Here is a 144,179-nt window from a genome sequence, read left to right as displayed (position 1 = left end):
CACTATCTGGGTATGTCTACTAATAGAAATGCAGTCAGGGATCGCAGACCTCCACCAAAGCCAATGTCAAACAACGTAAGTCAGACAAAAGACAAAGTAGAGTTGAAGTGTTTTTATATCACTGACAAATATTATTCACTCATCAATTAGATTTTCTTACACCGTTTAGGTTTTACTTCATTAATTATTTCTTGGGTGAGCTGATGCAAAGCAGGATGTGAATTTCCCCTTCCTGAAAGACCTCTGGTACCTCTGATAATGGTAGATTATCTATGGTGATCGGTGACAGACTTCCAGACGCTAATTTCTGGTTTAATTTAATGGGCTAAAGGATGGGGAGAGGGGACTTCCTTCCTTGGGGCTGTAAATGTTTCATATCACAATCTTACTTTTAATTCTTGATTTGGAAAATACGGTTTCCATTTATATATATTTGAGCTGCTTTGAGATTTTCTCTATGTTCTCTTAGATCTTAGGTATAGCATATGGGTACAGCTTTTATTAAGTGTAAATTCAGTGGCATTTGCGACGCCAGCTGCACAGTTTATAAATGCGGCAAAGTACGTTTTTTTATGCTTTTATTTGTTATTTAATAACTGTATATCATTAATCAGATTAAAGACTAAACAAAGCTTTTGGTCAAAGCCATACATGGCATAGGCTACATGACAAATAGCTCAATGTGGAGAATGGAGGCGTATTATAACATTGTGTAATGCATTCATTGTGTTGCATATACCATCTGGCTTTTTTTAATGAGAGCAAGGAGGTGGAGTGGAATGCAGCATTCATAACACTAAACAAAATTACTGCCAATATTGCCTGCATCATAACTTCTGACAGTGCTACATGAAGATCTAAACAGGTTACACACGCAGAATTTGATATTATTTGAGATATTATCTGTGATAAATTCTCTAACGCATATGTTTTCATAAATGTTTATTTAGCTGTTACTGAATGCTAGATAGATGTATGCATTGTTGACAAAATCAATATCACTGACATTTTATCATATTAAATTTTGTAGCTACTACATTGAAGAGGGCTGAACATAACACCTTTGAACAAAACAGGCCCTGTTTTCTGATTATAGAAAAATGTGATTTGCAACATATTCCGTTTTGTGTTGCTTTCTCTTTAGCTGACATCTAGCAGTATCAGTTCCATACACAATGGTGTGGCTCTGACTAGAACATTTAGATTTCTTGGAGTGCTTACTGCCCCTGACAATGCAATGATATGGTAATGTGATCTACTCCGAATTATCCAATCGTCTGGCTTACGAGTGAATTTTAAGGTATTACCATATGCCGTGTGACAAAAGGCCTATTTTCTCCTCTGCTAGAGGGAGCAGGAATAAAGTTATATAAAACTCTTGAGGTGTCTCCATCGTACTGTCTTATGTGCGCTCCTTAATTGTGCTCTCAGTTCCCTGACGAAATAGAGAAAACACGTGCTGTTTACTGCGACTACACTGTAAACAGTAACTAACTAACAGAAAATGAAAATGCTTAATTGCAAAACAAAACCCTGATGCAGCACCAAAGGGGATTTAATTAGATAGATAGATAGATACTTTATTCATTCCCTAGGTGAAAATTAATATTGCTTCTTGTTTGTGCAAGCTTGTTTTTTTGGTAAGAAGGAAAACTGCTATTTTCTTTTACTGGTTACCCAAGTAATTTATCTCTGTTTTGAAATGATCTAGTAAGCTCCATATATTTTGTGTAAACCATGGTCTGCCAGGAAGGAGAGCACACCCCATAATAATAAGCCCCCATCAATTGTAGAAATAATTTAATTTTGGAAGAATAATGAGTCGTACTAATCTCCATGGTAGAGAACATAATGAAATTTGCCTGCCTCAAATTTGGAGTCGCCTCTTCAAGAAGTCACTAACAATAAATACAATGTGTTTTACCTTGTTGAAAACCAGTAAATCTTTGATTTAAAAGAAGTGGGGTCAGTATCCTTTGATGCTCTTAAGGTCAGGACGAAAGCTAATTCTAAACCAGAAAGTACAAATTTAGGATAGGATAGGGACTGACACTCATCCAGTCCAGGGAAGTGGCCATGTGAGAGTGCATGCACAGTTCATCATGAAATCTATTTATAAATACATAATATATTTACAAGTGAGGCCAACTGATTGCTTTGTGTGCACTCCCGTAGTTAAGTAACGACTGAAATTTGTGTTGTGGCTTTTGTCACATGGTGTATTTGTACTCTTCATGCTGAAACAACACCAAGAGGGAGGGAGGGAGGGAGGGTGTTGTGAGCTATGACTGCCATCTGCAGACAGGTGTGTGGAAGTGCTTTGATAAAAACAAAAAAACAAAAACAAAAAACGGTTCAACCTAATGTGCCACCATTATCAAAATGTCTCTATTGGGGTTGTTGGCATACAGTTTTCACACAGCTCATGTGAAACGTGTGTTTGTTGGGGGTCGTCTGGGGGAGCTTGTTCCCCCCAGTGCGTGCTCCCCTCTCCGGGCCAATCACGTCGCAGATAAACAGCAGCGTTGCGTCATCGTTGTTGTGGTGGCTGCATCTCTCAGCTGCTCGGACAGATTTCGCCACCATTTCGCTTAGATTTCGGCCCCTGGAGCTGCGTGACCGTGCGGACCCGCGAGTTTCCACCAGTGCAATGTCGCTCCAGAAGGACATTTCGTGTGACGAGAGTTTGCAAGGTACAGTATACACGTCAAAACAAGCCAGTAGCTCACCAGAGCTCATGCTAATTGCTAGCCAATAATTTAGAAATCCAGAGGTGACTAACATCCAATCGCCTGAACTAGCCCCGGGAAAAGCCTGAGCTGATGTAGCAAGATTAAGCTCTATAAGTGGTGAGACCACTGTAAGACGACAGCCCATCGTCCTGGTTAGTGAACTAGGCTAATTTCCAGTGCTGCAGGATCAGATTGCCTCCAAGCCAAGAGCAGTCCCTCCATGTTTATTGTTCTACTGTACCCAGAGCCTGCGTGGCAGTCCCAGCCTATGTAGGCCAGTGGGACAGCAGTGCATATCCACAAGCTTTCATGTAAAGACTACTGTATTTCATTTAAGGTTCCTGGGTTGAGCTGCATTTCAGTGGCAACGGCTCCCAAAGTACAAGTCATCATGGAAGTCAGGAGCAAATCCCCACGTCTAGCCAGGAGGTCGACGTGGAGAAAATGCTGCTGGATGCACAGAACGAGTCTGGCAGAAACAGCTCCAGAGGAAGCTCTCAGTGCAACAGGTCTGTGAGAAAAGGGGGAAGCAGTGTTTCTCTTGTGCAGTGTGTAATACAGATTGTCAAGAAGTGGTGTTCACAAAGTTTCCCCTGTGTGTCGTCCTCTTCACATCAGTCCACTCAGAGCACAGACCCCCCTTCTGCTGTGGAGAGGCTCAGAGGGAAACAGCTCACAGGTATGTCTGTTGGAACCACTGATTTGTATTAAAATCTATTAATCAAAGTCTAATTAAGTATAATTTAAATAAATAGTTAATTTGATAGTGCATAGCATAACGTTGTTTTGAGATATTTGTGATGGCCAAGTTGATGCTGGATTATATTTTTCAGTCAGATGAAGACTTCCAAGAAACAAGACGGGAAGTAGAGAATCTGATGAAGAAAAATGCTGACTGGATCTGGGACTGGTCTAGTCGACCTGAGAACAATCCACCAAAGTATGTTGCCACCACTAATTTTTTAAATTATAGTATCTGGTATCATGATTGTGTGATTATTCTAAAATATGGACAAAAATGTGCTATTACGTAGTTCAGTTAAAATGGTAATGTCTATGAACTAAGTGATTACAGTTAGAATGCACAAGTAATCACTAGCAATAGGAATAATGGCAGTGGTTACAGGGATGGTAGAGGAAATTGTTAAACCCTTTAGTGGTAATCACTCGCATGTAGTAGCCTAAGTATATATTTTTTCACACCATGATTTGTAATTGTAATTCAGAGAGATTAAAACGATGTCTGTGTGCTAATAGGTGTCAGCATGACATTAAACTGGCACTCATTGATTTTAATATATTCAGAACAATGAAAAATTAATGTGCTCCTCTGTAGGGAGTTCCTGCTGAAGTACCCTAAGCGCTCGACCTCTCTCAGCATCAGGAACACCAGCGTCATGAAGAAGGGAGGCATTCTCTCTGCTGAGTTTCTGAAGCTGTTCCTTCCCTCATTAATCATTTCTCACATACTTGCTGTTGGCCTAGGGTAAGCAACATCATTTAATCGCTAACTCTGGCAATATTACAGTAGCTCGAAAACTAAAAACACATATAGGAACCTCTAGAGGCAATTAAAGAAGGATCCTCAGAGAACCCTTTAAAACCCCAGTTTTTGACCACATACAATTAATGTATTTATGAAAATATAGACCTGTTTTTCTACTGTTTAGATAGTTTTGATCGTGATATATTCCAGTCTTGTGTTTGGATTTTTGGTAGTTGGACAGTTTTAACAATTTTATTTACTTTTGTTTTGTGACATTAATAAACATAATGATTGCTCAGACTATAGCATGATTGGACGTGTTGTTGGACAGGCAGCCAGCGGTGGCCATTAATGTTCAGTGTCTCAGATAGTGTGTAAAAGATAAAAGTAAACTACTTGTGTGTTGAGAGCTTTGTTCCAAACCCTAAGAGTGTTCAGGGCACTCAGTTTAGTCTGATGTGTCCCACCTTTATGAGGAAATTGTGTTTAGTACCAGCAGTAATTTGTCTGTAGAGCAACAACACCACAGCTTATCATCTCAACAAGGTTACTTTTAAAAGAAACACTATTGCACAGATATTCTTTCTAGTGACAAAAGTATGATGATGAAGAGGCATGAACAGACTCGTAAAATTTTCCCAGATGTTTAATTATATAATTTGCTCTGAGCACCTGATTTTACATGTTTGTCTCTTCTCCTTTTAGGATATATATTGGGAAACGCCTAACCTCCCACAACACCTACTAAGTAGAATAGTAGTGTGTTGCAACACCTCGTCACCTTGATGTGACCTTCTTGGCATGCCTTAAAATGGGACCTTTTGAAGATCAAGGGAGATGTGGCCATGTGACATGGTCCAATTAGATTGAGAGCCTCATGTTGCCCACAACAGCATGGAGATTGAACGGTCCGTCATTGCTGTTTTCATGGTTCCTACTCCTGAACATAGCATTGACCAATCCTCTGCTCCTTGCTGTAGTCCCTGTCCTGATCTGGAGATGACTGTTTTGCTGCTTCCTGCTCCTTAAATCTGCATGTTGGGGAACTGATATGTATTGTACATCATTTCCTATTTTAAGTTAGAAGTCACTTGAGATTTTAAATGATATACTGCCAATTGATTTTGTTTGTTAAAAATCGGCAGTGGATAAAGGGATTTTTGATTTTTATGTTTTTTTTTTCTTTGTCCAAGGGATCATTAGCTTAGTGTTTAAGAGATAACATTCATCACTGATTGCTCAATTTCTGCAACTGTAAATTGTATAAAATCATATGTTAGCTTATTAAGCACAAATGTGTTCATCTTACACAGAAAAGCTGGAAACACACTTATGGCCCAAATGCACAAGTTAATATGTAGCTGACTTTCAAAGGAGAGGACCACGTGCAGATGAACACAATTAAAATTTTATTGAACTTTGGTCAAAATAATAAACAAGTGAATACATTGCCACCATGTTAGGAATCAATGGACAAAGACAATGCATTATTATGTGTTTGTTTTAATGTCATCAGTATATGTTTTGTGTAGTCAACTTTCATTTCTGCATTCACAACTACGGAGATAAGATCCACATTTGCAATACGCGGTTCAAATTTGGGTGACATCCCTAATAAATGAATAAGGGCACATGTATGAGGCCTGTCTGACTTTTACTTACTTATTACATGATTCGGAGGCACTCTATCACATAAACTGTATGGTGTGCAATTTTCCTCCTTTACGTGTTTTCATAGACAGCCACATATAGCAGCAGTATATGAGGACATAACTCTATAAAATAGGATTTACAAATAATGCACATGAGGTTTGTAAAACGTTTGGGGACATGTAACTCGTAGCTGTCACTGATAGAAGTAGGTATTAAGGCTGCAGATTCCCTTTGTCCTGGGCCCCATCTTGTGCCATGTGGTTTCCAGCCTGCATCCTAAAACATGGTCAAAAACTAGAAATTAATCTCTTGACACAAACACATTATCGGTTGTCTCCAACAGTGGTTCTGAAACTGGTAGCCCCAAATAGTATTTCCATGACAAGTTTGCTTGAGATCTGCTCAAAAGACAGTGGTGTGACTGAACATTTTTCCACCTCTCTACAACATAAAAACATGCAAAGCAATAAACATGTTTTAATACATACTTCTAAATTTAAAAACACATCTGTAGTTTTAGTTTCTTTTATTATGTGGATGACAAGGTGTACTTGAGTAGATACAGTCAGTGAAATTATGTCACCGTATTGACTGGGGTAAAGTAAGAGGAGGGAGGGGAAGAAAAGAAACAAGTCCACTTTCCAAATTCATGGCCTCTTCCACCAGCAGTTTGGCCTGAATACATGGCCAATGGGGGAATGTTACAGTTAGGCTTATTGGCCATTAATCCGTGCTTCAGAGGGCCCAAAATCTTTGAAATGATGTTACAACTTTGACAAGACGTCATTTTAAGGGCTTCCAAGAGTTCTGTTGTTAAATCATGAAATGAAGGCTTAAAATGTCAACACAAACACCAACGTTCAAGAGTTTGACCTCTAGGGAGTGCCATTCCGTCAATTAGACCCGAATTGGGCTTTCTGGGTCAGGGGGGCATGTTGATTGCCCTGGTGCCAAAGGCAAAAACAACCTAAGCTCAGACTCAAAATAAAACAGGCCTATGGATCAACCTCCTGTGGCAAAAAAAGTAGACACGTGCTTTCGAATTCTTCACCAGGAGGACAACGAGGCTGTTTCTTCTTATACAGATAGACAAGTAGTAGGCTTAACTACACAGGTACGGTAAAAGCCCTATCCTCTGGAGCCCCAAATCTTCTAGTTGATTTTGTCCTGGAAAATGTACAAGTTGTTGGTGGCTGCCACAGCTATCACGTTATCTTTGGGGTGCCAGGCAGTGTGGAGGATCTTCTTGTTGAAGTCCAGGCTGTCCACGCTGATCTCATCCTTCTTCCTCTTGCCACCAGTGGACACTTTGCGGGGTTTGAGCGTAGCCCGTGGTTTGCTGCTCTCCCGGGATGCCTCCAGTGTGATGTCCCGCCTGGTGTTGCGGTCAAACATTCGAAAGAAGTTGTTGTAGGAGCCGGTCATGATGGCACTGATGACCGAGAAAGAAAATCAAAGTGATTGTTTGCACTGACTTGCTATGACACCAGTGATAGACACATGAAATACAAAAACCAGGAACATTGTTCCAAATATTATAAAATATACTATAAAAGTAGTAGCAAGTGAAATACTTTCCCATGCAAAAGCATGAGCACTTACCTGTCACTGCCATTCCAGCAGCACTCAAACTTGTCGAAGATGCAGTCATTTTCATACAAGGAGCAGAGTTTACTGCGAAGGTATTCATGCACCTGAAACAAAAGAAATGACTTAGCCTAAATATTCACTTGAGCCTAATGTCTTCATCTGTATGAGTATATGATTTAAGTGTAAAAGAGCTCATCCAGCTGTCGACTGAGTATTGCAAATTTACCCCATGTTTTCTCATCACGCGATTCGTGACTTTGGCTCGGAACATTTTAACACAACTGTCCTCAGATTCACCAGACACACTTGTGATGCCATTCACTGAATGGATCATATCCTTTCACTTTTCTGTATGATCTTTCACTTAATATGAAGATACTGTTGCAAAATTATACGAATTTAAATAAAACTGGAAATTAGGAATGAAAAATTACAGTTACAGATGAGAGATACTCTGCAGCACAACTGACTTACTGGTATATTTGTTATGGAAAACACTGCCATGTAGTGGAAATAACGATGTTTATAGCCTCAATCATATAAAAATGTTGTGCTTTTTAATTTATATATGTTACATTAAGGGTTGATTCTAAGCCATTGCTTGACTCAGAGAAGTTATTTTTGAAACAATGCTTATTTTGTGCTCACAGGGGTTAACATCAGTTATTTATTTAAACCACTACATGTATGAAGTATATTTATGCACCTGATATGTCTCCACTGGCCTGTTCTCCATGTTGAGGTCCCAAACTTTGACGGAGAGGTAGTCACGTGTCATCATGTAGCGTCCGCTGTGACTGAACTTCACGTCCGAAATGGAGGAGATGATCTCAGAGAAAAAGGATCGGCTGCTTGGATCCTCAGGCTCCTCAAAGACTTAAAAAATAAAATAAAATAAAATAAAGTCTTCAACTGTTATTTCTAACATTTCTAATCATTCCCATAATGGACATGGTTCGACTACAATGTTGCTAAATAAAGAAATCTGTTATTTTAGTAATCAGGGTTTACCACATTCAAAAGTGATGTTTTTAAATTGATTCTGTCTGACCAAAAGTCAAAAAACCCTATATATAATAAATCAATATGGAGAAAAGCAGGAAATCGAAATATTAGATCAACTATTATGAAATGTCTGGTATATAACTGATATATTTAAACTCTAATCAACGAATTTTCCACTGATCGACTAATTAATTGACTCAATTCACGTGCAGCAGAGGTACTTACACTTTGAGTGCCTGTCGCAGAGTGCTGCTGCTCGCATGTCACACAGGCGGATGGTGCCTTTGCTACTGCTGTACACAAATACATTGCATTGGTGTGGATGGCACTCAGCAGCTGTGATTACTTCTGTCAGTTCCTCCATGTTGGCAGGCTTGATGTCTACAATATCTGGGAACACAATGTTAAGGAACTAGCAGTCTTATGTTTCAATATGAAAGAGTGCAAAGAACTATTGACCCTTAAGCCACATATCTAATATCTGCTGCTCCCTGACAAAGAAAAAGGATACTAAAACTTCTGTCTGTGATTTCCAAGTGCCATAGATTTATTCTTAGGTCATCTGCGGAGAGGTACGTTTCATGATCACTATTTACAGAAATGGAATTAATGTGATAGGTGTGCGCATTTGCAAAGATCCTCCGTGGGCTTGCTTCTACCATGAGATCCATTGGCATCAGTACTGGTACCTGAAACAGAGAACATGGAACTTTTCAGACAAGATTTTGTAAAAACCATCAACAGCCATTTTCGAATGAGAGACAGATTACATACCCGTAAAGAGGTGATTCTAAAGGGGTCTCTGAGTCGTCCATCTTCATCTTTCAGGTTGTAACCTTCTGCTCGTTTATCTCTTTCACTTATTTTCCACAATTTGATAGTTTTATCTAACAAAAAAATTTAAGGAAGTTGTAAGATTTAGAGGTCAAGAACCATTATCTGACAGGGATCAAGTTAAGTCACACACTTTCAAATTGTAATATCAAATGATAATCCAAACAGATGAAAAATAACACTTACCATTTGTCGAAAGTAGAAAGTGAGCAGCATTTTGTTGGGGTAGCCATCTTATTTTATTAATTTTTTCCTCGATTTCTAAACTTTTCAAATAGTCAAATTCTGGCTCGTGACTCTGAAAAGTGCTATAGACGTTGTACTCCCCGCGCAGGTGTGGACGATTCTTAGACTGAAAGAAAACATTGTAAACAAGTCAAGTCAAAAGGTGCACACATTACTACTGCAACATAGTCAGCAGGTATCTTCTGACATTATACTGCTGATGAAGACACTTGACTGTTGTTCCATTTAAATCTTACCTCCTGTTCATGTTGAAATATCACTACTCTGCCTCCTTTATCTCCAGTTGCAAGCAATTCTCCAGAATAGTTGAACTCAACTGTTGAGATTATGTCAGCTGAAAATGGACACACATACTGATTTAGACCTCACAGCTCAGCGTTCTCAATGATAGTTCTGATCACAGCTAGATCCATGCTACCGGTGCAGAGGACGTTTTTCTCAGATGAAGAGTGTGACACACAGACAGCCAAACACGCACACCCATTCATGTATGAATGAATGAAAACACGCATGATGTCACTTTGACAATTTATGGACGCAGCACATTGACGTCATGGACACGGTCGCTCCCCTTTTAATAGCTTAGCCACCACCTAGCATACGGCTAGCTAGCGGCATATAGTTATTTACAGAAGAAAGGGCGTTTGTGCAATCGATCCACAAACAGAGTCACTCCAATCACGACAGCTGCCTTGAATTAAAACCTGTGCGACCATCTAGCTATCGTGCATCTCCCGTGAAGCCCAAAGAGCATCCTCATCATCATCAGACCACCTAGCTAGCTTCCCATCGTTCTAGCCTAGCCGCCGAGCTAACGTTAGCCACATACCTTCCGCAACATCTTCATCTATCGCTCCTTTTACTTGAGAGAAACACCACTGGAAATCATTTCCTCCTGCAACTCCTGTAAAAAAACACAAAAGAGACAAAAGAACAGGGCGTTGGTTTGTGTCTGATTCGCGTTTCGCGTAGCGATAAAACGACCTGACAGTGACACAGTTTGACAACTAGCACCTTAGCTCGCCAGCGCTAACGTTGGCTAGCTAACTTGCAGATTCAGGCCATCACACACACCAAGTGAGGTGGATCCTTCTCACCCCTTCAAAAGTAGCTTACCCGCCATTGCTTCATTTAGCAGCTCTTGCTGTACACAGCTTCCAATACCTAATCAACCAATGCGGCTTGCTCGGGGGAACAGATAACATCCACAATCAGTGTGAAGACTCGGGTCCGGATCTGTCAAGACCACGGAAATTATCCGTGATTTTTTTTTTTTTCTTCCAAAATGGCGCACAGTACATGGAGAAATGACGTCATGCACACATGCCACATCCTGGCTCCCTCCATCCTCCCGAGCATCATTTTATCAAATCTGCATTCAGCCTCTATTTTCAGTGCTTTTCAACTTCATCTCCAGTACATTACATATTAGGAGCTGCTTATCGAGCCTGTGTCAGCCGGTTCAGCTGTCCTCTGATTCGTGGGTGGGACATATGACACATGACACTTTACATCAGGTGTAGGTGTCTTTAGATGAAAGCTGAAGCACGAAAATCAAACGATCAACAAATAGCTATGCAATGAAACATTTTCATAGCCTTGTGTTCATAGTCCGGGTATGGCTCATACATATAATGTAACGTGTAATGTAGCTGATAAAGTACTTGCAGCGTTAAACGTCTATTGACAAATTATATAATTCATGATAAAACTTTTTTTTTTTTTTTTTTTTACATTGTTCGCTTGGTCGTTGTTGCTGTTAAATATAAAATGTGTCTTAACTCAACAAAATTGCATGACACCTTAGAAGTGCCCCAGCTTTCTATTGTATGGTCAATGGGTGACATCTAGTGGGGAAGAGGATGAAAACCCAGTTATTTTATGTTGGGTTATGCAGGTGTGTTACACCTCTGAGGGTAATAAACTGAATGTACATACTTATGTATTATTCAGATCCCATTTCACAGAACTGCCAGAGGCCTTTTGTGTTTTTTTGCTAGTCTTTTGTGACTTGATGTGTAAAGCCTGATCAGTCAAGTCAACTGAAAACAAATACAGTAGTGTTAAAAAGTTAAAATACAACAATTTATTTCCACAGTTTGAATTTTGACCTGTAACAATAAGGCTGAAACTGCTATGTCGCTTACATGTATCTATCGTAATCTTGATGATCTTTTTCTACATCATTTATAGAATGAAAAATGCTTATTTATTTTGGTTGATCATTTGTTTTTTTTGTTTTTTTTATTTTATACAAAGCATTCAGTCTGTGAACCAACCACTTGTATGCTATCAGTCATTTTGCACAGTTTTCTTTAAATGATGGATTATACATCAGGGAACAAACTTTCCAAATGTTCCACTCAGAATTTGCCAAAAAGTATGCCATGCATATTTCTGTTCTGTTTCTGTTTCTGTTGGAGATATGCTTAAAATCATTATGCAAAATATACATGATGTTCGAGCTGTGGTAGCTGTTTTTAGTTTTATGCTTATTTTTCTGTAAACAGCACTCTCTGAGGGCTGGGAGGCGAGGATAACCCATAGGGGCTGATTCTACAATAAAAAGTCACATTCCAAAAAAACTAAAAAAAACAAAAAACCAACAGATTCTGATGAAGTGTGAGAATATGTAATATCTGGGGCACATTTCAGTGGCTGGAATAACCAGAGATACTGTATGTTCTTCTAAGTGCACTGATTGATAGGAAAAGGCTATTAATTTCACTGAAAAGTAAAATGAGGTCCTGTGTTTTTACAGCTGCTATTGTATTCTAATTTTACTCTTTATCTTTAAATAGCACGGTGGCCTGTAAAGTGCTCATTAACAAATAGTGCTTGTTTTTGACCAGATGTTACAGGTCCTGTGTGTCTTTGAAGCTAACTAACCCTCTGCACTGACTTCAAGTAACTGTGATTATAAGCTCTGGCTCCAAACTACTATATATTTATGATATTATGTCCATTATGATTTTATTTGTTTTGTGCATTTGCAGATTGTCCTGGAGGTGGCAAGTGAATGAAATAGGGATGTAACCTGAAAGACCTGGGCCAAAACCTTCTCCCCGGTATCTCCCTAGCTCCACATCCCCCTCATCACTCACACAGCGTCCCTTGGGGAGAAGCAGAGCAGAGGCCTGGAGGTTAGGCAGACTATATCTATATCTATAGTTATATATATATATATATAAAGGTGGACCAACTTGTGCCTGCAGTATTGGTACAAGTTGGCTGGTGTAAGACTGTTCATAGAAATGAAATAGCATGCGTAGAAATTTGTGTAAATTATACATTTTACAGGTGTTCCCTAAGACACAGTTGAATAGCGACTTTAAACATAATACACCCAAATAAGCATTTTACACCTGCTTGTGTAGCGATCCCATTTGTAGTTGAAAGATGTGGTGTGTTACCCTTGAATAAAAAATAGATTGTTCACCAGTGTTTTGTAAAAACCATCATTATTGTAAGAACCACTTGAACCTCTAAAACATCCTTGACTTCTACACGAGGAGCCCTGTGCAGCTGCACACAGCACCGAATGGGTTTGCGGTGGTTTTTACTTTGATAGCTTCAACCTCCGACTAAATGGAACAAATTGTGTAGCTGTCTGATGAGGCAGTGTAGACATTATTCGCTGGATACAAAAATTACAAAATACTTTTGATTTTAAAGCATAAACTAGTTTGGCTATAGATGCTATGAATGGCCAGATCAGGATAAAGGATACAAAAAAAAATTGCTTTTGTAATTCTGAGAAATGATGGAAAGCAGCGTTTTTTTTATTTTTTTTATTTTAGTTTAATTTCACTTCCACTCTAAAACGTCTGTCTTTACTATATATCATTCCTATAAATGAGAGTAAATAAAATTGCTGCCATGACTAATAGTGCACTATTTCAAACAAAAGGAACTGTTTGTGTTCACCATCACAGTGTGAGGGAGAAACATTTGCCTAAAGCCTAATTTGTGATTTAATAAACTGCACAGCCTAATTGTTGTATACATTAGATTTCTCAAATTTTTACAAGTTCAGTGTTGTGGCTGTGACTGTGTATGTGTGTGTGTGTGTGTGAGAGAGAGAGAGAGAGAGAGAGTGTGTGTGTGCTGCCATGCCGTAGCTTCATCAGGTATAAGGAGAGGTGTTGACTTTATTCCGAGCCTCCAGTAACACCACTGACTCTGATAGTTCCCCATCCCTGTGGGAATTCATTATAAGACAGCTAGAGGCTGCTTGTGGATGGTTACTGTGCTGCCCGTATGTTAACTTGTCGCTATCGCGCAAGGCAAACATGTGGTGCAGCTGCTTTCTCTGGCTGTGGGCAACCTGGAGAGATTGATTGGTGAGCCTTCTGTTTTATCCAGGATCAGGGCCACATTCAGTAGACATGGTGCCTCCGGAGAAGCAGCCATTTCCCCCAGAAAATATGGCTCATTACCAGCACAGACAAAATGAAGGTATATTGACTTTTTAACATCTTACAACACACCTATTCCTGAGCCGTTTAACAACAAGCGTTTGTTATCTTTACTTCATTGCGTTCTCGTGTAACTGAATAAAGAAACAGGCCTGATTTTAACACGAGCTCATCGTGTCCAAGTTTCTTTTTGACAAACTCAGACGCAGCTAAGTACTGATTTCATCTGGTCCAGTGTGAATATACACACCGAGGCATGCACATAAATACCCATACACATGTATTTGAACCTCGCACAACACACAAACATACCCTTCCCCCACATTTGGTCCATCAGACAGTTTTTAACACAAACCATTGGGCAGTGGATGTGTCTGCTCTGCTCAGGGGCATAAGCTCTGTCCAGACCCTCAGTCTTAACGCACACACACACACTCACACACATACACAAACAGCAAAGACAAACACAATCAATTATTCAAGACTCTTGTTTTGGCTCATGTGTTTTTTTTTTTTTTTTCTTATTATTTCTGTTCTGTTGTTTCTATAGCATCCTCTGGCAAATTAACAGCCAGGAGGCCCGATGAGTGAGATATGAGGCCTGATGACTTGAGGTCTGTGTATGTCTTTGTAATTTAGATGGCTGAGTATAATTTGCATGCACAGCCTTCAACATTGTCTCATTGTCTGAAAGAGATTATCCTTGCGGCTCTCTACAACTGAGGGTTGTCAGAGACCTGGCTTGGAAGACAAACCTTTGCCTCCTTGTTTATTTCCCCCCTGAGTGGAAATTTTTGGTGTGGCCATTCAGTGCAGTTAAACCTCACGCTGGAGCACACAAGCGATGAGTGCAAATGGTACTTTTTTTATTATTATTATTATTATTTATTTTTCAGTTCTACCTCTTTGCTAAGGCTGTATGCCTTCATAGATAGATACAGTGTATAGTGTATATTTTACATACAGGGAATGTCGTTTCTCAGTGTACAAATTTGTGCACTAGATGGCACTATGGCACTTATTATTCAATGCCAGCAGATAATTTCCATTTTGGAAAGTGTGTGCAGCCGACACAAGGGATGATCACAGACGGCTTGTTTTCCCCGAGCTGATGTTGATGGTATCATGAAGAACTCCATATGCACTTACATTTATTAATTAACTGTTTTGACCTTTAAGCACAAGGCAATTGTTTTGACGGCTGTAGTTCCACGTGATAAAAACCATGGAAAAAAACACAAAGCTGAATTTTTTTGTCGCGTGGATCGCCAAAGTTTCCAGCTTATCTCCATGAACACTCTGAACTTGACAGATTCACAGATTTTTTTTTTTTTTAAAAAAGCTCAAGCGAACATGAGAAAAAAATATACCCTCACGAATCAATGAGAACAGAAAAGCACCACATTGAGGGGATATATTAGATGTGAATCCTTGCAGCGATGATGTCCTTGTAACAGATCATATTGTAAATAAGATGGGTTAAATTGCACTTGTAGCTTCCCTTCAAACAGTCGGGCTATTCTCTCGGGGGGACGAGAGAGTGCTGCAGACTCTTCCTCTAATAACGCTAGACAATGAGATCCCAGCTCATAACATAGGCCTCCACTATATAGAACAAGTATTGGGGGCTTAGCAGCTAATAAAGTGGCAAGTCTTCAAATCCATGTCAGAAGAGCAGAGTGCCACAGGGACCTTTCATAACACTTGTATGTGCAGGTTCAACTGCAGTGTAAAGGTTACACATCCACATTGTACTGATCTAACCTGATGAGTTGCCTTAAGCCTCACAAATTTCAAGGCTGTGTTTCTTATTTAAAGAAGCAGAACTGAATAATTCTCCCACTCTCAAAAAGATGACAGGGGTATGGAATGAATGTTTGAGATGCCTTACAAAATCTACTGTGTATCCTCCGTGTGCATGAAGCATTGACAAATCTGAAATCTTTCTCTCTCGCTCTCTCTTTAAAAAAAAATGTAATTAAATTCTGATTTTGTTTTATATCTGATAAGCTTGCTTTGCCACAGTTTTTGCAAAGGTAATTTTATTTTTTCAAAATGAGCGAAAATCATAATACACATCAATTTTGATAATTGAATCACGCTGCCCTTTGAGTTCACAAAACACAGTCTCAGTAATTAGCCTTGATTGCCTAGTCTGTGTTTCATAAATGGTCTCTCCCGCTTTCTCTCTAGTGAACCTGTCCTTCACTTGAGCACAGACACTCCTCCAGCATTTCCACCCACTTTGTTTGTGAGTCTTTGATCCACAGTATTCCAGTTAAAGTTACACCCATGTGCTGCAAGTTGAAACTTTCAGCATTGTTGCTCAGGGGAACCTTATACCCGTGGCGCCTTCTGCTTTTGTCCTTCCCTTTAGCAACAGAACTCTCCTATGGTCCCGGACAAAAGACTACTCACGACACCATTTTATGATCTCTGTGATGATACCGTTTCCTTCTCCTGCTCGCATGTTACCTCGGTCTGCTCATCTAATCTGAAATGTTAATGTCAAAGAACGTCATTAAGGGTTCTCCCATGAGACAGTTGTTGATTTGGCGCAAAGGACAGTGAAGTAAGAGAGGAGACATCCTTTATCCTGCATTTTAACTGCAAACAACAAAACTAATTTAAATCAGGACTTTTTTTCTATATGGTGCGTAACACCATAAAAGTGTAAAAAGTGATGCCACCAAGTTGATAATTGAATCATAAAACCAAATCTCTAATTTCATTTTTTTTTCCAATTATATTGATGTGCACTATCAGCTGGACTACGCTCATAATACTCATTGTGTACAGTGGGTGATTGTGTTTGTGCACGTGTGTACATAATCTGCATATAAATTTGCTTGTGTGTTAGTATGTGTTACTAGAATTACACATGCATGTTAAGTCTAATTGAAGCAACATTAAAAAACATTTTCTACGCTAACAACGTAATCTGGTGCATAAAACACATAAAGGCAAGAACAACAAATGCGGTATATTAAAGTAGAGTGTAAAGTGCTGCGGTGTCTTGCCTCTCCAGTCTGTCTAATCACTATGTGAGTGAAACATTCATGGTACACTAGATCAGTTCAATATTTAATTTCTCAACAAAGACTACATGATGGAACAGATGCTCAAACTTTGTATGTTTCTCAGGAGAGCAAAACTCACTTTCATGGAAGCTATTGAGAACAGAGATTCTGATTGTGTACAAGCTTTGTGTTGACTTCTCTGGGCTCTTCACCTATGCACTAAACACACAGTCATGGATAAAAAGATGTTCAAACATACTAAGTGTGCATAGTGAGTCAGTGCTCAAACCATGGACTGAATACATCAATTGTTTACATCCAGGGGCACTGAAAACTCATGTGTGGAAGCACATTAGTGATGCACCAAGGTTGCCCTTTGCCTCCACGTCACATTTCAAGTGAAAATTTGACTTGGCATGTTTACATAGGATTTCTTCATCTCCCTTTTAAACCCCTATGGGCAAGCTGAAGGTGAGGGGAACTAAGATTATTATCCCCTGTTTCTCTGAGGAGCTTTTCTTTATGCACACCCTCACAGATGTCGACATTTGGTTAGGCGGTGTACATAGAAGCCCCAGATTATCTAGCGCTTCAGGAAGTCTGTTTAGCTAAAGTTAGGAGGGGTTACTTTCCTGCACCTTCCTGATTTACCCTTGTGTTTTGTAACATAGAGACCCCTGTGCTTAGTCATACGTCTATATTCAAGAGTGCATAAGAGAAAAATATTGCCGCCCATTCAAAACCATAGGTCGTAGTTGTAATGATGTTCACGTCAATAGGCTCCACTTGTGCAGACGTAGACCTAGTCACAGGAAGCGTAACAGATGGTGTACTATATGTCATAATGCTATAAAATCCAACAGGAATTGACAATTGAAATCCCACCCTGGAGTTTGCCTCTTTTAGCTTTGGCATAATCTTCTCAGGATTTCAATTGCAAAGTCAAAGAGAATAGTCTAGCACACGGGGACTAGTTATCTGGGGCAAATGCGGTCTAAGGTTGACAATGCAAAGGCTATGTTTATGTGCATCACACTTGCTATACTGAATGTTTCCCAGAGTGCAAGAACATCCTCCCCTGAATTCTATTCCTCTTCCCACGTCCCAGTGCTGCCGTGGAAAGTAGGCCAAGTGAGCACCAGGGCGTTGCTTTTTTAAGATGATCAGTTTGTCAGTGTGTTTTTGTGTGTGCTCAGGACGGCTATTCATGTGGCTTGACTCTGTAGAACAAAGACCAGCATTATACAATTTGCAGCACTTCCAATAGCAAGGAAAAGGGAGAGGTTGGAAAATAGGGACAGGACAAGTGTGGATGAAACAAAGACAAAATCTGGCTTGTACTCTAATTCATTTACTTCCTCTTTTCCACCTCTTTGTTGCAGCAAAAAGGTCCCTTGCCAGCAACACTCCTCTGCAGGATCATACTGTACTCTATAGCTGGCATGGAGTATTTTTAGCTATTGCTGTGCAGCTTTCACCTTGACTCTCTCCGTCTTGACATCATAATTAACATTTCTGTTAATAGTAGCACAGTTCAATATTAATAAGGATCTCGGCTAAAGTCATAAAATCTGTTGTAGAGTGTGTTGCACTGCACTGCTGACACATGAGACACCTTGCCAGGCACCATCAAATCTGTATCTCCTTAATGATGTGGAAGTAAATTACAGGCACTGATGCAACATGTTGAAAATATACATTTTGATGCGAGTGACTTGCGGGTGGGGATAGTCTGACTATAGGTTGGAAATAGCTCCATCACAGGGGTCAATAGGCAAATTAAAGTTCTCCTGAGTGCTGAGGCAGAGGCTGCTCCCTGTTTGGTCATGCACACGCACATGCGCTCTGAGAGAACCAAGGTTAAAGCTGATGCCTCTCCTTTTGGAGGCCACGTTGCCCGATGCAACATGTGCCCATATCATACTTACTGATGAGATGTTTAAATGACCTTTAAAGTCAGATTTTTCTTTTCCACCCGTTTTTTTTTTCTTCCCTTTTGAGTGGCACCCTCCGTTTAGCATCTGGGCGCATATATTAGGCCTATAAGTTAATATGCTGCGATTTATGGCTGAATAATCAAATTTACCTCACTCCCATCAGCGCCACTGAGAAATGTGAGGCGGTGTGATAACTTTTTTTTTTTTTTTTTTTTTTTAAATAAAGAATTTTAGATGGGCCTACAAAACAGTGATGGACGCAATCAAGACGGGGCTGCATGAGAGCGAAGGTATCCTGGGTATTTGGTCATGTGTATTTTGGTCTAAATTTCCAGGGGATATTTTAGATGTTAATAGCCCTGAAGTGGTCTCGGTTTCTTATTTAATTTCTCTCGCCTTCTTTAAATGTAATTCGCCCACAGACTGCGCCGCAAGGCTCTAAACCGCGCAGAAAACTCTCTCATCATTTCCACAGCAGAATGGAAATGCAAATTGTGCGCACGGGCAATGCCCTTGACAGAGCTCACCACTGCACACAATTAACAGGAGCACCCTGACAGAAGTTAGTGACGAAATGTGAGGTCACACCAGCTGTGGGCCACATGCTGGGACTGTGTCCATTTGCGACAAACCCCACATTAAACGCGTCCAAAGGATGCACAAGTGGACGTAATAATGATGATGGGAAAAAAAAAAAAACAATAACGATAATAATAACACTAGCGTGGCTTGCGTGACGATGTAATTTGAAGTTATTTTACTGAATGAAAAACAGCTCTGCTCTCTATATATATCTATTTTATCTTTATGTATTTATTTATTTATTTATTTATTTTAAATTTTTTTTCATTCTTGCCTGCACGCTGGTCATCAATCTCTTAAGAATGCTCCTGCAAAAATATTATTATCATCACATCTTATTATTATTTGAGATCATTTGTCTCACAAGCTACACAAAAACAGTTTTCGGGTCGCTGGGGTGGGGGGTGGGGGGTGTGGTGGTGGTGGTGGTGGTGGTGGGGGGGTGTGGGGGGGGTGTTAGATAAACCTATGTTGAGATTTAGCTATCTTGTCACTGAGGAACACAGCTGCCTCATATCGACACAATGATCTCAAGTGTAACCAACGAGGGGCGCTGTCCGTCTATCAGCGCCGTGACTGGGGCTTGACACGAATAGCCTCTATGATTGATCTCATCACTCGTGGCCATTCGTGTTTTACCCCTATAATTAAAAATAACGCGCAAAGTGTGTTTTAATGTGATATTTGAATATGTCATATGGAATCCCGCATGTGCATTTATTATGGCCGGCGTTAATAGCTCCTTGAGACTAAAGTTTGCAAGGAGACGTTTTGTCGTAACATGGAGCCACTAATTTAATTTAAGAAACTCAAACAATGGTGAACATTGACTAATTTGTCCCTGCTCGGGAGGAAAGTCTCAGAGACACAAGAATAAAATAGAAGTTGATCTTTCAAAGCACAGCTACAAGTGACAGAAAATTAAAAACAATGGCTGTGCAGGTTTGTTTTCTGGGTTTTTTTTTTTTTTTTTTTTTTTTTTTTTTTTGTGCACGGAATCTCGCACATGTCACATCAACATAAATAACTAAATCACCAAATCACTACATAAATAATAAACAAACAAACAAACAAAGAAATACATTTTAAGTTCAACCACATTAGCATTAAAGGTATAAACAATAGAACTAACAATGTTGCAGTAAACAGTAGGCCTGAGTGGGATAATATGGGATTGGAAATGATAACTTAGGGCGTATTTGATTATTTAAAAGAAAAAGAAAAACAAAAAACAGAAGATCACTTTAAAACAGTGATGAAGCCGTGAGCGAACTTGCTTGGTGGGTGCTAATAACATTTCTTCTCCTTCTTCTTCTTCGTTCTGTCCCCCCCCCCTTTTGCCAATCAATCCATTAGGAAACAATGCAGGTGGGCATAATGAAAGTGTTGTCCCAATAAAGTGCATCGATGGACAGCTGCGCAGCGGCCGGCTGATTGACTTTGCCTTGACATCTGGGAGGCCCGCTGGCCCCTGGCACGCGTGTAGGCTGATGTCGCCATTTACATGCAAATGTAAGGAGATCATGAGGGCCTCGCCCCGTAAATTCACACCAAAAAGAAGACGTCACCCCCAATACGGAGGAGGCTCGTCCCGTCGAGACGGGAGGTCTTCCAAGTCACCGTGCACATTTTTTACTGGGAGCCACGCGTCCCGAGGAGTGTGGTTTTTTTTTTTTTTTTATATATCAGTGGTCAGGCCCAAATCTTTGGGGGTCCATTCATTGTGACCACTGAATAGAAGCATGGGATAACAGGCCCCCGTGTCATCAACCGGTCATTTAAACGAGCAGTCAGCCTGGGTCGCTGCGGCCAGGATGCAGAGATCATGCAGGCAAACAGTTTGCACTTGTTTCCCCGCTCGTCACCCATCACTTACCTCCGGCGTGCTGTTGAGAAACTGCTTTTTTTTTTTTTTTTTTTTTTTTTTTAACCATAAGATCCTCTAATTCCACGCCCGTGCAAAGTTTCCGTGCACGCAGCCACTAAAACCAACGGGGAATCAACATTTCTTTTATTTTGATGCTAACATTTCACCTAATGATGGAGAGCGCATTTTCCACGGTGTAAGCCCACCACGCAGATGATCCCACAGAATGAGCTGAGACGGATTCAGGCTCCGCGCCTCAGTGTGTGGAGCAGCTGACTCCCTCTCTCCACGTCCAGATGGCCCCTGCACACAGATTTGCATTCATTTTCCTCTAATATCTTCTGAAATAGCGGGGCAGCTGCATTTGTTGTCAAATACGGTTTAAAACTCCCTTTCAGGACAGCATCGTTACCTACGTGACGGGTGTGGAGATCCATTTTCCCTCTCCAGTCAACAGTATCAGATCTAAGAGGATTTGTCTCAAAGTCTCCTAATTTGATAATCAGATTTAAATCGCCTTGGTGCGTGTAATCAGGGGTTAAGTTCTAATAAGCGACTTGAAACTGTGCAAAAAAAGCTCAGTGAGTTCTGTGCAAAAAAGATATTTGCAATCTCGGTAGAACAGACAAAAACATTTACAACATGCGTGTCGGTTTGTTTCATCTAAGAAAAAAAAAAAATTAACAAAGAGCCCCCCCCTCCCCTTGAGTTACTCCTGATATTTTTTTCCACAAATTGAAACTTGGATTTCTCTTAAATAATAAAAAAAAAAAAAAAGTTTTTTTAAAAAGAAAATCCACACCCTCATTTTGTGACTGGGCAATTTGGCAATAGATTGTGTAGAGGTGAAAGCAACAGCTTATAATTCACTTATCTTTGGCAGCAGCTATTAACCCTCAGCACCAGCTAGATAGATTGCTCAGGATATAGCACACATCTCTCTTCCTCGCACCCTCCCCTCTCTCCCTCCATCCTCTCCTCCTTTTCACCACTAATGAACCGGATTGCTTGCTTGCTCCTCTCGGACAGAGTCGGACATGTAGGCAGTTGGCTCTTTAAAAATGATTAAGATGTTTCTGATTATTACTGATTTTACGGGACGTGCATGAAATAAAGAAGACACAGAACCATGGCTTTTCCTGAAGTTTGTTTAATGTCATGAGACACGGTGGCTCTGCTTTTTTTTTTTTTTTTTTTTTTTAAGCCCATAAAGAGAAAGTCAGAAAGTCTGACTTTATCTTCTGTAAATGGCACAGCGATGTGACTGATTAGTTTTGACATTAATAACATGGATGCCAAAAAAAAAAAAAAAAAACTATGTCTGGTTTTCAAGCCTTGTTTATATTTTATGCTTCTCGTAATAAATAAAGAAACGAACTGCACCGCGACTCGCAAGTGAAAGTCAATCATCTGTTGTTCAAATTCTCGATGAGAAGTTGATGTAAATAGATTTATAAATCATGTCTGATCATCAGAAATCAGCGTTAGATTAATTACGCTCTAATTACACAAAATAAGCTGCAGCGCAAGAGTTAAAAGTGCACAATAAAAAAAAAAATGTATCAATTATATGAAGAAACATGATCTGCCATGATTGAAATATGATTTATGGCCTGTATATTCAGACAGCTATTGAGATGCTTTCGATACATTAGTGAACAAACAATCACATCAAGCCAATTTGTAATAATAATAACACATTTAATCGAATAAACATGTCAAATACTATTAATTTTAATCCAATATAATAGAACTAATCACGGAAATTGCGATCATTAGGCCGGCTAAAACTCATAAGCAATGAATCCTGAATTTCGAGTTATTATTATGTATTATTTTCTTTTATTATTATTCTTTTTTTTTTTTTATGTGTGATGGTTACACCCGGTTGAATTTTCCATATCGTTAAAAAAATCAAAACTCACCACATATAGGGCCTAAGCAAGAGGAAAAGTGGAGCGAGTGAGTGTTCTCAGGCTGCTGCACTATAGGGCTGTACCCGTACAGTGGAGCGCCACTGCCTGACAGGAACCGTCAGAGCTCCATATATGGTCAAAACCACGCCCCTTCAGCGTCATATTCTGACAGCGCCTCTCCCGTGGGTTTAGAGTTTTGGCTCCCGGGAAAGATTTCAGTCCTCGGGGAAAGAGGGCTTAGTTTTGCATGTTCCCATCCATCCTGCACGACGCGAAAGGGCCCCTTATCCACCTCTCCTGTGTACTAGGAACACCTCCACTGGTGATCAGCCTTTGCCTGTGTTTGTCTTGTGGAGAAGCAGCAGCACCTTTTCAGGAGTGGGTTTTTTATTCAACAAGAAGTCCTGAAGGTTTTGGATGCGGTGCTTCAGGGATGTGGGCACTTTGAGAGCAGCATCACCCACAAACACAAACAACTGCCATCGATTTTTCTGTGAATAGCACAAAAAAAAAAAAAAAGAAAGAAAAAGAAAAAACAAAGAGGAACAATAGCAACACACAAAAAAAATCTTGTCTATTGAACAATTCACTTTTCCAGTCTGTGGATACCGCTCTAACTAAGTACAGCACTTTGAGAATTGTTCACATCGGACGGACTGAAGAGGGAGGCAAGACCTGTGGACCGGGTTTTCCCTCGCAAGCCTGAATCGGCTCTCGCTACTTATCCCGTGAAAAAAAAAAAAAAAAAAAAAAAAAGAACCCTGAAGGATAACACGCTTGGACGTTTATTTCCCTAATTTCGCAGGAGGCTCTTTTTTCACGCAAATTGTCCTAAATGTTTGGGATTCAGGAAACTATACCGCGGGGTGGGACGACGATGAAGGAGGAACCGCTGGGTGGACTGAACTCGGTCCGCTCCTGGATGCACACAGCTGGGGTGGTGGATGCAAACACAGCCGCCCAAAGGTACGCATGCCAAAAGCATCTGATTTTTCTCACGCATTCCCTCCTCATCATATCGACCCCTCAATCCCCTGAATACTCTGTATCAATTACGGTCTCCCAATAAATGCCCCCCCTTCGGCTTTCCCTTCTTTCATTACATGAGATTACCCATTATTGTGACAAATCAAGAAATCTCCCCCGTACTCGGGCGTGCTTCTGCATCTCCAATGTTTCCATCAGCTTCTCCATCATCTAGTATCCCCGGTGTCCGGTGCTTAACCGAGATGGTCTCTTGTTTTCTCCCCGCAGCGGTGTCGGCTTGGCACGGGCACATTATGAAAAGCAGCCCCCTTCCAACCTCAGAAAATCCAATTTTTTCCATTTCGTCCTGGCGCTGTATGACAGACAGGGTCAGCCCGTGGAGATCGAAAGGACAGCTTTTGTGGACTTTGTGGAGAAAGAAAAAGTAAGCGGTGTATTTTAGAAATACATGCAACCCCCTGAACATAATCAGCACATGTATCGAAATTATGTTCCCTGAAAAGGCGGTGGGTTACTAAGGGGAAGTCACGTGTAATATTGATTATTTTTAAAAACTCAATTCCTTGATGACAGAGAGTGGTTTTAACAGCTAAAGGTGTTTCTCCTCTTTTGCACACAAACTATATATATATATATATATATATATATATATATATATATATATATATGTATATACATCCACTCATGTATTTTAACACACAGACATGTGGTATAATGACAGGCAGTTGTTGTGTTGATGCTGATTTTCACAAACTGTTTCTTCTGCAGGAACCAACCAGTGAAAAAACTAACAATGGGATACATTACAAACTACAGTTATTGTACAGCAATGGTGAGTTCAAATGTCATTAATATTTTGCAAACATGTGCAAGTATATCAAATATTGGTTTGCCTGCCTGCATCACACCACATAGCTCTAATAATAATAATAATGATGATAATGATGATAATAATAATAATACCAATAATAATAGTAGTAGTAGTAGTGGTTGTAGTAAAAAGCTGTCTGATAATTTTATAAATGTAGTAACACTCTGAGCTCTGTTTTTTTTTTTAGGACATGTTACCAAACTTTTTTGTTTTTTTCGAGGGTTTTCTGTCTTTTTTTTTTTTTTTCTTAATTTGTCGCCAACAATTCTTCAAAATTGACCAGTGCTCTTGCGTTTCTCTCCCCTGCAGGCGTCAGAACAGAACAGGATCTTTACATACGGTTAATCGATTCCATGACGAAGCAGGTAAGCTGCTGTTACACTTGTGTGTCCACGCACGGTGCAACTCTGCTGCACATCCATGGTTACACTTGTGCAAAAACCCTTAACACGCCGTGCAAATTGTCACCCCCTGAGATACATACACCACACACACAAAAAAAAAAAAAAAATCTGCTTGCAAAATGTAGTGGTGGCGTAAAATAAAATCAAATTACCGGTGTAACAAGAAGAGACAGCCTCCATTTGGACTGTTTATGTTTGGCCATATCATATTGCGAGACTCCAAAGTCGATTTTACTCTGCTTGAGTTAGGCTTCTTTGTAGGCTCAGTTTGTCCAACATTAAAATTTAAACGCTACGTCTGCTCCATATGATCTTATCTGACTTTTCCTGCACAGAGTCAGAGGTGACGCTCTGAAGATATTAAAAAAAAAATTTGCATAACGTATTATATTTATAAACATTAATATTAATATTGTTTTTGCAGAATTTCGCTCATCTTTGACTTTTAACCCAGAGCCCAGCGCTGCACAAATGTTCTTATTATGCGTCTTTCTACACGTTTTAAGCCAACGCAGAGGTTTGTAAGCTTCATTATAATTAGGGGAATAAAATCAGGCGTCCTCACTTCAGCTCTCCATCTCATGCTTTGTTTATAATCGGAGGTTTTAGGTAGAGTCTCCTGAATAGAGCCGTGAAGCCTGGGCCACTGGTCACAGACAACATTCCTGTGCGAATGATCCGAGTCAATGACGCAGAACAAGCAATTTATGGATTTCTGTTTCTACAGCTGCAAATAGCGACATAAATCAAACCAATATAGATAATCGCCCGGCTCCCAGAACCAAAAAAAAAAGAAAAAAAAAGAAAGAAAGAAAGAAAGAAAGAATAACACACACATCAGGTCAAGTAGGACAGCTTTAAAAAAAAAAAAAAAAAAAAAGAGTGATGCGACCTGGTTCAGATATGTCACTTTTTCAAAGTCACTCTCTCATACTCGCCTGAAGCAAGCCAAAAAAAAAAAAAAAAAACAAAAAAAAAACACAGAATTTATTCGTGGCAGAAAAACATAAACAAACATCACGCAGCTTATTTATTGTGTTTTGGTTTTTTTTTTTGTTTTTTTTTGTTATTTGGTTATTTATTTATTTATTTTTGTAAGTATTTTGTCAATAATGTAATGCTTTGCTTGCGTCTACACTTGGTGCCGGTTCAGTACGAGGGAGTGAAGAGTCTATCCTTAGAAATGGAAGAAGGAGGGAGGGATCGAGGGAGGGAGAGAAAGAGAAGAGCGGCAGAACTGATAGCTCCACGCCATCTGTTTCAGCCAATGCTCAAAAATTACTCAACCGTACCGCCAGACACCGCTTTTTATCCACAGAAAGATCATTGTTAGCGGCTCAAAATAAACAACAGATTGCCCATTAACACTTTCCCCCAAATATCCCCAGATTATAAGCATATTGATGACACTTCTATTGGATCTCTCCTTATGAAAATCTCTCTGTCTCTCTTTCTCTGTCTGTCTGTCTGAGCCACAGGATATTATCTAGATTAATAAAAAAAAAAAAAACAATTTAATATTATTGTCAGTAGCCTACCATTATTATTTCCATTTATTTTATAATTATGTTTTTTATTATTGCTGTCACTAAAAATACTGTTGCTGCTCTTATTCTTGTTGTTCCTATCAGTTATTTTTTTTTGTAATTGTTTATTTGGGTGGATGTAATTGATGTTTATATAAATTAATATAATTTATCACAGTGTGATTATCTGAACCACACTCTTACTCAGCCTTTGCACTCATTTAATATATTGTGTTGTCCTAACATCATGTGTGTTCCTGCCCTGATTTATTTCATGAAGTTCAGGAACAGCAGCTATGTTCGTCTAATTATTTGTGAATTAATGTGTTTAAGAGATGGCTGTGTGTTCACTTTTATTTCCATCTCATTTCCTTTCAAAGGCCATAGTTTATGAGGGCCAAGACAAGAATCCAGAAATGTGCAGAGTTCTTCTTACTCATGAAATTATGTGCAGGTAAGAATTATTATTATTCTTGTCATTGTTGTTATTATTTTTTTTTGTTGTTGCTCTGTCCATTTTGCACGTCCAGGCAGAAAGTCACCTCCACTCCCCTTCAATAAGTTTCTGACACTCGTGATGTGATGCAGCAATCCACACTGTCCTGTGGTCCTACAGCAATCACACACTCACACACACTCATACACACACTCACACTCACACTCACACTTACACACACACACACTCACAGAGAGAGAGAGAGGGAGAGAGAGAGAGAGAGAGAGAGAGAGAGAGAGGAAGAACTGCTGTCATTTCTAACTTTGATAGGATGTGATTCAACTTTGATATGAATATGAATATGACAGTGAGAATGAACTGACTGTCTTTTGCAGTGAAGGGAAACTGAATGTGTAATAAACAGTCAGTGACACAGTACATAAGTTATGTTTTTAATTTTTAGTTTATTTATTTTATATTTTAAGAACTGTATGTCACTATTTGCTCCTGCCAGAGACAATGTGTTTTCTGTTAAGTTATGCATAGACGCTGCCTGCTATGTATCCATTCTTTTTTTTTTTTTTTTTTTCTTTTTAGCACAGAGTCAGTTCTCGGTTGATCCCACCTGTCAACAATGATCAGCGAGCCTTTTAGCGTCATTTAACCACATAAATCTCCACCTCTCATATTGCGCTGCTTTTCAACGGTGTCATTGATACTAAAAGGAAAAACGCCTTTTGTTGTTATTGTTGAGCTCAGCATGAGCTTTGTGAACATTGAATTCGGATACTGTCGGTTAACCTCTCCTTTGTTGCACCGGTGCATTGTTCAAGTTACTGGTTGAGAGCAAGTGCAGCATGAGAGCTGAGAATGATTTGTCTTTTTCCATGCATAAACTCATCACTCACGCTCAATTTATACATGCATCCATCACTTATTTGTGACACGGTGAATATGCTTGTGCTCTAGAGGTAATATATTTTTTTTTTTGTCAAGAGGAAGTGCGTTTTGCTGCTGAATGAGCAACTACTACTGCTGCCTATAATCAGTAGATATAAGTAGTAGAGTGGATATATGTAATAAGAGCAGTTATAATAAGAATAAGCGTTTAATCTTTTAAAGCTTATTTTTTATGCTTGTAATACGCTAGTTTTGAATTATCCTTTTGCTCTAATACTTTGCAGCACCTCAGCTATAAAACACATCTTTATTATTGCTGCTAGAAAGTCATGTAAATCAGACATATTTAAGTAGCGTGTGGCTGACTGACAGTAGCTTTGCACACAATCTTTGTTATTCTTTCTGCACCATATGGCATAAATCAATCCTATTCACATATGTTTATATGTTTTCATTTCACATGGAGGCTGGGATGATGTATTTGTTTATTTTTGCAGTTTTGATTCAAGTTCTAATCAAAGACGCGAAAGGCGGCGAGCTATAGGCTTAGGGAGGAGATGGTTGAAACATGTGGTGGAAGATAGATTAGTGCTTTTGAGGCCATAATTGATAAATGCCCCGCAGAAATATTGGTTGAGGGTGGCACCTTGCATCTCCCTCAGAAATAGCAGCTTGGCAATTAGAGGTAAACAAAAGCTGAAGCTGTGAAAAGTGACTCCCCTGCCTCCTGGCCCAATCCCCACTCCCCTCCCCTCCAACACTAAGCCAAACAACACAACATGTTGTTTTCACCATTTTTATCAGCCATCAGCATCAATGGAATGGATAGATTGGGTGAAGGAAATCTCATGGCAATTTCATTCCTGATATCAAAACCACTCCAAGGCACCTCATAAATGCATGTGCTTTTGTGTGCATTATTTATTTATTTTTATTTATTTAGCAAAGTATTTTCTTGTCCTGACACACACACACTGTCCTATGTTCCTTACAGCCGATGCTGCGACAAGAAAAGCTGTGGAAACAGGAACGAGACTCCATCAGACCCTGTGATCATTGACAGGTAGGCTGCGTGCAGCTCCTTCTGTGTTTGTGAACGGGGGGGGGGGGGGGGGATGAGCGAGTAAATGAATGAGTGAGTGTCTGACTGACTAAATGGATGAGCAGGCACACGGATCAGCTAGTGAACAAATGAGTTCCCTCCCGGTGTGCCAGACGGCCCAGTTGGGCTGACTTGCATCTTCTAGCACCACAGTGTGGGAACTGTGGGTGATTCTTGTGTGAGTGGCTGAGGGGTGTCTTTCCCAGGTACCTGTGCACTGAGGGGCGGTCACCACCTGGATAGGGTTTGTTCAATCACAGGTGGCTCAATCACTAGAGGATCATGCTGGGAATACACCTAATTAGCTTAGGCAACTTCGCATTTATTTGGCTGGCTTCCTCTCTTTGTTTACGACAGTGATGCTTACACTGTCAATAGTTGTTTTTCATTGACTGTTTCCTTCTCTGAAGTTAGCTGTGAGCTAGATGCCATTAAAGTTTCGTTTTAGGAGGGATAAACATTTTATGTCTGCTGTTTTGTTCTGCACCTTGAGGAAAGTTACATCTGCCGCATTTATATCACCCCTCATCACTTTCTAAAGAGGGAGAATAAATGGCCTTCTTTCAGGCACTGGCATTCTCACACTGTGAAACTATATGTCCTGGTCAGTTTGAATATGTTTAGGTAGTGTGTGTGTGTCAGTGTGTGTGTGTGTGTGTGTGTGTGTGTGTGTGGTGGATATAGGGGCGAGGTAGGGGGTTACGTTTGAGCGTCGATCTCAATGTAACTCTCACCACGTAGTAGGGAGAGACAGCAATGCTAATGTTTGACTAGCCGGAATCACTGTTTGCTTAGTGGAGAATGCCTGGTATCTGACAGAGGGGACAACTCTCTTATTAGTAATCAAATAGGGCTGAGCAGTTGTTGCTGCCACTCCACTCCAGCAGCTTCTCATGCATCAGGAAGTAGGAGCTGGCTGCCCTGGGAGCCTGGATGGATTACCAGAGCTACTGCTGTCTGAACTCAAACTCACACAGACACACACGTAGATAAATGCAGATATGCACACACACACACAGATGAGGACACAAGCACGCAGACAGGCAGACACCCACACACGCACGCATACACGTCCTCATACGCATGCATGCTGCTTGTATGTTTTGTCTATGCTGTTGCTCTGGTTGAATGTTTATATTCTTTATGACAGTGCACAAGAAAAGTACCGATGTGTTTAGGACACAGTTTTTTTTTCTCCTGCTGTATCTGGTACCGAGTGGATTGCTTCATTTATTAGTCAGATGCAGGGATGATGGTGCAAACATTAACATATAACTTGAGACGTCTACTTTGGCTAATTTCTGCTGCTTTCATGTTTTGCTTTGTGTCGCTCTGCTGCCTTTTACTGCTTAGAGTTTCGCACACCATTGTTCTTCAATCTGCCGGACAAAACATGTAACATAAGTACAATAAGCAAAATGAATGCATGGAGAATTAAAGTCAAGAAGAGGGGTGGGAAAAAAAAAGAACAGGGGAAAAAAGAAGCGGATGGATATTGTAAGCTCAACTGGCTCAGGGAGGGCTCGGATTTTCATTGTGATGAGTCTGAATAGGAGTAGAGTATCCCTTTCCTTGCACAATGAGCGGCTCTGTTGAAACACAAAAGCATATGTTCCTCATTAGACCCTCCCATTGTCTCCATGTCGTAACTATGAGCCCGTCAGCTCACCCTAACAGACCCACACAGGTTCCCAGTGACTGTAGGAGGCTTGCAGAGAGGGGTGCTTGTGAAAGGTTGCAGGGTTTAGCGTGAGTTACGGACATGACCAGAGCACACTGTAGGTTCCCTACGTCAGATTATTTACTGCAATTACTTGACTATTCCCGCTGTGCATATGGGTAAGCTTTTAGTGAAAGCGTCCATGTTTTACAGCCGTTTCTGTTACAGCTGTCATTTTCTCATGCACATCATTACAGGCACCTGTGCTGCGGTCGCTGCTGGCAGAAACTGATTATTTCCAATTGAGTAGAACATAGCTGAGTGACATAAACCTAGAGGAGAGGTTTGATTGTTGAATCAGGCATGTCTCATCTGTCTACAATTACAGTATGAAAACCAGCTAGCACAGCCACATTTCCTAGAGAAACAGTAGCATGGCCGAACCTTAAGAAACAGATTTGGAGTGAATCATTGATGGCGTTCATTCGCTGTAACATTTTCCCAGATGGTAAGAGGGGAAAGCGCACACAGCTAGCTGGCATCTAGCAAGACATTAACTGGCGTTCCCATGGATCTGGCATATCCAACGGAGTTTGGGAAACTTATCATTCCAAATGTGTCCTATTTTCCTGCGGTCAAGCCAGACATCTGTTTACCCTATTTTCTCTCAGAGTTTTGATACAGATTTTCACTCAGATTTCTGAAGAGGAGGAAGGATTCTCTTAAAAAAAAAAAAAAAAGAAGTTGGTTAGATATAGGCCCAACAGCTGTCACAAAGTTTCAGCACTGCTTGGTCTTTAAATATTTCAGCACTTACATTTGATGCCCTTGCATTATTCAGACTCATTTTTGGATGAAGAAAGGCCCTATTTTTGTTGCATTCATGTGTTGTGACTCAAATTTCAATATCTTTTGGGAAAGTCAGTATATTTTGCTCTACAAAAAAAAAAGTGTATTGTCTTCAGTAGTGTGAGTATACTTTTTTTCCCCCTTTTCTTCCAACATCAAACCAGATTAAAAATGTCAAAGTCTGCTGCTGCTTACATTAAATAAAAGAAGCAGTAATTTGTTTGTATGATTAATTGTAGCACTGTTGCTATGACCACAGCACTTTTCAGTTTGGTGTAATCATCTCTCCTCTTTATAAATCCAGCAGTGCTACGGATGTCACATTTATAAGTTAATGGTGCCTTAAAGTAAGTGGGGGTGCAGGTTTATTCAGTTGGTAATTTGAGTCTTTAGAGTTATAGTGATGAGGTACCGATATCTGATTAGATGGTTTTCCCATTTACAGTGCATGTAGTGTATAGCCAAACATAACTCAATTTGCGATGACTCTCCTGGTCTGGTATCTGTCTTCACTCTCTTGCATATTGACTTTGTCTTCTCTTGTGTGAAAGATTAGATACATTGTTCAGGCTCACACATGGATTTTGTAATAAGACAGCACATGTTGTTGAAAGAGGAGAGAAAATGACTCGTTCTGTGTGTCGGGGTTCAAAGGTCACTTTTTTATTCTGAGAAGCTGGAGCAATTTATGCAAGTCGAATTGAGACAGACAGAGCGAGAGAGAGAGAGAGAGAGAGAGAATGTGTGTTATCGGTGTGTATTCAACCCATATATGAATTTTGAATTTAATGTATGTTCATACAGTTTAACATCCTGTGTCAATTTACGCTGCCATTCAGAAACGGATTCTGGACCAGAGCTAAACATGTCAGCTCCATTTATTCCAGCGGCCACGGCGCTCCCTTTCACTTCCTGTCACAAAGGTCAGAGAGCACTGACCTTTGGAGTGCAGCCCAGCCACTGAATAATTCATGACATTGACTTGTATTTCCCCTTATTTTTTTCCCCTTGTCTCTTTTTTTGGTCAGCACACATGGTTGTGCTGTGGGAGGCTTTTATTCATTTAGCTCATTTATAAAGGCCTCCCCGCACCTGTTCGTGTGTTAATGCAATTAAATTTTGGCCTAATGTAAATTTTGCTTAGCTTTCCGTTATGTCCCTCATTAGTGAGCCTGTATTTTCTAAATGACTTTGCGTTATCGTTCATTTGTGGAACACCTACGAGGTCATTTCCCAGAGTGCACTTGACTTGTTGTCAAGTTGTTTACCAGAAACAAAGGGCTGCAGCCTTAGAACGTCTCACATGTGGTTCCCTCGGCCTTCTAAGAAACAAATCGGAAAATTTGTGTGCTCCCATCTGGTTTTTGCAAAACCGTGATTACCTCCAAAAGCTGAACAAATGCCAGTATTTATAAGGTCAGCCCTTTATGTGGAAATGTGATGTAAATGAGAATCAGCGAAAGGGGACATTAAACAAAATTAAATTCATTGTCTCCTTTAATGTCATTTACATTTTTGGCTAAGCCCTGGACTGTCAAAGAGGATTTCTAAAACCATTTTAATTGCACATCAGCATTGGAAAAGAGGGTGTGTTTTCACTGAGCGGCTGTCTTGATAACCTGCAAAGAGAAGTGCGTTTATGAAGTACCTAAATGACATGTTTTCACTGCATCTGCAGAGGGGCAATTAAGATGGCACTCAGTAGGTAGTGTTAATCTAGCATTGTGCTCGCACCATCCATAATGAAAATGATGCAGTGGATGGGGTCACTGTTGTTGTGATTGAGAGTTGATTGCTGCAGGTGTTCCTTCTGGATTTTTTGCATTATGCCACTGAGCTCTGGGACCTGCGCTGCAGTGTTTCTCAAGACTTTACAGTGAGTCATTTAAAGCTGTTAATTTGTGTAGGAAATGCTTTTTGCCTATATTTACACACATGTGCACACACCTTTAATTTGTGGCTTAACAATATACCCACAGTGGTGTTTTATTTATTGCTGTGTTTGGTGTAATTCATGTGACAGATGTGGGTTTTTGACGCCCATGGAGAAATGGGAGAATAAACTGGCCACCCCTGCCTAAGTCGACATGATGTTTGAGTGAAGCCTGTCTCCTCCTGAGCCAGAGTAGGAAGAGCAGGAAGTGTTGAGAGCGAAAGCTGTACTTGGCAGCTCTCCTTTGGCTTGCACTTGCCGAAAAATGAAACCCAGACCCTCTCTGCAGCCTCAGAGCCAGAACCTCCTTCCCAGTGCTCCAACATCCAGGATTGGGTAATACTGTTCACTAAGCAAAACATTACCTCAAATTATTCTCGCCCTGTTTTCTATTCCCTCCTCCCTCATGTCGGTTTTATCGCAGTTTGTAAATGTCAAGACACGTACAAAGACGCACAGTATAAATGATATTTTCCAAATTATGCTCACATGTTTGGGTTCACATGAGTGGCGGCTGAACGTAACGTGGTGCCTGACGTTCCCGAGGGAGACCCACCTCACTAGGGTAGGATTCCCCAGTGGCATCAGCTAATGGCAAGACTTGACAACAGCAGAGAAGCCGGGGGTGTTGTGTTTTACTAGCGCTGAGCAGGGGTGATGACTTTAACATGTGTGCAGAGAAAGACGGAGATGTTTGTGTGGTGTGTGTGCGTGTGTGCATGTGTGTGTGTGTCTCCGTGCGTGCACACACTTGCATGCATGTGTGTGTTGGTGCACTTTTGTGTTGTGTGTGTGTGTGTGTGTGTGTGTGCTGTGCTAAAGAGAGAGGTGTGCAGTACGAAAGAGTGGTGCGGGCCAACAGAGCGACGGATTCGGCTCCAGCTTGACGGCAGTGAAAGACGAAACATGGTTCCACATGTGTTGAGAAAGAGCAGTCCATCTGTCCATGGAGACAACCCCTCCCCCCCTTCACCACCCCCTTCTCTTTCCCTCTTTCCTTCTCTTCCTCTCCTTCTCTTGCACCCCCCCCCCCCACTCTTTTACTCCCCTGGTTCACTGCTGACAGAAACAAGGCCAGAGCTGGGGTGATGGGATGAATGCTGGGCCAAGAGCAACACTGGACCTTGTATACACACACAGTTACACACACACACACACACATCCTGAAGAGAAATAAGAAAAGGTTATCAAAGATTTTTTGTTTTTATATGTTAAAGTTTGCTATCTTCAGTTGCATTCACTGACTTGGTTTAGCGCTGCGTTAATGCGACTGTTGGGAAATGTAGGTGATTTATTTTGATATTATGAAAGAAAACAATCTATTAAGCTGTGTTCACTTTTCCCTGACACTGCTGCAATAAGCCACCACGGTGAAAATCTTACATTATTGAAATTAAATCTGAAGTAAATAAAACATGCCACTCTTTCTCAAATATTTAGCAGCTCTCCTTTATAATTAAACTCTGTGGCTGTTTTGAAGATGTTGTTTGGTTTCTTAAAGCATTAATGACGCGAGAGCTTTGTCAAACAGCTCCTGATTCTGTGAATCACATTTAGGTCACTCAGACCAATGTTTTTTTAGCCATTTTTTCTTTTGAAAAAGGGTCCCCTTTCTTTCTCTTGGCATGTTCTCACTCCCATTCAATCCTTATTAGGTTTCCCCTAATTGTCAAACAAACTGTTGGGTCAACCTCAGTCGTATCTGGCCGTAAAACAGCACATTAGGCCCTGGTGAGGGATATATGTGGTATTTCATCGGAGACGGAGTAATGCTGGGGTTTTATGGTTAAGTACCAGTTCACGCCCACGCCATTTGTTTCGCATTAGAGTGGAGGTTTTGTAAATCAGATCAATATGTTCACTGAGATGTGATTCCTTGTCGGGATCTCCCGAGTCGTTCTTTCCTCAAGTATTTTTCTTAGGGGACTGGTTGTCGATGCACACTCTTCCACTCCCCTTCCCATCCTTCCCTTTTTTCCCCTACCTCTGTCAGTCCCTCCCTCCATCCCCACCCTCCATCTATTTCCATTTTCTGAATGTAGCAATTTGTAGTGTGACACGGGCAAGATTAGGATGGGAAGCAGTCTGAAGATTTCATCGGACATGGTCCTGCTCCCGCTGGTGTGAGGTCACAGGACAAAGATGGGGGAATTCAGGGATAGGGTCATCAGTTACCTCGGGGAAACGAGCTGGTCTGCTGGCTGCTCTGTTGGCCCCAGGGGTGCCTGGGATGTATCGGAGGAGAAGCCCCAGAGAAAGAGCCCTGAACCAGTGTCATTTATTAAAAGTGACAAGTTATTTCTAACTATAGCTCTGTTTTTATTGTTTTACAATGCTGTCATTTGGAACAGTGCCCCTCTGTTCAAGAATCACAAACAAGTGATGAATGAACGAGGCGACCTGCTTTTTTAACATTCACACATGCTGGATGCACTTTGGTGACACGTGTGCGCCGTTAGATTATATTATGAATTTTGTCGGGGTGCTTGAATTAAACAAATGTGCAAGTTTAATAAAGATCGACTGTATGATAAGTGTAATAAAAATATTTCACCATTCACCAGTTTTCTCTAGGACATTTGTTCAGTAAATTAATAACAGCTTACAGTATGAATCTCAAGCTGACCTCCGCATAATCAGTTCCAGAAGTTCCACAGAACATGACCACACTGTGGTGCATGTGTGCACAGAGAGCAGAGCCTCAGCGTCTATTTTAGTGGTAGAGTTGGTTGGATTTTCTTTTTTTTTTTTTTTTTTTATTCTGGAGTTTTGGAGTAAAAAAAACATAAGATTCAAGCTAATAATGGAGTATTTATTCAATGTTTGACCAGTGCTCTTCACTGAGGGTCACTAAGGTACTCTGCTCCCCCTCTTTTTTTTTTACTGCCTGCCCCAACTGCGTTAATGATATATGACAGAAATTTCCTTGTGCTGGTTCAGTGGCAAGAAAGGTCCTGGCTAGTCTATATCAATCCATCTGACTTATGTTCCCATGTCTTGAATTACCGCTTGATGGAAACCTGCTGCGGGCTTCTTTTGCCAATTGAAATCAGATCTCCTCCACAGCCTGGTGTGATATTGATCCATATTCAACACCCAGGCTGCCGATCGATCAGTATTGATTTACAATAAAAAACACTCCTCTGCTTGTTCAGCACTGCGATCGATACTTTAAAGCAAAAGAAGAAGAAAAAAATGTAAAAAGAAGAAAAACAGGATTGTGCTTTCTTTTTTTTTTTTTTTTTTTCAATGCACTGACCAGCTGGAATTTATAAAAATGTGAGGAGATGCTCCATGTCGTTAGAGGAGTATGAGTTTAAGTGACCAAACCTTGACCACGCCGGCAAACCAGCGACGACGTCTCGTCTGCAGTGAACAATGATCCTCTCCCGCCATGTGAGACAAACCAATAAAAATGGTTTAACAGGATGACACTTCTATAAGGACTCATTTATTGAAGGAGGTGTGTCTGTTTCTGAATTAGTGGCACATCTGCACTGCAATGGGGAGTGCTAAAACTGTCATATCAAATCTATCTGAAAATTGAAATGGAATGCTAAAAGTGGTGGTTGAAGCCCGAGCACTTTAGCTTGATTTCAGCGTGTTAACACGATGACATGATTTCCTGTGGTTGTGATATTAATTCGTGTTTCATTCTCCATCCCGCCCGCACACACATGCTGGGCCTCTGCCTCCCACACGGTCATTATTAGGGCCCCGTACAATCTTGAACACACTGAAACACAATAAGGTGACCAATTCAGGTCCTGTCCAGATCCACTTTTCTCCCTGTCACATCTTAGTCCTAATCTCTCGGACTTCCTCCCCTCTGCCAAGTAACCGTTCCCATCCAGCAGGTCCCACCACTGGCCCGGGCTGCCAACATCTGAAAGTTATTATCCCCAATCTCTGACATCCAGGAGTTTACAGTTATATAATGATGGGGAAAACCACATGTCCCCAGAGGCAGGGAACATTTTTGAGATGCCTCCCCATCTGTTTTGGGGGAGCTGCCCATTTTGGGCCAAACTCAGAATGGCAGGCAGGCAGATTTTTTTGTAATCTTTTATTTTCTACCACTGGAAAAGGCCAGTCTGGGAGTCATTATATGGGGTGATAAAGCAAATCCAATTGGGTCAGGTTCCCCTCCACACAGTGCTGGTGGCACCAGCTCTCCCTGCCTCGCTGCTCGTCCCTGACTGTGTAAGTGGTGGTTGTTTGTTTGTCCTAGAGAGGCTGGGCTGGGGGACTAATGCAAGCCCGGGGGCCAGCCAGGTCGGAGGCGACGGTAAACCCGAGCTGCCTGGTGTAGCAGTGCTCCCTCACTGCTGGCTTGGCCTTGTTTGGACTGCAGCTCCGGTTTGCTTTCTTAGAGGGAAGCTGAGCCTCCGTAATCATTGAGCCTTTCGCTCGGGTGGGGAGCACTGCCGAGACCAGAGGGAGTGATGACATAGGTCCGCAGAGGCCTGGCCCAGTCCACCCCTGCTGCTCTTAGCGTATTTATTTTCTCTTCTCATTGTATGGTTTAAGTCACACCGTATTATGTTCGGACCCTATGCACGTGCGTAGGCACCCAGATGTGATGAGGTGCATGGCGTAAAGCTGTAGGCTTTGTTTTTACTAATAACGCTGGGGATTAGTGACTTGCTGACCTCAGTGTAATCTTTATTAGTCTGTTAACCATATAGTCTAGTTATGAATAACTGATGTGAGAGCAGTGACACAGACATGCAGTTCAGGACAACACTAATGGGAAGCCTAACCAAATTGCATGCTATTATTAAATCAGTACGCAGCAGAGTATTTCATGTTACGTCTCGATAAATGTATGTTTCTGCTAAAGTGTTCCAAAATCTGACAGATTTAGATAATTTAAGACACCCATCTTGCCCCCTGGGCACTCCTCAAAAATGTTTTATTCAACATCACCACTCTGTTCTGTTTTGTTACGTTATTGAAATGGGTTGTCGATTCGAATAGAGTCAACCTGGTGGGCCAATCTCATTGTAGCCAGTGGAGAGTGAAAGCCATCTCTGCAGTATAGGCTCACCAGAACACACACAGAGATTGGACGAGGGGGGCAGTGAGAGCGAGAGTGCCTTCTCCAGATGGAGATCCCAGATATGGGGGAAAATGTCCGGGCCATTTTCCAGGGTTTCCATAATGGGAATCTACCCCTTGCTTGCTTATTAAGTTGTGCACACAAGGAGGAGTGAGAGGAGAGATGAAGAAGAGAGGAGATAAGGGCAGGCAAGGCGAGAGATGGACAACCTGCGCGCCGTCACCTCTCTGTTGTAAGTGTCAAGCAGACCCTGTCGGAGAAATCACAGGTCATGTGGATAGATGATTGTCAAAGCACCACATTGATATAAGGGCTTTCCTTTTTTTCTTTGAGCCGCGGAGGCGCATGATAAGATTTGTTTTTGTTTTCCGTTGGAGAGGGAGAAAGTATGACATTCAGGTCAGGGAGGTCGGCGCTGAGGGTCACAGGGTCGCAGCCTTTTTGGTACCTGAGTAACCTCACATGGCTAAGCCATTTCTCAGGCTCCTTGAAATGATGGTGGGGTGTGGAGAGGAGGGGTGGGGCGGGGGGGTGGGTTGAAGGGGTGGGCAGGAGAGTGATCTATCAGCGGCAGCCGCAGACATGCAGACAGCATGGCAGCTACTGCAGCTAAACAGAGTGAGACAGATAGGCAGAAGTCTCTCATACGTAACACCAGGAGCTTTAAGAAGACAGTTCTGAGTGTTATGGATGCTTGACATTGACCTCTTAGACAGAGACGGTGTATTTATCAAGGTTGTAGGACAATGGTGTATTTGTTTGTAAATTATTTAGTTCACTGGGTGAAATGCTGCTTTCCTCACATAACACTTGCCACTTTTGTACGATAAGAACAATCTGTTTCTATTCTGCCTTTTGTGCCTCTTATCAGCTGTTTCCTACAAGGCTTAGAATTTAGGTGATCATATTTTTGAGCGCTGTCAGTTCTATCAAGTCAAATCTCCTTTAAAAAGAGAAGAGGAAAAAAAAAGCTCTGAAGCTTACATTTTTCTGGAAGAGAAATATTTGTGTACAGATAGGCCTGTCATTCTGTGAAACAACATTCATGATTCTTTTATTGGTGCTCAGCCATCACCCCCTCTCTTCCTCTGTGGAAAAAAAGGGCTAGTCTACAAAGTGGCTTTTTGTCGTTTGAGAGAAGTAAACTTCATCAGGTCGACGGCGAGGTGTGCTTCACATGTCACTCAGTCGAGCTCCCTCCTAATGAAATGCTGCATACAGATTTCTGCCTGCGGGCTCAGGGGGATAAGACCGTGGTAACAGAATGAAACAAACCCCTTCCCATTCCCTTCACTCACACAGACACACAAACACACATACATGCAAAAACACACACACACACACACACACAAACACACCTTCATACAGCCGCGCGCACACACACACATGCACTCTTGCTGGAGAGCATCCATGTGAGGAGATCCAAATCTGCAATTTATTCAAATATTGATATTTCTACTTGTCAGGAGAAAGGTGCCTTGAAATTTCCTCTGAGTACTCCTGTCAAAAAAATAGCAGGAAATATGTCAGATAATTCATAAATGGAGTTCAGCGCTGCAAAGTCAGTTGGGAACAGCAAAAATATATATGCTTGTCAATGAAGAATAGGAGCAATATTACAGAGGCTGCTGCTCATTCTTCCATCATGTCAAGCAAACAGCTTTTGCAGACCCATAAGTGTATGTTTTTCAGTCTGTGTGTGTATTTGTGTATATGCATGTATATTTGTATATGTCCCTGTGTATGTACATGTGTATGTATATTTATGCATGCGAATGTGTGTGTGTGTGTGTGCTTTGGCTATGTTGTGACTCCTACTTAGATGTGTTTGTTATCTTTTTCCATCAAGACACCCCATTTCCCATCCTGAAGCAGCCAATGGGAATGTGTCTTTTTTTTTTTTTTTTTTGCAGAGGTCCGTAACCGGACGCTGGCCTCCATGTGGTTTGAATTAGGGCCCCCGAAACTGTGAAGGACGCCTCGAATGACGTGAGGCACTTGCAGACCAAATTCCATTCTGCTGAATGGTGGAGAAAAGAGCTCTCCGGAATCCTCCGAGATTTTTTGGCTCGGGCCCGCCAGCGATTAAAACAGGGCGGAAACCAATAACTCAATGAATCATGGGGCAACGTCCCATGAAATCTCTTACCCCTCTGTCACACCCTCATGCAAACCCAAATCAACTCAAACTGTGCTGATTAGTCTTTTTCCAAAGTGAAAAAAAAAAAAGAAAGAAATCGGACAAAAGTCTTGTTCTTTTCTCCTGTTTATTGAGCAGAACTTTCGACACTTTGAGCAGAAAAGGCACTCTCTCTCCCCTGCCTCCCCGCTCTGTTATTTACCTCCATTTTGACAAAGTGTGGGCTCCCTGATGATGCATTGCTTGACCATGTTGTGCCAAGGCAAGACAGAATAGGGCTCCACATATCTCCTGCGGTCATGTGATGCCATAGTTCATAGCAGTTGATGAGATGTAGTTTGGCACAGCTTGGGACCCATCTGGGAGATGCAGATACGCAGACAGGAGAAGTATTTTACAGCAATGCATCTGCACGCTTGAAGAGCTATTTAGCATATGCTGCTATATGAGAGAATTTGCTTTGCTGTTGCCAGCTGCAGATTAGTCTTCATCTCTCAAAAACCTGACAGAACAGCTGATCCGCAGTCAAAGACGGCGAGAATTGACCAAAATATGTTTTGTGTCACTGCATCATGTTATTTCATTTTTTACGTCATTACTTCTGCATTACGCTGAATGTTTTTTTTTTTTTTTTTTAAAGTAATACAGGAAAAACACAGTGTATTTCCACTTTTTCTTGTAACAATAACAATGTCAAGCGGTGCAGTAGTGCTGCTGCCAGCACTGGCCGGTTTGTTTCTGTTAGCTCTAGCAGAAGTCAAAGCCCATGCTGCTGCTCTAACTCAAGTGGCTGATGTGTTAGGCCATCTAGGGCATGGTAGGCGGTTGACAGTCCATGCAGCCTGTCTACCCACAGGACATCTCCACATAGTGTGTCCACAGTGGGGCCAGTGCTGTCATCTGGGCCCACTATGGACCACTGCTCTGCTGACAGTGAGAGGGTAAACGTTTACCACCTCAATCCCCCATTAACTCGGTGAAGGCGCTTCGATCCTCTGTGAAAATAATGATATTGATTGGAGCTTGGCTCTACAAACGAAACGGTTGCAACTAAAAGAGGGATGGGCCCTTGCATTAGAATATGGGATTTTCGAGGATAAAAGAGTGTTTGGATCTTGTTATATTTTTCCTCTCCTCCATCTCCCTCTAGCTTTCCCCCACCTCCTTGTCTCCTCTCTTTCTGCATTTTTATGTGTGCATGTAGTGTGAGAGCCTGCGTGTCTCCTAAGATTACCCTCCGCTATCCCCGCAATCAAACAACAAATGACAACATCATTGCTCAGGCCTTTCAAAATACGACACAAAAAAGTGTGTTGTAGCTACATTAACTTGCAACAACCCCCTAATAGACCCTTGTGGGTTTTGTATCTCTCCCCCCTTCTCTCTCCTCTCTTCTCTCTGCTAGGCTGTCACATATCCACCCCCCTCACAGTGCGAGCCTCCGAGCCTCGGTGGAGATCAGGAGCTCCCTGTCGGAGGTGCTTTGTCACGTAGCCCAGGGAGCGTGGAACTCACCCAGAGCTGTTGAACAAACACAAGCACAGGGGCTGTCAATAGCAGCTCCGCAAACTAATTGCCTGTCAAATGAACCACCCTCGTTAAGCTGCCCTCACACACACACACGCACACGTGTGTGCGTGCATGCGTGCGTGCACTGTGACATTCATACGCTCACACACATGCACACAGACCCACACGCCGAGCCGATTTGATTCAAAGAGTAGTGATACCTTGTTAGAAGAAAAGACACACGAGTGGCACTTCTCTGTTTGCCGTCTTGTTTCTGCGATCGTTACCGGCGTGTGTAGTGCAGCCACCGTGAGATTGCCTTTTTGTTATTATTAAGGGGAACATAGCATTGTATGGTATAGCTGATGTAATCCAAGCACATCCCACGCATCCTACAGTATATCAGCTGGCGTAATATTTCAGTTTTTAAAAGCATTCATTAGATGGTAGCAGAGCTCCATACGCCAAATGTTATTGTTTTTGTGTTTGTTTTGCTTTTTCTTTTTTTTTTTTTTTTCTGTAGTCATTAGGCGGTAGCAGTGGAGTGCCCAGCGCCTTGTCTGGGTGCCTGTAACAGTGCTGTCGGATTGACACAGCTGGGGAGAGCAGCTTGAGGCTGCACGCTCAGGAATACACAGGGGTGTTCAAAGCCCCTCTCTGAATCCTGATCAGAGCGCTGCCCCGGCCAACTGATGGCCTATTAAATATACATGCGCAGAGGTCAGAGCTGGAGGTCCCGGCTTCCTCCCAGCCATGTGCACTTAAGCGGAAGGGCTGGGCAACAATAAAACCTCCTCTCGCTCCAGCGAGCTCTCCCCTGACACCCTCACCTCCAGTGTGTACGTCAAGTACAGTGCTCACCTAGCGCTATATTACAACTGCCTTTGTGAAAAGGCCAAATGATGCATTTTTTACATGGTTATTATATATTTATATTCAATAACACCAAGGACCACTCTTGCGTCTGTCTGTTTTTTTTTTCTATTGTCACTGATAAATAGCCTTGCTCGACACAAGCGTACACAGAGTTTGAAGTGAGTCCACATCCGTCGTCTTTGTAGTTTACCAGAGATTGAGACAAGAAGGTAGAGGGAAGAGCCCCATAATGGCCAGTCATGATTAACATATTCAGAGTGACACTCTCTCTGTGTTCGTTCGTTAAGCCCGGTCTGTCTGACTAATGAAGTGGAGCGGCAGTTTATCAATTAACCCAGTACTGAGCCATTTGTGCCGGGGATAACGCTCACGCTGGGTGTCACGGTGATCCAGTTTGGTGCCCTTTAACCTCCACGAGTGTCCAACAAGGCAGGACTGTGTGACAATGACAGCAAGACACACAAGTCCACAACTGGAGATCCTCTAAACAGGATTTGTGCCTGCTGTTCCCTGGCAAAATGCAGAGAAAAGGGTGGATTGATTGGGTAATAGGATCACGAAAAAAGATCTCTACAAACTAACATTGGGGGTTTTCAGCATTCTCAGACTTCGCATAGATCATAGCAAACAACTTAGTGCTGTCTCTATTAAAACAAGCCCTCCCCTGCCATTATCTTTCCCCCCACTGCTCCTTCCTCCATTTCACATTGTTTGTGTTCATTAAGACATGGGCGACCTGCCTTATCCACACATCAGACCTAGCTCTCAAGAGTAATTGCGATGGTCTCGCAGAGGATAATGTGGTTTAAACTCAGTATAGCCTGTCTATTAGGAGAGACATGATGGCAACCACAAATAATAAAGAACTATTTATTCCTCTCTCTGTGACGCTAACTAGGTAACATATCAAGCCAGCACCGCTAAGGGTCTCTCTTACTGTCAGATATGGCACCCTTCATCCATTCCCAATGGCCCTTGCCTCAACATCTCTGCTCTTCATTTTCTACATGAGCTTGGTCATAAATGCACACACACCTCATATATATTTGATAGTTAATATTTATCCTCGCTAGGGAAGTGCACTTTACATGTGGTAACATACGATTACCTGCAATTCTTATAGCAAAGAAACAAAATCGATATGGATATATAATTCATGACGGAGGGGCTATCAGTTTTTATGGCTCTCTATCCAGGCTCATTAAAGTTTTATCGTAATTGACTGCCAGCAAGAGTTTTTAAGGCATGTTTCTCCCTCACTTTCTACCTTTAATAATTAAGTAAAGTTTAATTGGTTGTATTTTGAATCACCTAGTAGATGATAGGAGTCTCCCAAATTCAGGACCATGAATTATATAGTTATATGTTATGCATTAACCTGTCAGTTTGTTCGTTTGTTAAGGCAGAAAAGTATGGTCCCGGCCCCACCCCCAAATCACATCCAGAAATCGAATAACCGGCCGGGCCCTTCAAAAAATTCCTTTTTATGTCTTTCATTGCCGTGTTAATGTAGTGACATGACGCTGTCACTCACAATGCTCCCATCAACCGCCAGCCCCGAATCGACTCTGCTGATTGGTGGTCAACTTGTTCTCTTGAAGGGAGATTGACAGACGGAAAATTGCACTCTCAGATTTCACCCTTCATTCGTTGCAGTTGTTCTTCCACTCGTCAACTCTCCGCCATGCCTGAGACAGACAGAGGCTTTATCCATTAGCTGTTGGCTTGGCGGGTGGGTGGGCAGATTGAGGCGGGATGGAGGAGGAGATGGGGGTAGGAAGACAATCCTACATTTGAGCACTCTGAGGGAAAATCAATCATGTCATCATAAGTGAGAAGTATGGATGAATTTCATCAGCTGGTTCCTGTCCTGTTCACGCCGCTGGCTTTCTGACTGGCCTGTCCCTCTGATTGGCTTTCTCAATGACCCTTAAATCCGAAAGGGGAGAAGATTTTGAAAACACTTTAATAAGAGATATCGGACAGTACTTTCAGGGTTACTATTTCCCACTTTGCCTGCTGCTACACTGTGGGAAACCTCAAGTGGTTTCCCTTGACAAAGTGGTAATAGATTTACCATATGATTTTGTGCCAAACCAGCATCAGGCAGTTTTGTAAGAAAATGTTTCTCAACTATTTTCCGTCCACTGCAGATATGATGAAGTGTTATAAAGGGCAGCAGCACTCTGCCACTGAAAATTTATTTTATAATTTTCCCCATCATCTCACAAGGTCACCGATGAGCACTAAAAGCATCATAGGTATAGGGTGTGAAGCAATCAAAAATGGATGAAAGTGAAGACATGGAAATCACAGATGAGAAATTGACAGCCGTTTACAGCCTTGTTGTTGATGTGAGTGACAGAGTGAGGGAGAAAGTGAGAGGGAACGAGTGAGAAGGAGAGGGAAAAAAGGCCGAGTTAAAGTGGTGATAAATTTAATGGAAAAATCAAATACAAAACAGATTCATTCCTCTAAACTTGATGCTTCACTCGTTCTTTTCTTGGCCTGTGCTAAGCCTTAGAATAAACTGTCACTCCTTATCGATCGCATCTGAATTGTTACCGAGATTTCTGAAAAGTAGTCTTGACACACACCCCGCGAATAGTAATCTTGGGAGATGAGAACATCCAGACTGAAAAGCTAACACCCCTGACTTAAAATAAAAGAGGCTTTTCTTTTCTCCCCTTTTCAAATCCAAGCTAATACACTTTGGTGAATTACAAATTCAGTGATAAATATGTTGCAGAGAAAGATGTTGCCCTTGTTGGATTTTATTGTCTTTGCTAGTAACTGTGAATGAAGGGGGGGGGGTTAGTATTTTGTCATGGGGAATGTTTATAAACAGCAACTGAGCATGAAATGTTTGTACACGATTTGTTTGCCATTTGTGATGGAGATGACATGATCAAAAAATCAATTCACTTCACATTTGATTTCCAGCAAGCTGTAAAATGACTGCTGTCGACAGCACCCACTGAAATTCATGTATCATGGTATGGTTCATTATATTCCGATGGTGTATTAATTATGGCTATAGATAGAGAGCTGTGCTGTGAGCGGTAGCCTAGCTGCTGTGTGCCAGGGGGAGCTAGCCTGAGGAGGAAAGCTCTGCTTGTATCCACTCATCCCTCAGCTGACAGACCTGCTCCAGGAGAAAAGGATTTCTCTGGATTGAGTGCCATTTTCTCTTCTTTAACAAGGAAATTAGTGTGTAAAGGAGATCTGTCAGGATAAAGTGCAGCTTGACTGCTGCCGCCCTCCCCTCCTCTCTGTCTTTCTTTCCCGCCCTTCCCTCCTTTCCCTATCCTGTAACCCGCTCTCCTCCTCTCTTTTGCTTTCTCTCCCTCTATCTGCCTCTCTCCTTCCTCTCTCTTTCTTTCCCTTTCTCCCCCACTCAATGGCTCCCTCAGGGGATCTTCCTTGAGCATTAGCAGAACACATCCAATGTCCCAGCTACATGATTTCATGATATGATTTGTACCGGGGATTTGCAATAATCCGCAAATAAAGTTGAAAGTGAATGACTCTCAATAAGAGACGCAGACAAGCAAAACCAAACCTTTTAAGATTTTCTTTATCTTTAATGGCATGAAAAATGAATTTGTTTTGCATTAGATCACAACAATTTAGCAACGGCCTGAGTATGTTGTTTTGTCGTTGGCTTTTATGATCATGATTAATTCCTGCACAGGAACCTCAGTGATATACATAATGCATCATTCGCTCATTTAAATGTTCAGTTCCTCTGCAGTTGCACAGAGCTTGGTAGCTCATTACACATTACCCATGTGTGCCTGGGAGTTGGAGTGTGCCAGCTACTCACTTGTAGTCAAAGATACAGTATCTGCTGCTTTAGCAGGATGTCATGAATTGACGATGCGATTAAACTCAGGTGTCAAATCCGCCACGCCGGCTTCATTCACCTCATGTTGGTCCCTTTATTTTGTCTCGACATTAGTGAGAACTAACTTTTTTTTGACCTCGCGTAGATGGACAGGGATGAGCCCCACTGGCATGTTTTAATAAGTCGGCTTCAAAAGTGTAGGGTGAGGAAAAAAAAAAAAAATCAAAACATCCTGGGTTAATTTGAAATGTACTCTGCATCTGTGATGGGAAACAGCCTCGCAGGTAAGTAAGGGAGACAATTAGGGAATATCCGTAAGTGCAGGAGCTGCATACTAAAAAACGCAAATCACTATTTCCCCATCTGGCCCCTACAGTGCCGAGAACTGCAGCTGAGGTCCGATTTCACCCGTCAATCACGGCCGCCTCACTGTGGGGTGTGTGTCCTGGTGAGAGAGCCTACCCCCAAGTCATTAGCACACACAGTCAAACTGTACTGAGAACTGCCCCGCACCGCTCTGCTCTGCACCACGGTTTAAATATCCCCAGCCTGTGACAGGATCAGTTTAGCGATCTGTAGGATTGATCTCCTCTTTAAAGTTTTGCCTGAGGCGACTCTAATTGGGAACGAGGCTGCCTCCCACTCCCCTCACTCCCTTAACTGTCAGTCTTGGCTTTGTTTACTGAGGACATGCCCAAACCTATTTACTCAATAATGAGGAGACGTGGTGGGGATGCTGCTGATCACATTGAGGCCCCCAGCGGGACTTCTGCATGCTGGGAAGGGCGGGAACATCATTTTAGACTTTTTGAGCTGGTGAAAGTTAGCCTACGCTGTCGCTATAATGTAGAGTGGTGGATATTTTTTCTCCTTGTTTTCCTCACATGGCTTTCATTCCTTGATTTGCAGAGCACTTGTCTACATCAGGGAATTTATTGTTTTTTCTCTGTCACACCATGCATTTGGCTGGAATCTAAAATAGAACAGCAGTTAAAAGATAAAGCACATAAGTAGAACCATTTTACACTTGTGAAATACCTCCCATATGTTGTATAGCATCTAGAAAGAATGACAGCAGAGCGGAGTCCCACTCGGAACATGTGAGGTCGTCGCCATTGCCGTAGCGTGGAGTGGACCATTCATGTCTGGAGTGCTTGGGTCTATTGGGCCATTTCCTTCTCTCTTTTAGTGAATTCCTCAGATTCTCACTCTCATTTAGGTTGTTTTCATTTGCACTGAATGACAAAGCCTTTGGTGTGGATGGCGAGGCTATAGAGTCCATTGATGCCCATTGGGATTATGAATGATGAAGTGGAGAAGCTGCCGCTATCAGAGGGACACAACACTGCTCTTAATAGAAAAGCATTTAGAAAGGCAGCAGGGAGGAGGTGGTGGTGCTGGGGGCTCTCTGACACTCGACTGATAAGAGGCAGCTCTTCAGAGGTGGTAGTGTGTACAATGAAACACGCTGATGGGGATACAATGACACACATGTTGCGTCTGACAGGCGGTGATTTAGACGTGGGGTAAAAAAAAAAAAGGAGAAAAAAAAACAAACAAAAAAAAAAAAAAAAGTTGGACCACACAACAGCGGTACGGAATTTTCTTGTGAGGCTGCCTGTGCATGTTTCTACTTATTGGTTTGATTTGAGGGAAAATGCATTGTCATTACTCATATTTGGCCTTGACAGATTGAAGAGGGACTCGGAAAGGGAGAGAGAAAGAGGAGTTAGTAGTGTAGTGGCACGGGAGTGAAAGAGAGATATGCAGAAAGGGAGAGCTGTCAGTTTGAGGAATGAGTCTGATAAGAGGAAGGGACTCGGCAGATGGGCAGAAGAAACCGGCAGCACACTTCTCAATTAAACATGTAAATACCAAAAGCAGGCAGCGATGGAGATGAGAAAGTTAAATAAACACAGCACCGTGCTGTGATTACAAGCTCAAAACACCACCACCTTTGCCACTTTTTTTAAATTTCTAATTTCCTGCAACTCCGAGGAACTCTCTAATCCACCTAAACTTCTGCTTTACCATATTATATATTTCTCCTCTTTTTTTTTTCTTTTGTTTTCTATCATCTCCTGTGGCTCAATCGATTCATGCAGAGTCAGATTCTTTGGGAAGGCGCGCACCCACCAGGAAATATTGCGATACATCTAATCGAGCTATTCATCCATTCACTTTGTCCTTTTGCTGTAATTTCTCTATTTCAACCTTTTTTTCAAAAAATTGTTGTCCATCATTTTTACATACGTGCCCCCCCTCCACACTCACCCTGCTGTGAACTACAGGGAGTATCTTAAATACTTCTGTAGGCAGTGTCCCTGACATTAATAACAATGAGCTTGGCATAACCACAGTACATTCTTAGGGAAGATTCACAGTTTGACATTCAGCCCAGATGCTATCGCGGAGCCTCAGTGTTTAAGACCACGGAGAAGACAGACATCTGTCACTTGTTACCTTTGAAGTGAATAAGAGAGGGACGCAGAAAAACACAGTGGACAAAAGGCCATTCTGACCACAGACCCTCAGTGTTTACAAACGGAAAGAGAGAGTGACAGGAGAAACTCAAGATGAATGGATCACTGCTGTTGATCTCTCCTCCTCATTCCATGTGCTAAGTTATTCCGTGGCTGCTACCCCAGTGGGGGGTGTAGGGAAACAGGAAGTTGAGAGAGGCAGGCAGAGGCAGACAGAACGCCTCAAGGACTCTGGAGGAGCAGAGCACTGCAGCCTGCATGGGAAAAAAAAAAAAAAAATCCCTTACAACTTACTGTACACTTCTCTAACCTGAGGTATCAAACATTACAAATGTGAACATAATCCACATTTTAATGAGTAGATGATGCTATATTAAGGCAATATTTGCAATAGTGTTGATTTGTTATGTTGAAAGAGGACCATCTATTGCATTAGCTTCTGTTTGTGCAGAGCGCAGATGAAGAGTAAGCGTAAAGAAGTGTATTTTGATATAATTATTAGAACAATGGCCGTATTCATTTATCTTCTGTCATGTCTCCTCAGACCTGTTTCTATTTCAGGTTGCACGTCAAGTGAGAGCAGCTATATCTGGCTGGCAATTAAGCTGGTCCTGCCTCCCCTTGATGCTTGATTAGTCCGATTGATGGAGGAGGCCATATGTGGCGGTGTCAAAACTTGGCAGCCAGGCTCCATCCTCTCAAATGAGAGGCAGGCAATAAAGAGGCAGGCTGCCCAGAGTGGGTGCACGTATGCGAGGCCTACAGCGCCATGATTTGGGCTCCCTGATATGTTGCATTTTCTCTGGGGGTCTTCGGGGCACTGACCACTTCAGCCAAGTTCTCGTCGGGGCAGAGGTGGCCACCGGCTAGGGGTGTCACTGTACTGAGCCCTCTGGGGCACCAGCTCCAGGCAAGGCGTGGAGGGGGTGGAGGGTTGGGGGGTGTTGTGTATGTGTGTGTGTGTGGGGGGGGGGGGGGGGGGGGGGGGGGGGGGGGGGGGGGGTGTTGGAGTGGTAGATGGGGGGTTGGGAGGTTTAGAAAGCTGAAAGATATGGCCCCCTTCCCAATCTCGCTCGGAGACAACAAAAAGGGAATGCTTGAGAAGGGGAAGCAGCGGGAGGAGAGCACAAAGACAAAGGCGCGGGCAAGGTCAGTCTAGCTAATGGGCCTGAGCCGTAGGCTGCCTGGGGCTAGGCACACTTCTGTTCTCTCTCACACACTGGGCCTTCAAAGACCCTTCAGTCCACCCCTCTCCTTCTTTCCTCTCTTCCTCCATCTCTTCATTCCTCTTTTGCTCCTTTCCCCACTTCCACTGGTGACACTTCCTCCCTTCAAACGGTTCTGCGCAGGTGCCTTTAAAAACACGTCTTCCATGAAACGCCTCCCAAATCCTCACTCACATCAACAATGGTGATGTTAATCAGTGACATTTCTCCAAACACCAATTATTCCACACAAAATGACGGAGAAGATATTTTCTTTTTTTTTTATTTTAAACTGGGAGGATGCAAAGTTCTTCAGGTTCATCCGCTGTCACCAGCCATCATTAGGTCCAAGGTGGGTCCCTGGATGTGCTAAGAGGAACTGTTGGAAATGAGGAGGAGGTGGAGTGTTGTTGTCAGGTTGGCTGGCTGGCGTTGCTTGGCTCCACTCGAGGGCTCCTTTAATGTGCAGCGGAGTAGAATAAGTGAGTGGCTGTGGGCACCAGCTGAGCTCACTCTCGTCTTCGCCTGGTAGCTGAGGGGTGAGCCGCTGCCACCTGACACTGGGCACACGGCTCAGGGCTCCTCTTGGCAACGTGGCACAGCACACATGTCCCCTCATTTGGATGGAGATTCAGACACAACACACAAAAGCTTTACCCCCCCACCCCCACCCCCCCATCCACAACCCCCGGTCCTCCTCCTCCTCCCTTTCCTCCCTCACTCACTCTCTCAGTCTCTCTTTTCCCCCTCCAGTTTTTTTTTTTTTTCTCTCCCCTTCCTTTAGTTTTTGACGGCATCATAATAATCTGGGTATCTTCTTGATCATGCCCCATGTCTTTTTTTTTTTTTTCTCTCTTTTTTACCTCATCTTCTTGGAGACGAGTTTGAAATTGCCTGCGTCAGGACTTTGCTAATTAAAGTCATACTTTCAAAAATGCCATAATAACTGTTAATTAGCTTGATGCTATTTTCAGCATAATTTGCTAATTAGTGGAAAACCTGTACAGCGTTTCTCTCTAATTACAGTATGGCTCCGCACGGCGCATCTGTGCCTTGACTCCAAATGATACCATTACAAAGTCCCGTATTACGCATTCTCTCAAAACAGTTAATTGCCTCCACAGATAGTGAGATACTTCAGTCAGCTGATTTTTATGGTAATAAATGGACAGGCACAGACACAAACCTCCCTGGTTCATATTTATGAAATATGAAAAAGGAAAACAACCTCCTTATGAGATGCATAGAGTTAGTTTGGAATATAATCTGGTTGGTTCTGTGATAATTTTGTGTGCTCATGCGTTGAACTGCTGAGACTTTTAATGAAGTTTGAATTTATTCTATGTTATAACCTTGTGAGGGAGTACGCCACAACACTGTAATTAATGCAAAAGATGCAGACAGTAACGACATCAACCTTATAAAAAGGTAACGACAAAGCTCTGATGGATTGTATGTTCTGGGGGTGGGTGTCATGTAAATACAAGTAGCAACATAATGTGGCCATGCCACAGCTTATTACTGAGAATGTAACCACCTTGTCGCCCCTCCAGTTATTTTCATGTAGTCTAGCAAGGGGAGAGAATTATGGACATGACCACAGGTTGACCCTAATACATGTGTATACTAGACGCACATTATGAGTCATTAAGTGTGGTGAGGAGCATGATTGGCATGACCTCTGACCTCAGGACGTCAGCTGTGCCCATCCTCCGCTTTGCCCCGCTTTTGACAGCCACCAGTCTGACAGGGCTAGCATCGGCGCTGGCTAATTAATGCACCACTTCAGAGACCCTTTCATTTATGGCTTCTGAAAGGCATTATTAAATTAATTAAACCACCAAGAGTTAGTCATTATGAAATCAGGAGGTTTACATGGATGACAGCGTTTATGAATTAAACATCCCCAAAGTTCCTCGCAGGAGATACCCCGAGCTGCGTGCGGGTACCTAGTGCGACAGATGTTTGCCCCCCCCCTTCCTCAAGCTAACCTGTATTGCAAGCGATTTAGGTCTCATTTGGGGGTTTGGAAACTGAAAGCAGGAGAGAAAGAGGTTCAGGATAGCTAATGAGCAGAGAAAGAGAGGGGAAAAGGAGGTCACTAGCTCTGTTCATCTGTAGACAGTACAGATGGTTCTGTTTTATACAGTACAACAATGGCGTACATCAATTTGTTGATCGCTAATAGATAGCTATTCTCCGATGAATTGCAGACTGGGATCAGTTGTCTGTGGATTTTAGCTGAGAACTCTACATTTATAGCCTCGAAACATTTAGAAAAGCTGTGTGCTGTTTTTAACTCATCATGTGATGTGAAAACTACAAATGGTTCACAAGATAAATCCCATAAACTTGGGCTTAGCTGGAGAGCAGAGGGCAGAGATGAGTAGCTCACTCAGGAGCCTTGACGATAGACTCCTTTTCATCTGCGGACTGAGATTCACAGATTATCTCAAGAGGCTCTCTATCTCTGTCCTCGTCTCCATTTCTCTTTTTCTGTTTCTCCACCCTCCCTTTCTCGCCCCTCGATTCAGGAAGTTTGCCAGCTACTGTCTTTGTTTACAATGCCAAGGGAAAATGTCAGAGCCGTTGAGAAAAATATCCTTAGAATCATTTTTTTCATCTTCTTAATCTAACAGTTTACTGAACTTGATAAGTGTCCTATCAACATGCTAATCAAATTACTTCGGAACCAAAATTGACAGTTTTCATTAATTATACAAGATTATTCTAATTGCAATTCAAATTTATTCATTCCGAACAGAAGGTATTCAGTAATATTTTACAAAATTTGCATATTAAATGGAGGGAGTTGTGCATTATGCATGGTAATGTATGCACAGTTTCTTATTTTTAACTTCACGGCCATATGTGGTGTCGTTGTAGGAGCAGGTGAAAAGTCTAAGTGTGTTTAATTTGCTTGACAAACATTCGGCTGGAGCTTGTCAGGGGGAGTATTGTGAATGCCAATCTTTATTCCCTCTTTATTGATTACCCCAAACTCTAAACATCTGGAGGTAAATGGCACTGAGAGAGATGAACTGAATCATGGGATTAGTACCTTCAATGACTGAATCACTATCAATTACTTCAATAGCATAATTCAAGTGTACTGCATAAAAGCTACAGTACCTTGGTTTGAGCCAGGATTAATATTGCAATTTAACGTAACAATGGAAGCATGGGAATGATATGGATGGCGTCCAACTTTTTCACATTGATGTCATAAAGCTAATGCCGTTATCTAAATACGAATGTATTTAATTCCTAATTTAGGCTTTGTTTGTAAAATGAAAAGGCTCAACGCATTAGGCACATGTTTTAAAAGGTAATGGATTCTGTGAGTAAAACAACCTTATTTATTCACTGAGACGCAAAACCCCCAATTTGCTCTTTGTTTTTATTTCCTAGAGCGGGCAGTGAAGTGCAAACAGCTTACTGGGAAGCTGTTTACTACTGTATATGACAAAGGGCGTGCGTGCATGCGTGTGCGCGCGTGTGTATGTGTGTGTTTATGTGGAAGGGGGCGGCTCTTCCAGCTCCACAGGCAAGGTCTTGTGTTGTAATGTAAGCGTAATAATTATCAAACAGCATCGGGGGCTCTGGGTATGGGCTTTAACAGGGGGAGAGCATGTTTGATATGTAGAATCAGCCCATAGTGCATCCACAGAGGGTGACTAAATCGCACGGTTCATGGATCACATTAGTATTGCTCTGCATCCACCCTCACACTATAGGTGATTTCCATTTAGACACACATTTCCACATGAAGATAAATATGACTTGAATCGTAATTTCCCTGAAGTAAATATAATACAAATACAACATAATACAGTGTCAGGCCAGGCAGGCTAATAGATTACTAGCGTGTTTTCCATTTGTATGGTAAGTGGTGAACCTAGGTGGTAGTCTGGCGAGTAACAAATTGAATGTTTAATCCATCTCAGTGCAGATTGAGGGTATCAGAAAGATCGGTAGTCGTATGAGTTCTCTTGTGACTGGTAGTATATTAGATATTTTTACTCTTTAGGGGTTTAAGGAATGTTGTTGGATTAACAAGAGGTGCAAAGTGGTAGATAAATGCAATGTCTTATCTTTTCTGAAGTTGTCTGTTATTTTTCAAATAGGTATTTGGCTTTGACGCGAGTATTTCCAGTCACTCAGTGGTGTTATCTCTGATGTCGGATTACAATAACATTAGCTCCTTCTGAGTTAGATAGTCATACACTAATTTATGACTTTTAATTATAGAATTTTTTATTGTATTTTATATTATATTATTGAATTATTAACTTGATTCTCTCTCACCAATTACGTATGTGTAAGTCATTACACTCGCTTCATTATGTTTTCTCAGGCTTGTACCTTATATGTTGGAGCTATGACAAATATGCAAAAGACACTGTATGCATCCTTACTCTTACCAAACATTCTCTTAAGTACATATTTAATTCTTTAATAAATGTTTGCTGTGGCATTTTGGAGAAGCAAGATTAGCGTCAACTGCACAGCATCTCATATAAAGTGTGACAAATTGATATTTTTATATAGCTTAATCTGTTTACTATGATGTTTATGCGAGGAATTATTACAAACTAATTAAAGAAATCACTTTGATATAATTAGTCAGATTTCAGGAAGCTCATTAGTAGTAATTTGCATGAAAAATAAGCCCTGTAGTGGTGCTTAGACCCAGCTATTCGATCTGTGTTTTATCTGGTTACACATCAACCCCCATTGTTTGTTGTTTGAGGCTGTCTGAAGTGGCCCACAATATTTTCAGTCATTGCCCTGAGAAGCGGTGGGGTGTCTTTCAACAAATTCCTCCCCTAAAGCAAGTCAACCTGTATGGGGAAGCAGACACACGCCTCTGTGTACATAAGGCAGGAGGAGTGAGCGGCAAAACACTGTCTATTTATCTGTCAGGTTCCTGACAAAGAACTGAGCTGACAAGTAAGGGTTTCCCTCAGCAGAGCAGGGGGGCTTTATTCACCGTACTTACATGCCCAGTCTATGCCCAGAGACTCATGTTATTTGCAAATCACACTCTTTGAAAACTCACAAACGGGGCGAGACATGCCACGCTATGGGTTTGTCAGCTGCCTTCACAACAGCTAGCTACATCGCTAACAGTGTGCAGTTCGGTAAGGAAGCAGCTTTCTCTTAGCATTTGCCTTGCTGTCACTTTTTCCAACACATGCGATCTGTGTCTTCATGCTTGGGGTCTTCTCCTCCCTCAGAGGGTTGCCATCTTCCCTTTGGACTGACAAATAAAACGCCTACACTACCGCTGAAATAAAAAAAATAAAAAAACGGAGGAAAAAAAAAGATTCTCCTGGAATTACATCAGTCTCTGCTGAAGCATTTCTTCCAGAAACTGATATATATATATATATTACATTCACATAATTAGATAAAAGTAAGGATTTAGAATAAAACAGAAATTTTAAATGCATTTTTTTTCTCAGGAAACCCCTGTCTTAGGTAGAGGGGTTCAAAAAGCTGGTACAAAAAAACAGGACCTGTTTATTCTCTATACCCGTTTCCCACCATGGACGAAATCCTTCCCTAAACATCCGGACAGAGAAGCACTTGTGTGGCGCTGATGTCACAGACCTACCTGGCCTCACTCTCACAAAAGCTAAGGTATCATTAGCTAGGCCCACACAATGGCCATTCAACCAAGCCACAGCGCTCCTCAGGACTAGGGAACAATGTTATTTTTTGTCTCAGAATTATAAAGACAGAGTTTTGCAGGAAACCTGACAGACAAAACCCTTTAGAGGTAAATGCTCCAGGCGGCTTTTGGGTTTAATCTTTTCCCATTAGCATTTTGCCCCCCCCCCCTGCTCACACACAAAGACCATATTTACAGGGTCAAAAGTAAAGGCTCTGAGTCTCTGGAGACTGCTTTTTGTGTAGATCTTTACTATATATTGACAACACTTATTTTTATTTTCTGCTGATGTATTTCACATGGTCTGCTCAACAGTTTATTACGCTCTTGTGCAGGTATATTTGTTCGTGGTTTGACATACATTTTTTTTTTTTTCCCACAACACAATAACAAACCAGAACAAGAAATCTACCACACTCCCTCACCCTTAACCAAATATTGTGAGAAATCACACAGGCAAGCATATTAAAAATTATTAACCCACATGCAGGGGTTTATATAATATAATAGTTATATTGTCAACAATACAACAGCAATGCTAAGGGTTCATATGTGCTACCTTTGTGTGTGTGTGTTTGGGCGCATGTGTGCATACGTGTGTGCACACATTCACTTATGCTTGTGTGTGCGCATGTGCGTGCGTGCGAGTGTGTATGTGTGTGTGTGACTCCATGTGTGTGATTCATTCCAGGGCAGTTTTAGTCCTTATAAAATATTCATTTTGGTTGTGCAGGGCCCTGTAATTGCCATCTCTCACCCTGAATTATTTATACCTCGCACAGACTGACAAAGCTTTGCCATACGGCCCCAGATGAATCAGAAAGCAGCCATCTCTGCTGCCAACAGCACTGGGCTTTCACACAAATATGGCAGCCACGTCTCTCTGCCTGGCCTCTCTTAATTTGACATTTTCTTTTTCCCCCTGCCTTTGTCCTAGGTGCACAGAAAGGTTACCTGTTAGCTTTAAGCACCGACCCGCTCTCTGTCTTTCTGTCTCTATCCCTTCTGCCTACATGACAGTCCACAGTGGGTGTTTTTTTTTTTTTTTTTCTCCTCTTCTGAGAACACGTTAATGTGGCGGCCATGTCAGAGTGGCTGCCTCATGTTTTATGATGACTGACCAGTCCTGACAGCCACTTTAGATGTATGTATTATACATTAGTAATAATATGATGTAGAAATACACTCGCATACGTTTGAGCATGCATGGACACACAGCAAAACCACTGACTCTCCGACCTACATGTAACACACACACACACACACACACACATACATACACACACACACACACACACACATGCAAATAAGCCCCCACTGGCCTGCTGGATCCAGCATGGCTGTCTGTAAACGGTCAAAGCCCCCCTGCTGGCCTTCCCTGTACAGCTGCGTTCCTTTGCGTCTTGCCTGGGTCTGATCACTCCAAGGTGCCACAGGAGTGAGACGGCGCTGTATGGCTCTCATTGTGGACTGGCTCTGGGGCCTTCCAGAACCCCACGTCCAACACCCTAAATACTACTATTCACCCAGGCCAGTCACTCCAACATGTGCTTATCTTCCATCTCACTAGTACAGGGAGGTGCTGACTGGTATTTCCTCAAGGCCCCGAGCTCCATTGCTGACCAGTAATCAAAGCACCATATTTCTCCTCCTTCGCAAAAATAACCTGGAGATACCTCTCTGCCGTCCAGCTGGTGAGCAGAGTAAATATTCCTGAGAGCTGTATTGTTGATGTACGTGATTATTTCTGTAATGTCAGCAACCTCCTGACTGACATCGTTGAGACTGTCATGGCCATTATCAGTAATCATCATCATATGAGTTTTATGGTGCCGGTGATGATTCGATAATATTTATGAACTCCAGTTTGGATGTAGATGATGTTGGCTCTATAGCAGCAACCCCATGTTTGATTTGCTTTAACAACAGGGCCGCGCAAGACAAAACAACGCAGAATTATTTATGTTTTGTGTCTTATTATATTGTGTTCAAAGTCCTGGTAGAGAAAAGCCGTATTCAGAGTAAAACAAAGAACAGCGTGCAACAGTACACAGCCTCAGCAGTAGTTGGATGTGAGGGGATGGGAGAGGCAGAGAGAAAGCTCGGGGCTAAACATGCAGTATGTGGCGGGCTGGAGCTAAAAGCTGCATAAAGCACACAGCCTTAGTCCACTGTTAGCAAGTGATGGATAGTTAGCAGGAGCTCGGAGTCTTCGTCTAATCTGTTACAGTAAACCTGTGCCAAAGCCTGAAGGGAATCAGTGGGGGCTAGCTAGGAGTGGGTTTGACGTGAAACCATTTGTGAAGACGAGCGATTCTCTTAAGTAAGAAACTAACAGTGTCCGGAGAGAGAGAGAAAGAGAGAGAGGGAGAGAGAGAGGGAGAGAGCTGTGGAGCGAGCGAGACAGGAGGTGAGGAGAATGAGTGAGAGTACGAGAGAGAGAGAAGGAGGAAGAGATACCATAATGAGTCCTGTAGCCATGGAGTAAATGAAGAGGGATTGACAGAGTGAGGGATCCTCAAGTGAAATAATGTCAATGCCACTCTGCCCATTAGAGAGAAAGGGGGATGGTGGAGGAGAGGGTAAAGAGGGATGAATGGAGGGACACAGCTACTTCTTAGGGTGCAGAGGAAGCACATAAATTATTTGTGACACCCGTGCAAGACACACACCACTAACAAAAATATGAAATATGAAACAACAAAATGAACTGACAATAGCAGCTGAAAAAAATAAATAAAATAAAAAATAAAAACAAAATATAGGCCTTGGAAATACTCAATAAATTCTCAGAGACATGTAGTTGGGATATTTGATGTCGAACAATAATAATCACAGTGACATCTGCCTTGCTGCTCTCGGAGGAAATAGGCAGAAGTCTGTGAGTGGAAGGGGTTAATCTCCCAAACCCAATAAGGTTGGATAGTGAGGCACTTGTTCCCTGATAAAGAAGTGATAGGATCTGTGGGTCTGGTCCCTTGGCGCTTGTACAGGGGTAGAGCAAATATTGTTAATGTGCTGTGGTTTACTTCAGCTAAGGCGAGAAAAACAGCTCTGCTTGACGAGAGAAGACAGCGGCGAACCAGAATACGACAGAAATGGCCGCGCAGCTTGTCTCGGCCTCCCAGGGACTTAACTGGCATATATATCCAAGCCCACTCAGTTGCATAAATAAGTGTTCGGGAAGATTAAGATCTATAAGTGTCTCTATTTCTCGTTTTACCTGCTCCGCCTTGTCACAACAGGGATCTGAATGCAGTTCAGTGGAGTGCCTAATAACTGGAGCAGTAGGTAGGGAAGGCAGGAGGCTTGACATTAAGACCCTGGCGTTTTGGAAATCCGATACGCTATTGACCCGTGTACTACTATCTCAGCGTAGAGATCTGGTGTCAGCAGATTGTAGTCTGGTGTTGGGAGCTGTTTCTTACAGGGCTCCTGTAACAGGGGCCCATTGAGTCTGGGAGGCAGCTGGGGCCTGATGGGCTGGAGCTGGGTGGTGATCGATACTCACCGCCCTGCAACGGATGACCTCACTGTCATGGCTGCCGGCTGTGGACACTGCATGCTAGTCATTAGTGCCGGGGCACCAATCAGGAGCTTAGAGTTGTCAATACCTGACTCTTACAGATACTGTGGCCATCTGTCAGTGTATTGTGTAACAGCCTAAACAAATGTAGGGAAGCTCCTTTGTACAATAAGAACAAGGTGTACTATTAAAGGAAAAAAAGTACTCTCTTGGATGTAATTTAAGAAACCAGCATGTGAAAGTAATTTCAAATAGCTCAGACAGTCATTAAAAATAATAAAAATCGAAAATGAATGGATAAAAAAAATGAATGAAATTGACAGGATAGCTTGCCTCCACTGTCGGTGGAGCCTTCTTAATAATACAACATTATCCTTATTTGCCCTCTTCACTCAAATCAAAGGGATGGACATTTATGCATGAGTGACATCAACCCGGCAATTAAGTTGGCCATTTAAATGAGAGAAGGCCTTCCTCACCTCGTCTGTTTGTTTTTTTCCCTCTCTCTCTTCTTTTTTTTCTCTTCCCCCTCTGTTTGATGATGGGAGAGGGTGAGCTAGAATTAGGGCGATGGGTCTTCCTTTGAGTGTCAGCCTAAAATGATCAGAGTAAAGATAAGAGGGTCTAGCAGCCCTCAAATCAGTCAAAGTGCCAAAGTCGGCCTTTTTCTCCTCAATTACCGGGTCTGTGAAGCCAGGGAGTGGAAGGCGCAGAGCCTGCTGCATTACTAAAGAGACAATCTATTTCCCCTTTGACCAGAGGGAGAGAAATCATTATGGCATGATTAGTAGCTTCGGCAGTGGGCGAGCATGGAGGTACTACAGGAGAATCGTATTAATTGCCTTAGACCAAGGCATGAGCAGGATTGTTTTAACGCTGATTTGTGGACCTGTATGACTAGCTGTCGAGGATAAAAGCTGATGTCAGGTCTTAGTTATACTGGCAGACTTCGGGCATGCAGACAGAAAGAGTTGATGTCAAAATGAGCTTCCTTGGCTGCCCTGGAAGTCTTTCTCTATATGCCTGTCGATGTCTTCCTCTTTGTCTTTCTTCACACTTCATAGTTTTCCTTTACGCCTCCCACTATCCCTCCCTCTACTCCCCCCTTCCCTCAGATGGACTACACCCCACCCCTTCCTGCACTCCCTTTCTCTCTCTCCTCCAACTGATAGCTGCCTTGGCCGATTATTTCATCCAGTGCGGTCCACTGAGAGCCTCCTCTCCCGGCTTTGGAAGAGCTTTAATTAGCCATGTTAATATCCCCTTCATTGGCCTTAATATCACTCAACACCTTCCTCCATCTCAGCGGCCACCAGGGTCCCCCTGTCCTGTCAGAACAGCTGATTATTGAGAAGGATAGCTTTAATCAAACCTAATTGCAGTTCATTCTTTCTCTCTATCCCCCTTTGCCCTCCATTGCCAACATCTAATGGCAGCGACGACTTGATATCCCATTAAAAAACAATTAAACAACCTCCTTTTGTCTCTGTGCGTGCCAAAACACCAGCACAAACTTCTGTAGATATTTAAGAAGTAAAACAGAGAGAGAGGGGCCTTGTCTTAATTGCTCTCCTTTTCACCAAGGACCAATTTGCACCGTGCTCATGGAGAATCTTAACCAACTCAAATGTAATGGATGCTATAGCGCTGCCACTGCTGTGGACTATGAAAATTAAGCTTATCTTTTTAGCAGAGAAATTGTGCTTAATTGCCTTCATAACAGTAAACATAAAGGAGCTACTTTATGATAGCGTGGGCACTCAGTTTCTTGTGTTTATTGTTTCTTAACTTTTGGTTTCACTGTAGTGGAAACAGTACGTTAAAAACACGAAGGTCTCCAAGAGAAGAGATGAGACTAACTCTGAAAGTAATGTGTTTCTTTTATGAAGTCAATGTATTGCCTGGGAAATGTATTCTATCTCTTTCTCTGAAATAAATTGTCGAACAACGGGTGATGCATGTACACGCGCGGGTTCATGTACACACACACATGTGCGTGTGTAGATGTGCATGCACACACAAACGCACACACTGGCCTTACCCAATCTGTATGAGAGGCGACAGACAAATAAAAGTCGTATTTCAGGTCTGCTTTCCGCAGATGTCTGCTGCTCTACATTATGACTCTTTGGGGAAATAAAAACAGGGTCAGGGAATTAGAGTACATAATGGTCATTTTGATGATCAGCCAACAGATGCAACCCGAAAACACAGTGAACACAATCAAGCGAAATGCACTAATGACAAGTCAGGTTTTTTATGGCCTCACCACACACCGACAGGCAATCAGCATTCTGGCATGGGTTAAAACGCCTTTTATTGATGTCCAAGCCAAAGCTACTTGGATGTGGAGTGAAAATATTTTCTCACCTCTCCTCTCCCTCCTGGGCCCTCAGTGAAGCTCAAGGTATAGGAGTCTATCGAAGAACGCTTCTAAATGACCAGTGCATGTGTTAATGTGGCCAGGGTTAGAGGGGTCATTTCAGACTCTGATTTATGGCCTGGCCAGGATCCCACTGGGCGAACGAGAAGTCTTAAGTGTTGTGAAAACGTCCTCACAGGCCACACAAGCCACTGTATTTAGCTGAATGAAATGGCCATGCAATCTATGGTGCAATCTATGGTAATCCAATGAGCTGCTGTGATTCAGTGAGCCACGTTAGTATTACAATGGAAACCACAGTATTGCATATAGTAATGCCAGTGCAATGTGATGAAAAATAAATATCACGGCATGGCATTTATAATGAATCGGAGAAAGCAAAGGCACAATCAGTCATGATTCTGTGGGGAGAATTTGCAGAAACAACAAGTCAATTTCATTGTTTATTCTGTGTGGTTGTGTAAGATTTTTACACAATAGGGTACATCTGAGACAGTTTTTCTTTTTGGGCCTTGCTGTTCATCTTCCTCTCTTTAACTGCTCTCCGCCTGCGCAGCCACATCTTATACATGGCTCTCAGTGCGATGGTGCATCTGTAAATTCAGCGAGACCTGGGAGAAAGCGGCAGCAGAGGAAGGCAGCCTACAAACTAACCAAGCCCAGATCTCACTCAGACGTGACATTTGTTCAGAGACGATTAGCCAGGTTGTAATTTGTGGCATAATTGCCTCACCCACCCACAAGTGCATGGGTGTGTGTATGCGTTATGCGTGTGCGTCTGTGTGTGTGTGGCATACGGTGGTCCCAGGAGTGTCCGCCTAATTGCCTGACAGGACTATAAGTTTTGTGGCGCGCTCTCACCTTGTTAGGTCCTTTATCCCTGATGCTCTTCAAACAAGACCTGGTCACAGGTGGGCCTCATTTGCTTCCCTATTGAACAGGAGAACTTTAATTGCACAGGGGGTGTCCTGGGATTAAAGAGGTGGGTGGAATATCAAGTGACTTCCTGTATGTTAGTGGCAGATGGGTGTTGGGAAAGACCTATGAACTCAGGTGAGGGGATGAGATGACAAAGAGAGTGATGCTCCTGATTTTGAGGGAATATTAAACACTGCGACTGAACTCGTGTATTGTCCGATTTGTTTCTGGCTCACTGGATGAATGGATCAGATTGGGGGACTGTTTGAGAACTCTTATTTAAATGTTCGGTCCATAATTAATGGTTTTTTGCCTTCTTGTTCTCTCTTTCAGATTCTTCCTAAAGTTCTTTCTCAAGTGCAATCAGAACTGTCTGAAGAATGCAGGGAACCCACGAGACATGCGCAGATTCCAGGTAACTGGAATGTTTTTCGCACATATGTTTATGTCTATTTCTTTCTCTCACTCTCTATATTTCTTTTTGTGCAGACTTGCACGCACACAGGTGTTCAGATGCACAACTGCGCGACACTAAGTCATCTCAACACACATCCACATATGTGTACAATTCTATTATTGGCACTGAAGGAGGCAAAAACCGGGGGAAAAGGGAGAGCGGGGGATTTTGTGTCCTCTGCGCTCTGGACAGAATATTTATTAGGGAGTACCACCTGACACAAATAAGGATATAGGATTTAAGAGTGCCATCAATTGTGTTCCTGACAGCTTTCTGAGCCTCAGCGCAGAGGGGAGGACGATCCGACCACATGTAACAACAGTGTTAACTCAGAATCTGTCTGGCAGCGGAAACGCATACCTTCTTATACACACATATGCGCAAACACACACACACACACACAAGCACACATATGGATGCATGCACATACACGCTAGGAGCACATATATTTGCTTTCTTTATATCCCTCTCTCATTCTTACCCACATATGCATACACTTAAAGTCACACATATGCAGTTCTTTATGTAGCCAGTGAAAACCATCTGAAAACCATCATTACTGTGGGCTGACAAAATGCTGCGATTTACATTAAAATGACATGACCGTTGAGCACTTTTACTGCTTCTTTAACCCTCTCGCTTCTGATGTGTCAAGAAGTTGAGCCTTGAAATTATTGACCCCCACCCCCCCCAACCACCTTCCCACCCCAGCAGCTGATCCATTTATCCAGCCATCCATCCATCCTACACAGACATTTCCACCACAAGCAGCCCACTAGGTCAAGGTGAGCGAGTGAGAGTTTAGTGTGATTTGTCCTATCAGGATAACGACAAACTGCAGGAGGGCGTCCGTCACTGACAGCACTGTTCTGTGATAGACACACAAGCCAGCATCCTCCAGGAGGAAGCCCAGACATGAAACAGACAAGACATGGTGTCCCCTCCTGATGTCACCACCATCAGACCTCCCCTGCCTCCTCAAATCTTCCCTCAGGGTGAATGTGGACTGATGCATGACAGCCACCAGGGGCATTCACCTCTCACTCCTATGTGTCAAAAGGAATGCAATAACTAAGTTGCAGCGTCTCATTTTTTGCGAAATTAAAATGTTCACATTAAGTCTGAAACAACAAGAGTTGGGATCATTATTATTATTATTATTATTATCTTTTTATTTTCTGCTGATGATTATCCCTTGTCTTCAGTCCAACAGTTAGCATGTCATTTTTCCCCAAATACATTTCCCAGATGCTCCAGCATAGGTGTTTCTCTGGCCAAAGTTGTGTATGCTGCATGCCTTCCACTCCACTTATTACCCCCAAAAACCAGCTGGAGGCCAGAGAGGGCCCAATCCATCATCCTCAGCTTGGCCCAGCTCTGAACCTGCTCACAAGAATGGAGCTCTTTCACTTCCCCATCTCTCCCCTCCTCCCCCACCCTTCCCAAACCAACCAAAAAAAAAAAAAAAAAAAAAAAAAAAAAAAAGCTACCCCCCTAAATTCCACTGCTACACCGGGGTCACTTACCGGCGAAGCAAACCTGAGAGGGGCTCTCTGTTTCCGGCTCAGAAACACTTTGGCCATTCACACGCGGCTCACTATTTGGAGATGTGGTAGCCAAAAAACAACAACAAAAATAAGCATTATGAAATATGGAGTGTGGCTTGGAATCTGATCCCAGTAAAATGTTTGTTGAGTGATGGGATGGAGTTCAGTTGGTAATGACTCCAGTAATATTTTAAAAGGGAGGCCTTCCGTCCTCAAATAGATGGACAAGCTGATCAATAATTCTGAGCTTCGGCTATGATGACAGTTGGTAGAGTGGGTAAACGGAAATGGTATTTTAGTGATTGAAAAGTCAATTAGCTGTACACAAATGCAAGACACTAAAAACCAAAAACAAAATGGCTAAGAAGCAGGGAAACTGTAATGTGATACGTCCAAAGAGAACGACCGCTTCAAGAGGTTTGACAATAGTAATCAATAGCATGCAGGCCTGTACCTGGATTTATCCTCTGTGCCCCAGAACAATTCTCAGTTTTATTTTTTTCTCACAACATGCTTAATCACGTTTCACCTTCACTCCTCTTGCAGGTTGTCGTATCGACGACCGTCAATGTGGACGGCCATGTCTTGGCTGTCTCTGACAACATGTTCGTACACAACAATTCCAAGCATGGGCGAAGGGCTCGCAGACTCGACCCTTCAGAAGGTACGCCTCCTTATCTGGAGAATGGTAGGCACATTTTTACATCTTATAATTTGCTACGCTCTTTTTTTTTTTTTTTTTTCTCTTAGTTTCTATTCAGACATCCTCCCATTTTACAAACCACACACCTACTGTAGCTGCTTCTAGTTTCTTAGAGTCTTTTGTTCCTCCATCACTTTTTTACTTCTTAAGTTGCTTTTTTGCCTCCCTCATACCTACTGTTATTTCTTCACTGGAAATAGCATGCATTACGAAGTGTATTCATCATTTTGATATCACTGATGATGATGATGATGACGATGATGATGATAATACTCAGACAAATTCATGATTTAAAAATGTTATACTACTTCCAGTCTCCTAATGCACCTACATTTGTCCTAAAAGCCTATGTGAAACATGATCAAATTGCTTAAGAATTTGGCTGTGAGGTCAATTTCCTGTCATTGGGCTCTGCAGATTTAGCTGTGTGTGAGAGAGAGAGAGCTGAAACAGGGGGAGGAAGGAGAAAGAGAGAAAGGAAGGGGGTGGGGGGTGGAAGGGTGGGTTGATGGTGTGTGTGTGTGTGTGTGTGTGTGTGTGTGTGTGTGGAGGGGGGGGGGTGGCCTATGAGAAAAACAGAACTTACTGTTTTTCCTCCAACTGATTCCATATGATAGACTGATTGCCTGCTCAGCCAAAAGGGAGAAAAGAAGGACCACCAAACCATGGGAAATCCAAAAAGTAAAACGCACTAAACATAACCTTGTGACCCTCATGGCCTCCACTCGCAGATGGGAGCACACACAGCTGAAAGATTGTAAGAAAAAAAAGGAGAGAACTGACTTGGGCCAATTGTGCAAATTGCTTATCTTCAGATTTCAAGAGCCAATTATGGCTGGGCAAACAGTTTATATACACCACTGACTAAAACAAGCTTCTCTACACATTAATGGGCATTAATGGTTCTATCACCAAAAGCAAATGTAATGTTTAATACAACAACGACTAATAAAAAAATTAAAAAAAAAGACTAGACAATTAATATATCTCAGTGCTCTCCAGTCCTAGTGGGGGAAAAGCTAATCTATTTGTTTTTGTCTTTATTAATGACTCCTCTACTGGAGAACAAAATCAAATAATTAAAGTCCTGCCCGGAGCACCAAAGTCATTATGTTCGCTGACGTTCTGTTTGTGTGTTTCACGTTTATGACACGATAGGTGTGGATCGCCTAGCAACCAGTTTCTTAATGAGGAGAGCAATTAAAGAGGTTGAGCCCTCGCCTCCATGTTCCCCCACTCCCATGGGACCCTCTGTGTTTTGTGTGTGTGTGTGTGTGTGTGTGTGTGTCTATGTATGTGTGTGTGTTCTTTACAGGTTACCCCAACCCATCCTTTTCTTCCTCTCTTCTCCACACTCTTCAAAGCAGCAGAGTGACGCCCCGTAAAGCAAGAAAAGAAGCTATTGTCAACCGCCCAGTTGAACATGTCTTTGTCTAATAACTTTAATACACCTTGCTTAACCGTGTGTGCCCCCACAAGTTAAGATCTTTTTTTTTTCTCTCTCTCTCTCTCTACCTCTCAGACTCAGCTCCAAAGCAAACTAATTTAACATGCATCAACAACGATCGCTTGCTTTGTTTAAGTCCCCTTTAACAAACAGAGATGTGACACATGAGAAAAGGAGACCCGGTCATAAAATGTAATTCCAGCCTCACCCTCCATAGTGCTCTGACAACTAGCAGGCAGACAGAGAGCGTGCTTTAAATTAGCAACACATTCTTCCTCTGGAGTTCACTGGGCGAGAAGCCTCAGATATGTGGCTGGCTGGCTGACTGACTGACTGACTGTGTGGCTTAAACACAGAGGCATCCTTCCTCCCAGCTCACATTGCACTTTGCAAACCCACCGCCTCGCATTGATCAAGACGTGCTGCCCCCTATTGGCGCAGAGATGGGATAGCCCGTGGATGACAGACTGAGTCTCACCATGTGACATTTTTGTTCACTTGTGTGGACTGTCACACAACAAGCATATTATGCATTCAGACACGAATGTGCTTTGTGGCTGCCTGTCACTCAAACATGTATAGATTCAGGCTCAAAGGTGCATAAACATGCTCACAAATAGCCCAGTCTTTCACACACAGCATCACCCCCCCCCCCCCCCCCCCGCCGCCAATCCCACACACACACATACAGACACACACAAACAGCACAGCACCGACACACACACACACACACACACACACATATATCTCTCTCTTTTTCTCACTCTAACACACACACACACGCACGTTCCTTAGCTCAGTTCCACCATTATAGAGCCCCAGACAATATAGGAGACTCAGCATAGAGCCTGCAGCGCCTGCCTCATTTGCATGCCAAGTGGCTGTAATGCTGTTAGGGTTTATGCAATAAAGACAAGTGAATCCAGACTGCTGGGCCTAAGAGGAAGAAAGAGAGGGAGAAAAGAAGGGGGGAAAAAGGAGAGGAGGAAAGGAGAAAGAGAAGGAGAGAGGATGAGAGAGGGAGGTTGAGTGAGAGTCAGGCAGAGAGAGAGAGAGAGAGGGGGAAAGAGAGAGAGAGAGAGTCAAAGGGAACAGATGGCCCAGGGAGAGGTAAAAGGTATAATCCCATCAGCTGCACTATCAACCGACCATCTGGACATCCCACAGCACAATTACAACACATTTCAGCAGGCAGAACAAAGGACGGCTTCGCGGGGCCACATTAGACCTGTTTGAGTGTCACAATACTAGAGCAGGGACCTCCTCTGCTCAGATCTCGGATCAGTTTTGACGTCCTCTACAGCTCGGAAAAAGATTCGGATAGATCACAGATCGGCTGCCTGGGGTCATTTCACAGTATAGTGGATCTCAAAATAAATTTGAGCAACAATTAAGCACAAAAAAAAGCAACAAAACAAAACAAGTGTTGACATATGAATTCAAATTGCATGAATTTCCTCTACTGTAGCCCAAAGTTTGCAAAGACTTGGTGATGTAGCACTCACACCGGCAGGCCGGCTCTTTGCATCCTCATCCGTCCACTCCTCAGGATGCCTATCATCTGCTGAGGGGGCATTGTGCGTGTCTGTCATCAGATCGCCTGCGCTGACTGTGTAATCCACTTCGCCACGGTCCCCATTCAGCACATGCTCCCCTCTCTGTCTGTGCATTGAGACATATGCAAATTTTTAGGCAGAAGGGTGGACGGCTTAGGGCCTCAGTCGCTGCCTCTCCATGGGTCCTACTGTGTGTGGGAGGGGGCGCTGGGATTTCCGAGGTGCTGCGTCTGTGTTTGTGTGTGTGTGTCTGTGTGTGTGCGTGCGCAATTGTGGATGCCTGTCGTAGGTTTTGAGGCTGCAGCTGCCCCCCAACAGTCACCGTCACCATCAGGCCCTCTTCTTGCCTCCTCCTCCTTCCTGCCCCCCCCCCCCCCCCCCCGTCTCTCTCTCATCCCCAAAGTCAATTTGTTTACAGTAATTTTGAAGGGTGAATTATTTGCTGTAATCGTCCGCACTGATGAAGGTCAGGCCCTTAGAGGGGGCCCAGCATGCCCATAGAGGGTTGGTCCTCTTTCAGACGCTCCGCTTCGCAATTAAGGAAAGCAAATGTCACTCCTCCAGGCCTCACAAATGAAAATCTGTACGAGGTGATTAGCATGAAGTCAACAGCGCCTGTTAAAGTCAGATTCCCTGTAGTACCAATGTGTGTGTGTGCACTTTATGGGCAGGGAGAGAGAGCAAACATGACCTGAACAGACCCAACAGCAAGGCAAACAAAGGGAGATGTCTTGTCTGAGGTGATTCATACAACAATGGCCGACTGTGATTTACTTACTGGATGGAAAGGATAATAGAGGTTTAGAACTGAGCTTGTAAAGTAAGAGGGAACTTGCTGAAATAGTTTCTCACATTTTGAGGAGTAGGAAAAAACATGCACAATTCATAGTGTATTAAAAGATATTGATGGAAATAGATTAAATTTGATATTGCTATTTTATGGCTAGCTGTCATGCTATTTCTGTTGTAAACACGGTGTTGTGCTGAACACCATATTAAGGTAATGCATCAAATGACAGTGAATGTGAGGCACCAGATCACTCAAATTAGATTATAATAACAACCCGGACTGTTGATGAATGGCAGCGCTACGTAGCAGAAGTCATGCCAGATGAAAAGCATTGTAATAAACAATATGAAATGGATTGAATCGATCACAAAAAGAAAGAAAAAAAAAACCTCAATCTGAATAATTCATGAGTGCATTTTACGTTATGAAACCTGAAACTACACTCCGTGTGTCTGCACTGTACTGCATATGCAGAACAAAGGTAATGAAATAACATGAACCAGCAAAGCTTTAGCTTGTCATTTCCACTTTAACGGCCTGTATTCTTGACTCATTTGAGATGTGTTCAACTTTGAAATTTTACTGTACATGCGGGTGCATGCTTAATCAATTCTGATAGCTACATTTGCCCTGACACATAATTTGCTCCATCAAATCATTTTCCTGGCGAGCCCGGCGTTTAGCCTTTGTGAAGTGGACCATTTGAAGGGTCTGCTTAACTACACCACTCCAGCGCGCTGATAAATGATTTTGATTCTCATGCCTTAAAGGACAAATCCATCATTTTTTTTTTTTTTTTTTACCAGGGGCAATTTCCATGATATGTCTTTGTGAGAGAGACATGGAGGGCTGAACGTAGAGGTGATGCAGTAGTGTGTCTGTGTGGAAAGAGACATGGGCCCCAGTGCTGAAGTCTAGGTGCTGAATTTGCTCTTCTCTTTGTCTTGGATAAGCAGCCACCCCGTGCATCAAGGCTATCAGCCCCAGTGAGGGATGGACCACTGGAGGAGCCACTGTCATCATCATAGGAGACAACTTCTTTGATGGCCTACAAGTCGTGTTCGGTACCATGCTCGTATGGAGTGAGGTATGAGGTCTTTGTTACTAAAATTCACTCTGAATGTTACAAATTCAAAAAACTGTCAAAACTGTTCAAACTTTTTAGCCAACACTGATAACAGCACATACTCTGTAGCTTATTACTGCAGAGGGCTCATTGCTTCTTTTCGCTTCCTCTGTAATCCAGCTGATAACCCCCCACGCCATCCGCGTCCAGACTCCACCTCGGCACATCCCCGGTGTTGTGGAAGTCACGCTGTCCTACAAGTCCAAGCAGTTCTGCAAAGGTGCCCCTGGGAGATTTGTCTATACTGGTGAGTCCAAACCCTCTCTCCTTCTCTTTCTACAGGCTTCTCCTGTGTTCCCCCTCTCCCTCTCTGTCCTCTGTCTGGATGGAGCCCTCAGCCCCATGTCCAGGCGCTATTAATGGACTAACCAGGGCCCTGCTTTCTGAATGTTAAATGTGTGAGATCTGCACTGCTAGCGAAAAGGTGTTTTCATGGAGGGGCTCCTACAAGTGCAACTCGATCCCCCTCTGACCTGCCATCATACAAGGGCGCTGCCAAGCTCTGTTAAACTCAAGCTGTCAGGATAACTCATTCTGCCAGTTTGCTTAATCTACCCTGGCGTGAGACAGATAATGCTTTCTGCTAATTTGCTGATTTTGTACGGCAAAATGTGATTTCCTGTTTTTTTCTTTTTATGAATCAGGTTAGAAAAGCAATATCTAGGTTAAGTGCATGAGTGTGCCTGAAGTTATTCTGTGAATTCATAGGAGAGAAAGTGTGCGACAAAGATGTGTATGTTGGAGAGAAAGGGTGTGTGTGTGTGTGTCACACTATAAGTAAGGGATCTGATTATCTTGGCTAACAGAAGGAAGTGGTGGTCTTATCTGTCATCATTGGTGAGGAGACAGAGGTTGTGGGGGTCAGAGCCTGTCTGACCTGGAAGCCTCTGTCTGTTCAAACTCTGATGGGCAGAATGAAACGGGGGCGCGTCAAAGCGCTCTCACTTCCCCCAGCACCCCCAGGCCTCCAGAACAGCCCTGGCCTTGAGCAGAGCAGAATTGCAAAGTGAGCCCCCCCCACCTCCCTACCCAACGCACACACACACACACACACACACACACCCCTGCAAAACCCCCGTCCAGACCCCTCCATCCTGGGGCAGCTGTTTCTCATCAAGTCCCCCCCCACCCCCCCCCGCCCCCACCCTCCCTCTCTTGCTCCCCAAACCTCCACCACTTCAACCCCCAGCCATCCGTCCCCTTCTCCTCCAACCGTGCAGTCTGGCCCAGCTCTCCTGCATTTAACCTCCCTAGCAGGAACGGAGCAGAGGCCAACAAGGCACCGGGATAATGAAACAGGAGTGTAGTGTGGCTGCGTAAGTGTATGTGTGTCTGTTTGTGTGAGCAAGCGAGCGGTGAGAAAGTGTGTGTGTGTGTGTGTGTGTGTGTGTGTGCGCGCTTCTGTGTGTCTGTGTGTACATGTGTTACTGCACAGCCCTGAGAAGGTGTATAAGTTAAGACATTAATGGCTTCTATAGCACCCTGGTGAAAGTGCCAGGTCCCTTAAGAACAGACCCCATTAGTCACAGAGGCTAAGCGGATTGGGATGATTACCATCAGGTTTTACTGGGGAAACGTGTCCCCTTCTTTCTATCTTTGTTGATCCCCCCCTCCCCATTCTTCCTCTCTGTCTTCCCTGGGTTCCTACTCACTTCCAGTTAGTATAAAGATACAATTACCCCTTGAGGCAATGGTGGTACAATTGATTAGTGCGGTGAATTAAAAGAGAAAGTCACCAATAGACAGGTCCAGCTCCTCTCCTCTGCTCTGCTATTCCCTGTGTGGCTCACCCTGATTGTACAAGGGTTGACGCTTGAGAGAATGAAACCGTTAAAGAGAGCAGAATGCATAACGCCAGAATGAGGTATCACTGATTCCATATGTACAGTAATTGCTAGGTGAAAGGATGTTAGCTACTTCTCGCAGACATTAAAGAGTGAATGGGCTGATGCATCGAGTGCAGGAGAGTGGATCATGTATTTAAGGGTGAAACAGCTCATTTCGAAGCGTAGCTTTTCTTTCTGTGATACAGCACTTGAACAAATGGCACAACACGAGCAAATAGATTTGAAATGACCTGGGGTTACAATAGCAAATTACATGGGCTGAAAAGGGCATGTAGTGACACAGTGCTGTCTAAAAGGCACAGAGTGTTCCGGTGTCATATTGGAGAGCAACATGTGCATATCAAAGGTCTAGTTATCAAAGCGTATGGCTTCAAGCGTGACTTCAGAGCACGGCTTGAGAGGAGCGCCTTTTTAGTCTTTTTTTTTTTTTCATGTTGACTCTTCTTGCACCACCACCCTAATTGTGGAGATTTAACTCGCTCAATTTAAGAAATTATCACAAATTACCAAGAGTCAACACAGAGGAGACTGCAGTCAATTCGAACAGCAGAGGGACACGTCCTCACTAGGGTTAGTACCCTGGAACGGCTCCAAAACTCACAATCCATTCTCAGAAAGAGAGCACCCTGTAGTGTATGTCAAATAATCTTGTTGGCATTGACTATTGAATGTTTAAAACACTAATGAGACAAACAGACATACCATATAAAACTTTAGTAGCCTGTACTTTACTGACTGATTCAAGGAGCTTATATCTGTACTTTAATTGCCTCATTTTTAAAGCAATGACATGTTGGCTATTTTTTGCTATTTTACAGTCTATACCTTTTACCTTCTAACAAAGCATTGTCCCTTGGCGGTTGCTTGCTTGTCCTCTGTCTAATCCATGTATTGGTTATCCATTGGTCCGGACAGGACTAGTAGAACCAACTGTCAGCAAGGTTGTAGAAAATCAAAAGGAGAAAGTCCTGGCGGTTCCTGAGTCAATACTTTATTATAGTTTACGCTTTATTAAGTGCTGCAAACAGTACATGCTGGTTTGATCAGATATTTTTTAAAGGAAAAGTTTCCATTTTCAGCCTCATTTGCAGCATCTTAACCTTTTTACTGCATACTTGCAGTACTGTATGAAAGAGTAAATCATAAATAAAAACTTTGAGCGTACAATTTATCCAATTTAAGCTCCTAATTGCATCAGAGCTTTTGGTTTTCTATCTTGGCCAAGTTTCCACGCGAGCTCCCCTCCAGGGGCAACGATGCAGGCCCTTGGTAATATGGTTCTGCAAGCAGTCCTAACACACTCAGCCACTATTTATCCTAATCAGTGACATCCACATAACCAGGATTGCTTAAAATGAACCCCTTCCGCGCCCCAGAAAACGCACATTTACCGGGACCCCATTTGTCATGGGTAAATTGAGGGTCAGTAAACTTCGCCTGTATCCTCCAGTGGGGATCCAGGACATGCATCATAACGTTAGGAGAGAATGATTGGCGAAGGCGAGCTGTCACACATTTGTCAGGGGGAAGGGAACATTATTTGCTAATTTCCCAAGCTGGGCACTGACAGGGTGCTTCGTCTTCAGACCTTTGGTGACCAGCATGGCTTCTCAGCTATTAGTACAAGTCAAGTGTTTTTTCTTTTTTTTTTTTTTTTCTTCCTCACTGTAAAGCGGCAGTAATAAGAGCCATTCGTTCGACCTCACAAGATCGCAGCACACTGGGTGAAGGATTTTGGATGGAGCAGATGCCCCATACAGCGAGCTGCTCTTGCCAGGTCTTAGTTGAGGCCAGACAGCCTTGAGGGCTGATGGATCACAAAGTTTCCTCGTCAAGGTGACGCTATCGACTCCACTGCACCAAAATCTGACAAAATGGGTATGAGGCAGTCATTCATCAACATAAGGACAAAGGGGTCATGTGTGCTTCACTCAATACTGGTGGAGATCAAGAAATGTCAGTCCTGTAAGGAATGGAAAAGGAAGACGTTGATAGTGCAGAAGTGAGGTCTCTTTTTTATTAAGCTTCAACTCCAATTTCTTATTTATGCATGTAAAGAAACAATTCTACGTTTTTACATGCATGTACAATTAATGTCCACCAAAACTAAACCAGCAACCTTTTTGTCCAGCAAACCAGAGATATAAATAGTGATAGCTAGTTCTCAAATCCAAAATTAAACTCACTTCCTGTTCCACTCTTAGAAAGAGGAACAAAATGTTATGTAGTCTTGGACCCTCCTCTCCCCCTAAAAAAAAAAAAAAATTAAATAAACAAACACAGACGTCTTTATCGGAGCATATCAGATAGCGCCCTGCGCTGTTCAGCCTGTGAATCAGGCCTATCCTTACGTCTCCTCTCCGCCCTGCCGTCACTTTGAAGTTCCAGACTCAGAAGCTGATCAGATGGAGAGCTTCCTTTTCATTTCCTGTCCTGCAGCGTTGGGTGTGGTACTCCACTAGTTGCTGGTCAGTGATGGGGTGTGGCCTACAGCAAAGATATGCTATAATCAAAGGCATTCAAGGAGGTATGTAAACAGATCAACTTTAGAGGAGGACATGCTAAATACTCTATATAATCATTGTTTATTTAAAACCCCTAACTGTACTACACACAGCATTTTCGGATTCCAGATCAATTTTTATGTGTCTGCAGGTTTGCTTTTTTTTTTTTTTTTATTCACCCAGCAGTATGTAGTGCTACAATGAGAAGGGACGACATAGGCGTTTATAAATGTCATCGCCACAGTCAAGTGGGTTGTAACCAGTTGGCACAACAGTTTTAGCATGTGTCAAAGCATGTTATCCACCAGCCATATCCCCATACCTGCCTGTCTCATTACAACTCTGGTATTTAGCACTAGCTCCACAGGAGTGAGGCAGACACTCGTTGCCAAGTTAGATGGGCCTGGTTTGAAGGCCTTGTGAGCTTGTGTGGAGCGCGACAAGGTTCCACGGAGGAAGGTCCTTGTGTCCAATTAGAGGGCTGACGTGACACGTGCTCGCACTCCCCTACTGTCAGGCAGCTTGTCAGGTAGGCTTTGAGAAGCACACTGTGGCATTATTCCACAGCGTGTTATCAGCAAGTGACCTGTGAAATCCAGCTCCAGGAAATTGATTGAAATAAGTACTTGCAGTTGGGCATGTATTTTCTCCCATTACATCTCTCTGTGAAATGCATTGTGGGTATCTTTCAAGAGAAAAATGAAAGTATGGGCGTGTGTTTTTCCTCCCAGTAAGGATGGTAGTCATTGATTTAATTTTAATTGGACCCACTTTTTGTCCCACAGTATTGTTAGAGGTCTGTTTTGTAATGGCTCTTAAAATGGATTGTCCTCACTAAGTCACAGCATCAGTCCTCTGCCACAGGAAAGATAGACAGAGGAGGAAGGGAGGAGGAGGGGGGGGGGCTCTTGATAGACGAGGATCTTTCCCCTCCTCCTCCTCTTCTTGCCCCATTTTCAGTATGATCCACACCCAACGGGCTTTAAAAGAATCCCCCCACCTCCCCTCCCCTCCCACTGCCGCATTTTGATTGAAATTCATCGGCAAGTTTATTGAGAAATGAATGAGGGAGGCAGCACGGTATTGACTTTGAGAGGAAAACACAACTCATCTTGAATGAGGGGGAAAACGCGGCCGTAATTTAGCCGTCATTGATCTGTGCCCCGTCCATGTATTGATCTTCATTTTACAATATTAATTTGCGCTTGCAATCAGCTGTGAAGGGAACCCATTTGATTTCTGTTGGCTGGTAATGTGTGAAAGTCCGCCGATGTCCTTTGAGAAGTGGCACACATACTTTAGATGTCATCTAAGAGGATTGAACAGGTGTCTTTGGCCCTTTCTAATAATACAACTGATATGAAGGGAGTCTGAAATTATGGATCTGCAATCTGTAACATTGCTCCCTTTTAACCGTGTTAATTACATTTTATCTGTTGCAGGAGCAATATCTGCTGGAGACTGTAACTGTCTAGGTTTTTTCATCTGTATTGGCTCAAAGTTCATGAAATTTCAATGATCATTGATCTGTCTCCATTGATTTATCTTAACTGCAGATCTTTGAAATTTTAATTTCCTGTTCATCTTGAGACTGCTGGAGATGGAATCACTCAGTGATAACTGGCTGCAGTGGATGGAGATGATATGGTCAGTGTTAAAACAGATGAGGTTTGCTTTGCGTGGGTTTGCTGTGGAAATTCCAATTTGGTTTGGATTGTTGTTTTTTTTTCTTTTCTTTTCTAAGATGGTCTTTACATCTGCATGTGTGTTTTCTGTTCTCTCAGCACTGGAAAATATCTATACTGTGCTGCAGCAGCATGATTTCTGAGTATCCCACCTCTTTGTATGCAATTTTAACTCCTTACAGTAACACAGAGAAGATATTCATTCTCTCTCTCTGTCTCTACATTCGACTGTGGTGAGCATCAGCCAGACGCGGTCATTATGTGTGCTGATGCTGTTCTGAACTGCATCCATCTAACAGACTGCAGGTGCCTAGAAGGCTTCAGTTAGACTGTTTGATAAGTCACAAATGCAATAACACTTGAATGAACTTCTGCCTGTGCTGTTTATCTGTCTCCCCCTTTCCAACTCCCACTCCACCTCTAATTTGTGTTAAGGGGAAAGAAAAAAAAATAACTGCTCAATGGTGTAGGAGGAGTGGAGATAAGCTCGAAGCAGTTAAGTATAATTAGCGAAAGTAATAGCTGGCAAATGGCAACAAGGCTAGGTTTTTATCTCCTGGAAAGATAGAGTTATCGTAATAAGCTGTAATGGCTGGCAGGAATGCTAGTACTCTGTGCAAGCTTCCATTCAGGCTCATAGACTTAACAAGGAACAATTTCCCTTAAATTTACTGCTTTGCTCAAACATTTCCCTATGTTTATACTCCAATACTGTAAGTCAATACATGTGTTCAATCCCCTTCCATATAGGCCGAGGGCACACGGCGGTGTATTGCCATGTAAGCACTTCTGGCTGCCAACGTCGGCCATGTTACACTGTTCCTGTAGAGCGGTTACTCATGTCCTATTTCTAGAGAACATGGAGAAGGAGCAGCAGACCACACTCAGATGCCATGTACACGCCATCCACTCTACATTTTAAGTGAAGTGGCTAGACTGAGGCGGCTAAAGGGGCTCTCAGAGAAAATGTGTTAGTGGCATGAAAGGACAGGCAGATTAAGGCGTCAGATCAAAATAAGATTGGGAAGTGCACATTCCAGGCAGAGGAATTCCACTGAAGCCCTGCCACGAATGCTCGCGCGCATGCGTGATATTCAAAATTGGAAATGATATGGTCACAGCTGCACACCGAGTCATGCATTCCATCTCTTCATATTCTGTAACACGATCGTTTGCTCTCCAGAGTGAGAAAATTACTGAAATATTCATAAAATAAATTCTTCCTCGAAAAAAAAAACGAAAAGGCGCAGAATCTTTTGTCACTTATCATGTTGATTTAACCCATACGTGGAAATAATTCCTTTTTGTTGTTAAATTTCAAATATATTTGCTGTCACTTTTGCTGTCTCATTGCTTTCATGAAATTCTAATTATCTCTAAAAATTAAACCATGGAAACAAATCTATGAACAATTATATCTCTGTAAATGTAACACAAGCAGGGAAAAAGACGTAAGCCATGTAATTGACGAAAACATGCAACCTGTCTAAATCTGAGCAGAAGATGAGAGAAAATGAAAATTCTATTAGTCCATAATGTTCCCTCTGCCCCCTCCACCCTCTCCCCTCCCATGTGCTCTTCATCTCTCCTGCAAAGTATTCAAATGCAAGCCCTGCCTTACCTCCCTGTGTCTCTTTTTCTCTAATTATCCATGAGGTCAGTAAGCAAAATGGGGAAGAAGCCAGGAGATCAATACAAATTATCCCTGAGCAAACCAGTGCTGACAGTTTGAATTGCAGCATATGTTTACCCAAAATCAGGCAATTTATCTTAATATCAGGCGAGTAATGCAGCAGGGGTGAGAGGTCACACAATCTCTCCACCTCATAATTACCCGCCTCTAAAACAGGAAAGTGGTATTGATTGGCCGCGGGCCGGGAAGCGGGCGTGACTGGAACGTGCCAGCGACCCCCCCACCCCACCCTACCCCACACCTACCCACCCACCCGTATTATACCTCCTCCCAGTTTCCCCCACCTTCCCCCCTCCCCTCGGCTAGACTCCCCACCCAGTGCAGGATTTATGGGATGTGTGTGGTGGGTTTCATGTTTCCTTGCAGCGACTGAGAACCCTTACAGGAGGGGTAATGTGGGGTGGGGGGGTTATACACTCTTTCCACACCCTCACTCCCCCCCCCTCCTTCACCATATTGTGATGGAAGGACGAGGAGGGCCACACTGATTTTGGCACGCATGGAGTCATGCGAGGGCATCGCGGAGCTGGATCTGCCTGTTATATCTTTAGAGGAGAGTAAAGTTTACGACAGAGTGTGAAGTTGGAACATAATGATGTGCCAAGGATTAAAAAAGACACGGGGTGAGGAGGTGGGAGTAAAAAGGGGAGGAAAAGGTCGCTGTCAGTGTGTGTGTGGTGTAAGAAAAAGTAAGAGGAGTTGCCCCGATGATTCTTGTAAAAGCTCAGCGGATGAAAGAAAATCTTTGCTGGGGAGAAAAAATGTGCGGAGCAACGCGATGAATACACACATAACACATTTATTGTCCAGATTGAATATAAGTGCTCAGTATATATCATCAGCAGCTCTTACAGGATTATTGACATTGTCTGTGTCTGTCTGCACCAGTGTACATGCTATGACTACAAAACTGTCAACTCATCAACTGACAGCACCGTTTAGCGCTAATGCAAGTCTCCATCAGCTGTCAAAAGCATTTGCATGAAATCAATAGCAGATGGCGGTCTGTGTCACCAATTTCATTACGCTGGGGTTGTTACAAAGATCATCTCCATGATAGATGAGACGGCGACATGTCGACATGTGGAGATCATGCCTGACGCTTAGCCTGCAACTGCAGCACACTGAGCCGCGTTCTAAACCCAAGCCGAGACAATGTAAATAACATCTTTGTTCAGTTTGACATTTGACATTTCATTCCCCGTATGAAAGCGTTAAACACTGGATCTAAACTTTTAAAAATGCTGATTTAAACTGCAGGATACCCTCCAAATCGCATTCATCATTCTTGGGTCTGCTGTTACAGTAAGGCGTCATTATCATTGGAAAGGCACATCAAACAGAACACCTCTCCCAACCTAGGTCTTGTCCTGTACTGTACGTCTCTCCGGCTGTGTTCCCAGCATGCCTGGCGGGTTGTGTAGGCCCCAGCTGAGGCAGAGGACAGGAGAGCGTGATGTATCACCCTGAGAGAGCCCACTGACAGCCTCTGATGATGGATGGCCTGATTATGGAGTGCTTTTTACACATACACAATTTACATCACACTGAGCAGCGGGGTCTGGCAGGGCTGACATGCACATACACTCTCTCAGCCAGGCACGTGCAGTCACACACACACACACACACACACACACGCCAGTATGCATGCTCCTCTGTGTACACATGTACACATGTATGAGAGAGTGCATAGATAAGAAAGGGGGTGGAAATAACAAAAGAAAGGGGGCAAATTCCTCGCTACAGCCTTGTCATGTACGATCAATACAGCAGATCAATCCTTTATTAAGGAGAAGATGGCGTTCCCCCACATTCCAAAGCCAGACCCTTGTCGTTTCAGGACGCATGATGACATGTCAAATCAGATTTCCAGCAGTGTATGCTGGCGTGGGGTTTATTCAGGTGTGCAGGGCCAACAGGACTGAATACCACTGTATTTGCAAGCTAGATCCTCGCTATCGATTAGCACCCTGCACTGTCCATGCTTGAACACATAATTGCTCCATTTGATCACGGTCGAGCTGGCAATTACTGTGTTCAGGTTTTTGGCAGAACTGGTGTTCAACTGTACACGTGTGTGTGTGTGTGTGTGTGTGTATGTGTGATTACATACTGTATGCATGCATGAGCAGATACAGTGTCTGTGTGTTTGCGTGTGTGTAAGTTGTGTGTGAGCATGGTTGCATGTGTATATAGATGAGAGGGAACAAAAGAAAGAGTAAGAAACATAAATGCTCAGTTTCCCGCCGTGACTGCCTGGCTTGTGCTTCAGTGGTCCTGCCTGTGTGTGTGTGTGTGTGTGTGTGTGTGGATGGGGGGGGCGTTCACTTGCTTTCACATTCTCTGGTGTTCAGCAGGTTCAGCGAGCTGTGCGGTGTTAATGCTGAAATTACATGCTGAGTAATGAGTGATGGGCCAAATTACAGGCTGAACAATGAATAGAGGCAGGCAGCTCTTATTAGTCTCCATAGAAAGCCATTGATTTATGAAGCGCCTTGCTCGGCGGAGTTACTCTCCTGAAAATGATATCTACATTGAGAAGTGATGTTCTCTATTAAGTTGTTCCTTCCCCCTTTTACACTGCTCTCCTCCTTTCCTCCCCTCCTTCTCTCCTCTCCTCTGCCCTCCCTCCCTCCCTCCCTCGCCTTGTCCTGCCTGTGAGTGTACACATGATTGTTTAGAATCAGGCGGAGCTGTAAGGAAGCCTTCAATTACCCATTAGGACTGTCAGACATAAAACGCCCTGCTCTCACCAAAGTCTGGGTTATGATTCATTTACTTTGTGCCTCTGATTCATCGCCCAATATGCCTCATGCCCCAGATTACTATTTGAGGGGTGGGAGAGATTAATGGCTGCATGGGATCCGCTGTCGTATTTCATGGGCCCAGTGTTGCAGTACAGTTGGTGCAGAAGGGTGAAATGACAGCAACCTACACTAGATCAATGTGTGGACAGCCTTTCACAGATTATTAAAGCTCTGTTAGATTAAAAGACCCCCGCTATGTAGTTTGCTTTAGTCAATATTCTCAAGCAGATAAAAAGGGGGAGGGTCCCTCGGAAGGATTCTCAGACTGATGTAGGGCATCATGGCTGTTAATGGAATAACACTTGGTGACACAAGTGTCAGAGGAACCCTTGTCATTTTCCTTCGCTTGCCCCCTGGAGCCGCTGATGATTCATAAAACATCGTCTCACCCCTGAGGTTTCTTTGAAATTAGGCATTCTGAAATGACTTTTGTACTGTAAACTCTTACAGATTTCTCAATTAGTTTCTTCCTCTCTCTGGCAAAATTAACCCCGAAATGGTTCTAATTTCCAACCTTCCTTTTCTCTCACTTCAGCCCTGAATGAGCCAACCATCGACTATGGTTTCCAGAGGCTGCAGAAGGTCATCCCCAGACACCCCGGCGATCCTGAGAGGTTACCAAAGGTCAGTACAGTGTCTCTGCAGCATTAAAAAAAAAAAAAAAAAACACTGAACAGCAAAGAGACAGAGCTGTTTGGGTTATAAGACCTTAATACTGTGAATGTGACAAATAAACAAAACAGCATTACCATCAAGGCAGAGCACTGCGACCCCAAACCGTAACAGCTTTGCTTCACATATGTGGCTTACCCACTAACCAGCGTGGTAATGGTATTGGTTTTGTGTGTGGAGAGAGGCGTAAACTCTCTGTGTGGTAAAATAGCTCAATCAGGCGTTTTCCTCTCCAGTAGTCTGTGGAGATGGTAATCTGGTCAGAAACGACGTCTGCACCCTCATTACCCCACTCATGTTTTCCTTTCATTTTCTGCAGCTCGATTTGGTTTAATCTTTTGTTTACAGAACCCTGTGCCGTAAACCCCCTAGTCTTACTGCAGCTAATAGACAAAGACTGCATGTTATTATGCTTTGGCTTTCTTATTGTTTTCTTTTGAACCTGGGTGAAGGAGTTGAAAGCCTCATCAGTTTTAGACACACTGGTGTGGCACACAAATAGGCTGCCATATTGAAAGACTTGAGCATGAAAACTAAGGTGCACAGGTTTTTTTTTTTCATTTTTTTTTTTCATTTCCCTCCCCTGCAGAAACTCTTTGATTCTTTTATTCTTTTCATTACCTTTGATTCTCTTACTCTTTCCATTTCCTATTGATAAAATCTATCTGTGTGTTTTCACTAATTGCTACCCTGCCAGTAACCATTTTTGTGACTGACGTTCCAGATGTGTCAAGTGTAATAATATGACTGATTAGTACATTCAAAACCCCTCGGCATGTAGTAAAGTGGTGGCCACCTCAGAGTTTTAATAATACTGTAAAACCTTTAAAGACCTTATCTATTAAATCCCAGCATGCAACACAGCAATATCATTAACGTCCAACGGACAATTTAATAAAGAACAGACTGTGTGGTAGCTATAGATGTTTGACCAAGGCGATGTGGAGAAATGGAACATCACAGCTAGTCCCTGGTTCAGTATATGAAGTGTTTCAATTAGACTCGGTCCCTGTGGAGGCAGGAAACAACACCCAGACATGAAATGTTACTCTAATTTCAACTGTAAACGTAGACTAAAAGGTAAAGTACACTTACCTTTAATATCCACATGGCTCTCTCTATTGCCACCAGCATCACAGGTCAATCTAGGTGCACTGTATCTATGTTATAAAGTCACAGTGTCTTTTCCAAAGTCCACATCTTTTGAACAAAGACAGCAACAATGTTAAACACAGCTTTATTACAGAGAGACCTCACTTCTTTCCTTGGATACAAAGCGTCATTGGCTGTGAGACAGATTTTGACACTGAACCCAAGATTAGTTTCCTGGGTGTGCGTATACTTAATATAGCACGGTCGCCCAGCCTTTGCATGAAACAATCACAGAGTGAGATGAAACCCTGCACTTCCAATAAACAACATAAATATTTGATTTGCTCTCTAATGGACCCAAATATGGGGTTCAGGGGGCATGTAAATGATCCCACCAAGTGATTCGTCATTGTTAAGCTTGCCATCTGAGGGTCAGCTCTTGGGGTCAAAAGCACATTCCCAATAAAACAGCCCGCGGCGTGCTGAGGCTGGCATGTACATTTGGAATGAGAACAGAAACAGCATATAGAGAACAGCCATTACAGGGTGCAGGTGAGGTAGGGAGACTCTATAAAAAGAAGATAAAGCTGGAGGACGCGCGGTGTGCATTAGCGGAAAGGCAAATCGACACCAAGCCCACTCACCGCCTCTATCCCCTCACCCCCCTTCCCATGACTTCACCCTCCAGTTGATAATATTACTGCGCTATTGATTTCCACCAGCCTTCTCCCTGGGACCAGTAAGACACGTGGTAATTGTAAGGAGACAGAAAGCCAATATGGGAGTGCTCATGGATAGCAAGGGATGCACGCTAATATTGTTGCTACACAGAGAAAAAAGGGGGGAAGCTGCCTCTGATTGAAGTTTACCTCGTAATTCTAAGACAACATCGTAGATGACAGTCTGACCCTGTGGGAGGAGTGGAGATATAAAAATTCAATGCAAAGTCCAGGGTGAATATGAAAGTAATAAGTGTGAGCAGTCAAGTGATGAGAAAGGAGATTGGTTTGCGGGCATCGCGTTAAGTGAAGAGAGACTTTGGAATTCACCCTCCTTTTTAAGATCTTGTTATAAAACAATTTTCTATTCATAATATAAAAAAGACAATTTATAATACCATTTTGTGCCCTCTGGCAGTAATGGACAAATAGACTGGATATCACATTATATCACACTCAATTTCTCTCTTCTGTAACAAATTAGATTCATTATGAAATTAAAAGTGGAAACTCAATATTGTTTTATTATTAAGCTGATTGCTTTGGATTCTTTTCTTTCCTCCCAAAATGAGCATAAGCCCATTCTTTTCCAATTCTTTGTGTAATCCACAAGGAGAAAATATTACAAATGTGTTCATGTCAAGCAATTACCCATGTATTTAAATGAATCTCTCTTCCTGTGCTCTTTGAAGTACCTTCATCTAATGGCCCTATGCTTCTAAATGCATTCATTACCTCAGGCTAGAGCTAACAGAGTAATTGCCTTACAGTTTTATAATGGCATTAGCACTCCAAGCTACATAACCTAGGCCCTCTTTTATTAACTGTGATAATATAAATACAACATCCATGTTAATCTAGTGCTTGAAGAATCACATTCGGGCTGTTTTAGACCACATCGTCTTATTGTTAGATATTTTTTATAACACATCATTTGTTATGGCTTTCTTTTTTTTTTTTTTTTTTGCTCTGCAATAATGTAAAACAGCTTTTAAATCTTAGGTGATCTGTCATCTGAGCAGGCCCATTTAAGCAGTTGTTGAACACAAGACCTTTATGCAAAGCAAGGCAAACAATAGCAGAAATCTGTCACGCATTTGTCACAGAACAACAGAAATCATTTGAGGCCTTTAATTGTTTCAATTTAACATGGTGTGTTCTGATATGTCTCCATGACAAGAAAGCCAATTACACTTATGCTGGAGTAGTATTGAGATTTACATGGAAATGCCCTCAGAACACTATTCCGTGTTAATCGTATTCACAGCGTGAGCTGATACGCATGAAAGCGTCTCGTCAGAAGAAAACAAACTTCTTCCTTGATTGGGTGCAGCACTTCTCATCATCCTCGGATATGACTAGGTTGCCACTTAAGCATAGCCTTGCGAGTGAGCTTGGTTAGTTAAGACACCACGCGGTAAACGACAGATTAAGGATGAGAGGCAATATCGTTTTCTCTCCTTTTTCCAAGCTGTCCTTATGTCACTGCTGCAAAGTACCATATGGACAAGGAGGGAGAGGACGTTTTAAAGAGAATGAAACATGGCTTGCGAACGCGACAGTCTTAATTGCTTTAATTGTTGTTTAAAATTGAGAGCCATGTAGGAGATCTTGAAATATGATAGAATAGATTATTGGTAATTATTAACTGCAGACAAAAAGAAAGAAAACCACTTTATCTCACTCAGCAAGAGAGAGAGAAATCTGTTCTGCCTGATGAGAACACATCAAGACAGCTGGTCCTCTCATTTAGTCTACCTGCCTCACGACAACCATAATTCTTTATTTGTATGCAAACTAGATGCATGCAACGTTGAGCATACACACCAATTTCAGAGGTAAATGCCCATTCTAAGAGCCACCCATCCGGTAACGTGGGGTGGATTAAGCGATATGTTTCTATAAGAGAGCATGGCATACGCTGGAAGTGGCTTCTACAGTGATTCATCTTGATAAATCAAGGAGTGTGGTAGATATGCTCCTCAGGATGAAAGGGCCCATACACACACTCCGAGCACACTACATACGCTGTGCCTTGGAAATGCAGGCCAAGTCTTGGAGGCCGCTGTTTGAAGGCGCGAAGGCTGTGTTTACATTCATTTACGGCAGCTGCCGTCTTAATCCCACACTGCTATTGCCAAGTGATGGAACACTTCAGACAAATTACCGAGGCCCGCAAAAGAAAACATAGCGAATGTGGGAAGAAAACAAGCGCCATCTGAGATGTTTCTGGTGACAGATTTGCATTGCTTTTAACCAGGGTTCTAACAGCGCAGTCGACAAATCTCTGCTCTACAGCAGGTGACAACAAGCGAGCATTTTAAAAAACACACGCAACAGCCATGTCTGCAACTTGCCTTTGTCAGATTAAATGCACTCTAAAAGGAGGAGAGGGTTTTCATAGAGCATATTGCCTTCTGTATTATAGAAAACAAAGAGAGCAGTCTGGTTGCTTGAGAGGGATTTAATTGTAAGTGCTGAATTCAAAGAGCAGATAAAGACACACAAACGGGCCAAACCCCACCTAGCTGAAAGCCCAAAACAGAGTGGGGGGAACAGGATCCGGGGCCAACTCATTTTCAGTGTTAAGAGCCAAAGCAACACAGCTAATCCGCATTGTCAAGCGGGGGCAAGCATGCAGACATGGATAAGACCACATCCTGAGCATCCGTGTCCCCAAGGCACAAGCACCCAGCTCTTGCTGGATGGGAAGTCATTTGTGAAGTCCTTTGCAACAGCCAGTCAAAGAGGTTAATTGAAAAATTCCTTAATGTCATTACAACAGAACTAGATTAACCCAGAGCTAATTCACTTTATTGTTCTGAAGAGAGGGGACTCAGCGCTGAACTCCAGAGCAAACGTGAAGCCCAGAATCAGGGGTGAGGTGTTGTTTTTAAAGGAGTATGCCAGTTTAATTAAGATAGGGAACATTATTCACTGCTCTGCATGGTTGGAAGGAGCAAAGTGGTAGTGCTGTATAAATGCAGCGCCGGTGCCTCTTAAATCAGGGTGGCGTTTATTTAGGTGCTTGAATATGTGAACATTTCAAAGTATCTCCACGTCCCTGCTGTGTAATGTTGTTTGTGATATTGTTTCTTACTGTAAGAACAACTGGGGTCAGCTCAAACATAATCTGCTCGGCTCTTAACGTTTACTCTTCCCGTTTTCCTCATCAGGAGGTGTTACTGAAGAGGGCGGCTGATCTCGTTGAAGCCCTGTATGGAATGCCCCACAACAATCAGGTCTGTATCCACACAGCCGCTGCACTGTGCTTATACCTCTGCTAAATAAGAAACCATTGAAAATTTACTGACCAAAGGGTATTTTCACCACTATATCTGGAACAATGTAGGCTACATGCGTTGTGAGTTAACCATATAGCCATGAACCATGCATCAAAGCAAAAGCAAAGCTATAAAAAAAAACCATAAATAACAAAACCTCTGCCTTCTCTTTGCTTCTCAGGAGATCATTCTGAAGAGGGCAGCTGACATCGCCGAGGCCCTGTACAGCGTTCCCCGCAACCACAACCAGATCCCCTCTCTCGCTAACACAGCCTCCCACGGCATGATGGGAGTCAACTCCTTCAGCAGCCAGCTAGCAGTCAATGTGTCTGAGTCACAAGGGAATGACCAAGGTATGTGATTTAGGGTAGAGCTCCATAACTCAGTGGTTCTCAAAAGTGGGGTCCAGGGAGCTGTGGGGGTCCTTGAGGGGATTCCAGAGGGCGGGTTTCAGCAAAATGAGAAATAGTTAGATTTCATCTTTTTTTTTTTTTCATTCGTTAAAATGAAAAAAATGGATAGAAATTCTGTTTTTGAACCCCAGGCTCAATGCCCCCATCCTCGCTGACAATACAGGGAGTTAAAGGGTCCAATTAAGAGCCAAATTCTTTTCTTATTAAACTGGCATCTGCAGGATGTGCTGATATAAAAATGTTTGATTGCGGAAGCAAATTTCCATTATCATTTACTGTAATCAGTGAACATTTCCCCTGTAAACACTGTACAGAAGGGAAGGAATGAATGAATTTCCCCTTTCCGTCCTCCACCTGTGTTATTCAGTGGGCTACAGCCGGAACACCAGCAGCGTGTCCCCCCGGGGCTACATCTCCAGCAGCACCCCGCAGCAGTCGAGCTACAACACCGTCAGCAACAGCATGAATGGCTACGGCAATGCCGGTATGAACCTGGGAGTGCCAAGCTCCCCTGGGTTCCTCAACGGATCCTCTGCCAACTCCCCATATGGAAGTGAGTAGCTTGCCACTATCACACGCTGTAGTAGCACTAAGCTGCTGTTGATTTAATTCCAGCTCCCACATTCGTTTTTCACTTCTATGAATCACTTGTGACAGGGTTATAACGTTATTGATGGTGAAAATATATTACTATTCATTCACGGAGGCTTGTTTAGTTTTAGTACTTCGGAGAACACACATGTAGCTCAGAAGAAATGCTCATTTTTATGTGTATTTCACCATATGCCACCTGTATTTGTTCAACCGGACAAGATGTTGATGGTAGGGGCCTGTGAGTACTGATCGTGTATCCCCCCTGGCAGAAATACTATCCCAGCCTTACCTTAACTGCCCTCTCCCTCTCGAGCACTACTCACAGCACGTTCTCGCTCTCACCCTCCCTCCTCTCTTCTCCTCCCCTATCGTCTCTGCAGTTAAACAAAAGAGCGCCTTCGCCCCTGTGGTCCGACCCCAGGCCTCCCCACCCCCCTCCTGCACCAGCGCCAACGGCAACGGACTGCAAGGTGAGCCCCCCTCACCCCCTCATCCCTTCCCTACGGACTACTGGTCAGATACCGCTGCTCAGGCCTCTGTCCGGTTTGGTGAGGGATTAATCATTACAAATATATGCATTTTGACAGGCCAATTTACACCTTTCAGTTCACACTCAAACACACACACACACACACTCACACAGAGCATGTCTTTACACACCCACACAAACACACACACGCAAGCATAGGACCGCAAGTGTCGTCTCACGTCTGTACGTACATACATGCAAACATACGTCCTCGTTGCCCCTTCATACAAATGATCTCCTCTGATGTCGCAGGAAAAGACCTTCCCAGAATTGTTTTAGTAATTATGTTTATTAGGTTTTGTGCATGTGTCATGACCAACATGATTGCTTTGAAAACAAGCTTAGCCGTAGTGTGTGCCCCAAGATTAATAACATTGGGCTTAATGAAGTGGGAAATTAAAGTTCATCTTGCTACACGTTCATACTTATTAATACATGTTGTGCAGAAATTAATGAGCAATGCCTTGCCATCATCTGCGCTGGCAAACTTAAAAGCATTTCAACCATGACTCTACAAATATACTCAGAGCAATATAATAATATATCATCCCAGCACTTCACTAGTCGCCTAATTGTTAAAACGTGTGAAAATACTGAATATATAAACTCTCAGGGTGAGGTACAGTTGCTAATGATATCCTCAGCAGATGGTCCTGGTAAAATAACGGAAGCTACCTTTGATCTTGCCTAATCTCTCTTGGATAATGACGCAGAGGCACGACTTGGGGAATGTGGAAACGCAGGGACTAATGCGCTTTAGAGTGTTGGGAGAGTTGAGGATAAAGAGATGAGGGGAGGAGAGGAAGCGATAGAAGGAATCTGAGGGGAGTCTGACGAGTGTCTAGTACTGTAGCATTGTGGCATTGTGGGAAGTGACCGTGTTGTTGCTCTGCCGTCACCACGGCCGCGTCTCCTGGGAGTCTGGGCCACTGTTTGCCATTACCCCAACGCCAGGAGAAATATCACACATAGCAAGACTGGCGTGCTGGGGGCTGAAATGTCAGAGCAGGAGGGAGGTTTTCAAACTCTCCCTGTTAGGAGGACGTGCAGCAGCAGGCTGGTGGACACGGCAAACACTCACAGGAACATACGCAAACAGGCACATTAGGGCATACATTCACGCACTCGTGCACTGTCAGATGGCTGGACACACACAGACACACACACGCACACACACACACGCACATACATATGCACCAGCACACACATGCATGCATGCACACACACTAAACTACAACATTTTAATAATTTTTCATATTTATATCCATCCCTGTTTTAGCCCAATAAATTAATATCCTTTCTCTTTCTGTCTCCTTTTTCTCCAGCCATGTCCGGCCTGGTTGTCCCTCCAATGTAAATGCACTTTCATCATCTCAAGCACCAGTCTACACACTACCACTTCAGAGGACCCCCCCACCCCCTCCCCCACCCCCCCTCCCTCAGCACACCACAAATCGCTGGTGTAATGTATAGTCAACCGCTTGTTCTGTTTTTAAAGATGAAGAAAAAAAAAGAAAAAGAAATAAATGATTTTTTTTTTTCTTTTAAAATGACTTTCACCAACCTACAGAAAAAAAGGATTTCACAAGGAACAATATTTTTTTTCTGTGGGGATTTTTTTTTTTGTTTGTTTATTTTTTTCTTCTCCATTTTATCACCCTTGAAGAGGACACAGGAGGATGGAGGGTTTATTTTGTATACCTGTCGGGTTGTGCGTCGGCCTCGGATATGTCCAATCAACCACACATTCAATACTGGAAGGGACTCTGTGGACTCACAATCTGGTTGTAAAGTAAAAACACTGATGTACAGTACATTTGCCAATGAACTTGTTTGCCTCAGAAATTGTTTTTTCTGTTTCAACTCTCTTTTAATAGATTCACAACAGTTGTGTGTCTTTATAATGTGACTTTTTTGTATTTTTATGTGTGAGAAAAATACACAGGGGCCAAGACAGTTTGAATTTCAACTGGAAAATATATGAGATATATAATGTAGAAAATTGATCATAAAAGTACAACAAATACGAGTAAAAGGGGCGGGGCTGGGTGGGTAAGGATGTATCATGTTTCATTCCTGCATTTTAACTTAAATTTTGTAATTTATTGTAGCTAGAAATCATCTTCAAAAGTTAAAAAAAAATCCTCTTTGATTCAACAAGCACACTGACGTGTACAAAACACTGCTCTGTTGATGAATATGATGTACTTCCATGTCTAGAGCTTCCTTTTAAGCAAGTGTGTTTTGCCATGTTTTTCAACTTTTTTGCTAGCACTGTATATTAATGCATTCCTAGGCTACTGTGAAGTCTGTTTCTTGTTGATGAGGAGCAGTCTCCCCCCTCTAGCTCCAACTCCCTTATGTGTTTTATATGTGGTTAAAAATTGTAGACTATTGTGATATTGCCAAACTTGTGCTAAATATTTATACATCTGTCTTTTTCATGTTCTTTTAGATCAACAAAAAAACATTTAAAAAAACAAAATTAAAATCCATTGAGAATGTAGGAGTATAGTAGTTCATTGTCATATTTCTGTTCAAACACACACTTGCGCTCACTGAGGGAAATTTTGTAACATATCAACTATAAATAATGTATTTATCTCTGAAATTTTGTATATTGCTTTTCATTATGTATGTATTAATCGTCATGCCCTTAATATAGTGATGCAGCACAGATAATTCAGCCAAGAACTGTTGCCTTCATTTGTTTTCTTTTTGTATTTGATGAAATGCAATGTGCATATATTTCATGTGTATCCTCAAAAATTTGTGTTACTCCGTCAAGACTCTCTGTCCATTTTTTAAAGGGGAAGTCAAACTTCATTGTTTATTTTTATATTGATTTTAAATTATCTATACAGACCATTTTGGAGAAAACTTTGTTGGTTGTATTGTCAAATAAATTGTTTGTGACCCATATGATAGTTGTTAAGATCAAATAGAGACTAATGTGCATGAGGGACAACCTTGGAGATAAAAAAAACACTCCATCTGTGGTTGTATTTTTTTCTGTTTTGTAGAATGTATAGAAGTCATTTTTACTCACCACTTATGACTCTGCCACATAGCTTACATGTGTTTACAGGGAAGAAAATTTAAAAATGTCAACATTTGGAATGGAAACAGAAATGAATAAGTGATGTTTTATTAAAATTTTCAGTAAAAACACAATAGCTCCTCAACTGTGGACTTCTTCAGTTTTAAGTACAGTTTGGCTGGCAGACAAACTGACAATCAGGACAAAGGAAAAAGACAGTAGAAACCTCTGAGGACAAACCTGTGATTCGTCTGTAAGTTGTAGTGTTTGCCATGACTTTGCCATAGAGATACTTGTTTGAAACCTGTGGAAAAGTGTAACATCCATAAAAGATGAAAACTGCTCTTTACTCATATTATTTCAGCACAGCACTCTGACATTGTTGCATATTCCTACTGGTCTTTGTATCCGCGTATCCTGCATCTGTGGTGCTTCAAAGGTTCATTGTAGTCATTCATAAACAGTGCGAGCTTTTTATTCAAAGCACCCCAAATGGGGCTCATTCAAATCCCTCATTTTATTGCATTAAGCCACCTAGTTAATAAAGAATCAATACATTGAAAGAGCAAGGTTATCCTTTGTCTATAAGGGCTGGTATCGTTTTGAACCTCTTATAGTTTGAGCGCTGAAAGGGGGGCCACTGTGAAATCTATACTCATCAAGTGGGTCAAACAGAAGGATAGAAGTGTTTGAGGGAAGAATAGTGGTTCTCCTTAAAAACAACTGAGCATCTTATCTGGCATCCTGAGCAGGTCACAAAATGTCAATTTCTCATCAAGGCAACATTGTCCGAAGCCACCCCTGCCTTTAATGCACAATTAAACGACGGCAACCTGAGTGGCAATCAGCATATCACAGCTTATTATTGTCAACCAGCATGCACAGATCTCACAGCACGGGCGATAGTCCAGGAGCTGCTGATAGCGCAAAGGACAGATACACTCAAAAGAGCGATTTAATTTTCAGCTGCGATCGCCCCTGTGCTTCAAATCATTCCCTCGATAATCCAACGTGTCTGATAACAATAGCCACACATCTGCTTCCTGACACTGCATTATCTGTTTCAGATACACATACACAGGTTGGGATCTATCGCCTTGCTCGCTGCACTCTCTGTTATTTGATGGCAAAATCTTGCACAAACCACACGTTTATTTAGTCTTAACTGCCCTATAAATGAGACCAAGGAAACTGTCCCTCATTGCAGGAACAACAACCAACACAACATTAACAGACAATGAGAAAGAAAGACAAATTCTGAGGGTAAAAGCAAGATAAAAAAATAAAAAAAAATAGAACAACAAGTTTGCTCAGTTGTTGCCAGTTTTACAAGCCCCTGAGCCTGGCAGGCGGGCTCGAGGTACAGTATATTGTCTCAGCAAGTTTCTCTGTACCCAGCAACCAGCCTCTAGCTCTGCCACACTACTCAATCATCGTGAGAGCCTCTTTATTGGAGAACCCTAATGGCCACCCTCCACCATGATCTTAATGTGTGCATTAAATATTTATAAATCCTGGGTCAATAATGCCCCATAACCAGAGCCTGACAGACCCCCACCATACCATGTGGCTGCCTCCCTCTCAAACACAGGCAAAGGTCAAGGGGTCACGCAATCAAAAGAGAGCGAGGCTCGCCACATCCATATGTTGCCACTCTTATCAAGACTTTCCTCGGTACTGGTTATCTGTCAAAGGAAAGAAATATTGAAAGCAATATCGATCTTAACTAGCCTTGTGTTGCCGAGGGCCACGCTTCAAACATCTGCTCGTGCATTGTTATATTTCAAAAAACCTCCTCTCAATAATATAAGCCTGAGTGTTAATATTGAACATCTCTGAGCCTGAGCATGACTAATATCCACCTTATTAACAAGCATCACCAGAGATTTATTTTTATTTTCATTTTTTAAAAAAAGTGGATATACATGTAATAAATATTTCTTCATTAGTGCCATGTTAATTGTGCAGGCTGGCATCTACACAGGTGACTCAGTAGCTTTACGTGACCATGTCCAGGCTGTGCTCCTGTGCTGTTCAGGTGAAAGATTGTGCTCCGGTGATAGCGCACACAAAAGAGCGGCCGGACAATGAGCCAGTCAATGGAGAGCTCCAGTTGAAAGAGCCACAATGGCCGTGCATGCTGGGAATTGGGCTGGATGATATAAAGGAATGAAACCTTCATTGAGGCCATGGAGGACAAGCATTCAGAAAAGAGGTTTTGTTTGCTCTTTATCAATCTGCCGTTTCCCATGAGAAAAAACAATTCAAACTGACCTTAAAAAGAGAATATTACCTTACGCATCCACTCCCTATGTAACTCTTATTGAGTGGCTTATACCTTTGCTTTTATTGGATGTTTATGTGATAATGCCTTTGTGCCAACATGTGTACAGTATCGAGACGGGCCATAAACCTAAAAGGTGGACAATCATTTATCTTCTGTGCTGGATGGGCAGTGCTGAGAAGTACTTTTTAAGGATTTGCTCTTGGACAGACAGGATTTGTGTAACTGCTGAGTGATGGGTTTTGTGCAGGAAAAAAAAAAAGCAGCTGCAACTCTCCAGAAGTTTATACATGAGTAGGATACTGCTGCTGTGACTCATAAAAACGGAACAAGCAACTAGAGATCATAACTTTTGAGCTCACAATGAATCAAAATAGGGAATCTGACCTTTTTGAACAATTTCACATTTGAATCAAAACAGGGAAGCTGACCCTTTTTTTCTTTTTTAAATAGTCCCACATTAGCACAGTCTCCTGTCTGTGAATTGGTACATCAGATAAGACACTGCTCCCCTGCTACTGTACACTGGGAGTCAGCTTTGCAAGGAAAACTCTAGATCCTTGCAAAGATTTCCACTTCACTCACTGCAGTCGAGAAGGATGAGCAAAGTATCCCAGTGCTTCAAAATCCATTAAACTTGTATTTGGGTGTCATTTGATACTTCATCAATGTTTCAGTGCATTTCAAACCCACAAATGCAGGATTTACCCCTGGTAGAAATACAGTATTCACCATATTTTCCTTCTATGAACTTCACTTAGTCCAAAAATTACACTGTAAAGATTTGCCTGGTCAGGCAGTGTTAGGGTACAGCGATAAAATAATATCACTTGAACTGTATTTTCTGCCACAGTCTCCACCACATAGAGCTCCTTTCATAGCACCCCTCTGTAGTGCTTTGTCCAGTAGTTCTGGATATGATATCATCTATTAATAATGTATTGGCAATGGATTACATAAAAAGGGAGCAGAAATAACATCCAATATTCATGCCCCCTGAGCTTGACTGTGTCCAATCCGTTTGGCCCATAAAACCTTAGCCCCATTTCCATATCCGCTGTGGGTCACGACAGGTCTGCCGCACAAAGGCTCACAGAACAGCTCAACTCAGGAAAAGGGCAGTAAAAATCGGGTGGATTTCTGAACCCTTATGAAACAGCCCCCCTTCGGAAAAAAAGTGAAAAAGCCCTTTTCCGATTTCAGCGCCTGTGAAAAACCTGGTACTGTATTTCCCTCTTTAATTGTGCCACTTGAGAAATTGACGTGCCTCTGAAACATGGCATGAATCTCACAGTTATTGCAGTCCCCTTGGCAGGGAATGTTGATACAACATCTGCATGCTATAGAAAGTAATGGAAGTAGCAGAGGTGGCAGCTGCAACTCTACAGGAAGTGTGCCATTTTCAGGCAGTGCTGCTGTGAGAACCACTAACTGCCAGCCTGGTCTTGCAGGCAGCTCTGATTGCCAGGACACTATGACAAACACGCAGGGGCTGGGAGTGTTGCATCCTGGGGGATGACAGCTTCTGTTTGATTGTCAATAAGGCTCATTAGCAGAAAAAATGGAGAATGTGAAAAGAGATTAAATAGCTTGAGACAGGGTCCCCCTCATGTTTCATTACAGAGGATTTATCAGAGCCTTTATTTCATCAATTCCACCAAAAAGGAAAAAAAGAAAAATCACTTACTGCCTCCCCACCCCCCAAAAAAAGCGAGGGCTTCAGCTGAATTCACATTTTAAAAATTCTTCACATTCCATCAAAACAGAATCAACAAATGCTAATCAAGCCCTTTAAACATCGTCCACACCTTACACAAACCTCTCTGCTCCTCCTCGGAGCGACTCTCATCTTAAGAACAGTGGCGGATGTTTCCCTCCATCTTAGGGAGGAACGGCCAACAAAGCAGCGTGTAAGGGCCTTTCCCTGAAGAGTCCTTGTCACGCCGCGCCAAACCTCTGTGATTATCGTTGTTTTTGCAGAGAGTGTCCATGCCTGCCAATACCGCTGTTCCATAAATGAATTTGGCCCCTCGTCAACGAATTACCTAACACGCAGAACTGTGTATGTGTCACATCCAATTCCAACTCACCGGCTTTGCTGGTGTGTGTCAGCTGGAGGACTTAATCATCAATCGTCAATCATAATAAGCGAAGCACATTGATAGGGCTCCTTTTTTTTTTTTCTCCTACACAGTTAAATAAAGTGTAAAGGGAGAAGTTAAGACTGACCTTGTTAAATTGGGACCACAATTTATATTCCTAATTTAGTGTATGGATTAATTAGTCTTGGCAAGTGTGTGTATCGGTTTCCATGTGGTAGAGCTTCGGAGTTATATCCACTTGATCAAATCATAGCTGGCTTTCATAAGGAAAGTCTGGAATGATATCTGTCACTCTAATCTTGATGTTTTTGCTCAGAACAGGCTTTGCATATTTTTAGCTGCACACTTTTAATTAGTGCTTAATTGGAGAGTTTATAGAGAGAACTCTTCCAACGTTAGACGCTAATCAATAACCCCCATCTCTCATCATACAAAATTAATCACTATGACCTGTTATCAGGCCTTAATACAACCATACACACACATACACATACACACGTAACATGCTTACTGGCAAAGCATTCGTTTTTGCACAAGGCTGAGGAATCTGGCTCATATTTTCCCTCTCCCTGATCCAATCCACTCCTCTCCCCCGTCATATAGATCGGAGTCTGCGGGGGCCAGAGGCGCTGACAGAGCCCAGATGCTCCCAGTCTGTCTGGGGGACTGGGGAGACTGGTGCCATGGGGTCCTGGAGCCTCTGAAGTGCCGCCCCTCCGTCAACATGACCAAGGCTAGACCTGCACTTTCTCCAGGCTGAGACACTCTCCTTACCACGCTGACAACCACGCTACATAGTCACAGATTGATACATGCAGGGATACACGCTCACAGGCCCCCGCCCTCACGTAATGTATGGCCGTTCATCAGCCGTTCCTAATTAGAGCCCCCCAGACCAGCACTTGAGTTCATAAGGTTACAATGACACACTGATACAAGGTTGCTGAAGCACACACACTCACATGCTGATACCTCTCAGGGTTTTCTTATACTTTCTCATTTAATCCCGCTCTGTCTCATCACCACTGTCCTAAACTTGCTCATGTGGAGGGGGGTGGGGGGGGGTCCTCTTTGTTCTAAAGAAACAAAACAAAAAAGAGGCACCATACGAACCCTCCATCCTCCCGCTTTTTCTCTCAAAACACAAAGATCATTATAAGAGCATCAAAGTATGCCATGATTGAAATGATATTTCTCTTTGTAGTTGTGTCGTAGCGTGGAGTGTGCTGGTATTAGATGCTGCTGTGGCAGCTGTCGCGGCTGGCTGCGTGGTGCCTCGGTGTCAGGGCCTCTGAGGCCAGGCTGTCCCGGCAGAGAGACAGAGGGGGAGGAAACCTGATAGTGCAGCCAAGCCCCACTCTAATGTCTGTCTATCCAGCTATCTATCCCTGTGTCTATCTGTCTGACGGACTGTTGGACGCTGCCTATCTGCATGCCGGATACTCCTCTGCCTTCCCAGCAGCCGTGCACTGCTTGCAGCTGAGTTAATATGCTCCAAAAAGTTTCACTTGAATTTTTTTTTTTTTTTTTTTTTCAAGTGTACAAACTTTTTAGGGCAGAATAAAAGCAGCTATTTATGAATCACTGATGTGACTGCAGGATTAACTTCTGCAGGGTCTCCACTAAGCTTGTGACTTGTACCAAGGGGTGCAGGTTATGATAACAGTAGAATTATGAGCCGGCATGTATGAAGAGCAAGAGATTGAAGCTCAGAGAGTGTTTGTATTTGATGTGGGGGCAGAAAATTGTTCTATAATGAGGAGGGGTGCCAGGATATGAGATGGGAAGTGGGGAGTTGGAGGCAGGATATAAGTTATGAGAAGGAAACTAATGTTAGGAAATGCAGAGGTTGTTGTTGTGGCTGTATAAGCTAAAATGTATCTTTCTACCTTCCTCTATGATTAATACAGCCCAGCCAGGTCAAAACCGTGCACTAACGCTACGGATGCCACCAACCACATCCTCGCTCTTTCTGGGGCTCAAATGAGTGCGTATCGTATGTGAGAGCAAGTGTGTGTATGTGTGTGTGTGTGTGAGGGGGTTAATAAATGTTGAATCAAACGCCGCACGAGACACTCACACTCCTTAAGGGTTGCCCATTAGCGGTGTGTGGGTGCATGGGGAGTTTATCAGTGTCTGGGTGATTTATGAAGTCAGACTCAATATCATCCACTTCACCCACACACATATGGACATACACATGTGCACACACCAACACGCATGGCCACATGCTCACACGCACACGCACACATGTACGCACGCGCACTCATGTACTCCCTCTTCCTGAAACGGAGGCAGATATTAGGCCAAAATTAAAGGTTTCACAGAGATTAACAGTGCGGATGATGAGATCGCCTCAGCCTCTTTTAATCTAATTCCTTTTTATCTCTGAGCCAGCATGATATGGAAGTGGTACACATGGTAAAATTACAACCACAAAATAATACAGACGTAATAATAACACTGCTACTAATACTGATAAATACTAAACTACCATCGAAATATAAAAATGGAGAAAAGAAAAAGGTGTGAATTATTTCAAAGAGTTTCTGTGGGCACCTAAACAATTACATGGTCAATTACTGGCAGCATCTCTGAAGCTTTGATGCTGGACTTTTGTTCTTTTCTTCCAAGCATCCATCTGCCGAACTGTACAGATATCAGTATCTGTGGTTGCTAAATTCATAGCATTCCATAGAATTTACTTAGCCACAAGCAAAAAAAGGAGGGTGCTTACAGTGCACTTCAGAGTGCGCCTGGCTTAAATGGGACCCCTTGTGGCTGTGTCACAGCTCCCTTCGTTAGGGGGCTGACTGTAGCCTGTAGTCACCACAGGCATCATTAGCCCTCTGTGAAACCACAGACTGAGTCTCATTCTTCATCTGCCTGTCTGCTGCCTCAACATCTACGCTGCGATGGTGCTCCAATGGCAGAGTAAGTGAGTCCAGCAGCACGGCAAGACAGCCGCACGGAGCTGATCGGATAAGAAATTCAAAAATGCAGCAAAGTTCAAATGTATTCAGCGAGTGGGCCACTTGAATTGGTTCTGTAAAGGTTAGAGCTGAGGTTATTTTTGGAGGGTGGATTATTAGGCTACCTGGGCTGAACAGAGGACGAATAACTATGGGCAAGTAAGGGTCACTTTGGAGCTGCACTAGACAGTGAGGAGAATTGAGGATTTAGGGGGGGAAAAAAGACAAAACTGTCAATTTCACACCAGACCTTTGTGAGGATGAACAAAATAAAAGTACAGGACATATTCAATTAAAGCAACTGATTTTTTTAAAGACACGCCACCACTGCTGCCCTCTCCATATGGTCTCTTTAAGAACAAATAATTTATCCCTAAGGGATTGGAAGGGGTTGTGATGAAAATAAAATAACATAATAAACATTTAAGTTACAGATTAAATGTGCAGGATGATTTCAAGGTTGAAATGTTGATTTCTGTTTCCCGTTCTGTACTGCCCTCTAATGGAAAACACCACTCAGAAATAAAAGAAGGAGCTCTGACATACAGAGCTGCAGCGGGGAGAGAAGACATACAGCATAATTAATTATGAGCTGGACTGAGTGAACGCTACATGAAATCAATTTTTAAATTAAATACAATTTAAATGATGAAAAGGCAGGGTTTGTCATTTTGAGATGTATTTATTTAGACATGTCTAATGTAACATGAGTACAGTATATAATGCATAAGACATCTCTTCTCTAGGTGGATTATAAGGCAAGAGCAAACAATGAGATCTAAATGAAGACAAAACAAATGCTCCACTACAAAGCTTTGTAGCAGTAAAATTCAGAGCCTTTATCACTGGATGTTGAACAAAGCATTCACTTGGCAGGAAATTAAAAAACCAACGAGAGGTACAAAGACTAATTCTGCTAAGGAAAAAAAAAAAAAACAACAACAACAACAATGCAAGAGACATATTTTTAAGGGAATAATAATTCTTTAGAAAAACCATTCCAGCACTATCTGGCAAACGCAACGGAGACCCACGGGAGCATATGTTTGTAATTCCTACTGTTCTCTGTTTAAGTTATTTTTGTACATTCTAATTCTGCAACAACTCTGTATCACATTAACTATGCAGCATCTCTATTCTTAGATTTAAAAAAGGAGTATAAACTGAATATTTACAAGTAGTTCCAGTTGTTCCACAGTGTGTGCCAAGCACGCTAAACTTTATGGCCCTGTTTTGTGTTCTCAAAAAAAAAAAAAAAAAGAAATCCTGGCCTGTGTGTATGTGTGTGTGTGTGTACTGAGCGAAGGACAGTTGGCCTCTGTCATTCTTTAGCCTTCCCCTCTCTGCCTCTCATGGGTGAGCAGCCATTGTTTGAGATGGTTGCCCTTGCCGCTCATGTACGGCCCACTCTGTCCACTGCTAGAAATGACTCGGTGGCAGGGAATGAGGAGAGGAACCTGGCACGCACACAGACAGAGGAAATGAACACGTGCAACTTCTGCAAATATTATGCAAGAACATTTTTACATGGAAACAGAGACACTTTAAAATGTTTCCTCAAATAAACTGATTTTTACAGTTTATAAATTCAGTGAGACGGTTGCAAAAAAACCTATTTTCAGCAAGTTTTTTCAACTTTAAGAATAATAATTTGTTACCGCAAAAACCTAGGATGCCTTAGTACTAAAATACCATTTGAATAAAAACAGATACACAGTTTGGAGCTTTAAAATCAAGTGTTTTCTTATTCTCCTGTTGACATTTTTTGTCACAGAAACACAACAGTTGGAGGTGTTGGAAGTAGACATGTATTATATATGAAAGAATCTCTGATTTAACACATAAACGGTGTGACTTAAAAGTAACCAACATGCAGAAAATATGAATCTGCACTTTTTTTTTTGTTTTTGCTCTTTTTTCATCGCTTTTTATGTGTATGCACCGCATGAAAACAAAGTGCCACACCAGAAGTGTCTGGTTTGATCCTGCACAAATCCACATTCAGGGTGATGGCTCAGTCTTTGGGTATAAATGTTTTTTACTCTTTAATAGTGTAAAGCAAAGAAGCAATCAAAAATTAATGGGCAAAAACACCAGCAGGATGAATATTCAATCGAGAGGGTGTCAACATTAAGATCTGATAACCCTGTGATCATTAAAAAGAGGAAGTCGGTGGAGCGTTTACTCTTGTTGCAGACGACTGCCAGGGGGGTCCTGAGTTCTTTGTAAACTAAATGGCTGGAGAAAGATTAAACAAGCAAGTCTAAAACACTTCGATCATTGTGAATTCAGAACAAGGAGAGAGGCAATGGTTGGAGTGAATCACAGCAATTATTTCTTTTAAAATGTTCTTAATGCTGCCCTCATTTTGTTCCTGCTGCATTGTGACAGTATCTCTCCAATTGAGCCCAGTTATCCTGACTTGATGGCTGCACCTCCAGCCTTTCATATAAAAAGTTGGACATGCAGTGCGTTTCAGTTCAAATCCATCATTAAGCCCGCTCCCATATCAACAGCAATAAAACTTTCCGAGCCCCAGATTAACCTTGCAGACAGAGAAATACTGCTCCAGTATTCAGATCAATACTGTTCCCCGGGTTTGGAGGGAGAGCAGGGTACCCTCAAGGCCTTCGGATCTGCCTCTTCACTTGGGGGGAAAAGAGCACTACACCAGGCTTATCAATACTCAAATCCTGGTGAAGAAGAAGTGCCACAGAGAGGCGAGGATCGATTGAACACACTGAGCTTTTCACAGCTGAAGCCTGACTGGAGCAGCGCTACTGACTAGTAATTGACACTGACAATCTGACTCTGGATCTGTATCAGGAGCTGAGGGCTCAGGCTCCCAGCCTCCCTGACGAAAGGAAAGAAATGTCTGTAAAACATGAGACTGAGAAGTATTATACAGCCATCCAGAAGCAATGCCACTGGCTAATGTAATGTATAAAGTAGTGCATAGTATCAAACAGGGGAAAAAAATGCTATTTTTTAAGGTTTATTTGCTTTTATTCTGTTATAAAATGCTTCCATTATAAATTACTTCCCTGTGTTAATCACAAAACAGCATCAGATAAAAAAAAACACAGCACCGAGATGAGGATGCACACAAGATATTTCACAGCACCTATGAGGGAGAACATCTCACTGGCTGCATTTCTGTACAAGAAGTGTTCTCTGTCTCACAGAGCACACCGGTGGTGCCCACAGCACTACATGGGCAGAGCTAAACGGGCTTTGATCAAAGGGTTTGATCAAAAGAAGACACACCACTTGCCCTCTAGCCCTCCATTTTGTACACAGTGGATTCATGGGCAAAATGATGCGGGCCAGGTTTCCTACAAGAATCGGAGATTTGCAGTGAACATCTACAGTAAAGACTTGAGAGGATGGGAACAAAAGGTGTGGGCTTAAAATCGTGCTGGAGGTAGAGTTTTGCTTCTTAGCGGGAGGCGTTGATTTCGCCATCGCACACATTTGAAAACACCTACAGTTTAGATTACATACACTGCATCAGGGAGAAAATCATTTTATTGGAAAACTCCAGTGGTGCACACAACTTGTCTTTTGTAGGTTGTGCCTCTCTTCTGCTCTTATGTATTTTCAATGTTAAGTTATTATTTGATCATATATGTTTAAATATACAGACAGCATATATTTCATATCTATTTATCAATTTGTTTCATTTCATTCATTAAGCTTTTATGTGCAATTACATCATAAAATATTGATGTACAACCTTTAAATCAAGTGCAACTTATGCGTGGTGCTTCCAAATGATTCAAATTACAGGAACATTTCATTACAGCCGCAGCTGATGATTATTTTCATTATCAGGTAATCGGCTGTTTATTTTCTTGATTAAATGTTGAGTCTATAAAACATCAGAAAATAGTGGAAAATATCTATCACAGTCTCCAAGGCGACAATTCCAAGGTGTCTCACTAATTACAACCAACAGTCTAAAACCAAAAGACGTTCTGTTTACATTTATATAAAATAGAGAAAAGCAGCAAATCCTCACATCTTGGAAGCTACATCTGGAGAATGACTGGAGTGACTGAAATTATTCACAAAAAAAATAGTTACAGATTGAAGTGATGTCATGGTGTCTCCAGTGCTACTTATCAAATTCCTTATTTATTACCCATATAAAACGACTAATTAACATCTTTACAGTGTGTCCACAAAACAGACTCAGACACACTGACCATTAATAAGCAAGTCAAATAAAACTAAAACACAGTTGCTTTTCTCTACCTGACTGAATTAAGTATGTAAGAGAGAAGCCCGTCAATCAATGTCATCCACACTCACCGGGTTCCTCCTCATGGCCCCTCCCACCGCTCTCACCGCTCTGGGGTTTCCCGCCATCTCAGCGAGGCGTTTGTACGACACCGTCTCTCCAAACTTCACATCCTTCAGAAGTGTGTGCAGCACGCGGCTGGTGAACGCGTCTTCAGCACACAGCAGAGGACAGAGAGGAAGAGCGAGAGACAGCAGGAGAGAACAGGGAAAGCGAGAGTCCCTCATTTAATCTTTCAAACTGAGACAGCTGACTGACGAGAGTTAAGTACAACGTGGATTATACTCTTCTGAAATAAACTAGTGTTTTCACTTTAAATCAAAAGTTCGACACGTCACTCCGTTTTTGATCCACTTAATGATTTTTTCATGACATCCGACCACGTGTTTGAGGTCCGGTGCTTCTTCGGAGGTGCTCTGTTTGAGTCCCTTTTTTTTTCATTACAATACTCATTAAACATACAAATACACTGAAGTCTCTCAATTTGACCTTAGAACTTATATTAGCATGCTACAGAAGCTGATGTGAGAAAATTATTTCTATGGCAGAAAAATCTAGGTTATGCTTTGAAAGGTCACAGCTAAAATTAAAAAAGTTCGCTCCTTCATTTAAAAGGATTAAGAGAGGCCAAAAAGACGGCAAATCTGCTCCAGATTTTTAATAATAATAATTTGAATGTTGCACACCATTTGTGGCAGTGGGATGACTTTGAGGTTAATCAGACCAATTTGTCCTTTTAATTGCTTTCTATTCAGAGTAGATTCATTATATCATCTTCACTTAAATGGCGGAATTCTTCAAATCATCCACAGCTTAACCGACCACATTAACGGCTTTGATTTCATTAGCACTTTAGCAGTAGCATTATCTTTTTTCTGGATTACCAGGCAGTGACTGAGAGGCATGTTTGCCTAGCTCTGATTGCTAAAGAAAAGGGGAAAAGTATTTGAGGCATCTCAAAACCTTGAGAAACCGATGCACTGAGCTTGTGTAGCAAGCGAACAACACTTTTCTCTGCACAGAGAACAAGATGAGGAACAATAGTCTCGTTATCAAGAGGGGGTGAATTTCTTCTAGTATATACATGTACTCAGTCATGAAAATTCAATTAGTGATCTCCCATTCTCTCTCATTTATATGGTCTAAGAGAGCACATGACAAGTGATCTATGAGAAATCCCTCTAAATTGGCATTGTGTGAAAACATGTCACACCCCTGTCTCTCTTCTACAGAGTGAACATCCTTTGCTCCCCAGGCTCCCTCGCTACCTTATAGTCACTCTCCGCTACACAAAGCCACGCGAACAAGGCAATTTGCCTAAACTGGGGGGAATAAGTGTAAAACCTAAAGGGGATACATTTGATTGATGCGCACCCATGTGAGTTCTTTGTCTTGAACAAGGCCCGTAGGTACTGTTTAATAATTTTTCAGGTAATAATCACGCTGTCAACGAGATGACGGGCTCTTACGCAGACAGACTTAATGTTATGAGGAGATAAGATACACCCCTGAAATTTCTTTTATGCATTATTCTCCCTCATGAAGCTCGGATTTGGCCACATGATGTGCGTGGTACATATTGATATCGCTTTGTCACTAGTGGGTAGATGACAGCTTGCCCAGACTATGGCTATGACAAATCCCTTCTGATGCAAACGTTATTGACAAACAACCAAAGTCAGTGTCACGCCAGCAGTCGCTGCTGAGCACTTTCGCCTACAAGTAGACCGAGCAACAAGCTACGGCGCTGTTTACACCTTTCACAAATCCTGAGCAGCTGTTTTTTTTCCTGTTGGACTGGTTTCACATCTTCCAACAGTTCTGGACAAAACTGCTCTTTTTATCTGCCGCCACAGAGGTTAAAGAACTTTGCCCTCATCAGTGTTAGTGACAGAGACTTCATGCGGGTCACTTGAGGTGACCAGCAATGATTTGGAGAGCAGTCCCCCAGCCCCATACTTCATAAAGAGCCTAATATGGTGTGTCTGGGGTCAGGACCCTCTTTAGATCGGGGTGCAGTGATGTCAATTGTTTAAATAAAAGTTGAGAGGATCCACTTACATGTTTACAGACATCCCATAATTATGTCACAGGTCATTACCTGCCATGGGGCCAGGTGATAGGGCCACTGCACAGGCAGAGATATTGACCCAGAGTAAAATCGAACAGATCTAGTGATTATGAAGATATTGACATGTATGATTGATTTGCTCATAATTTTGTATATGAAAGCAATTTGAGAGAAAAAAAAACACAATAAACTGAATTCCATCAGCCGTGTTAATGACAGATATGGAGAGATGACTTCCACCTGACAGTCACTTCATACATGGTTGTGAGAGTAAAAAGACAATAGTGGAAATGCAGCTACCTCATTATCCTTTGTGTCTAATGGGAGGGAAGACTTTGACTCCCAGTCAAAGTGTCTCTTGAGTCTTGAGGGATCCATACTTTTGAAGGCTGACGGGGTGCTGATGATTCTCTGATTATTCGATATTCTGAAAACGTTCATTTCCCTAATTCCTCTCCACATCACAGGGGCGAGTCCTGGTGAGTGTCTCATCTCGCCCTGCGCTGTGCACAGGGGGAGGTTCAGGCTCCTGCAGGAACACAGTCATTTGGGCTTTGAAGAGCGCCCTTCCCCCCCTTTGCCAGGCCCCCTCCCTGCACGCTCCCTGTGCCGCTTACCGAGACTAAGATCCTCTCGTCTGTTACATATGGATGTATAATTAATGAGATAAGAATATGCATCGTTTTAAGGACCCACGATGGTGTCTGTGTTTTTCTGAGGGGGGGGGGCAAATGCGAGCAAGTGCGCACACACACACAAACACACACACACACACATGTTCACTGAGCGCGACACTCGCCATTCCTCTACCCGTCGACCAAACTTGCGTGTGATGTTGCGCATGGCAATCAGTCAGGCAGTATAGAAAACTGCACCTCGAGTCTCCTTTCATGTCACCTCTGTTGCTCAGGTATATCGTGACAGCTAATATGAAAAGTGGCTTGTTTTGTCAGAAATGTGTAAATAAACATGGCAACACTTCAAGTGAAGGTCACAACTCAATATTACATGACAAGTGCTGCGAGAGCGCTGTCGCGTTCGGGTTCTCCCACAAGATAACTGAGCAAACAAAAGTTGGTTGTCACAGATTGTAATGACCTGATTAAACTTGTATTTTTTTCCCAGGCAGGCAGCGGCTGCTTGACTGCATCGGGTAGGAATTTGTACAGAAAAAGCTAATCCTTAATATTTGTGAATCAACAAGCAAAAAAAAAAAAAAAAAAAGAAGAAAAAAAACCCCTCTATTTTCCTCCCTCAAAAGACAAATACTCTTGATGCTCACATTTAACATTTTTATACTGGCATGGCCTATGGTTCTGACTACTGAGAGCAATCCAAGCCTAAACCCTGTATTTACTGAGCCACAAAACAACAGGCGAGGGAGAGAGGTGGAACACAGCACAATCACCTATTCAGATCAGGTACTAATGAAGAATTCCATCTATCCTGAAATTTAATTAAAACCCCAAAGACTTCAGATGAGATGCGATTTGAAAGAGCCTGGGGCTGGTACACAAGCACTTGGTGGCGAAGGGAATCACACTGAAAGTTGATATCGTAATTGGTCCTGATGTATTTCTGCATTGCCTTTGCGGGAGCGTGGGACTCATAGCTGTATACAGGGTCTCGATGGAGTACCTGCTCATTGAAAATGCCATCACTCAAGCACTGCAGATCTGCATGAAATTAGAGAGCAACTAAGGCCTGATTGCAGGGGAAGAGAGGCACAATTGTTAAATGCATATATTAGAGTTATTTTTTTTTCCCTGTGTAGGTGTGCTTCTGACTTTAAATGAGCGCCTCTGAAAATCTTTAAGTTAAAATGCAATGAATGTCTCAGTGTGACAAAGAAATAGCCGGTAATTGTTTTGAAAACGGCACGAGAAGTTTATGATTTCAAAAATGAGTTGTCAGGCTGCAAGTGTTGTTTGTTTCCTTGAAACAAAAAACCTCCAGGGATAATTAATTCCTCGTTTCTTTCCTTACCACCCTCGATCATTCACTCTGCAGTCACAGCTACCAGTTGAAAGGACACTAATTGTCCATTTTTGGGGTGCTTTCATTTTACTCGCCCTAGGTGACTGGTCAAGCCAACAATAAGCTCATTCAAACTTTACCACCATTCACATGTTCTCATTAAAAAAAAAAAAAGCTTCCTGTCTGAAAATGTCAAGAGTGGAATTCGATCAGTTTCAAAGAATGTGCCAAGAATCATGGAAAAGCTTGCCAAGACTAACACGCGTGGTAAGAGCTGCCACAGATTACTGAACCAAGTTACAGCTCTGTGTTCTGTTCTCTCTCCTTCGCTCACCCACTCACTTGCTTCTCCTCTGCTCTTGCTCTCTCTCTCTCTCTCTCTCTCCCTCCCTCTCTCTCTCTCTCTCTCTCAGCCATAAAATACTTCATTATAACACAGTGAGCCAGTGAGTGTAAGTGATGTAACTGACAATTAAGAGTGAAAGCCTGATCCCAGTCATGGCTCTGCAAATATTTATCCATGACAGACCTCCTTGCAGGGCGGGGTGGTGAAAGGCAGGGAGCGGGAGACTCCCAGCGGTCTGCGGCTCACTGAAGTACGCCTGGAGCCATTCAACGCAGCGCTGCAACTCGGGGCTCGTTTCTGCCAGGCTATCGTTGACCACACAGCTCAGGGGGGCCTCGCTGCTCCTGCGAGGGATATAAGGCAGGATGGGGAGGTGAGGTGGGGATCAGAGGAGCAATCATAATACCCAATTCTTGGTTGAACAGTGCTAAAATATGTCACAGGAGTGTAATAACACGCCACGGGTGACACAGATGCAAGATGACATAATTTGCAGAGTGAAACAAAAGTTGTTCATCAAGACGTGTTTAAAATCTTAAGTTACGCACTCTGGTGTTGCTCATGTCACTCAGCAGTGACAAATATAAGAGCAGTGAAAGACAGAAAGAAGCTCATGAAAATAGAGAGACAGTAATCCTGACATTTGTTACAGTGGATATATTTATATGAAGTGCAGCGTGATAGAGTATGAAAGAAAACATTGTCAGGTCATAAGGAACAGCGCTAACACATTATTTCAAACAACTACAGCAGAAACCAGTTTCTGGAAGAACAAAAAAAAAAAAAAGAGAGTTTTTAAAAGTCTTGCAGCTGTTATGGAAAAAAAAGTTAAGAGCACAGCGTTAACAACAGTTTCAACTCTGCTTGGGTCTAGTTTATAGTTCATGACAAGAATAAATGGATTTTTTGGCCAGAGCCGTGCTGGCCAGCAAAGCACCGCTCTTGGACGTGCATCTTAGCATGAGTAGATGCTTGGAGGAATTTGCCGATGGTTGAGTTGGCATCACTTAACAGCTGAATTTCTCTCCGCTGCTGACCACCCCCCAGGTCAATGCAAGCAGACTGACCCATATTTGACACTTAAAGACCCTACTGGGAAGGTCCTCTCTTAGCATGTGCATTACTGCAAAGTGGACCTCAAGCTGTGTTGTGGATCTAAAGCAGGCCGCCAATTCCATTAACTGGTGTACAGGACTTATAAATAAATAATATCACCATTTAAGTGCCCCTTTTTCAAAATTGGCTTATCCTGTATGGTATTAATAATAGACATTTACTTTGTTAAACACACAGACCGTCTCTCTCCTGCCCGCCCTAACAACACGGCCCTAAAGTGTTTTTACACTTCTGCAGGTCACAGTTTGAGCAACGTTTTATATTGGACATGTGAAGCTGAGGTTTACTGGAGTGTTATGACTGAGCAGGTCAGTTTTCAGAGAACCGCTCTGCCTGCTAGTTTGTGGCTGTGCGATGAAATTCTCCTGGGTGCCGTTTAACAGTGGGTGTAAATACAGTAAAAGGTGTAAATACTCTCATTTCTAAATAAACCACACAGCAGTTTATAGTTGAGTGGTGAAAACTCGGAAACCCACTGGCGGGTCCTGTGCTGAGACCCACTCAAACAATGGCCATGGCTCATGGCAATCTCTGTCGGCATGGGTGAGTGCCCAGCCAGCCCCTACTTGTCATTGTCTCTCCTTTCTATCCCTCCCCTCCCCTTCCTCCCCCAGCTCTCCCTCCTCATTTCCCCCCCTCTCTATTTCTCTATCCTCCCACTCCAGCTCTTTTGGCTCCCCACCACATACACCCCGACACACACCCACCCCTCTTTCTCTCAGCAAGGATCTTCAGGCCACTGTTCCCTCTCTACAGCCCTCCCCCCCCCCACCCACCCACTTCTCCCACCACCACCACCACCACCACCACCACCACCTCCTTTACCCCTCCACACTCCCTCTTTCTCTCTGAGAGGATGTTCCAGCCGCTGCACACTGACAGCTCGGGGATATTGTGTGTGGAAATGTTCCTGTTGGACCCGCAGGCCCTTACAATCTACCGGACAAAGGCTAGAGCACCTTTGCTTAAGGCTTGGCACCTTTGACCTCCAGCTCACACTTCAGACTTGTCACCGTGGCTAATTTTCCTCTCCCCTCAGCCCTCCGATATGGATGCGCCTCTTTTAAAGGTGTTTTGAGTGATACAACGTTGACAGTAGTAAAAGTTAATGCAATGCAGTACATGTTATGGCCGGTAAACAACACCGAAATAAATAAATAAAAGTGGAACAACATCAGTCGAGCTGAAGTCTGTCACCTCTGGGTGCGATGGGGGATTGTTTTTAAAGAGCATGTGGGCAGTGGAGATGTAGCTCCTGCACAAGCAACATTTCCAGTCGCTTCAGGCTTCAGTGAATCACAAATCAAGCAGCATCGTATGATCTTTACAGAGTCCACACTGGCACATTAGAAACTGTGCCCTTCAAATGAGAGATTAGAGATGTGTAATAAATGTCGGGCTAATTACAAAGAAACTCTCAAAGGAGGGGTGATCTCTATACTGTCTTAAAGTAACTGCCCTGTATAAAAACTAAGAATTATAATTAGCAGTGATTACAAACAGTATTTCAATAACTATGTTTAACAAGTGTGTTTAAGTTTAAAAAAAAAAAAAATCTAATTTGGTCGAGGCAAATATTTTTATTTATTATCTTTCGACCAGTTAAAATCTTCTTTTTTTTTTTTTTCAATGTCCTTCAGGAGTTTACGATTTCATCACAGGTAAGGAAATAAGAAACTAATTCCAAACTAGCCAGGACCTGCTGCACTAAAAAGAATATTTCCCTTGATAGAAGATTGTGATTTGAGAAAATTTCTAATATTGTGCTCCTGTCACAATCAATTTCCAATTACCATAAATCATTGCTGCGTAAAGTGGGAGTCATTTGGAGTCCTTCCTATTTTCTAACTCTAATACAAAGAATGAATTGAGCATTTATATAATGTTGGAGGTTATTTCATTCAACCTGGAGGGAACATTCAAAGGAGACAAAGGCAAAGAAAAAAAAAAAAGAATAGCTGACATTATATTTGTCATATTTTCATTTCCTTTAACATATTCTGTATCTCTTGTTGCACAAGACTTCAGTAAGACTTTTTCTATCGGCTGCAGACATAAGAATGAAACAGGTTAACCACAGGATCTAATTGAAAGGAATCTGGCGAAGGGTGTAATGGTATATTGCACAAAAAGGGGAAAAACTCAGAACTCATGCCTCCATCCTGTGAAGCGTGATGGCGTTCATCCTGACTCGATCGGCTGTCACTTTTGACACAGCCTGCCAGAGTTCTCCTTCACCGATCATGGGTAACATGGCGGGTCAGAGGATGAAATAGAAAAGGCCAAGAGCAGTCCAATATTTTCCTCAGCCTTATAGCTCCAGATACTTAACTCACAGACGTCAAAGACTCAAGAGAGCATGAAAAAAGCCTAAAATGACTGTCTAAAAAGGGAAAAAAATACAGCATGTCTCTATGAATGTCAAGATCCTGATGGTGTCTGAGCCAAAGGCTGTGATACAATTGTAAGCCACTTGCTCAATGCAACTTGTTCAACCATTTGAAGATCATTCAGATGCCTATCTAGCTACTGCAGCAGTAAAGTCGAGAGCTTTCCGAGTGGTAAGCTGTGAGGAATGCCTCTTATTCTGTTGTGGGGCGCACATTTTGTGCTCCGCCGTTTCAAAATAAAAACAGCTGGGCCGGATAAACTGCTCTCCAGATATACAACAACTCTTATTAGCGAATGTCCACCAAAGAGGCTGCAACACTCACTCCAATACATAAAGGTGGTGGTAAAATAGTGCAGAGTAGGCAACAAAGCACACAACAATTAGGTCTTCTCCCAACTGGCTAGCCACAGGAGTCAGTGAAGGCATGTATTACCAGAGCCTTAACTCTTACTCCATTATGTAGTGTATCCACACCCCGACGCAGCAATGTTTATCTACAACAGACTACTGAGCAGTTTCAAATAGCGTTTTTAGCCTCTATTCTCAAGTGCCACAGTAAGAGATTCCAATTACCCGAATGGTGAGGAGCCAGTGAGGGAGGCATAAAGTACATTAGGGATCCCCTGTAACTGCAGGGACCTTTTAGAGCCTCAACTGAAGAGGGCCGAGAGACTGGGGGGACAGTGACCCTGCATGGATAGCCTCTGTCAAAATTTGACCACGTCAAGCACAAAGGCATTATGGGAATCCAGTGTCACCAAGTCCTAATTACTGTCTGTGTTCAGAGCAAATTACTGCCTTGTTCCTCTGATTAGCGAGGAGGCTAATCTTCACCTGTGTACGCCAGCACTGCTGAGGGCCCTTGAGTGTTAGCGCTTCGTCTTCTGTAATTTATTTTTAAATCAGTGCCCGCTCCCAGGAGTTTTGAGTGTTTTGTTGTGAACCGCTTACCATGATCCCCACCACCGCCCCCTCACCCCTAAATCCTTGACTAAATCCTTGTTTGGTGCCGCAGGAAGATAAGCAAGAACAACACTTGGGCATAATTGACTCGTACTCCTCTCCAAGATGTCAGAGCGGAATCATCTCTCTGCATATTGCGTTAGCATGTCACACACTGTACACTTCTGCATGTTGCAGATATAGAATCCAATCAAGTTCTAAAACAAACTAGCGCAACCCTCGTGCCGGAAAAACTTCACGGTCGACAACAGGGAGGTAAAAAAACAAAAAACAAAAATACAACAACAACAACTGCAGTAGCTGCTTTTGGCTGCATCTCTACAGTGAGAGGTAACTCTCGCTCGGCTCCCGTCCTCACCCTGGAGGGTCTGCTTTAGAAACCACAACATTTGCAGATTTTCATCTGACTGAATGTCAGTGTCTCGTCTACATGGGCGGTTTACAGGTAGTGTGTTACACAGGTGTTGGTTTACACAGGAAATGGCACATGCAGCCTGATTGGGACAGTCCCGAGAGACGGAGGCATAAACATAGAGCACAGATGGGTCCAAGGGCCAGTGGGAGCAGCACCTTAATGAATACGCAGCTGAGTACTACACTTCACAACATGCAAAACAATATTCTAAGGCTGCAGTAAAAAATAGAACAAAAATCATCTGAATATCATTACACTATGAATTATTCATACCATTTCTAAAGGGACTACGTCAAAACGTCTCCCCCCTGCTTTATTGATGATTTCATTCAATATCTCAGCAGATCACTGTTTGTATGACAAAGCATTTTAGTTACAAATGTAAGCAGTTTCTTTAGCACAGTTTCACAGTTGTGTCTATGTATCTAGAAAAATAATAATTTTAATCAATTTAAATTGTTATTTTTCTTATGTTAGACTAAATATAACAGACCCAGAGAGAGAAAGAGAAAGAAAACGGAGACGGAGAGGAAGAGAGAAAAGAAATTATAGTGGAAAAATGTATATACGTCTATATGTAAGTTGTTGCTGTGTTTCCTGGTGTGTGAGCACATCATGTAAACAGACCCCAAACAGGGAGCACATTTACCATACTACTATTCAGTGTGAACCAGGACATTGATTCACAACACTACATGAGTGTGAGAAAAACGATAAATGCATCACCTCAGATATTTCACACTAGCATTGGTAGTGTGCAAAAGCTGTTGTGACAGCTTGGGTATTAGGGCCAGATATATGGAAAATGTCTGGCTGCTTATGAATGCCAATGTGAGTGGGGTGACAGGTTTGACACAAAAACACTCCACCTCAGAACAATTAGGCTGTTCTCAGGCCCCATCCAGTGTTGTCAGTGATAATGGAAAGCTGTGAGGATAACTGGTGATAAATAGACTTTAACACCCTCCTCCTTAAGAGCAATGCAGTCCTGCAGTCCTCTCATATGCTTAACTAATCATGACCATGGCCAGCAAATTCATACAAAAGACTAATTACTGTTGTACTTCACTTCAGTCTCAAAGGCCTCTTATATAAGGACTTGGGGGTTCTCTTGCCTCTTTTCTCCTCTTGATGGGTATTTTTTTACAAGTAGGCCTCATGCTAGACAAAAGCGTTTAAAAATTGGTGATTGCTTTCATCCGCTTTAATTACATTCAGAAATGGCATTTCTGCCACATAATACACCCCTATTGTTTCAGAATTATCTGGCTTGGGGAGTAAAATCTACAATATTTGACGATGCTCCCGAGCTAAATCGCCTCTTGAAATTGAAATATGCTGCCGAAATACAAAATAAAAAGCCAGCCTTTGCTGCTGATATACTGGAAGCTCCTTGGCTTTCTGCAGAATGCTATTATTATGCATATCCAGGTAGAAAGTTAATTAACCCAAAGCTTAAGCTAATTATGGTAGCAGAATGCTATCAACCAAACGCTTTCAGTCAGACAGCTGTCCAGAATTTCATTTGCTAATCATTTGTCTTTTGCCGGAGCATATGGTACATTTCCCCGCTATCACAGCAACAACAAACAGATGAAAATCATTAACTAAAAACAATGTGCAATGTGAAAAATCAGACACAGATTTATAAGGCTTTGTGTCAGAGAAAAAAGGCGGATTTATGGCCTGGGAAATATAAAGATAATTTTTGGTTTTAGCCACTTAGGATTTTAGGCAGATCATGTGACTTGGGTGTGCTGGGAATTCAGATGCACAAATATATTGTTTATATCTATATGCAAATGAGACAGAATGTTTATCCGTGTAAAATTAATTACAATTTTCTATAGGAGCATATGCAAAGAGCCTGTTCTTAACAATTTTTAGCTTCTAGCACATTTTGTGCCTGTTTATTTTTGCTTTCCAACACAATATTTTTATGTTGTTAAAAGTAGAAATCCCTCAGCTCGGAATTAAATCAATTATTTTCCAAGAAATGCTTCATGCATTTTTTTTTTTCTTTTCATAAAAACACATCACACTGGCTGTTAAAGGGTGATTGATATCAGCATTGCCTTGCGACATTATCAGGCAATAAAGGCTACTCAGGTTCTAATGCAACATGTCATACACAGGCTCCTGTAGTACATTTCTATTGAGGACCTCACAAGCTAAATTGCTTTTTTCCTGCTCCCCCACATCTCAGCCAGCTTGACAGACAAATTGATCAAAGCATTGTAAAATAATATGCTCACAAAATGTCTCGGGGCAGGAGTCCAGCCCTTTTTTCATTTTTCACCCTAATAAAAAAGTGCTCTATGATTTCCTCTGTATTATGTGTCTGTGCTCTGTGTGAAAGAGGCAAGAAGCATCATATTTCAGATAATAGTAATCTCCTGTAAACAAAATGCGTATCATTTTTCTGTGAACGCTGAGGCCATGCTAAAAACTAAAGGGGGGAAAAGCTGGTTAACAGGGAGGCTGGTGCGTAGGGCCCCAACAGGGGTTGTTGAGATGTAATGAATTTGTTCATCTGATGGTGCCTTCAGGGCTGTCGTTAGACTGGCAGAGGAGGTTGATTTCAGGAAATGTTCCTAAGATCAGTTAGGAAGCAAAAGGGGCTTGAGACGTTTCTATTAGAAAGAGCTGACGGTCATGGTGTGTAAGCAATACTTCAAGGGCGTTTATGTAGCTATAATGGCATTTATCAATAACTATCTATCAATGCCACAAATGCTTTTGTTGCTGCTTTGGCTGTTCAACACCAACCAATAGTGAATATAGTGAATTCTGGAAAACAAACATGCTCATATAAGCTTTCAAAGCTTTGACTCGCTCACAAATATCTACTGTAGGTCTCCCTTTATGTTATGCATGGACGTTATCTATTTCGCTTATCCAAAATATGCTCTTAGAGATCATTTATCACACTGACTTCCTAAGCCTGCACCACACCACATCCAAAGCTGGAGAGAGCCTTGTTTAGTATGTCATAAATAAATCAATGGAAATGGCTGATCTGAACTATTACTGCTACAGGCAGGCTTTTGTGAGATCTACATGTAAAGCCGGTTGCACAGATAAGCCTATATTTTGTCACTTTATCTCGCCTCCCTTAATGCCTGTTTACATTGCGTTACTCCATATATCTGAGGTGGCTCTAGTTCCCCTATCCTATGACAATAACCTTGTATTCAACTAGTCGTGATAAAATCTAAAACATCTGGTTTAGTGATTTCTTGCTCACACCTTTGAGAACGTAGAGACAGCGGTGTGATCGAAGCTTCATTTATGACCGACATAGCAAATGATATTAAACTGAGAAATGATCTAGTGATGCGAATCATTAAATTCATTTGCATATTCCTACTGAACCTGAACACACAAATTAAACCCTGTTCACAAGGAGACGGAGAAAGGTGCTTGCGCATGGTTACAGGACATCTTCCATAATCAAAATTCCATATTATTAATTTTCTCACTTCAACTCATTAACAACAAGTGGAATGTTTTTACTGCTTGATGAATTTTAGGAAATAGCAGACAGTCGAGGAGGAAACACATGTTGAGGTATAATATACAAGGTTATTAATGGGTTTCCATAAATTAGAATTTGAACATACATTTTCAAAAGGATAACTTCCTATCTGGGTGCATTTGAAAATGGTTTAATTTCCCAAACCATTCAAGTTTATCAAATGCGAATCTGCGATACATGGATATTTAATTTCAATCTAATCAAAACTAATCTGAGATGTAGGATGTGGACCTGTAAAAATAAGGAATAAGTAGTTATTAATGCTGAGTTTAATCAGCTTCAGTAAGAGTGTCAACATTTTTGAGGGATGGTTATGGCATGAAATGCAATCACATATTGCACTTCTGAGTGTCAGTTGACACTCAAAACTAGTGCACTCAACTTGGAGGAAACATAAATAAACAGGAGCGAACAGTCCATGCTCCCCATGGCCTTTGCTGACCCTACAGACATCAGCTCTAATCAACTCCCCTGTGGCTAATAAACAAGTTATTTTTCTGAAATTTCAAATATACTGCAGGAAGAATCACAACCACATGCCATCAGAAATCTAATTTCAAGCCCAACTGTATTCTAGTGCCCCTCATATTTCTAGTGCCTGCTCATATTTGCCCAACTTTCTCCAGGATATTTCTTGTGGGATCTACAAAAATGCCCTGCTTCCAATGAGGAATGGTGGCACTCCATCACAGGAGTGGATTCTGTCTGCCTGTAAATTTCACACCTTTGTTTATCACGTCACCAGGCCGGCTGTTGTACAGTACCTTTCAGCAGGTGCGACATCCATTAGGATCTGGATGGTGTGCACACCATTCTCACATCCACTGACTTGGATCGTCCCCAGGGGGCTCAGCAATGAGATGGTCTTCTGAGTGCACTGGCTCTCCCTCTGCTTCTTCATCTCGCTGCCCTGCTAAAGAAGCACAAATTACACTGTGTTCATTGACATATTCATGTGGCAACTTTCACAATTTCCCACACATATTTGCATTGAATGATCTATTGAAAACCTAGCGGGCCACCAACAGATGATGACTTACATATTTGAACACCTAGCCTCCAAACAATGTCATGATGTGACTTGATCCCTACATTACTATCCAATATTTCTTTTGTGCATGGGAAAGAATACGCCTATCTAACCAATAAATCGCCCATTTTTTCCCCTCTTTCTGTTCTATATATCACATAAATGAGAAAAACAATGCAGTCTGTTCCCTTGTCTGGTGGGGGATTCCCAAGATAGCTCGACATTATTTTCAATCCGTCATTTTTGGTTGATGGCCGGGATGTTTTTCTAGCATTAAATTTGTTCCTTAGGGTGCAACTCCGATGGGATTCTGGTTTCCAGCCCTTAACAACAGCAAAAACGTGCAGCTTTTCTGACGACTGAGATGGATACTGGCAATAACCAGACAGCAGTTCCTTTTTTATTTTTACTTTGAGGGAAGGAGAGATGATTGACTATGTTATATGTGAGTTTTTGAGAGATGGGGGTTATAATAAATAAAGGTCACATTGATTGTAAGAGTTCTAACCAAGGAAACCTTTCCTTCCTGGAACCTTGATCTGAAAAGTGTCCAAAGGGTACAAATACAATATCTCTCTCTTTTCTCTTTTCTATTTTTTAATAGTGCTTGTAATCCACATTCATGAATTTTTAACAGATGTTTGTATATTAATTGGGCATGCACAGCCACAACTAACCATTATTTTCATTATTAAGTTTTCTCAATTAATCATGTCATCCTTTACTGTATAAAATATCTGAAAATAGTGTCTATCAAAGTTTCCCAGAGTCCAAGGTGATCATTTTCAATGATATAAATGATATAAAACAGAGAAAAGTAGCAAATCCTTTCAATTAACAAGCTGTACCCAGAGAATGACTTCAGGTTTACAAAATTGACTGAAATGAATAATTATTTATTAAAATAGTAGTCATTTTCTGTCCATTGACTGAACAATTAATTGACTAGTCATTCCAGCTGCAATATATCAACAGACTTAGCACCCTGTGATGGAGAATTTCCTCTCCAACAATGACATTTTATACCTAAAAGATTTTTTTTCTTTCATTAGTGGGTTCTATCAGCAAAACAAACACTTCAGATAGAAATGGAAAATGCATTGATAACTTTTAACACTCATTAGATGCAGCCCTCCAGTCACTTTACTTCATCAAGTAACAAAAAACAAACTATAGTTTAAACAATTAATCAATGAATCACAACCTGCAACTATTCTAATAATCAATCAATCACAGCTTCCAGCTTCGCAAATGGATTTGCTTTCATTCTTTGTCTCATGTGATACAAAGGACATTTTTTGGACATATATATATATATATATATATATATTTCTTATATTTTATATGACAATTGATAATTTAAAAACAATTACAATAATGATTAGTTGCAGGCCTAACACAAACAATAAACAAAAATAAAAATGCCTCACTGCTCATTGTAGCCTGTACTTTTAATTTAAGAATGGATATATTTATTTTTAGATTAAACAATGGTTATGTGATATAAAAGTAGTCACGCATTTGCAGTGTTTCATTTAGACTTTCAGTTGCCCCCCCACCCCCCACCTCCTTCTCCCTCCCCACCTCTTCACACACACCACCACCACATCTGTCATGGTATGCGATCACAAATGCGTCTCCTTCAACTTTCTTGTTTCTAGTCTTGCAGCTCTCTCACTGTATTCATCGGGGGTTTGCCTGAACTGACAATAAAGGCGAGAAATTTCTGAGCCAAACAATGGTACAGTGCACTTTGGATAAGCGCTGAACACACTGCCTGCCATTTAGCAAGCTGGTAATGGACTCATAGATAGAATAATGGACTTTGGCAATAATGGCCTTGGCTAATAGTCTACACTGATTAAAAATAATGCTATCATGTTTGTTTTGTGCCGTTTTCGGTGCAGTAGACTAGTCTAAGTGACTACTTGACTACTTGAATGTTTACCCAGCTCTTCACGGTGAGAAACAACAAACAATAAGCAGCTTGTGTTGTTAAAAATCACTGGCAGCATCCTCACGCTCGTCAATCATCTGACTCGTTTCTCATTAGACTAGTTCCCGGTCAAACCGGCGTGATTAATTGAGTAGAAACGCAGTGTGACTGCGCAGGTGTGAAAATGCAACATGTGTCCTTATTGTGCTATTTTAGATGAAGCTAATTCATGCCGAAACACAGACAAACATCACCGCGATTCTTGGAGCGTGTAAGAGTGTTACAGGTTGTTCAAATTAAGTTTTAACATTAGGTTTGGGCTTAAAATTGCGAATAGGTAAGCAGGGGTTCGTTTCTGAAGGCCCACACTGACTTCCTCAAAAGATAGCCCTCGGTCTTTTAAGAAAATACGGATAATTTCTTAACTGCAGATAATAACAAGCTTTGATAAAGGAAGTTAGCCGTAAATTAGCCCTGTCTCTTACAATAAAACCATTTGCATCCATACGGTGTCTGTGCGGTGCCCGCTTTTCTTCCTTCTGCAAAACAAATGTGACAGAAAGTCTCTTCCTGTTTCTAGACACAGCGTGGTCGAGCCGGCCAATCACTAGAGGGAAAAGTCCGCTCTCGCTCTGTTATTGGCCGGTATAACGTCTCCGCTCCTCCCCCTGCCAGGGACAGACACAGAAGGCTTTTCTAATAGGTCTCAAGTTGGGATTTGGGGTCCTTCGGGGGGTCCCCAGTACACCGAAGACTAGTAATGGTAGTGATTTAGATATTTGATTTACTTGATATTTTTACAGCAGGAAAAAATATGATAACGCATATTCTGAGCATTCATTTAAAAATACTGTTATCTTTTCACTTAAAGCTGAGACATTTATCCAATTCTGCATCTCCAGTGACAGCTTCACCGTGAGGACTTTAGGGTCCCATGGATAATGTGTGTGGATAAAACACACCTATGTGACTCCAACATCTTATGCACCATAAACTAATAAAGTCAGGATGTTATTATGAACAACACATGAAGCAGAGCACAATCCTTTTATCAGAGTTTTATGCTGTTTAAAGGACAGGGAGTTGCCTTATGTTGCCTTGAGCTGTCATACATTTAGTTGGAGCACATATTTCAGTCATTATGACCAAGTGTGTGGCATCAGTCATGTATTGTTTAAAAATGTCTGTTGTCCTCTGCAGCTTTATTTTTATTTCTATGGTGCCTTCAGCTCTCTGCATGCCTCCGTTTGGAATGTGTAGGCCGGCGTGGGCCTGTGGCCCACACCCCATCTCAGCGGTGAGGGTGGGAGCGGGGGAGAAAACGCCACCCCTGCAGAGACCATTTTGAAATCTGTGAGGATTTCCGTGCCATCTGGACCCGCTGCCAGTCTGCCCCAGATAGTAAGGGTTGGCAACGGTACCCGACGGTGCAATATGGCTCTCTCTTTAATGAACTACTAACTGTCCCCCGTTTTAATTGATGTGACATTTGAGCCATTTATCTCTGACATTTCAATGAAGGATGATTCTCAGCCTTGCCATTTACTTTTTTGTGCTATTTTCTAAGAGTCATTTGCATTTTTCTGCTCTAAACCTGCTTTTTGTCTCTCATTAGCTAATTAGAGAGCAACATGCACAATTAATAAAAATGAACATAACCTAGTTTGATATAGGCTTGATGAGGGATAATCAGAAAATCAGTTTTCTTAATATTCATCAAAAATGATGTGAAGGGCTACCTGTGGTAAAAGGTGACTTCGATAAAGCCTTGTAACCTTTACCCACATACCAACATGTAGCCTACAGTGTGGGACAACTTATGTTCGCAGCATGGGGAGAATCAAGCTCAATTAATCAGCATATGATTGCAGTAAGCAGCCCCCTCTGCTGGATCTTCTGAGCCATACTGTTTGAAATCATTTAATGCTGCATTCAGTAGCCAGACAATTATCATATGTGGCAGTCACAGTGGATGTTTTTGTGTTTGCTTTATTACATTTACAAAAAAAAAAAAAAAAAAAAAAAAAAAAATGCCTCTAATGTGCAACTTTAAATAATTTAAAGACAGCTTTTGCTTTTTGTAATACTATTTTTTTACTGGATATTAATTTTAATTACAGCTGGCAGATCAAGGCTGTTTTGCACATTTTACATTTTGTTTGTACGGTCATATATATTTATTCTGATGAGTGAAAATAACTCATTTTAAAAACAGGAAATACTTTAGCTATGGTGTGTTGAAATAAACAGCCTCAAGTGCGTGTGAGTGACATAACAACTTGGTATACTAAAGGTTCCAGACTCAATTGTTTTCCATAATGACACATATTTTCAATCTTTTTAAGATATCCTTTAAAAACACGGCTCCACTGATGACGACTGTTCCTTTGATTGTGAGCGGCATCATTGCCAAGGTGTGGTGCCCTGTCTGTGTTGGCAGCCGGGCTGATATCTTTTGTTTGAGACTCAAAGAGCTCTTTTTCCTGTTCAGTTTCCCTCATAATTTTTGTTTGTGTGAGGTGTTGATAGACTTATAGGTTGCACAGCTTCCTTTTAGTGTACAGCACCAGATGTTTGTGAGAATAACAACCCTAACCTTTTTTGTCATAGTGACAGAAATTGTTTATTAGCAGTTTTGTCCATCCGGTAATGTATGATTGTCATAGCTCAGTCATATACTGCCTGTCTGTGTCTTGCTCTCTTTTCCTGTGTTCGCAATCTCACTCACATGTTGGCGTGGGAGGAGTTGAAGTCATTTATGATATCAGATATTCTCTAGGAGAGCAGGAAAGTCCTGACAGACTGAACCACCACCATCCTCTCACACACTGCTGTGTGTGAGTGTGCATTTTAATCAGGAGAAATGGCTCTGTGGGCCTCACATTGCACATTGAGGAGGTCTGGGTGTTCTCATTGTGTATACCCAGTGTACAGTAGATGTTATGTCTGTTCCTCTAAATCAAACCATGAAGCAGGCATGAAAAAAGCAACCTGTTATTTTGTTCTTTTTACTCTGACACTTTGTTATTCCACTCCTCTCAAAAGAATTAGCTTGATCACCATATAAGCAATACTGCAACCACAAAGACGTGACAAAATTTCTCTGTACCCTCTAGTGCCCACTTATTTAGTGTGCCTCTGTGCCTCTGTCCCTCCATCTCTGATATGATGTGGCTTCTCTATTTTACTGTTGACATAGTGCTATGAATGTCTGAGCACTTTGCAAATGAAGAGGCTTGAACTCCTGACAGGCAGTGTCGCCGGCACCATGACACACTGGCCCGCACATGCTGTGCGGCATAATGATGACATTAGGATCCAGTGATAATATCAGGACGCACTTCAGATAAATGACTGATAAACCAGGGGTTGTGCCTCTCGTATTACACGCTTGACAGAGCAGCTAATCAGTGTCCAAGTGACTGCTATTACATAAATCATGAGCTCGACTTTGATGCATATTCGATCGGTGTTCCCTATTCATCACGTCATCTGGGGGAGACTCTCTGGATGACTGGCTGCCGGGCCAACACACATTTTAAGAGCACATTATGTTTTCATTAGAATTTGATATGATCCATTCCAGTGTTGATTTGATTTTGCGTGCTCGGGTCATTTGATAGGAAACTACCAAGGAGCGGGAGTGTATTGTTACACTGGGTTTGAGATGACATTTCATTCTCACTGGCTACATTTACAGTAAAGGTGCTTGTTGATAAACAGTATTGTTTCTTCACATATAACAATTACATTTTAGTGAAATTGTTAAGATAGATGTTGTGTTTTTTTTATTTAATTACATCCAGTCCACATTCATGATGGAGTCAGATTTCAGCAATGAGAGGCTGAGCAGTGTATTATTGTTTTTTTGGGTTTTTTTTTTTATTGAGCAATAAAATCAAATGCATTCACAGATGAAGTTGGAGGGGAGATGTGGGGTGTTGAAGTGAGTCACCATGTATGTTTTATTCTCCAGTATTGGGGTCACAGGATGTGAAGGTGGGGGTGTTAATTTAATCCCCATTCTTACCCAGAGCATGGCCACACTCTCTAAGGAGCTTTATCTCTGACAACTGTGTCAAATTAGAGAGACCACGAGCCCCTCATAAAGAATATGTCTGTCAGACTACATTGTTCCTGGCCTCTGAAATATACGGCCGAGAGAGACAAAAATAGAAGATAACACCGTGGTCCCACTGTTGGACTTGAACATGATGAAATAATTTTCAAGCCATGTGATCCTGTCAGTGAGACAAACCACTAATAAAACTGACAACCACGTATTATTCTGTACCTTTTGTGCTTTGCTATTCATAGATTTCAATAAGCATTGTATTCAGAAAGCCAACCTGTTCATGGCATTCCTCCTTGTATCTGTGTGGTCTAATTATTTTTATTCTTCATGCTAATAAAATGCTTGACCAGAATTATTTAGAAAACTTTGCTGGACATAAATTCATTGTAATTCAGCCTGGCTGTGTATAATTGATGGGAGTGTTACATTCCATTAGCCATGGTACATAACTCTAGGTCAGTCCAGTCTGATAAGTGCCCATCATTTATCTCCCTGGTATCATCGCTGTCCCACAGTCAAACATGTAAAACAACTCTTAATGTTCTCCCGAGTCCCCTATGGGTGTTTCTCCCTGTTATCATCATTGCCTCTATTCTAGTGGGACTTCCTCGGGAGACAACATTTTCATAGACCTTTGACCTAAACCATATTTTCCATTTGAATGGTCTGACTAGTGAATATTTACAAGCATGTTTAATGTATAATAGATCTCATCTGTGAGTATCAGGAGCCATTTTCTGCTCAGTCAGGTTCTGGTGTTGGCCTTGGCCCCTTTGCTTGAGGTAATATTGACCCCTCTTAAAAAGAAAATGACCTGTGCTGCATTTAGGCCAAGTAGTATGCATACGTATTGTACAAGTCCTAAGGGCATACATGTTTATAACAAGGAAAGCTAGCGGTCTCGGATGTAAACATCTTAGCACTGTAATATTATTGTATCACTAAAGTCCCAGAAGGTGGTAGATTTAATAATGTGGGTGGATTATATAAGAGAGAGAAATAAAGCAGTAATTTGAAATTGTTTGGGGACCTTTTGTGTCAATGGTTATGGAGGCTAAGGGACAATTCCATTCCCTCAGGCCACTGTTAAAAAGGCAATGACTTTTCTTGTACATGCACAGCATTTTGGAATCTACATGCATTACTAGCACCACAGGCTTTTATCATGTGATTAGTAATACATAATACATTTGATTCTATTATCATGCATGGAAAAAAAAAATGAATGAAGGGGGTGAAAGGAAGAACACGTTGATGATGAATGTCTGCCGTGAAGTGCTTGAATATACATTTAATAGTGAAAAAGATCTCGGTTTGCTTCTCGGGTGCTTATACAACCACAGGGTTTTTAATCTCTTTCTTGCCGATGAAAGTCCCAGTAATTGCTATATTTCCCTTTTTGTTTCAAGGACCTTTGATGATCCCTTGGCTTGCATCAGAGGGCAAAGTCATTAGTGGAGAAATGAGCTCAAGTGAAGAGAAAGAGATTGCGGGGCTCCCAGCATGATTGGAAACTTTGCCTCACACTGCATCCTAATTTGAATTCAATTTTCAATGTATATGTGATAGGTAAGGACAATTAAAAATATGTACTTAGAAAACCTGGCGACTTTAAGTGCCCTATTTATATTATAAGCAATACATTTCTGAGCAGTATATACACATACAATAGTGTATAGGTGAAAGCATATATCAGGACATTTTAAAAAATGGAAAGTATTTTGCTGCAATTATAACTTCCTCTATGAAGACAAATTTATATTATTACAACAACATCCACCTAAAGGTGCAGGAGGAGTTACTGCTTATGACATAATAGGCTAATACCTTTGTAATATATACTATGATATTTAAAAAAAAAAAGTTCTTATATCTGCATATCTGCTAAAAACTACAGTGTAAACACACACACATGAACACACATATTTATATATATATATATATATATATATATATATTTATTTATATATACTTTTTACAGTAGCGAAACTGGCAATATGTTCTATGTTATAATGCTGCAATCATCATCAAGTTGTTCAGGGAGGGAGTAGGGGGGTGCGGGGACATGTGAAATATGAAATCCTGTCAATCAAACTGTGGTACACAACACTCTGTTGCGGTTGGGTGACAGTGGTTCTTTCATGTAAATCACAGACATTAGAAATAAAAGACAGGCCTGTTGACTTGTTTCATGCTGGGAATCGGTGGCCCAGCATGTGTTGCTCTGTCTGTGCTTCACTCTCCTGTGGAACCGCTGTCCCCTGGGTCCTAGCACTGCTCCCTGGGGTGCACTGCATATAATTACCCACAATCCACCCTGAAACAGCTCTCATTTACAGTAATCAACAGTCTGCACTTCAAAGGATTCATGTGGCATCAGACACCAAGAGCCAGCGTGTGTTATTACAAATTATTATTATTGCCTCACAGTTACCTATATATACTGAGGCTGATGACTATGTTAACTAAGGATGATATTCCAGCATCTTTTTTTTTTGGCCCATTAAGGGTTGATGAGGGCAAAGATGATATACTATATGCTGTTAACAACTTCAAAAGCAGCCTTAGTTCAATATAAGGTCTGAACAACAGCAGCAAAAGCATCAGATGTCTAATATTATACAGGAGGGTGTGAGGAGAAACAGGGGGTAAGCTTCATCAAGGGCTTAAATTTACATGACTAACGAATTCAGACTGCAAGTAAGAAATGCAAGATCATTTGATCATTTGGCAGACATGATGGTGGTCTGTGTGATAATGGTCATTATCATAAACTGGAGCCATCATTAGGCTTGATTTCAGATAATGGTCAGTGTGGAAACCATTTTATATAAAGAAAGGCCTCTCCCCATTAAAGACATATTAAGTGAATTAACTCACATCATGAGCAGGAAACCACTGTGTGGTATTGCCTGGAACATAATGTGCTTATAATGTGAAGTGATTTCTCCTGACTGGAGACAAGTCTGCCAGTTTACATTCATGATAATTTGCTTTAACCCTGCCCCATTCAGTCCTTCACTGCAGACAAAAATATTACTTTTTTTGTACCAATATAAATCATAAGAATTATATTGTCCATAAAAATCACATTATAAGATATATAATACTTGAACCTCTAATATTGCTTTGTAAAAGAAAAACAAGTACCCATATAAACTATATTGCGTAATTTATATGATTTGTAAAACATACAAGCAGTCTTTTTGTTTTTTTCTCAGATTTTTATTTCTCATTTCATACGATACTGTAACATCTGTTTACAGTGGTTCAGTCTCCTATGTTGTGTTTTGCACATGGCACAAATACAGTACAAATCATATATGTGGCAAGCTACTACAGTAGCATAAAATAATGTGCAAATTTAACTATGTATAAATTGCCCACAGTCATACGAAACAAAATATGTAAAGTTTGCATGTTTCTATATTTCACAATTCACAATAGGCGATTTTGGCAGATTTTGTTTTTAATATGTATAATTTATGTGTATTTGCAATGCGTGCATGCAAATATACAGTACATAGCTCAGTAATTCAGTAAAAAATAAAGAGTCTTCTCCCATTTACCTCTTGGCAAAATGGCTGCTGTGCTTCCAGAGAGACCACCTTCAGACATGACATCCTCCGCTCTCTAGTGGGAAGAGCAGCGTCCTCCACAGAAGCTGCCTCTGACCCTCTGGCACTGCTGGGCCTCATCATTGCCGGTCCATTAGGGATGCTGGAGCAGGTCTCCAAACGGGCACTGCTGCACCACATTACTCCTACCCCTCACTGCTGGCAGGTCCCCTAGTGGCCAGGTCATGTCATGGCATGGGTGCCCTGTGAGTGAGCTTGTACCAGGTCTGCCCTTGACATGCCACCCCCCCCCTCCCCTTACTCCTCCTCCGCCTCCTCCTCCACGGAGAAGGGAGAGCAGACCGTCCGGATGGGGCACTGGGGGTGCCAGCTGGTGCCAGCTGCGAGGGGAGATATCCAAGGTGGCGGACACCTGTCCTAACTCGCGCCCCCCAGCTCCCACAATGCATCTGGTGCGGCCCCGCAGACCCATCGTGGGGAAATGAGGCGCTAACCTTGAGGAGAAATGCTCCCAGCGTCGCATTAAGAGAGGCCCTAATTGCTGAGTGCTAGCACTGCCAAATGACATTAGGAAGTGCTGTCGTTTACTTTAACATAATGGCTCAGCGTGTTTTTTGGCCAAACTTCCTTTGCTTCTCTGAGGTGTTTCACCACAGTGGCCGTTTTGGCCCTGTCATGACCAATCAGTAGAGGACTTGAAGATGATAGCGATTCTTGAGGACAATAATTCTAAAGACATTTGAGATTTGGACATTAAAATGTAAAACTAAGCTCTATAGTGGGAAAAAACACAGCAGAGGGCCACCTGACTACTCCATACTATGAGCTCACTATACCATGTAAATGGCTGCCATTTGTGAAATAGCAAGTGCATTAACTGTACAAGCCGGGTGAGTGATTGTATTATTTATTCCCGTTTTTATCAAACCACATGCTTGTATGGCTTTGTCGTTTCAAAGAAATACTAACACAGTCCACTCAGTGTGATTAAATTAAACAAGCATGCTCATTACATTATGCATACTGTAATAAGAATAGCCCTGACCGGTCTGTAGCAGTATAGCAGGCTCCACAGAGAATGATCACATGTTTCGCTGCTGTACTAGATTTTTGGGGCACCCATTAGCAGAACAAAAATCACCTTTGATTTAATGAAAGGTCCTCATTTGCTTACCGGCTCCCCTCACTTACGGGCACATGGTTAAATTAAGCATCCCCACCACCCCACCCCCCATCCTTGCCTCCATTCGAAGGAGACACCGTCCCCTCTCCTGCAGTATAATGCTGTGATGATTCTATGATCTGGTGTTTCAAGTCTGCGGGAGTGTCAGAAATCCACTGCAAGGTGCTTCTAATTGCAGATACACCTCAGCACTTGAAAGTAATGAATGTGAGCATGGTGAAACCTCCAAGGATCAAACGCTAGTAATACATCATCAGTTCTGAAAAGGGTAATTCGTTTCCCTTCGCCAAGCAAAATATTAGAAGTTCAGATAGGGTGTTTTATTATTAATTTATTCTTCCCCCAATACATGATTTTGTAATTGAAGTGCTATGAATAAAGTAACCCATATATCTTAGCGAGCCACTATGCATCCGTTGACTAGACGTGGGATTTGAGTGTGTAAATATTGTCGCAACAAGGATGATTCTTCCTCAAACACACTTTGGTGATATGTTTGATTGGATTTTGAGCCATGTATTTCCCAAGATCATAACAAATCATGCTTTATTGTGTCTCATTGTAGATCTATAGTGTTATTTACTGTACTTCTAGTGAGCTTAACTCTGTGATTTTGTTTGAGGTTTTGTTCAGATAAAGGCTCGTGGTGTTGGCAGGTCTTTATAATTGTTTAAGTCTTAAATTGAACAGACTTATTTTTAATTCAAGAAGGTATTTGTAGCATTTTTCGTTTGAGTACACTAAGAAATGCACATGCATACAATTCAAATGTTATTTCTAAACTTTGCTTCACCTGATCCCTCTGAAGAGTATCACCTCCAGTCGCCATGGGGTAATCATGCCACAGGGACCCAGTCAAAACAAGTCCGGGAGTTCACTAGAAGACGGCCTCTTACTGCTGGTTGACCCTTGTGGCCACCAAGCTGTTGACCCCAGGAACGCAGGGGTAAGAAGTTCAAAGCCCAGCTGTCCGTGCGTGATCTCTTCGTCTAGGCCACAGTCGAGCTCTGCGGGGCCACTTCCCCTGCTGCCTGAAACCGGTCTTCACTCAAACAAAATCAGGATATGCCATGCTCCTTCAATGGTGCTCTAAACTGCCGAAACTCAGTTGAGCGCAGAGTGTTTGTGTGTTCGCGGGATGTAATTTACGGCCTCGTGTTGAATGCGAGCTACCAACCTTGTGCAGGGACCAGTGTTGCGGCTGCTCATGGCATCTGCTCAGACGGCCACTGAGGAACAAGCATAACAATGTGCCATTCACGGGCCAGATGATGTCCAACTGCGAAGAAGAGCTTGGACAGGAAGGGCAGGAGAAGGGCAAAAGAGACAGGAGAGGTTGATGGACTTTATAAGAAAAACTATAAAAAAAAATTTTAAAATATCCCAAAAAAAAAAAAAATGCTGAATATATCTAAGAGAAATCACAGTAACTGGAGTGCAGTTCATTTCATATTTATTGCATACTTACTGCCTGTCACTAGATAACTTACATAATCAATTCCTTGTTATTTCAATGGGGAGACAAATCAGAGTTGTGGTCTGCAGTTAAAGCCGGGTCTCAGCGACCTGTCATCTGTGGTGTACAGTTAGGAGGTGGCTAACCCCTCGGGGAGGAGAGAAAGTGCTGGGGGGTCTGAGGTGTAAAAACCCAGGAATTTCAGGGGCTGATAAATGAGGCTCTTCCTAACTGCATATGGTATGTGTTTTAAACTGACTCCCCCTCGGCCCTCCTCGTAGCCAGCCATCCTTCATGAAGAGTTCAGGGGCCCTCTGCTGTACATGGGGGCCCTGTTTTGTTGCCAAGACAGGCCCCCTGCATAGGCTGCATATGGGACTGTATGACGTGTGGCTTGGCCGGCTTTCATGGATTGTTATGGTGGTGTTCTGAAGGCTTCACATTGGGTCATTGTTAATTTACACTGACTTCGTAAGCTATTAGTTTTACAAAGAAAACGGTTTGTCACTCATGATATACACCTGCTACCTGAGAATAACAGAAGTCAAATTACAATGATTCTAAAAGGAAAACAGTCAAAAGGCATTAGAATGAAATGACATCTGTCTGACGGCTTCTTAATGTGATCTTGAAGCAAGGAGAGACATGAAAACAGCTTTAACACCACCTTCCTTTCAATTGAGTCCACATACCCAAGTGTGTAGCCACTCTCTACACAAAAGGCAGAACATGAACACAACAGTGTGATGTTTCACAGCGTCCACAGCAGCACGCGTAAATTTTAACTAGTGACAGTACCGTGACCTTTTTGGTGCAATGAGCACTTAGTATTGGTCATTTCTGCACATTATAGCCGACTGTTGGCCGCGGTGGTTGCTCACTGCCCTGTTCAGTAGTCTTTTAACCAGCCAGCCGGACACATATGCCCCCCGGTTATTTCACCGGACCTTTACCTCCTCTCTTATAATAGCACCCCACTCTCTCAGTCTTTCCAATGTATTCTACTCATTGTTTACTGTACATGCGGGTCCAGAGTAATAATAAATAAGGAGCGTGTGTGCCGTGCCAACATGATTGATTACGACAGGGAGGCAAGGTCAGGATGGAGGAACAGGCTAGGGCTGTCCGACTCATTGAGTTAACACTGTATCCGTATTGTATGAATGTCACCAGCGATCCTGTGATTTATTACTACAGCCACTGCTCAATTCTCCTTTTCTACCTCCCCCCTTCTTCTGGTACCTGACCGAGATACAGGATATGAACAGAAGTGTAGACAAAATTCAGTATGTCAGTGAGCAGGTTACATCTGTGATGGAATATTTTGGTTATTTTTTATTTAAATATCTTTCCAGAACAAGTGTTAAAAATTAATTGGTAAAGGTAACAACTCTGATTTTTGTCCCCCCCGTTTCAAACATATGGTGATTTATATTTTTTATGCATATATTTCATGTATTTTAATTATTATTATTATTGTCTTAGAATTAAAACAGGATATTCTCTCAGTAAACTTAATCTGCCTTCCACATCAAAACAGATACACTCACACAAATATACACACCAACATTATAGCTGCACACTCTGGCCTGTGCACAATAACAACGAAAAAAAAGAAAAAAAAAAAAAAATCCGAAAGGACCGACTGAATTGTTTATTTGCTTGAATAACACACCAAAAAAAAAGTCATTGTCACTTTCAACAATATATACTGAACTACTCTTTCTTTTCAGAGGATCTAACCTTTCGTCTTGGACTGAATACACAATGCCCCTCTGGACCTCTGGACTGCTCACTCTTTAGTGCATGTCAAGAAGACACCAGTCTGGACTATTTCCTCTGGGAGGTGGGTAAGCAAGCGCCACGCTCTGTCAGTTAGCGTAAAATGTTTCAGACTGAAGATGGATGGAGACGACGTGTCACTATGGCTCAACCGGGCTTTCACTGCTGCCATGGCCATGTCCTGGTCACATCAACCCAAGCGACCGAATCGCTAGGACCTGTCCTTCCTTTTGAGTTAGCATATACACTACATGACAGAGCTTGTGGCCTTCACTCACTCAGGGCAACCAAAAAAAAAAAAAAAAAGAAAAAGAAAAATGAAAGGTTCTTTTGGTATGGTAAGTTGTCTGGATGAAAAAGAATCCTTTCATTGATTTGTTTTGTTTTAGTGCACTTTCACTGTTTTGATATTGAAGGAAGCACTGCAGCATGTCAACAAGAAGTTATTTAAATTCAACATTTCAGGTGAGGGTGGTTGCAGTCAGGGCTGAGGTCACTGATATTTTTGCACGGCTCAATTTCCAATCACAGAACATCACAATTAAAACAAACCAGCAGAACTAGAAAAACTTGAAGGGTCTGACAAGAGAGGACCTTGACATGAAAAGTCTTGGAGTGCTGACCTCTGCGTTTGACCTCCCCCTGATATGTTTCCACAGGCAATTCCATAACTCTCCAGCCAACATTTAAATGCTTCCTGTTTGACAGGAAGTTCCACATCACTCTGTGGGACCAGGGCTAGTGCTCAACTGTGCGAAACGGCAGCGCGCAGAACCCAGAGTTAATTTATATCATGTCTCATCACCTTTTTGTGGAAGACTGCACTCACACATGTACACAATCAGGCGGAGACAAACATTTGAGCTTTTTGGTCATGCATGCCTGTGTGTAAACACACACACATACACATATACACACACACTCTCTCTCTCTGGACTGGTAATGTACCCCCCATTTGAGTCAAAGGTACAGTATGTAGTGGCCATACACACTCGCTGAAGTAAAAGTCTGTGTATGACAAGATATTTTTCTCACACTTTTACTCTCTCTCCTTCCATCCCTCTCTCCCTCTCTGTGTCTCTTACTCACTCACTCACTATTTCACAGTGTTGTTATTGGAATGTGTGTGTGTGCTGGTGCGGACTGTGAAACTGATGAATGACCAGCCATGGCAGATTCATAGTCCGGATCCTGGTGCAGCTGGAGAGGAAACTAATGGCAAGCTGGGACTATGGAGGTCTCAGAGCTAATACCTGTCTCTTCCATCAGGAGACCTGGGGGCATTTTTTTACACCCAGCCAAATAAGAGCCACCCCCCCACCACCACCAGCACTCCTACTTTTAACACCTTCCAACTCCTCGCTGCCACCCCCCCCACAACATAAACCCCCTTTCTCATGCACATACATACACATGCACTCCAGCTGCACGCATGCACGCACACGCAAGCAGTCAAGCACACGAGCATGCAGCCACACACAGATGGACACACACCCCTGCCGAGCCCCCAAACTGTCCAAACTGTGGGGTGCTGGGGGAAGACTTTAATAGTGAATGGGTGGCCTTACAGGTACCAGGCATCAGCTGTCTGAGAGTAAATGTGCGGCAAAAAGACAAGGATGGGCACTTTACTGGACATTGGCTTTTGCCCCCTGCTGATCAGCCACACTATGGAACGCTGCTCTTTTTTCATACGGGAGGTTCAGTCGTGCAGCTTCAAGTCGTACCCAAGGAAGTGTTGTGGTTGTGCTCATTTCCCCAGCAGCCAGGTTTAATATTGAACCCATGTCTCGATACATATATTAATGTTTGCAGTCATACGCCTCCCAATGTTATCCTCATTAGTGCTCTATACTATGCTCATCCTGAGAGCAGGCTGTGAAATAGAATCAGAGCGCTAGTGGAAGTCATTAGTCAGTTTTGAGTGTGCATATGTTCAATTGACCTGCAGTATGTAAATTCCTGCAATGCTGGCCTTGCATATGGGCCGAGTGCCTCACTGGAGGCCCGTCCAGCATGGTGCCTCATTACAGAGCGGCTTTCCAGAGTCCTCTCTGTTAATTAGAGAGCCTTTGTCTGTCACGTGACTCCGCTGGTCTGACACTCTGAGGTCACAGTAAGGACTTATGGATCTTCCTCCTGCAACGTCCGTTTGTCTATCTGTCTACTCGCACTGCACTGCAAGTGTGTTTGCTTTCACATTTTCAATTTTTCATTTTTTTTTTCGGTGCGTATTTTGGACAGTTCTTCGATTGAACGTTGAACTCATACATCAAGTTTCATGGTCAAAGGCTTAAAATAATTCAACAACTTCCAAAGTCAATGTTTTGGTTAATTAAGTCTGTATTACTTTAATGTGCAGTGTAAAAGAGCCAGGCCAGTCTTGTTTTCTTCTCATATTCCTATTTGTGAAAATGTCAAAAAAAAAAAAATTCTCTTTTCTACCTTTTCACCTGCTTGTCAGACTTTCAAGGCACTCTGTGAAATTATCTCCAGGGCAACAACAAAGCACTGTCAAGATACCCAGCATCCTGCGGCTTAATTGTTATTAATTTACTGCAATTAAAATGTGTCTCTCTGTCTGTTTTTTTTTTTCATGCCTTGACAAGCATGGATATTGTTTACACGCAAAGAGAAACTGTTGAAGAACATTTCCAAGCAATGTCACCGTCTATGCATAGCTCTAAGCAATTCCGGCACACATCGCGATAAAGCCCATATTTGAATAGGAGCGGATATCAAACACATTCATTAGGTTACATGCTTCACTTGATTAATTATATCTGAAGAAAATTGCGGGCACTTCGGATCTTAGTCTGGTAGTATCGCCATGTGCCACGGATCCCTAATTTCCAAAAGAAAAGGGAGGGGGGCTGAAGGGGATTTTTTTTTTTTTCTCCCAGTCTATCCCGGACAGCCTGCCTCTCTCCCTAAGGAAATGAACGTATTCAAATGTATCTCCATCAATGAGCACAGTAATTATGAATTCAGCACTAATTAGTAGATACACTACTTTCCTTGCATATTTGATTTCCACTGTGAGATGTTAATAAGGGAAGTGCCCATTTTTGTCCTATCTCATAAAAATTCCAGAGTGTTGGAGAGAGAGGGGGGGGTGGTGGTGGTGGTGGTGGGGATGGGTTGGGTGGGGTGGGGTGAGGGAGGGAGGGCACTGGGGGAGGAGGTGCGGGGGGGGGGGGGGGGGGGGGGGCAGATGGCGAGAGGGAAACAGGGGATGCATTAAGTATGCATGGAAGTCGAAAAAAATAAGTTTACAGATAATTGGCGTGGTTACTGAGGGGCTAAAACAACACTGCTTACCTTAGTTAACATTCTGCTGGCTAAACATGCCTTTTAAAAGACATACATGCATTGTATTAGTCTTCTCTCGTTTACTAGACAAATAAAGGCTTTCCAGCAGGAAAAAAAAGGGCCCCCAAATACAATAATAACGTGTTGAATTACTAATGTCACACCCTTTTCAGGGAGTACACATTAGCATATGAATAATAGACAACCACTGATTTTTTTTTTTCTTCAAATTTTATATCTTTGTTCAAATGTCATGAAAAAGTAAAACCCGAAACAGTTTTGCTCTCTTACAACGCCAAGGGGTAATTACAATATTTTCCCTGAGAGAGAGAAATAAGAGAAACCCTCCCCTTCTTTGATAATGTTGCTGAAACATATTTACAGTGCACCACTGCTTGTGATTTATTAATATTAGAAGACAGCTTTTGTTGCAGTGTTTTCATAGCTAGTGATTAGCACAGCCAGCTACACTGAATAAATTCATAAGTGGATTAAATTATCAAAGTGGAATAAATCTAATAATATAAATGTTCATTGGAAGTGAAGGACTTCATATTTCCAGCGCTGTCAGATTAGGGAGCAGATGGTCACCCTTATGCCAGTGTTAGTGTGTGAATGCTCATGTCAGAGGCCATACCTTTACCAATAACATGAACATATTTCTGGACAACACACAATTGCATTGGATACAGTGGATTTATCTAATTAATCCAATCATCTCTTTTGAATGGGGATTTCTGTGCCCATTGGTCTCCTCCTTTATGACTGAGATTGGCGTCTTTGTGCCAGGCTGCCAGGCTGCCAGCCTAAGAGGCTGGTCCCCTTCTCAAGGAGACTGTTATGACCATGTGGTGTTCGTGCCAACCTCTGGCTGTGGCAGGGAGATAGGGAGTGCACAAAAAAAAAAAAGAAAAGAAAAAAAAAAAAACAAACACACACATGCACACACACAGAGGCAGAAATGAGAGGACATTAAAAACACACATAACTAAACAACAATACACACATATTCTCACAAATGCACTTGTAACATTGATGTATACACAGATATAAATACTCTGTCTCACACACACATATACACACACACAGACAAACACACACACACACACGGGCATGGACTCATGGGCGGATGGAGCTGCCACTCTACAATCTACTTAATCTGTGATCAGATAAACTACAATAGAGGCAAGCCTGGCAATAGAGGGCATGGGCTATTATGAATGATCTGTATGTCACTCAACCACACATACATGCATGCATACACACACAGTAACAAACAGGAGGACAGCCATACAAACACACACACACACACACACACACACACACACACATACACATGCACACAAAGGCAGCCCCCTCACACTCTTATTTGACTTTGTGTGTGCTTCGCTGGGTTTATTATGACAGGCTGAGCGGCGGGGAGGGAATTAAACTGTTAAGCAGACATCAGAGGCAGTCTAATGTTTAATGCAGGAGCCGGGGCATGTGCTGACTGATAATGAATACAAACAGGCCAACGTCTTATTTGTTGTGCTTTTCATTGGGAACGACTGGGGTGCTTGACATCCACAGCTAATGTACTGTACGGGGCTATTGTTCTAACCCCCCTCTCATCCTTCCTCCATATCTTTCTCCGTCTCACTCCCTTTTTTCATTTCACTTGTCTCTCTTTATTGTGCTGATTCTTCAAAGCTGGGCTGTCACTGCCATCACACAACAAGCCTGTCTCGGGCTCGATGTGACAGGATAATGTTGTAATTCTCGTGGAATCACAATCTCCATCATGATAATGTGTTGATGGGATGTGGTAATAGTTGTTAAAAGGTCACCCAGTGTGCTGTAATTGGCTCTTTCATACTTCACTACGTTTACTACGACAGAAGGCATGACCTCGCTGGCAGAGACGGTAAATATGCCATCTTGAGAGTGTAATTATACAAGCCAAGCCTTCTTGGATCTCTTTCTCCCGCCTCCTTTGCCCTCTCTTGCCACTCGTTTCCTTACAGTCTCACTTTAGATGTCCAAATGTAACTGTAAGTTGGCATGATAAATGAAGCAAGGCTGCAGCACAATACTGTACGTATGCCATGATTGGCAACTGTACAGTATTGTTAGGAACAGGAAATTGTAAAATGAAGATCTAATTTGAAGAGGCATCCGTTTCAGAAAATATTCATATTCATCATCTCACCGAAGGGCTTTGTCCTCTTAATACAAAAGTAAATAAATGATAAACTGACTGCTGTCAGAATTGATCTGAACATTATTATAGCACTATAACTGATGTCTTCATAACTGGAAAAAATATAAATGCAAACTTAAGCATGTACAAACAGTTTAATCACACTAGAATTGCATTGTGACAGCCCAGGGAATAAATAATAAATAACAATCCTACATATTTATTTTTCAAAGACAGCAGCTTCAGCTCTGCTCTTAATTAGTTCAAACACACAATTAAGTGGAAAATATGATTTATGTTTTTTGGGCATTAGGTGTTAAGTTGAATCAATACTGTAATTAATACAGTGATACAATGAGGGACTACGCATAAAAGGCGTAATTGGTCTAATCACACAGAGAAAGTAAACACAAGCATATGAGATGAGAAATCTTCCAGGTAACTCAGCAGGATGTGGAGCAGCCTTTCAAAGGTTCAGGATTTCAGTGTAAACATTTAGTCATTTAGAGATGTGACTTTTATACACGTGTTTATATTTTGTTCCTGTTAATCTGTTTAATTTTGAAACATTACATTAAATATTTTTTTCTCTTGTATGTGAAATAACTAAAAACATTATAGTCTCAAGGACATAAAGCATTAATTTATAATATTGTGGGAAAAATGATAATTATGTTCAGCTTTTCTTGTCATTGTTAGTTTTTGTACTGAGAGTAATGTAAATAAATTAAAATCTATCTATCTATCTATCTATCTATCTATCTATCTGTCAGTTCATTTTTAGTGTACCCATCTATGAATTGCTGTATCTTAATTTACTGTTTTCTTTTAATAATTTCACCGTTTTTTGGCTTAAATTTGAAACCAGTTACTTTCTCTTTTACGTCACGTGAAACATCTTTTTCTGTAATTTTACAATAAAGGTTGGAAGCTTCTTCTTCTTTTTCAGCCTACATCTGAATAATACCCTGCGTTATATCATATGGTTGTTATTATTTAAATGTGTTAAAGGTAAAAGTGATCTCGCAGACGTCGAAAGTGGTATTACAAATTTGGTGGCTCATGCGTTAAAGTACATGTGCTGCATGTAATAGGGGATACAGATCCATAGCACCTCCCTGTGGTGCTGACCATCTTATTGTGTGAGGTGTGAATTGGTTCCACTCTCAATACCTTATAGCTCTTCTACTTATAGTCACTTTTATCTACCTAGTGAGAATTTCCTTTCCATTTTAAGATTACCCAGTTAAATTACAGCGTCATAAAACATTAAAAAGGAGTGCTTCTTTTTCAAAACTTATCATCCAGCCTGACAATATGCCTCATTCAGTTTAGGCGGCTATTGAAAACTGCTGCCATCATTGTAACATTGTTATGGTAACTGCTTGAGTGAAGTCACCAAATCTTATTGTAAAATCTCCTACAATATCATAATAACACTTGGAAGCGGGGGCAGCAGAGTTTGACAATAATATATCTGTGGAAATCTTTCCCCCTCTCTCCAGATCCTCAGTGAGAGGCACATCAGAGGAGACATTTGCGCTTTATGAAGTGCATTCATTTGGCCATTTGCCATGTTTCCTCACCAGAGGACTGCTATGATGAATGAGAGAAGAGAAGAAGCAGATTTTCTCTCCCACCTCTCGGCTCTCCCCTGTGATTACTAATACAGAGCCCTGCAACCTCCCACACTATATGAAAACTGTAGGCTTGCTCTCATATCCTGGGTAATCCTCAATTTCCCAGAATCATTAAACTGAGACTAGCATCTCTGATGGCTGGAGATACTTGACATATTATGATTATTATCATATGAATACCTTGTTGTTACCTAGGAAGTGGCGAGGTTGCCTTTAAATCGATGTGGAAGACTGGCATAATAGCCTTTCTAGGTTGTTGCATTTGAGAATAAAAACCGCTTTTTATATGTATAAAATAAATCACTGGGTCCTCTAATGTTGCCATGATGGACAAAGCAAACATCCAGGAAGGATGCAACAACTGAAAACTTTTAACTTCAGAGGCAAACTTTTAAGCACCTCTGCTTTTGGTTTTACAGTAACAATTTAATTTTATTGTTGTTCCATCTGCCAAACATCACGACGTGTTTCACAGGGTCGTTCGTGCAACCACCTGGAATCTCAGCCCATGTCTCTGACCATAACTATCCGGAGGTGGATACTCCCTAACTAGCAGAGCCACCACGGGCTTGTGGTATGGAAACACTAAAACTTTCAAATGCATCATTTACTGTACATATAAACTCACATTTCTGATTATAAATGCTACCCTTAGGTGAAAGGGATGAAATTTATAAAGTCGAAATGCTGAATCCAGAGAACTGAAGTCGGCTGCTACAGCGATGGGGAGGAGGACTCTGCTGTGGAGGGTGGACCAGGGAAATTTATGTGGGAGAAAAATGTATGTTCAGCGGATCAGCTCCAAACCAAACATATTATCTTTTGGTATGCCCTCCTCTTCATAGCCTCAATCAGTTGTTCACAGTGTGTAATTTGCTGACATGTTCACCATGCAGAGACTTAGGAGAACATGCTCTCTCTCTCTCTACCTCTGAGGGGAACGATACGGAGCTGAGACTGTAGCTAACCTGGCACCTCTTCAAAGATTCAACACAGTTTACTCATGGAAAAGATTTTTTTTTTTTTTGTTTTTTTGTTTTTAAAGGTAACAAAAAATGTCAGAAACAAAACTGAATTGTGTTTTGTGCTTCACTTCATACCCACTCGGTCCACAATGTACAGAGTGTCGGTTTTTAAGACTTAAGGCAGTGTCCTCTGCAAGTTAATGACTAAAAATGTCCAGGAGCATTGAAAAAGTGGAAGCGAGCAAGAAAAACATTGCAGCCCCTCAGGGCTAGATTAGCAGATCTCTGCTCTGTCTTCTGCATGAGTTCTAGTGACAATTTTGGAGGATGGGTCAGATGAAAGACAACAGAAGGAAAGCAGGATCAAAAGCCACATGCTTTCCTGTATCCCTGCTTGTTCTAAGGGGCATACATAGTGCATTGGATTCATATCAAGGTCTTTGTACAGGGAGAGTCGGCCAACATGCAGTGGCCTTATTATTCTTTACTTCAATAACAAACCCACGTCTTCCCCTCTCGCCATCAAAGGAGCAGCTCTCCAGAAGTGAAAATACACATCATATATGAGTCATTCGTCTTCCTTGAAATTTAAATAACTCCTTTGAACATTGTCTTTGGTAAGTTGTGGCCAAATATGTAATTCCGAATGCACTGCATTGCAATGTACAACATTCGTCTAAGACAATTCGATGGCTGCCAGACTCTCCTCCTCCGCCCCCCACCACCCATCATCGTGAACACTGTGTAAGAAATGTGGCTTACTTTTCTCACACGGCGAAACTACAACACATAACTTTTCATACCTTTCAATCGACTCCCATTCGCAACCCAGTAACGACATTCACTCCCTCGCCCTGAGTGACAATAACTAAGTTGTCCACATCCATTCCACGCAGTTATCCGCCCGTAGCCTATAAAACAGAAATAACGTGGAGGTTTACTCACAGTGAGGGGTTACTCTCAGACCGGACCTGGGCAGCCATTTGAAGTGACAGGGCCGCCCATCATGCGCCTCTAACGGGGTCAGGGGGCCTTATGGGGACTTGATCCAGAGCGAGGCCAAGGGGACCGGGCCTTTAGAGAGGATGGATGGAGCTGTGGTAAGAAGGAAGGACGGGCTGATTACATCATTTTTCAGACCCACCAAAAGGCCCTGTAAGGACCTTTGGGCAGCTGGATTGACAGTTGGCCTCTCTGCTAATTCATTTTGGAGTGATTTGTCAAAAGGAAGAAATTGTTCTTGCTGACCTATCTCGCTCAGCTGTGAGTGACTCAGTTGGTGAGACTTGACTAGATGAGCGACATATTGCTCATGCTTACAGTGGCTCATGTTGAATATATGAGAGCCGGAGTCATAACAAAGCATTCATCATCATGAAAACCTCTGCACTAGTTTTTGTAAAAAAAAAAAAAAAAAAAAAAAAAATCTGAGGAAATGACATTAGGGGAAACATGTCAGGAGCAGAGTTAATCACCTCCTCAGTCTGTGTTGTACTGTAGGTGGCGTTCGCTTCTGTCGGCGGGAAATGTTTTGTTTTTGTGCATTTCCTGAATATCTACAAATATTCCCTGAAGGCACGCTGCGGTGCGATGTTGCGCCACCTGTTTTCAAGGCACAGTCGCTCCCCGGGGCCCCTCAACAAATCATCTTCCTTGTTTCTCCTGCGGGGAAAGAGACACCGTCACTCCTGGGTTTTGGGTGTCATATCATGCTGAAAGATGCTAGAGCAAATTCGACATTTCCGTCTGTCCCAACAGGTAAAGTGAGAATCAAAAAGGCAAGTGATTGTGAAATTATAGAGGAGGTTGGAAATTCTAAGCGGGAGTTTTCCTTTTAGAAATACATCAGGCAGCTCTCTTTCTTTGAAAATTTGTGGATAAGTAAATTTGGTTTCTTTTTACTCTTCTTTTTAGGTGATTAAAAAAAGGGGATATATATATTCTTCACTTTCCCTACTTTTTTAGTTTAACGTATAAAATGGCATCACCACACCCTCAGCTTAGTCCTGTAGCTTTGTCTCAGCAGTGTAGACATAATGACTGACCTGGATTCATACTACTGTTTTCAATCACCATCTCCCTCCAAGGTTATTGGCTAAAATCCAAAGGTTGTTCTGGGATTCCACTTTATCAGAGGCAAAGGCAGAGCAGCATGCGGAGTTAATAATAATTTGGTCTGTGTTTTACAGCTGTTACACAATGGACACTGTGTAAACCTGTTACGACACCGGGGCCTCAGAGCTTCCCATTTTAGAACCCGATCAGTCTCTGTAAGACAGTCAATGACAGACAAATAACAGAAAGACATTAGAGCAAAGAAAAGAACAAGACAATGTAATTGGTGGTGATCTATAATGCAAACAGTGTGTTACATTATGTTCTTTTGCAGGCAGTAACTGTGAAGGAAATATTCCCTTAATAGCATTAGTGTGAAACTTTCTATAGATTTTCATTACACTCTCCTCATGTGGTGCGAGAAAGCAGAGCCAGGGACGACAGCGAGTAGGTGCCGCCACGCTGAACATCTGCTTCCTCCATTACAAGCCGAGCTAGAGAGCACATTAAACGCTACAGGTAAGCTTTAATGCAGCGTTCCTTGGCAAAGCTGGTAGTGTTGTAAGCTTGCACATTCAATATAGATTAAGCCAACATTATGATAACTAGGTTTATCCAGGCAGCAAACATTGTTAAAAATTGAAATTCTGAAGTTTCATGAATTTTCCTGCAGAAAATAAAAGGAGTTTAGTTATTTACTGCCTGACTCAGAACACTTCTAATGATGAAACTTGACGTCTGTCAACAATGCCTCTTTTTTTATTTTTTTTTTTTAGGAATAATGAATATATTTACAATGTAATTCAGAACTCCAGTTGCCTCTAGACAGTTGAGCTTCCCCTTCACGCACCTCTGTATTTTATTCAAAGCAGAACCTCACCAAAGGAAAATCTTCTATTATCCAGCCTAACACTGCAGCCTGAGGAGAAACACTGGGTAAAACAGTGACTTAATATTTCATATTGGTTAGATTATTCATCCACACAAAGACATTTCCCTTTTTTCCTCCCTCACATCGCAACGTCCTCATTAAAAATGGGACACTGCACATTGAAACTTTTTAAAAATTCAAATATTTTCTTTCAATCTTTAAAGAGCTTATATCTAATGAACTAAGATTTAATTTGGCATGGCTTAACATCCATTTGCACTGTTCATAATTAGGAATGCAGACCTCGGTATTAAAATGAAGGGGCAAAGCCCTCAGTAAGTTCCCAAGTGAAACAAGAATTGGTTCCACTTTAAGTATTAATTGATTGGCTTTGCAGTATCCCTTACAGGAGAGGAGTACACATACACACACACACACACACACACACACACACACACACACACACACACACACACATCCACTACACCCACCCACCCGCACACACACATACATACACACACACACACACACACACACACACACACAATTTACAGAGCACTCATTTCTCATCAATCTGGTGCTGCTTCATTTGCCTGTCTCTCAGTCCCCCAGAGAGGGACAACCTATCTGCTAGCGGAGCTTAGCATTTGATCATGAGTGTCAATATCAAACTGCAAAGCAGGATTACACACTGCTGTCGTCAATAGGCGTAATGGTTTTACATGTGTTAAGGTTAACTCAGCCATTTAATGTGCATAGTACCTTAGAGATAATCACTCAAAAAGGACTTAAAAATGTCACACAAACCTCAACAGACCTGGGCTTCTGCAATGATCACACACTATACTCAGAGGGTCTTGTTGCATTTTTCTCTTTTCTAAGATTTGACAGCTTATGACTATGGAGTAGACAATTTCTACTGTATGAAACTAGTCTTCAAGGTATTTGATTCAAATTTCTTACAAGGAATATCTTCTGTGATGTATGATCAGACTGTCTGGAAAATCACCAGAGATACTATTATTGATCATAGGCCGACCTAATATAAATTCTGTTAAGTGTTTATTAAGGAAGAGCTTTAGTCCTGCACAAAGAGTATTCATTGTTGATCTTTTTATTTCACTGTGGACCACACTTCTGATGACTTTAGCATAAAACATAAAATAATTTCTGCTCTCACTTTTGCTCTTTACTGCTCAAAATTGAACAAAATGTCGGCCTCCAATATTACGGTTCTTTATTTTTGTGTCGGAGTGTGAGGCGTTATGTGTGTCCATGTGTAGCCGTGCGCAGGAGTCTCTTATATTTATTTTCACAAAACATAACACTCTCCCACTGTAAACCTCTGCCGGTGCAAGTGACAGCTAAAAATCCCCCACAATGCTGTGAATTAGGAACCGGTCTATTAGACACATGATCACATGATGTGGGATTAGTGGACTGGAGTCTTCAAAGCTGCTATTACAACTCCTGAGATGTGATACAGGCTCCCCCACTGCTCTCTGCAGGGGCGTGTGGCTCTTCCTCAGAGAATTACCTGACACCGTCGT

General features: G+C 42.1%; 4 protein-coding genes across 12 annotated transcripts; 2 read left to right on the top strand and 2 right to left on the bottom strand.

Moving 5' to 3' along the window:
- The first annotated feature begins 2,515 nt into the window (after positions 1 to 2,515).
- On the top strand, positions 2,516 to 5,855 carry LOC139622782 (BCL2/adenovirus E1B 19 kDa protein-interacting protein 3-like). Its single transcript, XM_071480371.1, has 6 exons — positions 2,516 to 2,693; positions 3,070 to 3,241; positions 3,351 to 3,411; positions 3,566 to 3,672; positions 4,069 to 4,218; positions 4,924 to 5,855. The coding sequence occupies exons 1-6, from the start codon at positions 2,651 to 2,653 to the stop codon at positions 4,964 to 4,966; spliced, it is 576 nt and encodes a 191-aa protein (XP_071336472.1). The 5' UTR covers positions 2,516 to 2,650; the 3' UTR covers positions 4,967 to 5,855.
- LOC139622781 (serine/threonine-protein phosphatase 2A 55 kDa regulatory subunit B delta isoform) lies at positions 5,615 to 10,833 on the bottom strand. The gene is made up of 10 exons (XM_071480370.1): positions 10,663 to 10,833; positions 10,376 to 10,450; positions 9,783 to 9,880; positions 9,487 to 9,652; positions 9,241 to 9,353; positions 8,978 to 9,155; positions 8,692 to 8,856; positions 8,168 to 8,337; positions 7,474 to 7,565; positions 5,615 to 7,303 (listed from the first exon to the last, which is right to left on the bottom strand). The coding sequence occupies exons 1-10, from the start codon at positions 10,667 to 10,669 to the stop codon at positions 7,024 to 7,026; spliced, it is 1,344 nt and encodes a 447-aa protein (XP_071336471.1). The 5' UTR covers positions 10,670 to 10,833; the 3' UTR covers positions 5,615 to 7,023.
- Positions 10,834 to 23,520: 12,687 nt separating this feature from the next.
- LOC139622780 (transcription factor COE3) lies at positions 23,521 to 92,219 on the top strand. 8 transcript variants are annotated; one of them, XM_071480369.1, is made up of 16 exons: positions 23,521 to 24,252; positions 24,541 to 24,697; positions 25,042 to 25,105; positions 25,454 to 25,509; positions 27,455 to 27,528; positions 29,405 to 29,473; positions 63,914 to 63,995; positions 66,131 to 66,248; positions 71,037 to 71,167; positions 71,327 to 71,453; positions 82,278 to 82,366; positions 87,402 to 87,467; positions 87,691 to 87,862; positions 88,290 to 88,475; positions 88,897 to 88,986; positions 90,371 to 92,219. In XM_071480369.1, the coding sequence occupies exons 1-16, from the start codon at positions 24,122 to 24,124 to the stop codon at positions 90,400 to 90,402; spliced, it is 1,644 nt and encodes a 547-aa protein (XP_071336470.1). In that variant the 5' UTR covers positions 23,521 to 24,121; the 3' UTR covers positions 90,403 to 92,219. The 8 variants fall into 8 exon arrangements, with proteins under 8 accessions (XP_071336470.1, XP_071336469.1, XP_071336466.1 ...); XM_071480368.1 differs by having other exon boundaries at positions 23,525 to 24,252; positions 71,034 to 71,167; XM_071480365.1 differs by having other exon boundaries at positions 23,588 to 24,252; positions 71,034 to 71,167; positions 88,897 to 89,064; positions 90,371 to 90,572.
- Positions 92,220 to 100,105: 7,886 nt separating this feature from the next.
- Positions 100,106 to 120,157, bottom strand: mgmt (O-6-methylguanine-DNA methyltransferase). Of its 2 annotated transcripts, none has more exons than XM_071480359.1 (5): positions 120,016 to 120,157; positions 117,329 to 117,477; positions 108,324 to 108,484; positions 103,758 to 103,897; positions 100,106 to 100,900 (listed from the first exon to the last, which is right to left on the bottom strand). In XM_071480359.1, exons 1-5 carry the CDS (start codon positions 120,034 to 120,036, stop codon positions 100,772 to 100,774), a joined length of 600 nt encoding a protein of 199 aa, XP_071336460.1. In that variant the 5' UTR covers positions 120,037 to 120,157; the 3' UTR covers positions 100,106 to 100,771. The 2 variants fall into 2 exon arrangements, with proteins under 2 accessions (XP_071336460.1, XP_071336461.1); XM_071480360.1 differs by having other exon boundaries at positions 117,329 to 117,474; positions 120,016 to 120,144.
- Positions 120,158 to 144,179: the final 24,022 nt, after the last annotated feature.

This window comes from Trachinotus anak, unplaced genomic scaffold, assembly GCF_046630095.1.
Source record: "Trachinotus anak isolate AG129_WGS33_773 ecotype Australia unplaced genomic scaffold, CSIRO_AGI_Tana_v1 ptg000007l, whole genome shotgun sequence".
NCBI lineage: Eukaryota > Metazoa > Chordata > Actinopteri > Carangiformes > Carangidae > Trachinotus > Trachinotus anak.
Note: the sequence above shows the minus strand (reverse complement) of the source record. Positions and strands in the feature narration are given on the sequence as shown.

Coding starts and splice junctions, on each gene's coding strand:
- LOC139622782 (XM_071480371.1), top strand. CDS start 2,651: ATGTCGCTCCAGAAGGACATTTCGTGTGACGAGAGTTTGCAAG. Junction 3,412..3,565: donor CAGAGGGAAACAGCTCACAG/GTATGTCTGTTG, acceptor TATATTTTTCAG/TCAGATGAAGACTTCCAAGA. Junction 4,219..4,923: donor ATACTTGCTGTTGGCCTAGG/GTAAGCAACATC, acceptor TTCTCCTTTTAG/GATATATATTGGGAAACGCC.
- mgmt (XM_071480359.1), bottom strand. CDS start 120,036: ATGGATGCAAATGGTTTTATT. Junction 108,485..117,328: donor GATGTCGCACCTGCTGAAAG/GTACTGTACAAC, acceptor TATCCCTCGCAG/GAGCAGCGAGGCCCCCCTGA. Junction 103,898..108,323: donor CCACCCCGCCCTGCAAGGAG/GTCTGTCATGGA, acceptor TGTGTGCTGAAG/ACGCGTTCACCAGCCGCGTG.
- LOC139622780 (XM_071480361.1), top strand. CDS start 24,122: ATGTTTGGGATTCAGGAAACTATACCGCGGGGTGGGACGACGATGAAG. Junction 24,698..25,041: donor ACTTTGTGGAGAAAGAAAAA/GTAAGCGGTGTA, acceptor TTTCTTCTGCAG/GAACCAACCAGTGAAAAAAC. Junction 88,476..88,896: donor TGCCAACTCCCCATATGGAA/GTGAGTAGCTTG, acceptor TCGTCTCTGCAG/TTAAACAAAAGAGCGCCTTC.
- LOC139622781 (XM_071480370.1), bottom strand. Junction 8,338..8,691: donor CTGCGACAGGCACTCAAAGT/GTAAGTACCTCT, acceptor TTATTTTTTAAG/TCTTTGAGGAGCCTGAGGAT. Junction 7,304..7,473: donor TGCTGGAATGGCAGTGACAG/GTAAGTGCTCAT, acceptor CTCGGTCATCAG/TGCCATCATGACCGGCTCCT.